We start from the raw sequence: 144,179 nt of genomic DNA on the forward strand, positions 1-144,179 counted from the left end.
TTTAGAAAACTTTGTGCTCTGTTGGAAACACCTAGAGAAACATTCCATGGGAAAGAAACCAGAGGAAAGGGAAAGGGAAAGGGAAAGGGGTTTTCCTGCCCATTTCCTAAGGTTCTACTACTGTTGTAATACTCAATGAGTATGCACCTTTTCACAAAGCATTGAAAAAGCTGGAAGCAAAGTTGATCAGTAGTGTCAAATATTAATTAATCAGACCAGTCTCCTGCTGTTTCCTGGGAAAAGGCTCTTGGTGACTGAAATGTGGCTGGAACTGCAGGTCTGGTTTTGTTAGTGAGGTGCATAAGTAAGTTGCTGTATAAGGTGTGAGATGCTGCCTAAAAGAGCAGTATCTGCCTCCTTGAAACAGCTTTCCACACACTTTCTCTGTGTCACTCTAGATGGGATATGGCTCAGCTCATTATCATGTACCAAAGACCATAAATATAGAGTAAAATTGCTATAGAGAGTAAAAGCTTGCTTAAGAAAGAGCAAAATATGTTGTAGTTAAAATTTATTTACATACAATCCGTGCAGACAGCAACAATTCCAGGTATTTTTTGGGGAAGGGGGGCACAGTTCTTGGATTCACAATCTGAAGACCATTATTCTACCAGATTATTTTCTTGTTAATTAAAATGAAAGATAAGAATTTAGCTAAATGTCCATCCCTTACTTTTTTCCTCATGATCTCTCATTTTTCCTTTTCTCATAAATAGCTGGATTACTTTTATCAAATAAATATTCTTAAAAACAACTATATCCATTCTATTTGAATGCCAGCTAGGAGAAAAATAGATTTTCTTTCTCTCATATTTCCATGTAATTTCTCTTTTTTGAAATTTTTTTTTTCTCCCTTTGTGAGTTTCTTCCTGGGAGTTTTATTGTAAATCAATACTTGAAATCTCCCAAAGAACACAACATTCCAAATAGGAAAAACAAAAAAAAGAAAATAAAAAAGAACTTATTGTGATAAGTGCGTTCCAAAGAGATTTCTTTTTTTTTATGAGAATATAAATACAGACCCTTTCATCAGAATATTATAACTCAGATCCTCATATGCCTCTGAGCCTGTCATTATTTATAAAAGCAATGACGTGTCATTGCTATACACTCCTGATTTCAGCTACAATTTAAGCACTCCAGGGAGGTACCAGCAGTGCCTAAATAATGAACTCTTTTCTCAAAGTGCTGTTTTATTTGGGCTGTTCGTCCTGTCCTGCAGCAGCCTCCAAAATCAACGCTGTGCCCATGGGGACAGAGGTGATCCTTGGCTCAGCAGCTTCCCCACATTGGGAGCTGGGAAAGGATGGAATAACAAGTGTGGTTTGCCTTGCCTTGCCAGGAAGGATTGTCCTGTTAGGCACCACAGAGGGCCCTGGGAGATGCTGATTCAGTTTCTGATCTTTACAGATTTCTTGAGAAAATCATTCACTCTGCCTTTGTTTCAGCACTAAACTTCTGACAAAGCAGATCTTGGTGTTTTCTTCTTTAACTCTCATCTTTTTAAAGCACTCCTATTATGAGGGATTCCAGACAGGGAGATTAACTTTATGTGCCCAAAATTTAATCCAGTGGGAGCCTCATATCAGAGGGGATGTACTGTAGCAGCACTTGTGGAAATGTTAGTGGCTATTCATCAATTGCTTATGTAATTCAAGGTTAGATGTGCACTTTACAAACAGATGAATGTCAGCCTTATTTCTAAACAAAGAATGACCTTAGGAAATTGTGACAAACAGTATCTAGAGTGGAGTGAATCAGAATCATAAATTTTACTAATTACTTATTTACCAAATATGCATTTGTTGGACAGTCACAACTCTTCACTGATTTGGCTGACGATTTAAAAATTGAAACTATGTTATAATAGAAATATGCTGAATTCAAACAAGATTTTTCAACTTTTGCCTTCAAAATCAGTCTGAAGTTGCCAACTTTTTTTTTTTAAAGGAGGAGATTAAAGAATGAAAGATAGTGCTTCTGTTCTGGTCAGTAAAAACATTCAATAATTTCCACTATTCCTTTTACAACCTGTGCTAGGGAAAAAAAATTTTAAAAAATGAATTTAGCCCAGTGAAAATGTGAAATAGCAGATATTCAGCTTATCTAGCTTAGACTAGGCAATTAGCAATAAATTTGGCTTTTTTTGTTGGTTGGACTGTACAGCTGGCTGGATGTCCATGGATTTTTTTGTAACCCAAACTACTAAGAAACTGTCTCTCCAGATTTCCAGAGCTTTAGTGCCTCGAATATAAGAGCAAATGTCAAGAACAGAGTCAATTTTCTCAAATAAACAACAGAGTGTCTCAAGATGTATAAGGAGCTGTGTTACTGTCTACAGTTATAACTCAGTGGAGGATTTCAACTTTTCTTTTGTATCAGGGATGAATTGGATTATCATTTATCATGGTGTCATGCTCCTTATAAAAGTCAATGTGGTAATAACAGGATATTTTCACATTCCTTTTTCATTTAGTATTTCTCTTTCTGAGTCATTAATTATGTCTGACAGTGCCTGGTGTTTCAGGTCGTAGAGGTAAAATTGGCACACTTGGCTCAATTTGGCCAAAAATGAACCATTTCTACTGCCAAACAGAGTCCCACACATGTCAATGGCTCATACTGACCCTCAGGCAGGAGCCAGGAGTGAATACTGGTCAGCAGAAATTGCAGAAAGGTTCTGGAGAAGGGAGGAGGGCCAGGGGATGATTCTCCCAGGACACTTTCTGGTGTCTTATTTCCCAGGCAAGCATGAAGGTCTCATTCTCTGTGCCTTAAGGTAATGCCCCCTCTGTGCTGTGACAATGACACCTAAGATTGTCTCTCAGCATAAACCACCCTGTTGCTGACAGAGTCTGGGCAACTATGCACCTGCATCTTACATAAATGAGAGGGAATGAGGTTATTTTGTCTCTGTAAGAGGAAGGGAAGTCGCTCCATTCACGTGGAAGCATCCCCAACCCAACCTACCATCTTCCCTCTCCTCTCTGAGTGGTGTGACAGGGAAGAATGAAAATGGAAAGTTATTTGAAATACTGCCTGCCCACCTTGTGGTCTCAAAAAACCCCACATCTCTCCATCCCCCCTCCTTCAACTGCTGTTCATAAACCTTCGCTGAGGTTTCTGTTTGCCTGCCAATACTTTTCTCCCAGTCTGTACTAGGGTTGATATTTTGGCAAAGGAACTATTTTTTTCCTGATGAGGGGATGAATTGGACACCGTAGCAGCTTTTTGTCATAGGTAGGCCAAGTGAACTGCAAACTTGAATTTAGCACAAACAGCATGGACATTCTTCAGAGACTGAAAAGTCCAGCACTAGCCATGGCTTTTTGTTGAATTCCCGTCTCAGTTTTCATGGTGATGCTAATTTAAGCTACTGCCAAGAGCAAAAGGAATGAGATCAGCAACGAGATTTGCCTCTAGATGAAGCACATGGTATAAGTCTCTCCCAGAAATAAACATCAGACTCACTGAACTATGAGTATGACTTATAAAAAATAATGATTTTGTATAGCCTCTAGGTCTTCCTGCTGCTTCTACATTAGTAATTGGATCTTCTCAAACTCAAATAGTATTTCAATTGGTGCTGCTCTGTAACAACTTTGTATGTGCATCTTCTATAGAAAGGAAAGAAATGAACCTTAGAAATACATTCTGTAATAAAGGACAGAAACCTCCTTCTTTCTGGTGTTATTGAAAATGTAGTTAGGAGAACTTATCATGAAGGGCAGATGGGGACGTCATTTAGGGGAGACAAAGAGGGAGAAAATCCTACTAATGACAATTCAATACAGAAACCTCAAATTTAAAACATCATAATTTAGTCTGAAATCAAAATACTGACTTCAGTTTATGAATGCAGTAAGGGCATGGGAGTATGGGGGAATCCTACTGCTAAAATACCGCTTGTCAGGAAATTGAGGCACTCAAAATTTGGTTTGGCTTCATGATCCATACACTGTCATGCCATATCCCCTAAATTCAGCCAGAGGCAATCGTAAGTGGCAATGTGACATGTGCTGTGTGCGTCGACTTTATCACAGCAGCATAATCTGCTCACTTTAATCTGCAGCTCTGGTCATGTTATATCACTCAGACCCACGGATCTAGGCATATTAACATAAAACCTGGATTCTTGACCCCTTCCATCTTAAGTTTACAGCTCATCAAGCATAAAGTACCAATATTGTATCAACTAACTTAAGGAAAAAAAGTAGCTGTTATCTCCTAGTTTGTCAAAGGAGAAGAGGGAAAATACAGGAATGGAAAGCAATTAAAGGACATTATTGCAGTGTTATTTATGTTGATATCAGGTTGCTTTGAAATGCTGTTCATAAAGCTGAGCAGAAAGCTAAAACTGCTAGGTCTTATTTCTGTACCATGAGGTTTCAATATCATCAAGGGGCCTTTTCCTTCTTTAGCACCTGTACAGCCACCCAGGCTCCTGCAACTTCAGCTGAAGGGACTGAAAACCCAACTTGGCCTTTGTTCCTTTTCCAGAAAAGGTTCACAGTGTTTGAACCAATGGGAAAAAATGCTTCGCATTCTCCCTGGAAGAAGCTTGGGAAAACTGTTTTTCCCATGTGGGACTTACCGTTTTTCACCTTTATCAGTGGCCTGTGTGAATTTGTTCTCTGCATGTTGGGGAGGCTTTTTTTTGTTCCTCTTGTACTGTTCCCATGACCATCTGGATCCTGGAGAAAGGATATTGCATTCTGGGGTTCAGAGACTTGGATGGTGTTTGTGGACTTGTGTTGACAAGGTTTACACTTTTCATTCAGACACTCTTTCTTGTTCCTTTTGGGGTGTAATGGACCACAGCAGGCAATCTCCTCATTTTGAGTTAGGTACGCTGGGAGAAGGGCAGGCAGCTGGAAAAATAGGAGAGGACGCAATTTCATTATAGGATCTTCCTCTTGAATTCATTTAATCATTTAAATTGCATGGGTGTCAGACAAGGCTGCTCTGAGTGCCCAGTCAAGGGGAACTTTCTTCAAGCACTGAAGTTCTTGCACAATACTCAGATGTTTCTTTCAAAAACTGTGATTGAACAGTTTTTCAGGGAAGTACATTAAATGTACTGCTCCTCCTTTCTTCCTCCCTCGTGGACACAGAGCTAGTTAAAAGGCACCTGAAAAACAGAATAAGCCCTCACAGCAACTGAAAACATTAGGAAGATATAGACACATATGCACATAAAATCCAGAGGAAGTGACTACCTTTAATAAATTCTTCCAGCATTTGCAATTCAAATGTTATATTGGTGTGTGAGTGCCAGAGAGAGACCTAAAATGAAAATGACTGGGAAGTCACTATTTTTATTGCAAACAGAAAGAACGGTGCAAGGTAATCAAACAGCATACGCAATGAAAAGCAAATTAGATTTCTGAAACTCTTCCTATTTCTACTGATTCCCATGTGGCACTTGCAACACAAGCAAGCCAAACTGTTTATTTTGTAAGTAGCAGGCCAAATCCCTACACCCTTCCCGTTCCCCTCATGCCAATCTAACAGCACAGGTGATGATAAATTGATTTAACAGCTGCCTTCTCAGCTGGCCTGCAAAGGGATGTCAGCTCCCTTCAGCTGCTTCCAGTGAAGAGGGTAAGCTAGAGAAAGGAGGAGGGGTGGTCACAGGCAGAATATAATTTTCTTGTTTGAGCTGGGTAAGGGGCAAAATCAGGCACAGCCAGCTGTATTTGAAATGTCTGGGCTGCTCTGAGAAGTCAGCTGAAATTTGGGTAGTTGAAGAAATCAGAGATGAGGACCGCCTGGGATGTTAAGACATAATTATTTTCCTTTACAAAAGATAAGATACTCCCACATTTTGACCATAATACCCAATTAGATGTGAGAGAGGTGAGAAATATTGCATGGTTTATATCTTGGTAGCAATAAATAGGTAAATTGATCACCCCTGACGGATTGCCTGGGAGCCACTTCAACTAATGGTTCTCATTTCTCACTATTCTTCAGCCTTTCTCTCTTCTAAGTATTTTTGGCTTTTTAGCATCAAGGAACTTGGCAGTGACTCATGTAATCTGTGTTCTACCCCTGCCTCTCCCATCATTTCCCTGGGTGATCCTTGAACAAGTTACTTCATTAATTTTAATTGGATGCTGTCATGAGAAAAGACTTGTTGCTGGGCTGAGAGTCTGCACTTATTCAATCCTTGTTCACACAAATTCCTGTTAATTCTAGTGGGAATTTTCTCTGTGTGAAGACTGCAAGATTTGCCATGCCTGCATGAGGTGCTTCAGAGGTGGCAACAGTTGGATAGGGTTTCTGGTCATGTGAAGGTTTCTTAGAATGTGCTATTAAGACTTGTCTTCTTGTTTGCTACTTGAACAAATTCAGGCCCTTCCCTGGCTGATTCCAGCCACAGCAGGGACTGCCAAGTGAGACTGTACTCCTGTTAGCAGCTCTGCCCACTTCATTCAAACTTTGGGAAAGTCTCGGCCATGAAGGGAAAAGCACAAAATTATGTGTGCTTATTTTTTAACCTACCATTGTGAAGCAAAAATGAACAGCTAGATACAGTTCCCCTCTCTAAACGGGCTGTGAAGAGCCCAAGAGGAGGTGGTCAGGCTGACTTCAATTGCAGGAGAAATCCACTCAAATGTGATTCTTCTGCAGAAGAGACCAGAGACAGTTAAAACAGCTCTTGCAAGACTCTTAAGAATACTGCAAATAAATGGGATGTGGAAACACTAGATTAGAATGTGAGTGTGCCTTATTTACATACCTTTGTAGAGCAAATATTGCTGTTATAATGAAAACGGTGACTCCTTCTGATTAAACAATATCCTTTTAAATACAGTAGTACTATAAAAATACAGGAGTCAGAAAAATTATTTTTTTTATGTGTAAAATAAAGACAAAAATAATGATAATGATGCTTCTAATAATAACCATTATTAGTAGTAGTATTCAATAATAATATTAATATTATGTTGCACTTGGACCCTCTGCAGCTCCTCCCACATTAATTTCTGATCCTCAGGAGTCTGGGACAAGGTGGGAAAGGGGGAGAAGAAATATTCTTGAATATTACCCTCAAAACTGAGAAACAGCTGTGAAAATATTCGTGACTTCTTTTTATTCACTCCTTTTCTTTGCAGATGTTTTTGTCCCGAGAGAATGTCCAGAATTCCAGCGGGCATGACCAGTCATGCTGGTGGCATTCCCTGGCTGCCCTGAAAGGGCTTCACTGTGAGAGTCTGCGCAACAGGATTCGGAAACCATGACATGTAAATGCCACCAAGCATTTGGGTGAGAGGCAGCCACAGTCCCTGTCATCAGGATTGGCATGAAAGACTTCCAGCCCCCTAATTATGCACATACATTACACAGGAGCCCTGAGATCCTTATAACTAGGACAGGACAAAAGGACACGGCCTCAAGCTGTGCCAGGGGAGGTTCAGGTTGGACATCAGGAGGAATTTCTTCACCAAAAAGTTGTCAAGCACTGACAGGGGCTGCCCAGGGAGGTGTTTGGGTCCCCATCCCTGGAGGTGTTCAGGGAACAACGGGACATGGCACTCAGTGCTCTGGGCTGGTTGATGAGGTGTGAAAAAATGGCTGGAGGTAAAATCAGAGGAAACTGAGAAGCTCTATTCACATCCTCACACAGCCTGTAACAGCACAGAAATTGTAGGGTAAAATACAGCTGCTGCTCCCTGGATGGAATGCAGTTGGAATGCTCACAAGCTATTCCACGATGATTCCCACAGCCACAGACTGCATCCACAGCACCTGCTGAGGGGGATGTTGTCGGTGTGTGTCCCTGAATAAGTCACTCCAAGCACCCTCTGATCCAGCAGGACTGTTCAGGGAAAAGGTCCCCATAATGGGATAGGACAGACTGGTCAGGCACAAAGCATCTCGGCTTTCCTGGGCGCTGACAGATAAATTAAACTCTAAGGGTCAAGGAAATATCCTCTTCTCACATGACACAAGGTGGTGGTGGCTCACAGTTGTGGATGCTAGGAAGGGCTGGCAGAGGAATTTTCCTGTGAAACTTTTCTTCCTCATGAGAGGGCAGTTAGAGAAATCCAGCTTCTCACAGCTTCTCTGTGAAAGATTTTGTTCTCATGTGAACTGGATGGACAACAGTTTGAGAGAATGTAAACATTTCTACACCTGCAGGTTGTTATGAGAACTGTGAAAATAATTTTCCTTCTTTAAGAAAAATATTTGGAAAGGGGTGTCTTACTGCTCAACCTATCACCTTGAGAGGTGGTGGGTCAATAGGCCAACCATGTAATTTCTCTTTTGCAAACCATGCTATAAAAGGTACGGGTGATTAAACGAGGTCGCTTCGGCCATACGCATCTGACCTGGACCTATGTCGTGATTTTCGCCATCTCTCTGGGGATAACAGCAACACAAAGTTGGACTCCATGATCTTTGAGGTCTTTTTCAACTTTAATGATTCTGTGATTCCATGAACCACTAGTTTCTGTTTCCTCCCTTACTATTCCATGTGTGTTATTTGTTGAAAAGGAAAAAGAAATACTTTATCCAAGAGAAGTCAAAATTTCCCCAAGAAGCAGCATGGAGAACAGTCTTCTATTTTTATGATGATTATGGAAATGCAAGCTTAATATTATGACACCAAATGGCTGGTGTCTACTACTTGCAGAGAGTGATATTGTTTAATGTATTTCATCCTGAAAAAGAATATCACCAGCCATGGTTCACAGAATATCATAGGTTTGCAACCATCCTTTAGTAAGGGACAGCAGGACCACAACATCCTATTAGGTTTGTGTGGAACAGAAAAGGACATTCATTTTAGAAGTTCTCACGTACAATCCCTTCATTTTCCGTCAGTGATTTGTGGTGTCTTAATGTAGGTGTGCCACCCCTAAAGAGATATTATTTTCCTCAGAATAAAGAGTGGCCCAAAAATTCATGGTTAAGGGGCTGAGATACCAAGTAACCTATTTTTGTTTCTTTCACTAACAAAAAGGTTTCTGGTATAAATAAGCAGGAGGAAACGGAGCAGCAGGAAGCAAGCAGATTTGTATTGAAGTTGGACTTCAAAGTGAAGATAACATTTTCTAATTCATCTCTGACCCAGGTCCTTAAGGATATGGAGCAGTGTTACTCTGATGCTTAAATAACTTTAAGGGTATGGACAGAGATGGTTCAGGAGGATATGTAAATATGTGTCCTCCAATCTGCCCATGGCTGATGTCTCTGTTTTCACAAAGGAGAAAATGCTGAAGAGAGTATAACACAATGCATATCAGAGAAATGAAAACATTGTATGAGCTCATGAGACTTTCCAGAAAGTACCCAGACCTTGGTGAGCTCAGTGGTGCAGTTTGGTGTCCTGACTTGACACGTGATCCTGTGGCTGGTTGCCACAAATGAAGCGTAGAGAGGATACAGCAGCACAGTGAGGGAGGAGCACACCATCATGGGGGAAGTGGCCATCCCAGTTTGCATTTCAGGCAGGAGAAGAATTTTACAGTGGAGTTAAAAATTTCCTTTTACAGTCCATCAGGAAGAAATCCTAAGCAGGAGGATGGAATACTGCTCTGGATGTAACCACTTATTAATACAGAGGGGATTTTCATTATAAGCCATGCCCATACAACAATGAAGGTGCATTTACTGTATGCAAATCCTAGCCCAAGGATGGCAATCTAAAACCTGTGACCATGGAATATTGTGCAAGAAAAACCTATTTACATTACAGTTTTATAGATTGTTTTCTCTTGTGTGTCTGTTCTGCACTGACAGAACCCATGGAGTTGAATATAAAGGAAATCATAAGCAGCTCTGCAAACTACGCTTCAGTCTCAGGGTTCCACTGACATTAAAACCCCTTTCACCCAGTGTCTTGGGGTGACTTTATGATGTGTATCACATATCGCTGCCCTATGCCCAGAAAGTAATTCTTGTGCCTTTCTGTGCCTTTAAACTGAGCCTGAGAGGGGGAGGAAAAACTGAGCAAAACTTTTTCAAAGCAGTTTGCAGCTTGTTCAAGGTCACACAGAGATAGCGACTTTTTTTTTTTTTCCCAGCCAGCTTTCAGCCAGTTTTTCAGTTTCTTTTTCTCCAGAGAGAGACTGAGAGTTGAACTTTTTTTCCTTCCCTGGAATTTCAGATTTTTTCCCTTTTTCTGTGGACTGCTTCAATATCAGAACACATTGGGAGGACTTTCCACCGAGCACACCCAGCTTTTGCAGTTCATTCCCACACAGGAATGAATCCCTTTGCTGGCTGGCATGGTTCAATGGTACATGGCAAGTTTCTCATTCAAATACTTTCTCTTGTTTTATTCCTTTTTTCTTGTTTTTCTGTGCATACTAACTTCACGGACTATTTCCAGTGAACTGCCAAGGCATAAACGATGTAAATCTTTATTATAGTATAAAGAGTAGGGAGATCCAACATCTCGGCCTTTTCCATATAGAGGCATGTTTTGAAACTTTCCATGTTTGAGGTCCTCTCTGTAATAACAAGGATTAATATGATGCACCTACAAAGAGATTACGCCAACGAATTACACAGAGGATTAGAGGGAAATCTCATTTCGTACGCCCATCAAAATAAAACCTTTTCCAACTCATCGAAAAGCAGCCTCCCTTTCCTCCCTCATTGACTCAAATCCTTAAAAGTCCTACAGCTACAAGAGGACTGAAAGACCCAAAGCTAACCTATATTACCAGCAAACTTCTAACCAGTCTGTCCTGAAAAGGTCATCTATGGCGACAAACATGAACATGAGTCAGTCCCACGTGTCTCTTGTGTACCACCCTACAAAAACCCCCCAATGTGATGTCACTGTGGTGACAGAGATGGCTGTGGAAAAGTTCCTGCTGGTTTCTAGTAAGCGACACGCAACAATTCAAATTCCTGCTCCTTTGGAGAACCTTAAAATACTTGACAAACAATATGTTCTGCAGCACATCTGGGAGACCAGATATTTTTGTGTTTATGTCGTGGATAGCTAAACCAAAACACGTTCCACTTGTCGAAGACCCAGGAAGGAATAAAAAAAAGGATTCCCAAGAACCTTGTGCTGTGAGTACATGAAAACCCACCCTGCTGGCTCTCCTCCCTGCTTTGGTTAATATCTTCCAGCAAAATATAATCATCACATGTCTGCATAGCTTCTTCCATGTCAAGGATCTCAGAGTCCTTTAAAAATTGAGACAATTCAGCAATAACAATCCCTCCCCTGAAGTGCAGCCATATTTGGAATGAAATGTAGCCACTGTTCAACAATCCAACCCTGTGTAATAATCTCTGACAGAAAGTGAACAGTGACAAAATTGAACTTGTGGGAAAACCATTAGTTGATATGTATTGTACAATAATTTAAACCTTATATTGTGGAGAATATAAAACTTGCCCCAGCATTTGCTCTCTTTTCTCTTCAAACTTCCCATTTGGTTTGCATAAATCTACTTACATTGCAATTGTTCTTCCACCACTTTTTTCTCTTATTCAGGATTCCACATCCAAGTCCAAATACTGCATCGAGCTGCATCTCTTTCTTTCATAACTGGAGGCTTTGGCTGGACACTGTGGCCACAAAGATCTACTTGGATTTTGTAGAGCCAAATCCTTTCTTTCTTTCTTTCTTTCCACTTCCTCCCTCCTCTCTTTACCAACACAAAGTTATCCAGTCCCATCCAACTCTGACTCTTTTGGAACTGATAACTCCTCTGCTGTGCACAGAATGACTCAGAAGTGTGGTTTGTCTTTTTACAGAGAACTGTGAAGGCACCTTTGCTTTTAATGTCAGACTGGGAGGCTACTCCAGCTATCCCTCTCTGCTTTACAAGTGCAGATAACACAGCCTAACAGCACAGGCCTGTTAACCTTTTGGGAGCAATCACACCTTTTCTCCCTGGCAATCAGACAAAGAGAAAAAGCAAAAAGCATCTAAAGGAGAGTGGGGAGAGGGATGGCCTTGCTGAGCTAGGGAGGGACAATCCACACGCTGTGTAATATTTCTGTGACAAGTGTGAATGCATTTTAAATGTCGGCTGTTGTAGCAGAACCCACTGTCCACACACAGAAGCAACCAATATTTTTGATTTGCTAACACAAAAACACCTCCCTTCCCCTCTTGCCCTTCTGAGCAGCAGCTGCCTGGAGTGCATATGAGGGGGAGAGAGGTGCTGCAGTCTGGCTTGCTAAGGATTCAAGTGGAGGAGAGAGCATTCTGAATTCACGGTAGGCTGCTCTGGGGGAGGAGGCATGAATGTCCTTCCCTCTGGGACAACAGGATTAACATTTGTGTGTGTTCTGAGGTGGATCTACCAGTACAAGCCCTTACCACCAGCTAGCATGGAGTGGCATCTGCACTGTGCAGTGTTGTGACCTACTCCCCTGGATGTGGGTTTGAAAATGAATGTGTACATTTATGTATATGTGCCTATATGTGTGCACAAATCACACAGGTAAATGTCCTTGCACTATTAAAATTAACTATTGTTTTGCCTCTGTTATTTTCTGGTTTTATCTTTTTGGAAACCCCAGCTAATTGAAACAATACCCAAGTATTTATGTTGTAGGTAGTCCTTTTCAAACTCACAGCTTCAAGAATGTTTACAGAAGTTAGAATGTGCTAGTGCTTGGTTCTCATCCACTTTTTAAATATAATTTTTTCCCTGAAAACAAAACATACAGAACATTTATATACACATATACAGCCTGGACAGCAACAGTGGGGCCTGCTCCCAAGTCATTTCTTTGACATTTAGCTCTGAAAAACCATCTTTGGCAATTTCCAAGGACCATGTGGTAGCCAGGGCCATATCCAAACCATCTGAGTTTGGACTGCCCTGTTTTCAGTCAGCACTTTGACTGTTAATTCACTCCAGATGCCAACACTTCTCATCTGGAAGGATCTAATGCACCTTGTCAGCATGCAAGTCCCTCACAAAAGAAAACCCATGCAGGTTCCCCCTAGGTGACCTTTAAAAATGAGTTATGAAAGATGACTGAAACAATATTTGAAACACTGTCTTACTCATAGTATTTACCAAATGCTGCATGGAAACGGTGCATTTCATGTCATAATAGTCCAATGAAAACTATGAAGAACACTAGAAGGTGAATTAGCCTTTTCAAAAATGAATCTGATACTGACATGCTGTACTTCTGTGCTTACAATGCATTATCAAGATTTCCTGATGTTGCCAAGGAAAAACTTTATTTTAAACAGTCATACAGAGGATGAAAGTGCGTGGAATTCCCAGGATGGAACAATATGGCCTTGTTGGCTTTTGGCTTTTCATCTTTAGTGATGAGCACCTGAGAAATTTGGGGTCAGACCCACAAAGGCTTATCTTCATGTATAACTCATGCCTGCAGATCATTGCAGAATTTGGCCCCTGACACAGTTGTTTCAGCACAGGATCTGTACTGTAAAGCCCAGGATGTGAACCTGTCCTTGCTGCCGTCAGTGGAACGTTCCCTGGGAGAAAAGTTAGTTTATGTGAGCCAGCAGAATTGGCCTGCAAGGGCTAAAATAGCAAATTAGCAGCTCAGATGTTGTGAACTTTAACACAGTGCCTTTCTCTAACTTCAGAAGGGAGAAAATAAAGATTCTTTGAATAACAGCTTTAAGCTATTTTTCATTATTGTGTTATTTACTGTGGTATCATCCCGAGGCCCAAATGAGGTTCCCATTCAAGGTTTCTTGATACCACACTAAGCAAATGATCACTGCTTGGATTCTAACCATCTTTTGTATTTTTATATAGAGCTTTAACTTCAAAACCTTGAAGCAGCATAGGCTTGATTTGGAACACTGCCACACTCAGTGGCATTGAATCCTAACACCAGTTCCAGCCCTGGTTTGGGCAGGAGTGATACTTAAATCACCCATCTTCTGTTTGGTGTCACCCTCCAAACCAAGAGAAGTACTTGAAGTTTACACTGTGACAGAAGTCATGATTTTAAACAGAGTTTTTTATGAGACAGGAGTGCTAGAGCAGGAAGGCTTGAAGATATTTTTTTAAAAAGTGTCTACCAACTCGCTAAAATATAAGATTGGTTTTACTTTATATTTACTGCAAAAAGAGCCATACAACATTAAGCAGATGATGATGAGGCTGTTGGGACACAAGCATTTGGTAGCTGCAATCTGGCACTAGAATGGGATGACAGAATCATTGATCAGGATTTGATTTTAATTTCTTGTCCTAATTTGCATTTCCTATTACTGTTTGCTCTATTTCAGCCCTGTGGGTTTGGGATCTGACCAAAAGCCAGTTGAAAGCTCAAACCACTAAAAGCCCAGCATTTCCCTCTTTCCTTCAAAATATCGAACAAAAATAAACACCCTCCACCCTGGTCCTTCCACTCACACATTTATCCCCTGGAAAATGTCTGCTCCTCACGAAATAGGCATGAGTAACACAGAATTGTTTGTGTCATATTTAGAGGAGACTCTGGCCATTGCTTTTCCTTTGGTCACCCACAACAATGAAATGGGTGAGGGTGATAGTGTGTCACTCTCAGAAAGAGAAGCACAGAACAAAAGGAGTAGCTGAAGCCTGAGTTCCTCACAGGAATGGCTTTGAATCTTTGTGTATGTGTGGGAAGAGCTTCCTTGATACCATCTGCTTGAAAAGAAAAAGAAAAAACAAATGAAGAATAGGGAACAGAACAGCTTGTTGCCCTTGTACTCTCAAGGTTTACTAAAATGGAGGAATCAGCAATAGTACAGGACCATAAGAAGGAAACAAACAGATGAACTTGTGGTCCACAATTTCTCTATTCTGTAATTATTTTATGAAAAAATAACAACAGCCTACCTAGCCATAAGGAGGTTTTTTTTGGTGTCTGGAACAGAATTAGTCCCAATGGGATGGTGAAGCCTAGTTTTACACAGCCATGTAATGAGACATCCCAGTATGAGAAATTGGCACAAGCTGACAGGGCATCTTCATTTCTGTTTGAAATTGTTGAACTTACAGTTCTTATCTGTTAAGGTGAAGAAAGCCGACTATGGCTTTTCTTATATTCCTGCTGGATCTGAGAAGTACATCTGTGATCATTCCTTTCCACGTGCAGGGCCTGTGCAGAAAGAGCACTCCACCTGCTCGAAAATTCAAAACATGTAGTTCCACACAAGACTATGAATTAAAATGTGTCAGGGAGACTAGGGTTAAGAAATGACGCTTTACTTTCTCCAGAACATAATTATAGGGAATCAGTTCAGAACATCCAGATTAGGTTATCAAGCAGCCTAATTTAAACACGGTCCCATCCTCAGACAATAAATAATGTACATGTGGTGGGGCATGACTCATCACTCTTGCAATAGTGTCTGGAGCTCCCTACTTTGCATGATTTATGCATTAAAATGTAAATGAAAAATATTTTTTTCTTATAATCTGAATTCATGAGAGAAGTCATTTATAGACATTACTTCGATTAGCTTAGAACTTCTCTGAGGTCATAACCAACTGTCGGGCTCTGGAGGTGTGATGCCAAAGGAAGGAGGGGGAGAAGGGGAAGCTTTAGCCATTTTTGGAGGGTTGAGCCCTCAAATCAGCGTCCATCCTCCTCTTCCCATCTCGGAGTTGCTTTAGTCTTTGTCTTGGAGCCGCAGGTCTGCTGTTGCGGCAGCGAGGGGCAGCCGGGTGCGCAGGTGAGCTCGAGAATGGCACTGAGGCGCCAGGAGGGCTCGCATCGCGCTGCCTGTCCGTGTGGCCGCTGGCGTCACGCCGTATAAAAACCAGGCTCCCACTGCTCTAAAGACGTGCGCTTCCTCCAGGCTCCAAACTCCAGCTGCACGGCCAGCCCCTGCCCAGCCCGGGCTGGGCTAGTCTCTCGTGAGACGTGTGACTCAAAACTCTGGGGCTGTTTTCAGGCGGCGGCCGGGGTTCTCCCGGTGCTCCCTCCGTCCCTCCTGCCGGCACCTGTGCGCGCAGGGCCTTCCCGGGCCGGGCAGGGCTCTCCCGTAAGGAATTTTCCTAAGGAACCCCATAGCAGGTGGGCGTTCGGCCGCGGCTCCCCGGGCAAGCCCTGCCGGAGGCACCGGAGGACGCGGCGCCCGCTCTGATCCTTCCGATTAAACCGTGCCTAGAGGGGATTGCTTCTTAACAGGCTGCCGGATGCTCGCAGAGTAATTTAAAATCACCGAATCTCTGTTTATTAATATAATGCTCTTAAAACTGAAAGTACACTTAATCCCCGGTGCCCTCGTAAACGACTGGGAGGGGAGGGCGGCGTGCGGGAAGAGGGAAGAAGAAGAAAAGGAAGAGGGGAGCGGGCCCGGGTCGTAGCCGGGCAGGGACCAGCGCCGGGCTGGGAGCCCTGGGGAAGCCACCGCACTGTCGCCTCCTGGCCCGGCCTGCCCGGGGGAAGCCGATCCTTGTGCACCGCAGAGCGGCACCGCACGGCTCCGCTCCGCTCCGGCCGCACCCGCCCTGCCGGCGCCCCCTCCCTCATCCATCCTCCCCCCAGCCCGGGGGGGCGGGCGGTGGCCACCGCAGAGGCGGCAGTGCCGGCAGCGCCCGGGCGGCGCGTCCCTCCCCGGGAGCCCCGCAGCAGGAGCGGCAGAGGGGAGAGCAGGGGGTGCGCCCCGCGCCCCCGCCAGGTTTCACCTCCGTCGGTGATGCCACCAGCGCTGCGTCCACCCCCATCCCCGCAGGGTGCCGCCGGGGCTTTCCTGAGGTGAGTGGCCACCTCCGGGCGGCTCTGCCTGTCCCCGAGCCGGGACAGGGCTCCGTGCTGCGACGTCCCCGGCCGAGGCGAGCAGCCGGCTCCGTACAGGACAAGAGCGCCGGGGGCCGGGGAAGTTTCCGTGCGGGACAGCGGAAAGTGCACCCGCCCCGGAGCTCCAGCTGCTGTAGGGGACGCGTATGGGAGCAGGGAGGCACCTGGAGAGCCGGCCCAGGTGGAGCGAGAGCAGCTGGTTGGAGCAGGGGCGGGGGGAGGAAGAGAGAAGGTGGAGAAGCGGGCGGGGACAGGAGGGGATGGGGGAGCCGTAGAGGGGGGAGATGGGGAAGGAGGTAGCAGCAGCTCCTCCTGTGCATCGGTGCCTCGTCCCCCCGCTCGCCGGCTGAAGCACCGCGCTCTGCTCCCCGAGGTCGGAGGTGCCTCCACCGCCCTGGGCACCGCTGCCGCACGCCGGAGCCGCGCTTCCCTTCGTGGTTTCGCCGTGCAACTGTTGGGAAAAGTGGCTGTGCGCGGGCAGCGACTCAGCGCAAGGTGAGGGTGGTCTGTCCGGGAGGGGTGTGCGGGGCCGGGCGGGGGTCGGTCGCGGATCGCGCTGCTCCGTTCGCTGCCGGAGACCTGCGGGCGCCGTGCCCGGCTCCCGGAGCGGGGCAGAGCACCTGGCCCGGCCCGGGCCGCGTTGTGCTGTGCGGCGGCCGCCGTCGCTCCCCCGCGCAGCGCGGTGGCAGCAGCGCTCGGGAAACTTTGTGCGGTCCCCTTTGTGCGCAGGGAGCCGCGGCGTGTGCGCGCCGCGCTGCTGCTCGCCCCGATCCAGCGGCTGGCGGCAGGGTGCCTGTGTGTCTGCTTGGGTTCGGAATCAATGTTTATTTACAAGGCTCGGGTATTAATCACTCGTGCCGCGGAGAGCTCGTTAGTGGTGACTTGTTTCCATGACAACGGGACCCCTCGCAGCCTTCGGGGTTATCTATTTGCCCGATTTTCTCTCTTTTCATGTTCGTACTGGTGTTGTGTTTTGTCACCGGGGACGAAAACAAGCAAATAAACCCTGCGTGATCCTGTGGCCCCTGTTTGCTTTTCCTCCAACGCTCAGCGATTTCCCCAGACTTAGTTAACGATACGTGGATGTGATTAATCAAATGTGAGGGTTATACAAGGTTTCTGAGTAGTTGTTCTGCTGCATTACCTCGTTTAGCTATAAAGCTCAAACTAAGACGTGGTCTGACTTGTCTCATGTTCCAAGGACTCCTGAGACGTGTTAGTACTAAAAGCTGTGATGTTACGGATCTTTTTGCTTGTGTGTCATTTGGCCACACAAAACCCTTTGAGGAGCATCGTGTTGCAGTCTCTGCTACAGCTGAGCTGGGAATCCGTGGTGACTTCGTGTGTAACTTTGTCATCGTGCTGTGGTGTGACCTTGACAGGTCTCTTCAACTTCTTCCTACCCCATTCTGCTCAAGAAAAGGAAATGTCACAATGTCACTCACTTGCACCTGTGCTCTGAGCTAATCAAGCAAAACACTTCATCTAAGATGGGGCACTGTTAAAACTGAGTATATGAGTGTATTGTCTTCTGTTACAAGGAGTGAACATATATTATACATTCCTTTTCCCTAATGGTAGAGGTAAAAATCCCCCTTTTTAAATCCAGCCTTTATTTAACATGACGCAGTCCTGCTGGTCTTCAAAAGATATGTACTGTTATTATCCAGCTGAAAACAGTGATTCTAATGCCATTTTTAACTGCTTTCCTGAGTTAAATTCATCAGTCAGGTAAAAACAAGAGTCTTTAGCTTTCTGAAATTTATAGGAGTAACCACTGTCACAAAGAGTACACATCCAGTGAGAAGATGCAAGAGTAAGGAAAGAAAATGCTGCAAAACTGAATGACAGTTGTAATCACTTGCTTCAGTATTGCAACCTGAGAGGGACTTAAAACCTTTTCTTAGAGAGAATGAGCAAACATACACTTCTAACTTAACTACATGTTAGGTTAAACATCTGAAACTCTTCTCCAAATGTTCATAGTTTTGCAAGAGACAGTTTAATATATGGTGTTATGTTGAGAAGCATCGTGAGTGTGTAAGGAATGTTTTAGAATATTCAGTTCTGAAATACTGCCTGAGAGATGTTCAGTTGTGACTGTTTCAGATTACAGGAGTAGGAAGTTATAATAGTAGGGGAACTTCTGTATGAAGCACACATTCTTTCTTTCTTGAAACACTCCGAGTGAATAAATTGTTGTAAAATAACTGTCTCTTTCATATTGTGAGAAAGAGTCTATCCTCAGCTCAGTCCAGCAAAGTGCTAAAACATATGCGTCATTCCAAATGCATTAGAGTAGGCAAATCACACTTGAAGCTTTTACTGAAATACCCCTAAGGCCTGTGACCTTGACTTTTGTCTTCTGCTTCTTATCAATCCAGTAGCAAGATACCTGTCTGAAAATATTTCTTGTGAGTTGAGGACCATCACCAGCCATGCGTTACTAGTGGAGCAACTTTATGACAATCCCATAAATAGAAAGAAAGAAAAGAAATCTCAGTTGTCATCTTGTCTCCTTTGGATGTCATTGACTTAAATTTCCATGCTGAACAATTAAATTTTTACTACTTAGTGCTGCACAGTCAGTACAAGTAGAGAGAAGGTGATAGAGGTTTTACTCTCTGCTTTACATCCTCAGTAAAGCTCAGTCTTTTGTTATTGGTGGTAGTAAGAACAACAGATACTCCAGCTCATTTTTCAGACCCTAGTTGCCATGGGGGGGGGGGGGATTCTTAGTTTTATTTTTTAAGACTGGTAACAGGCATCAAGAAAGATAATTTGTAACAAGCCCTTATTACTTTTATAGATCTTTTCAGAACAATAATCACTTAAGGTTGTGAGAAGACATCTGAGTATGTAGAGCTGTCACTGGTAAAGAGGTTTTGATTGAGGGAGTGGGGAAAAAAGTACACAGACATGAAGGCTAAGTCTATAAATAGGGATAATGATATTGGTTTGCATTGTGTTTTACTCAACATTATACCAAAGTAACTTGGCTATAATGTACGCTGGTTTTCATAAACAAAAATGCTTCTAGTGGTGTTCATATTAAAGATATTCCAAACTGCTCAACCTGCCTATTGCTCAAACTTCGCTGTCATGTGGAAATAGACTTAATATTCTTTGTTTCTCTGGTGCTGGAAGTCCCACACCTGGGATGAATAAGATACTGGCCCAGTATTTAGAGGAGGTGGTTGAGCTCCTTTCTCTGTAACTGATCTACTCTGGACAGGTCCCTTTACCCCTCTATTTTAACTTTTCCCTACCCCCATTAATCATCATCATTCAGTGTTGCTTATTTGGAGTGTGGAGTCTTGCTATGGGCATATATTGTGCCCAGAGAGATCTCTGGGGAAGCAGCAAAGCGTTAGTGCAGCACAACAACAAATGGTAGCCAACATTTTTCCTGTCTCAGTCCTCTGTGCATCTGTGCACCAGTGATCTGAGAGGCAGTGAGATTGCTGGAGATCAGTGTGAAGATGTTGTGGAGGAATAACTTCAGTGCTAGTTCCTTAACATTCGTTTTGCTGAGCATATTTGAAGGAAACAGCTTTCAGAGAAGAAGTTCACAGATCTGTACTCCAAGGACTTGAAAACAAAAGAATGGCTCATCACTGCTTTTCCTGTTTGCTGTCAGGTTGAATGTACTGGTTTTCTGGATGGAAAAATAAGGCAGTTTTGAATTTAAAGTAGGCATATTGGCAGCAAGGGACTCGTGAAGGGCAGAGACCAGCACTGAACATCCAAAGTGAAACGTTTTTGGGAATTTTTTTCTGTGTTTCTAGGAAAAGGTTGGGCAGGTGAGTTTCCAGGTATTATTTTTGAGCTTATAGAAACATAACTTCCTTTGACAGGAGCAAATAATGGTGTTAGGTATGAGAGATGTTTCTGTTATTCCAGTTGGGAGCTCAATGATGTTCTTCATAAACTACTATAAAGTGTTTGTACTTCAAATGGTGATGTACTTGATTTAGCTATAGGGTTTTTTGTTTAGTCTTCATTTCCAAATCATGTTAATAATCAATACTTCTGATAAATCAGTCTTTTAGATTGAGGCAGAATTGCTTCGTGTGAAAGGCTTGCAGATGAAAAACTGAATTCTAAAGTGATCTGTCTTATCTATGGTAGACTTACTTCTGCTTTTCCATCAGCATTTAATGGCCAAACTTAAGATAAAACAACTAATGTATTTTTACATACCAGTGGAAATTTAAAACTCTCCTGTTTCTGTCATTTTATTCTTCTAAAAAATGAAACTTTTTAAATGTGAAGATGTAGAAAAGCTCCTTTTTGACCTTTCATTTACTCACCATATTCTTAATGAACTGTATATAATAATTTCAAAACTAGTTAGGGTTTTAAGGCCCAAATTTGAAACAACCCAAAGAAATCTGTGTTTTAAAAAATGCGCTCTGCAGGGATACCTCTCCCCCGTCTCTAAGATGCCTGATCACACACATGCAAATTCACATGCTCAAACTCCCAACTCATTTTGGAAGTTTTGGACCTGGGTGTGTTTCCTACTTGTAAAATAGAGACATCAGCTCAAATTACTTTGACATTCAAGCTCCTCCCAGACCTGTTTTGCTCAGAGTGACTGTGTTCAGCAGCACCTCAGCCATGAGATGCTGCTGCTGCTCTGCCTTTTCCCTTCAGCTCCGGGATGGACTGGCAGCTCCTCCTGCCTGTGCAGGGGGAAGAAGCCAAGGAGTGGATTTGGGGTGTTCTCTGGGGATAGGGCAGGGAGAGGTGCTGCAGCCTACCCGCTTATCCTGCAGCCTCTTGATTTGTAGGCTGACCTTTCCACACCAGTGAAGCTTAGCAGGCCCTCCCAATTTTCTCACTTTATGCCAAGATGTCTGATGTTGCAGACAGGGAGTCTGTTCCTGCTCTATTTGGAGGCAAGGGCAGAATTCTCTCTGATTTCCATAGGAACAAGCTGTATTCCTAAACATACTTCAGTAGCTAGAAAGAGACTTCCTAATAAAGAACCAGACTCCCATAACACGGAACATGAAGCATTGTTCTAAGCTTCAGAGCTCTTGGCAGTAACATGTCTGCAGACCAAGCACTGCAAGCAGCAAATCTCAGGGCATTTCTGGCAGCACTGTGGAGGATTATCCACTCTCGTTCTGCCCAGAGAAACAACTGAGGCTTCAGCATGTTACTGATAAAATCTTACTTATTCTAATGGATGCCATTTGAGCCCCTCAGGTCATACTAGCAGTGGAACTCTAGGAGCTGTGAGGTGTGATGTAGTAGCTGTTGCACAAAGGATTTGCTACTTCAAGCAGAAAAGGCAGCGCGATTTCAATTTACCTGAAGAAGCAAAATGTCCTCTCCCACACTGATGTGAGACTCTTGGAAGTTACCAAGGAAAACTTCGGAATGCAATTCTGCTGCTCTGAGTTGCTGTACTCTAGCCAGACTGGTTCCTAACTAAAACTTTTTTTTCCTTTTCTTCCTTTGGATGTTATTTTTTTTAAGGTGGAGACATTCCAGCCCTTATTTTACTGACGTTCCTGTGTTGCCGTTTCACAACAGTGAATCCTCTCCAGTTACAGGCTTTTCCTTTAAGAGGGGTTAAAATGAATCACCTAAAGCCTGTTGGAGGCTAGGGTTTCCAAAATGTAACTCACAGATATCTGTGATTCCTTCCTTTCCCAAATCCATGTATTCCATTAATTTTGCCACTAGAAAGGCACTGTTCTGTCCAAATAGAGCTGTCAGAGTTCAAGGAAGTGGTGGGAAGATATAGATTAGAGCTTTTGCCATTTGTATTGCATTCCCGTACGTGAGAGCCTCAGGGCTGCTTCTTCACACAATTTTCAGCTTGTGGTAGTCATTTTCTCTGGTTGTCTCCCATCTTAGACTGGTTTCTTTTTGTGGTGAACCTTTGGGAAAATGCATTTTTTCCCCTGTGGTATCTTAACAGCATCAAGATTTGTTAAATTCTTCTTTACTTACTCCCCTGCCCAATAATTATTACAGTTTTTAAATTAAAAAAAGACCTTTGTCTTGTAAAGCATGTAGCTTACATGCTTTCCCCTTACGTCACTTCTCAGGTAATTACTATTTTAATGTGTGAAAATGTAGACAAAATTCTAGAGAGAGAAACTTTTCCAAGGAAATTACATCCACTTCAGACACATTATCCTGAATGGCAAATATAAATGTTCAATATGCATTAAGATCCAGAGTTAAGTTTGGGTTCTTTGTTCATGTCTTGTTTTTTTCAGTATGACCATTGCATATCATTGGACAGAAAGCTGCCAAGATGATAGACCAAGCTTCCTATCCTCAAGATACAAAACATTTCTATTTCTAAGGTTACAAATATCCCAAAATGCAGACCTGGAACACAAGACTGCACGAATGATTTACTTGAAAGCTGTAGCCCAAAATTTCACGGTCCTGAAGAACTTTTTATCCCAAAGGAGGGAGATGTCAAGCATGTGTGAACGGAAATGAATGGGAACTGAACAGCATCTTCACAGGATAGGTTTAATTTCTATTTTGTGGTGAGAAAAAGACATTCATTCTTGTAACATTCATACTGTCAATTGAATTCCCCTTATAGATTAGTGGTGGAGGAGCCCTGACCTGAATAAAAACACTGGTTCAGTATCTGGCTTTTTGGGAGACAGTATCACTGACAGGGCTGAAATGTGAGAGTCATGGCAGAAATCAGTGAGTGGTTGTTCTCAGGACTGAAACCATTTTTAAGAGGCAAGTTCAGTATAATGCTCATTATCCCTTTCAACTGTGTGGAGTTTTAAGAGTAATTCATTGTGATCCTTCTGTAAAGTGTTGTGATGTGGCAACATTTTGTTGATTAAGATATTGCTGGAAATTAATTTTTAGAAATACTGTTGGCAGGGATTTAGAAACCTGGACTCCAGCCAGAAAGTGAACAATCACTGGAGCCAGCTATGCAAGGAGATTCTATACACACGAGTTGGAGATTTGTTAATTATTACTTTGTGTTGGAGCCCCTCTCATCCCTGTTTGGGCAACTCTGTGAATTCCTGTGGGAAACCTTACACTTTTGTGTAAGGGGCTGGCAGAGGGACTGCTCTAGTGCAGGGACATTGGCCAGGGCAGTGGCACTGAGCCATGTCCTGTCCCGCAGGCCCTGAAGGGCAGATGGCAAATGGAAAGGGTCCCATGGCCTTGCTGCTGTTCTGCTTCTACCCTGTGGTTTTTGACAGGCAGCTCTGCTGCTGGAAGAGCAGCAGGGTGCACAAATCACTGTGCTCACCTCTGCTTCAAAGATCAGGACCTGTCACTCTGCTTCCCATTTCCCTTCTTCCTTCTCACTGTCATCTCCCAACTAGGGTCAGTCAGGAGCTCCCTTGAAACTCCAGAGTGTTTTCCTCAGAAACAAATTTTACATAAGAAACCAGCTCACATCATGCATTGCTGGTGATAGCTGCTTTTTAGGAGCCTCATACATAGAACTATATTGATAAATTACAACCTTGTCTTGCAACAATTCACCTTTATTTCAGGGTAGAAGGGCACAAATGAAGAATTACTGAACAGGGCTCGAATATTTCTTTAATATGAAATAACTCCTTCAAGACAGGTATTCTACTTTTGCAAGTCTGTGGACAAATTCCTATTTATTTGAATGGGAGCAGGGTCAAGCCCCATGTGCCTGAGGGCTGCTATTGTGAAAGAAAACCCTTGCTGAGTCCCCTCTGCAGGAATCGGGATGCAGTAAGCTTAATATAACAATGAGAAATTAATGAGGAAGGGAATTGGCAGCAATGGTACTACTTTTGCCTTTCTGCTCTTTATCATCAGGACCATGATCTCATTGCAGCCAGAGAGACATGGTGGGAATAGAGTCATGGATGGCTGCACTCCTTCTAGGAAAGCCAGGGCAGCAAGGCAAGGTGGCCAAGCTGCTGTTTATGTGAGAGAGCAACTGGAATGTGTTGAGCTCTGCTAAGGGTGAAGAACGAGTCAAGAGCTTATGGGTGTGTGAGGGTGACAGAGCACTGGAGCTGGCTTCACAGAGAGGCTGTGCAGTCTCCTTTTCTGGAGAGATTCAAAACCCACCTGGATGCAATTCTGGGGAACTTGCTTCAGGTGACCCTTGAACAGGGGGATTGGGCTGGATGACCTCCAGAGGTCCCTGCCAGCCCCATCCATTCCCTGTTTCTGTGATTAGATTTCCACACTTTTGTGTCATGCAGTCCATTAATTCAGTCTTTGTTAGACAGTCTCTCCTTTGTCATAGTATATTAATAGCAGGGAAAATTCTATCCATCATTAGTCACTTGAGCCCTAAGGCTGGAATCTGAAGTTTGCTGCTGGGTTGTTTTTGGTTTTTTTTTCTAGAATCTATTGAACATGAGAGAAATAAATATGGATCTACATGCACACATAGCTCTCCTTAAAATTAATTTGTGTTACATGTGTTCATTTTGTGCTTTTCTATTGGTCTGCTCTCTCTGTGATGAGAGCTGCAACAAGGCTAATGCTTATGGCAAATTTTGGTTCAGTTTTTAACCTTTATTACTATTCCCTAACTCCACCTAGCTTCTCCCTAAACCTTCTGAGTTTGGACTGCAGCAGGAAATTTTCAGTCGCATGAACATGAGTTCACGTGACTGAGAACTCTTAATCATGCAATTAATTACTTTGTGTTGAGCATCAGTAACATTGCTCCAAACTTACTGCAGTGATGGAAATAAAGTACAGAATAAACACATTCGCAAGGCTTCACAGTTTGAAACATTTAAGGCATTATTTTTCTCTTTTGATCACTGAAATGTAAACCAATAGTCTTAAACCAATGATAATTATAGGCCAGCCTTAAAGCCTCAAGCCAGAGCTCCCACCATGGTTTTCTGAAGCGCCCTGTACTGTGCATGCGTCACAGAAAGCCCCAGTCACAGTTCTTGGTGCCAACTGCTTTTCAAGGAAAGATAAAAGAGGAGCAATATTCTCAAGGAAGTCAACACTTTTCTTAAGCAGGATGTGTTTATGTTACTGTCTTTTTTGATAATTAGGCTCAGAAAGCAAGCATTGTTTTTGCTACCTCCTGCATATTATAACAAACAATTAAAAACCCTGTGTAAAATAAATAATGTAAATGAAACTGTAGTGCGATCACTCATCATGATCAAAGCTAAAATTTCTCTTTTATTTCTGAATTTGCTCTGCCTTCCCTGTTGTGTTGTCAGCCCTTTATCCTTTTTTTGGGTGGGCTTAGGCAGACAGATGGAAATCTTGTAATTTGCTATAGTTGCCACAGTTGGGATTGACTGTGTTTTGCAGTTTACTGCTGGCATGGGCTGGCTGCCCAGTAGCTGCCAGCAAACTTCCAAAATGAGCCAGGCTTCTACCTCAAAAGTATTTGTTGGGGTCTTCTTCCTCTTTGTGTCTTCCATATGGAGTGGTGCTGGGGCTGGTAGCAATGGTTTTGTTTCAGGCAGTACTGATCGGATCTTGGAAAATCATTTTCCTGTTTCATGAACCTAATTCTCCTTTCCCTTCCTTTTTCCTTTCCTTTTCCTTTCTGCCTGGTATGAGGTAAATGTTCTGATGTTTTAGTTTCAAGCATCAAAACCAAACAAATGTTTATCCCACTTCAACATTAATTTCTTTTCTATTTTTCTTCCTATTCAGCTGCCATAACAACAAAAAGTGCCTGTCAGTTGCATGGCCCTTATGGAGAATTGTATCTGGCACAGAGTGGCCCTCCACAAGAACACGTTTTTTTCCTGTGAATTGAGATGCTGAGCATATGATATGATCAGCTTGTTTCCAGAGCTATCATCATTGCAAGCCCTCAGAAGTCCTGTCCTCTTGCACAAGAGTGTTTTCCATGATTGAACAGCCAGAGACTTAGAGTTTGAAGAGTTTAGGAAAAAACACTAAAAACCCCCCGAAGCTTTGCTTAAGGGAGTAGATTACCTATGTCCTTTCCTTGAAAATAAAGCTAAGACATGGTCCTCAAGGAATTTGTTATCTTCAGTTCTTAAGCCCATAATGGCTCTGCTATCACAGAATCACAAATTTTTTAATCCTCTTTCAGTAAGTGTAAAAAGTATTTTGTGATAAATACCTCTTGGGTTGTAAGGTGGAATTATCTTGCATGTTGTTTCTGTATCCAAGCAGTGCAATCCATCAGAATGATGGTTTTATTCATTTGGGGGAGCAGGAAGAAGGTTGTAATCAAAATTAATTTGTCTAGCTATGAGTAGCAAAGCAGACCCAGTAAAGCAAGCTGTGTGTTCTGCTGCTAACAAGTGTAATGATATACCAAAAACAAACACAGTGACCCAGCAAGCGTTGATAGCAAGAACTCAAAAATTCAGAGCCTGAATTTTGAAGTACCAAGTGATGATGGATGCAATGGAAATTAATTGGGATGGCAGTTTCTCTGGCCTTCCTTCTTCCCCCGTGAAGGGGATCCATAATTTCCAACAGGGCTAAGCAGAAAGGCCAATGCTTTAAAATACATAAACCGGCACCTAAACCTGAAATTTGTTCTGTCACAAAAGTGAATGATCTTTGCAAATGTAATGATATGAGTGGTTAGAAGCAGTTCTGGCACTTAAGGAGGATGAAATAATGTCTGAGGAACATATTGCTTTAAGAGAGAAGTAGCAAACTGCCACTTAAAATTTTAAAAATAAATTCTTCTGCATGGTTTGGCTTTTTAAATGGTGTGCTGTGGCAGCTTTTGGTCAAAACAGAAGATCACTAGAACACAAACCCTTCATTGTTTTGCACCATATAAAGCGCAATACAACAGAAGTAAAGCCATCAAAACACAAGTGATCAGCAGGATGGGGTAAGGCATAAATACAGCATTAGAGTGTTTAAAAAAAAAAAAAAGGTGAGATCTCATTCCTGTTTCATTGTGACAGCAAAAGGGAATAGCTGCTTTCCTAGAAACAATTTAAAGACCAGTGTGACTCTTGGATTGGGCAGATGACACAGGAGAAAGGTGTAAGAGTGGATGTTTGGGTCAGGTTAAGCATTCTTCTCACTTGTTGATATTTGCTGGGCTAGGTATTTTTTTATCTAAGTATAGGGAAATTGTGTTTCTCCATATATACCCTCTCAGCTTCTGGCTGGCTGCATCACAGGTACATTCTGTCTGGCAGCAGAGTCACAGTTTTGTGTTCAATAGCTGTTGGTGGGAGTTTCTATCCATAGAATTTGTCTAATTGTTCTTGAATGATAAGTAAGCTTCTGTTATAAACAGAAATCCAGGTAAACTGCATGCTGTGTGGGAAAACCACCTTCTTTTGTTGTTTTTCAAAGTGCTATCTGGTAATTCTTGTATTATGAGAAGTGATGCAGGATTGCTGTCTATTCAGTTTGTCAGTGCTTCTTGTAAATTTTTGTAGACTTTTATCAAATTCTTTCCCAGCTGAATCTTCCCAGTCTGTTCAAATGCTTTGCATACAGAAAACATTTTACACCTCTTACTGTCCTTGTCATTTCTGATCCCTTTCCAGCTCTAGAGATGTAGAAAAATCATACCATGATATAATGAGCTTTTCTTTCCCCCCCCCTTCTTTTTTCTCATCAGCTTCTGAAATTCTGCTACTGAGTACTAAATCACTACCTGCATAGAATTGATGTGCATTATTTCAATATAGTTTTCCTTTCTCTCTAAGATGCAGTAGCCTGCCCGGTGCTGAGGGAAAGGGATTTCCTCCCTGCATTACTTTGCATTTACCAGCATGAATTTCATTTACCATTTTATCCCCCAGTTCCTCAGTGAGTGATGGATCCTACTAAAAATTTCTGGGTGAAGGCAAAGAAGTGTTCTCCAAGCTGTGGATGCTTTGAGGAGGGAGTCAGCTCAGTGTAAGGGAAAGTGTGTCTTGGGACTTGTTGTAGTTTTGAGGAATTGGAACTCCTAAATTCTCTGAAATAAATTTGGTGAAGAAATTCTGTTAAGCCTGTGCATTTCTTTGCCTTCTGGCATAGAGTCCTTGAAGGACTGAATGGGCAAAGCTTGTGAGAGGAGTAGTAACAGTGGGAATGTGGAAGCTCTGCCTTACTAGTTTTCAGCATCAAGGGCAGCAGTGGCACAGGAAAAGAGACCTGGAATCACAAAAAAGAGATTGAGGTTGGTCTTCACTAGAAATCCATTAACTCAGAAACAGCATCTTGATGGCAGGATGACACCGTGGTACTTGATCCGCTGACAGCAGAGACACGCATGGTTGGCTTTTCTCAGGTGGCAGCACTAAAGCTCTTTTCCACCATGGCTTTGGGCTGTGTTTCTTGTGCACATTTAAAGTTTCTGTGACAGAAAGGGCTTTTGGTTTTTGCTCCCTGTGCAGTGTTTTGGTCAGCAGTAGGAATTGGGCTCCTTGGTGCTGAGAGAAGGGACCTTCAATGTGATCAGATTCCCAGTGTTCATTCAGACTGCTTTAAAACTATGTGTTCTCAGGGGTGCAGTAGTTGGGTTCCTGATATAAAGTAGTTTTCAGATGTGTCTCCTCACCAAACAAGAAGAAAAACCTCTGAGGCTGTCAAATCGTCCTTCTTCTATAAACCATAAGTTTTGTCCATGTGGACACTAACCATGTTTTCAGTGAGTCACCAGACACTGAGGGATTTTCCCTCCTAGTGTCCTTACTGTGGCTAGAGGCAGGGTAATCACCTCTTTGGGAAGGAAAGTTTCAATTACGGGTGTTGCAAAAGAGTTTGGTTTGTTGCGGAGTCACAGAGTGTGCTTAACCATCGTACTTACAAGGACTGCTCTCCAGGTAGGCCTCATGTGAGTTTATCTCGAGGAGACAGAACCATCACTGAGCATTATAAACAACAAACAGTAGCAACTCAGATCAGATATGGAAGGAAATTGAGGGTTTTTTGCAACAGCCCTTTGTTGTAACATCTTTGTGGTCATCTGAACAGTTTGGGGTGCCTCCATTTGCAAATGTGGTATTAATGTTGGTTTTATTTTTAGGGAATTTACCTTATTTCTTTGATTTACTCTGTAAATTCTAGTTCTTCCTGGAGTTGTTCAGACTCATGTTTAGTCATGCTATTTCTTTTAGGTTAAGACATAAGCTTTACTAGTATTAACCTTTTATATCATCAAAGTATCTATGCTTTTTCTTTATTTGCCTTCTTTGCTGGGAAAGTAATCTACAGAATACATTTGCTTAATGGGTACCATAGAGGTATTCTGAGCTTCCAACCAACAGCTTTATACATAACTTTGTGCTGTCTTAAGATACAGGGAATATTTGGAGTCATTTCTCTCTCCAGGTATTTCCCCCTCATTCTCTTTTTACATATTTGATTGGTTCATTTCAGCCAGTATTTAAGTTCTTCCTCCTTTTGTGCTGTAGGGGCATTCACTCTCTGCTTGTACAGGTTGTTCCAACAGCTATATGACAGAAAAACTTTGGTCTGTGTCTTAAGGCACAGACTTCTGAGTGCTTGAAGTCTTGAGATCTGTTCTGTTATCACGTAAATATTGTCCTTGGAGCCTGGGTTAGCAATTTGATGTATGCAGGAGTGTCCTGGCTAGTGAGCAGCTAGTTAATCCTCCATTATGTGCTACACCTTCCTCGTTTCATTTACCGCAGCATTTTATTCTGTATTCTGCCATGGCAAAAGCAAAGTGCTCTTGAACCTCAGTTTAACTTCTTTCTTTTCCTTTAGGTTTGGAGGTCACGATTTGGCTAACCATGCTGACTTGGGTATGCCAAACACAAATGTATTAAGCAGCCTGTTTAATTTCAGGCTGATAGCCTTGCTTATCTTCTCCTAAAACCTTGTACGTAACTCTGAAGAAGAAGACTTTTGAATTAATTCTCCTCCTGACATGGTTCTCAGTGATGTTATGCAAGCTCTGGTTCTCACGTGCTCGTTAAGCGCTGTAATCCTCTTGTACTCCCTGCATCTGTCCTTCACATGGCAGGAAGTTATTGTGCTCCCAGTTCTCCAGAGGTCCACAGGCAACTTTCAGCATCAGAATTCTTCTGCTGGTAACAGTCTGGGCTCTTTGCAGTTTGCGTGGTTGCTGTCCACTGTGTATAGTTGGATTTTCTTCACTTGGCACATCCTCATTTCCTCAAGAAAGTTCAAGGCTGCATCTTCCAGTGGTCTTGCTGTGTTTCCCTGGTCTCTTGTCACTGCAGTATTCCTTACTTATCTGTAATGATGAGGCCAACCCTCTCTGTCACATTTGACTAAAAGACAATCAACTGCTGCCAGAAATAAGGTTTCCTAAGGCTGTCTCACCTTTGGCTGGTGCCCAGTGCTAGTAGATAGGACATGACTCTGACTCTTTGGACTTGATGTATTCGTACACAAGGGAGTTCTCTCCACCCAGTGGAGTCAGCAGTACCTCCTTGGTCTTCTAAATGGAGATGTTCATATTGATTTGCATGTGGAAAGCCCCTCTCCACTGAACTGAGAATAGATACAGATCTGTGTGCTGCAGAATGTTTCTAAAGATAGGTGAGAGGTGTCCCAGGAATGTCTGAGTATCTGCCAGGGGAATTCTGCTTAGGGACCCTTAACTCACCCCCCTTCTACAAGAGGCATTGAGTGGGCAGCAGATTCCTTGTCCTGGTGCAATTTTGGTGTGGTTTGGATAGTTTTGTTTCTCTTCCTAGAATACCATTCTGTGCTTGATTTTGAAAGCAAAGCACAGGGTGCAGCAGTCTGTCCCCCAGAGCTGGGCCCTTCAGAGGGCTGTGTCTACACATGGGAAACAAGGGTGACCACACATGATCAGTCCATCAGCATGGGCCAGTAGGCAGCTCCTGCTTTAGGTAATGTGAGCTTATCCAGAAGTTTTGTTCCCACCATCCCTCTCTTATTAGTGTCAATTATTGGATAAATACTCATCCCATCCTTTGATGAAGTTGATCTTGGACAAGGAAAGAAAATGAAACAACAGAGCTCTAGTACCCAGAAAACCTGAGCCTTGTGTATTCATTATGGCCTGACAGTAGCAAGGCTGACATTTCAAATAAGGCCCTTCACAGGTATGTGCAGCATTGTTTAACTATTCAATTTCAAACATTAAATTTTTGATACATTGATTGGTCATGGTTGTTTAACCTTTGAATTCTCTGGAGATGAGAGACTGGGGGGAGAGGATATGTACACCATGGCAGTGTCCAAAAATACCTGCCCCATTCCTGGTAGTCCAGTTGCCAGTAGTAAGTGCTAATGTTTTTTAACTAAGTACTTTTTCCTAAACATGTGTAAGAAATGCTCTTTTATTACTCAAAGGCAGATCCTTGTTCAGTTGTACTCTAGCCTGTGTTTTGCATAAATTTGCTTCCTGTGTGCAGCATCCTTTTCATTTCTGCACCCTTCTCGTTGCTAAGCGGCTTTCTCTGTTGTTGATCCATCGTCCCACTCCTCATTTTTATTAATATCCTATCTTTTATTAGATTCTTGCTTCCATTTATACAGTGCACTGTGATTCAGCATAGTTAATAGGTGATTTTTACTGAAAGGCAGTAAAAGGGCTTTTGGACTAGATTTTGAAACATACTGTAGTAGGTTTGAAAATTAGATTTGTCACAGTTAGTATCTTGAGACAATGTAGCTTAATCCAGGCAGATTGCAGAAAATCCAGCTATTAAGTGGAGAATTTATATGATATTTAAAGTTTTTACTGAACATGAAGTGGGCATTGTGGTAATGAAAATCATTGCTTTCCTGATCATTCGGGGTTCAGGACTGCACAAGGTTGTGACTCATCTGGTTTTTTCTAAATTCGTTCCTTCTTCAAATACACAAAAAATCCAGAAAATGGGTGAGCTTAGTCTGGTGGAACATGTTCTTATGAGGATCCCTCAAAAAAAAAAAAAGTCCTGTTATATCTCATATCTCTCTCTCATATATATAAGCCATATATCCTATCACATATATGTGCCATTAATAATATATATCACATTTATTTCATATATATATTTATATATTTCATATATAACACAAATTGCATTTGCCATGTGCCATTATATAACATATGATTTGTGTAATCATATTGTCATATCTAAGATGTCATGTATCACGTGTCATATGATGTCATATGTGTCATCTGATACATATCACAGGCATCATATCCTATGTATCATGTCACATAGATCACATCATTTTCAATCATTTTTGCACAAAAAACTGAGGACAGTTAAAGCAGAAAAGTCCAAAATGCCATTTCCATTTTAGTGTGAAGTACAGTGGAAGAAGAAACTTTCGAGGCAAGTTTTCTGTAATGCAGTTAAACCCAGGAATGTTTCAAAATTTTTGGAATCAGTTTCTGATCCCAGGTGTTGCTTCCATGATGTATTCTGGCTTTGTCCAATACAGAATCCTTCTGGGTTGACCAAAAGGACTGACACAGTGATAACTTTGCAAAATCCAAAGGGTTAAAGTCAAGCTGCTGCACACACATGAGGAGTCTTTTTGTTAAGGCGCTGTGAATATACCTGTCAGTTTTTAAAACCCTTCAGAAATACTTCCAAGGAAAAAAGAATATCCAAGAATATTTCTTGTAAGATGAATGCCTGAAAGTATATTATCTGAAAACACAACAGAAACCTTTCAAATAACGAAGGAAATCACTTTCACACCACTTGTTCTCCAAAAGTAAAACTTGTGGTCATACTGCTTGTAATTATTGGCAGAGTAATTCTTTCTTCTTTAGAAAGCTTCATCTTAGAAGAGCGAGACAACAAAGAGGTCCAAGTCCATTAAGAGAAGGAGGATCTTTGGTTTTTTTGCAGTCTGGCTCTTACTCTGCAAAGAAGAGAGGGGATTGCATTGATACTCTAGGATTGCAATCCTGTGCCAGAGCTGTGCCTGTGCAGGGGAGGGTGTGCCTGCAGTGGCATGTCAGCACTGAGGTGGTTATTAGATAACTCTGTTATGCTGATTAGCCTGCTTTAGACCCAAATTGTTGGTTGCTTGTGAAGTGCTGAGCAACTGGATAGAAATTTTAGCCAGTGCACAGCTGAGTAATAAAGTACTACTCCAGGCTGTTGGGTGCTGTCTGCAGACTGGGCTTAAATAGATGGAAATTACCTGTATGCACACATTCAAATTGAATCATATTTGTAACAATGAAGAAAATGCTAATGTTTGTACCAGTAGTTATTTTTTGTTGTAAAGCTGCTGATTTTTCTGATGAAAATCAGCTCTCTTTAGTTATCAGATTACCTCTTCCCAGTAAGAAGGCTCTGAAGGATTTAAATATTCATTTTTTGAGTTATATTATGGGTAACTTTTGAGTGAATTAAGTTTCTCATAGCACTGAGTCAGTGGGAGAATAAACATATTTTTCTTGATGTGAATGAGCAATCTGAGCCATGTGTTTGCATGATAGAACAATATGAATTATACAGAATATACAAAGAGTTTTTATTTTCAATAACAAATTTTATTAAAAGCAAAAGAGCTTTAATGTAGCTTTTAGTGGTAAAAATAGGTGACATTAATATATATACAGTGCAATATAAATACTTAATGCTCATGATTATTTCTTTTCCTTTGGGCACAACAAACCTCTCCAGAATGTTTTTCATGCTTCAAATGCAAAAGCAAATTGAAACACAATGCAACTGTTTTCCTGGCTGGAGAAAAGCTGGATAATCTAGATGCTTTTCCCTGGTTGTGAGAACAAAATGGAAGTTTCCACTAAACTTCCTGGTGGTTCTGGTGTTTGCTCCCTGAGTAGCCTCAGAGAGCCACTGATGTGCTCCTATCAGGAGGAAGGCTGAACTCAGCTGGTTCTTGCTTCCTTCCACCTCTAAGACAAACAACAAAATAAACACCTTACTCAGGTTAACTGGTACCACTTCCAAGCACTGATATGCTCTGAAATCTTACTGTGTGTACTTCTGTGGGAGTTCTCCCTTTTTAATAGCAATATTTGCTTTCAAAACCATGCTGATCACTGGAAAGTTGGAAGGTGTCTGTGGGTGGTTACACCAGTCCGGCTGCCCTGAATTTTGAAATTAATTGTTTTAGTTGCAGATGCTTTGTTTGTCCTTCACAGGGACATTGTCCTGAGCTGACTGTGTTGCACAGTTGCAGCTGAGACGGTTCAGTTCAAACTGTTTCTAGTTCACTGCGCTGATATCCCCACAGGCCTCTTCTTAGTGCCTGCATCTCTCTGTCTTGTATTTCAGGCGTTCAGCAGCCAGTCAGAGACCTTCAGAAGCCAAGGTGTTGCTGCTGAATGGCGTTGTGTGGTCGGTTTTACCTGACTGGACCCAAGGCACCCACCAAAGCCTCTCTATTACTGCCTTTCTTAGCTGGACAGAGGAGAGAAGAGATAATGAAAGGCTCTGGAGTTCAGATAGGGGCAGGGAGAGATCCCTCCCCCATCACTGTCGTGGGAAAACCAGACTCGACCTGGGGAAATGGGTTGAATTCATTAAGAACAGGATAATGAAAAGTAAAACAAATCTTAAAACACTTGCCCCCCACCACTCCCTCCTTCACAGGCTTAATTTCATTCCCAATTCTCTCCCTCCTCTCCTCCCAGCAGCACAGGGAGTTGGGAATGGAGGTTAAGGGCAGTTCATCACATCTCACTCCACTCTTCTCTGCACCCAGTTACAGCTGTGCAAGAACTTTTCTTTTGTTCTTAAGTCCATTATCCCCAAGGTGTCACCACCATCTCTGCCGGGCTCAGCTTTGGCCAGTGGCAGGTCTGTCCTGGAGCCAGCTGGCATTGGCTCTGCTGGACATGGGTGAGCCTTCTGGGAGCTCCTCACAAAAGCCACCCCTGTAGCCCTCCCGAAACCAGAACTTTACCAGGCAAACCCAGTATCTGTATGGTGGGTGCTCACCCAGCTACTCTATCACTCCTTAGCTGGACAGGGTAGAGAAAACATGATGGAAAACAAGGAGGATGAGATAAAGTTTATTAAAGCAAAAGTGAAGGCTGGATATGCACGAGCAAAGGAAAAAGCCCAAAGATTTTATTCTCTGCTTCCCATCAGCAGGCAGCATCCAAGGGAAGTAGGGCTCCAGCACACAGTGGTTGCTCTGGAAGGCCAACATGGTAAATAATCAGTGATCTCCCTTCCTCCTCCTCTTCTTAGGTTTTGTATGAGTCAACGTCACATGGTTGGGAATATCCCTTTGGTCAGTTTGGGTCACTGGCCTGGCTGTGTCCCCTGGTGGGACCTTGCCCACCCCCAGCCCACTGCTGGGGGAGTGTTGGATGCTGTGCCAGCCCTGCCCAGCAGCACCAACAATTAAAGTTACCTTTAATTGTCTTATTTGTCTCCATTCCTAGTCAGTTTTCCTTTCTGCTTGCTTTAAGAAACAGTGCTTTCTGGGTTTCTTGATGGCTTGCTTCATGTGTTTGAAAATGCCAGGTATTTTCATGCTAGAGAAGCAAAGGGGCTCACTCTTACATATGCAGCAGGGATTCTTAGCACACTGTGATGTGTCAGTTCTGGTTGCCACCTCTTGGCTTCCCTGAAGAAGATTACCACTTCTCCACACGAATCTTGCTCTCCTCTCTGAGCATATTTTACAGTCATCTTCAGTTGAAGAGCCCTTTTTTGACAAGGAGGGAATTTGGAAGGCAGGCGCAGTGCAGATGCCAAGCGTGGTTATGAACCTTGTTGAGAAGGGTGATGCAGAATTTGGTGCCCACAATGTTGCACTTTCAAGCTAAAGGCCTGACTAACTGAGAAATGCTTCCCTAAGTGTGATTTTTCTTTAATTCTTTTTTAATCAGTGCTGTGCTTCAAGGTGAGTTTTCTTTTTAGACCGAGAGAGATTTCTGTAGTTTAGAATGGCCTTCCCAATTGCTGTTAATTACCTTGTAATACAAGGAAGATGATTGATTGCATGACTTGCTTTGGAAATTCATTGTTCAAAATGGCCTTCAGAAGCTGCTATGCTTAGCTCTTACAAGAATGATGAAATTGCAGGTTTGCCCTTTTGGTTTAATGTAAAATATTTTCTTGCTTCTTCAAATTAATGGGTGTTTCAATATTTCATTTTCTGAGTGCTTCTTTGAAATAAGGATTATGATCCAAGCTTAATTTCCTAATCAAAGACTATTGAGTTTCTCCCATATTTCTCACAGGACAAGTGATACTTTTTCCAAAGAGGACGCTGAGAAATGAAACTTTATTGGGAAGTGGGATGCAAAAGCAGTGATACAGCAAGGGCAAATCAGCCCTTTTGTAAAGCAAGAATAAGAGAATATTAAACTGGCCCAGTAGCATTTACTATTTATTTACAGCTGATCAATAGAAGTCATTGAATTAAGATATCCATGCTGATAAGAGCTTTGGAGAATAACAGACATTTATATAAATAATGTAATAATTTATTGCTATGATAATTACATAAAGACTTTTCAGGAATGAATTTTTTCCTTCAAAACATTTTCAGCCTCATTAGAGGAATATAGAAGAAATTTATCTATAAGACAAACTTCTCCTCGTGCCCGCATATCTTGAAGTCAGTTCTGCAGGAGGAAGACTGGACTGATAGGATCTTCTAACCTACTGAACTAGAGTACAGCCATCTGGTCGTTCTACCAGTCAGCAGAAAACTAGGATGATGAACTAAAGTTCTAGCAGCTGTAAGGAGTAATTCTGCCAACCAAAAAGCCCTGTTGCAGTTCCAGTGATTACTCCAATGTTTCGAGTCTCGTGCAGGTGGAATTTCTGGCCTTTGAAAACTATGTAAACCATTTTTTGGGCAGATGACTTACTTTAATTGGTCAGCTTACAATGTTTTTTCCTAACCTTTCATTGTGGCCAGGACAATCAAATTTCTGCATTGTATTATTGCAGAATGTATAAGATGCTAAAGAAAAATGAATTATGTCTTTGCATGAAAGACCTTGGATTGGCTAAGCCTTCTTAGGAGGACTGTGTTTACTTGCTACATTTTGCTGCAACTGTAAGGCCAGATTATGTTCTTAAAGTAGAATTTACTGACAGTGTAAAGTTTGTTTTACTTGAGGTTACATTTTGGATCTACAGCAGCTCCAACAGCTGATGCACTGGCTCTTCAAGAGCCCTTGGGCAAGCCTCATTTGCCACTGTTTTGGTTGCTGAAAAGGACACTAATCCTAGATGGTGATTACATGATAGAAATTACACCAAACCATGCTGCAGCCTGTGCCTGCCCTTTTAACTGATGTTGAAGCCCAGATATTAAAACATGAGGATTCAGGGATAAGGGGTTTACCCAATAGAAGGATTTATTTGAAGAGGAAAAAAAATAGGACAACAAGGAGAATAGAGAGTGACATATGAGCTTTGCTGAAATGCCACAAAGCAGAGCAGTATGTTTAATAGTGGAGAAGACAGTTGATTCCCAAGGAAGCTGAGGAATGGACTGCTGACTTTGATTTTTAGTAAAATAATTATTCAGAATAAAATTCAAGAACAGGAAGGGCTTTTCAGATCTGGTAATTTCTGTTCACACCATTTTTGCTGGAGGGACTAAATAATGATTTAAGCAGCTGAAAGAAGTAGAGGATGGGAAGGAATAGAATAAGGTTATCTGGCTACCATTCCCTTACTTGGAGAACTCTGTTCCCCATTACGCTGTCATTCAGTTTCTATCTCATTTATATGAGATAGAAATTAGATATTTCTATCATTTGCCTCTTAAAATAATAGCTGTATTTTTCCCTACAGTTGTCCAGAGATGTCTTTGAGAGTTGTCATTCCAGGTAAAATAAGGAAGGCAGATTCCAGTCCTTTTTTCTCCATATCAGGCCTCTTTATGTGGGGAATTCTGCTTTGTAATTTTAAATATAAAAAGCTTCTGTGCTCTTCACAGAGTCCATTAGATTCAGTTCAGTTACACTGAAGTTCTAAGGATTTCACAATTTAATATATTTTGGATGTAGTTTACTGTGCCAAGACACAAAATTGATTGTCTGGGCTATGTGACTTCATCCATACTGGTGAGTATATTACAAAGTGGGCGTAAAAGCCCTTATGGTTAGTGAAAAGAAAATCATTGCAGAATGAGCATCTGTGGCACCTGCCAAAAGAATTATATTTTTAATAGGCAAGAGGCTAAAATAAGTGTTGTTACAATAGATATAATATTTTGGGAACAGACCTTGAAAATGCCTTGAGATACCAGGATTAAAATAACACTCTGCTCATAAAATTTGCAAGCATATTGTGCCCTCCCTGCTTTAGATGCTGTAGTTCCAGCTTTTTGTTTGTTTGGGCTTTTTTTAGTATGTTTTATGATCAGTTTTCTGTGCTTCCCATTTAAGGGAAATAGCTAAAACCACCTGTATTATATGGTAATAAAATTGCTGCTTACCAAACATAACTAATTTCATGTTGCTAAAATACCCCAAAGAATGGGTCATTAGGAGACTCTGAGAAACTGTTCCCTGTATAAATAAGGGCTTTTTAATGTCGACTTTGATGAGGTAATGCATGTGATGTAGTGTTACTGCAGAGAGGAAATGCAGTTGTTCAGCCAAAATTTCCAGAAATAAAACATCTAATTTTTTAAATAATTCTTGGGATTTAAAACTCTGCATTCTTATTTTACTTCTTTACCTAATTTTGAGCTGTTCTTCACTATCTGAGGAGATTAAATATGATCCTTCAGAGACATCTAAGGTTGTTTTCTGCAAGGATGCTTTTAAGGGATGTTGGTATCCCTGTATCTTTTCACCACAACTTCTCATTAAGCTGAGCTGTGTATTTAATTATACAGAGGTATAATTAAACTTTCAGTTCTTTGGGTCAGAGGCTTTGTAAGTGCATCTCAAAGATGCAGTGGCTGGTATCTGGTTCCCATCAGAAAGTTGTTATCAACCTCTGACTGCCACTTTTCAGCTTTACTACTCCAGAGGCATCATTACACCTTGCAGTGACTTGAAAGTTGACTAGTTGACCATTACTAAGTTGGGTGCAGCAGAATTCCCAAGCCATGCTGGGAATTCTGTACATAAACTTCATGAAAATCTTTTAAGCATCGAGTGAGTTTGTATTCTCATAGGTGATGTTTCTTTTTCCCACCCCGACCACTTTCCGCACGGCTTTTTAAATCCGTGTTTCCTGTTTAAAGCATTAGGTCTAGAAACTTGATGTACAGTCCTCAATTCTGTTGTAGTCCTCCTTTATGACTGTAGCTGCTCTGAGCATCAGCTTCTTTTCTGTGAACTAGAAATAGTGCCACCCTTCCACTTGTCTTTTTTTTTTTTTTTTTTTTTTTTTTCCATTTGTTTGGACTCCAAAATATCTGAGAGAAGGAACAGACTTCATGACTGCAGTATTGCTTGCTGGTAAATAACTTTGCTGGGTTATGTATGTGATGCATGCTGGACTTTCTTCCTTACTTACCAAGTATTTGGACATAAGAGGTTCTGTTGGTGGTATTCTATATATTGGTTTCTAAGGAAAATGGGAAATCAATGTCACTTTTCACTTTCAGAGGAACCATTTCAGAAAGTTCTGGCAAATTGTTCTCTGTGTATTGCTGTAGTTAGACACCTATAAATGGGAAGTGTTTCAGATGGAAGCCACTTTTAAGGATGGGACTGTTTGGAGCCAAAATGTGTTAGTGATTGTAGTAGCTGGAAGACCCTGGATTATGCTGTGTGTGAGGGATGTAAACTTGCCCACCGAGCATATCCAAATCAATATTAAATGTCTGTGGCTTCAATCTGCAGCTGATGCTTCTGGTATATTCCATTTTGCTCAGCACCCCTGGGCTCAGTGATGAGAGGGGTGTTTGATGCTCAATCCATGGGAGGCCAAGAATCAGAATCTCTGTGGAATTCTGTACAAGCCTTTGGATGCAGCTCCTCTCGCACCCACCTCTGTGCACAGCATAAAATCTGCAGACACCCCAAGCTAGGCAGAAAATAAGCAGTTTTTACATCTTGTAAAACAAAGGCTGTGAAACAAAGTTTGGGGGCGTGTGATGTCACCACCAACAGCACAGCTTTGTTTTACCTGGTTTTTCAGTTCCAAAAATTGCACGCTTAAAAAAGGAAGAAAAAGAGAAATTGTTGAAAGCCACTTTTCTGTTGCTCTGCACGCTTTTTCTCCTTCTGCTTGGCAACCTCCACACCTGCTGTTCTGACTACTAAAAATTGTCCTTTCTTTTGTCCTGCAGGTATTTCTGCTTAAGAGGAGAGGACAAAGGATTCACTAGCATTTTCCTTGGTTCCTCTGCCTTGTTACTTTCAAAATTAAGTTTTTGTTAACAATCCGGTGTTCTTGGGGTTGAAAATTTAGGGGTTTTAATTAGAATGGCTGTGAGCTAGGATGGTTGCAGTAGTACAGCCACGTACTGCCCTTAAAACCAGCTTTTTAATATGTTTGTTATGTGTACAGCAGTGAAAAATGGCATTTTCTGCTGCAGTGTGAGGCTGGTGTGTTCAGTCAGAACGAGGCAAAAGAACAGGTGAAAAGGAAGTTACTCCCACCTTCTACTGTGCATTTTTTCTTTCCAACATTCCTTGGTTAAGGCTCCCACACAGTTTCCTTTTTCCTTAGCTGGTGCAGTGACAGCTCCTTTTCCTGTTGGAGTCTGCTTTAGGAACAACCTTCATCTGTGATGTTACTGAGAAGCATTTCAGCATATGAAACATTTGCAGATGTTTTGAGGGGAGAGGCAAATTCTTTTGGAGTTGGACTTGCTGATGCTTGTGGGTCCCTTTCATCTTGATTCTGTGATTTCTCAGTTTACTCCAGTGGATGGTTTTCATCATTTTCTTTAATGAGAGGGTAAGGAAGATTTGACCAAAATGTTTGCAGGAATTCAGAGTTGTTTTCCTCTTAAGGAAACTCTGAGTAGTTTCAGATTTACAAAATGAAGAAGTCCTACCTTTTGCACATTGAAGTGTTATCCTTAGGAAAGTTGGAATAATACTGCCAACGTACTTGTAGGGCAGATCCATCTATGTCAGACAAGCTATGCTTTGTGTTGGTGTGGTTAAATGATCCTTAGGAGGGGAAAAAAAAGAAGTACTTTTTTTTGCATTTTGAAATGTTTAATTAGATTGTAAAGGAATGGAGTAATAATTTGTATTTGTAAAAGGAAACATCCTTTCTAAAGTTGACGGAAAGAGGAAAAAAGTATTTATGAGAATTCTGATTTCCTTTGTATTTGACATGATTAATGTTTTTTGGAGTTGACTTCAATTTTTGTTTAACTTGCTCTTCATATTTTTTCACTTTTGAACAAAATAACATTTGAAAATGTCTACAGGCCCAGAGTGACAGAAGGTTAGAAACCCATCTGATTAGATGCAGATATTGATAATTGATGTTCAAGAATGTGAGAATGAAATAAAATTTAGGTGGCACAGACTTTGCACAGGAAGGTTTATTTTTCAGAAGAGGCCATTTTGAAAGAAAAACATGTCAAAAAATGTTCCCAGAGAGACTGTAGGTAGTTTTTGGTTTCTGTATATATACAGCTGACAGCATATTGGAGAAACTGAAAATATGCTCACATTTTTCCCTAAATAAACTGCTGATATATTACTTTTTTCTCAAATGGATATTAAAAATACACTAGCCAGGTTTACTGCCATTTTTACAGGTACACACATTCTCAAGTTTTTGAGCTATACTGTAAAGCAGAGATGAGGGATTAGATCTGGGAGTTTTTTTTAAAACCTAGCTGTTATAAAACCTCTAATCTTACCATCAAAACTCATTTTATTTCTTAGTAATATCCTTAAAATTACTTGGACAAACTGTTTCACATAAACTAGTAGAAATGGTATTACTGCTTTAAGACTTGGTAATATTTTAAATTAAAGCACATTTTCTCTGGTTCCATACCGAAAGTAACTCAAAAAACACAAGTAGAAGTTTCCGTGCATTTCTTTAAAAACCCAAACTTGATTAACAGTAGATATTTGTAATCACTTAAAAATGTATCCCACGGCTTTCTTAAACTCTCTTAGAATATTATTACACAACAGTGTGTATTTCCTTCCCATTCCTGCCTCATGGGACACTGAGACCATTCATAATTTCAGAGTGAAAATTCAGTTTCCTGGGATTACTGTGTTGTTTCGTGCATAGTTTGATAGTCTCACCCCGCCAGATTTATGAATTCATTAACAGAGCACTCGGTTGAGCTCCCACAGATCATAGATGTTGAGTTGTACAAAATCCCCTCAGCTGACTCAGTAATCCAGGTGTACATTTGAACTGACTTATTTCACTAAAAATAAGGATTCTGGATGACTACAACAAACCTTTACCAGCTGCCTACGCTCAGGCTGATAAAGTACATGCAAATGAGAAAATACAAATATTTTAGTCTCAGTGTTTTCAGAGCATTAAGGAAGGTTGCTGCTCTTGGCTGCAGAATGAATCTTGTTTAATGACAAGTGAGAAAGTTGCCACTAACTTGTAGCTGAAGTTAGCTGTCAGTGTCAGTAAATCATCACAACTGCAGCTGTTATTTTTACAAAGCTGACTGTCTCCACAAAGTAATTCAGGTATTTTTCCCCAAAATGAGGTCTAATGTATAAAGTGGAGGGCCAGTTGTAGGAAAGACAACAGTCTAAAATTTTCTGACCTTTATCAGCAGTAAATCTAGGAAATCAAACATTTATTCTACCAAATGCAAATATGCAATGAATCACTTATTTACACTACAGCTACATTATGGTATTGTCTTTAATACCTTTAGATGTGCTATGGAGACAGTTTGGACTTTGGCTGTCAATAAAGTTTGCGCTCTCTTGTGGAACTTTCTCGTCAGTTAAATTTTGTGGTTATAAGGTCTGAATGCACCACTGACTGTCTGAAATTAATTCTCTTGTAATAAAGGGACCCTTTAACTTCTGTATCAGATTCTACTGTGCATCGTGCTTAGGGTGGGAATTGCTAAAACCCGTTTCCAACTTGGATGTTTCTCTCAGGGTGTGGTGTGGGACAGTTCCCAACGACCAACTAAATGTGTTGGTGAAAAGGGGAAAGGGTTAAAAGAGAGGTAAAAGGAGGTGAATGAGTGCCTTTGATAGCTGGCACTTGTGGCAGGTACAGGTTTCTTGGCCTCATCACGTTAATAACAGCTTGAAGTTCTCAAGATGGCCTTCAGGCTGTACTTCAGAGCTCTATTTTTAGGATTCATGCATGTTGTCTCTTCATAACTGTTTGGAGAACAGCTGTGGAAATAATAAACATTGGGGGGGTGAAAAGCAGTGCATATTTTCAATTATAAAATTCATAAAATAAGGGGGAAGAATTTCATGGCCTAGGTAGTGTAATATACATTTGCTCACCTTTAGCAGTGCTAAAGCCCTGACTGCAAATGCTTTATCTGCTGTTGGATAGAGACTGACACATGCCTAACTTCCAGCATATGTGTAGTGAGATGTTTTTAGGGAAGAGGCACTGAGTCATGTTAATGCTGCATTATAATCCAGAAGGTTTTCTACCAGCAGCTCCTTTTCATAGGCTGTTTCAAGACAACTGTCGATTGAAAACTAGTATCTGTTTTTCATAAACATTTTCTTGAGGTTGCTGCAGTGTGAAACCACGTTTTCTTAATAATCAGGTTTTCTTTCATGCCAGTTATATGGCTTCCTTTGAAATAAGCCTGTAATTCCATTGTAATAGCATTTATGAGCGCACACTGGATGCATTTTTAAGGCCTATTTAATGTGAGAAGTGAACAGAGCTGGACTAGGAGTTAGGTTTGGATCACAGCCTCTTCTTTTCCATCTAATTTTAAACAGCTTTCTCAACCACTGTGATGCCCTGGTCATGTTCCTCATCCCCTTACTGCTTCCACAATGAACCAGCATTGTCTGTCATGTACCCTGATGTATTTTTACCCACGTAGTTTTTTGTAGATGTGCCTCTCTTGGTTTAAAAGGGATTTACCTGTGTGTCTCTTGAGTAACTGAGAATTAGCAGAAGCTCCATGGCTCTCTGCCTTCGGTAATGCTGTGTTTTTATTTACCTTGGAAGACCTGGCAGCTGTTGGGATGTTTATTAGGACTTTCAGGGCACTAAGAAAATGCAAGCAACTGAAAACAAAATGATACCAAAGTTACTTGCACAACCTTGCTGTAAGGGATAGAGGCAGATAAAAGAGGGGGCATAGAAGGTGTAACAAGGATGTTTTCTTAGGAAAGATTGCAAGAAGTGTGAGCTGTTAGCCTAAGAAAAGGCTGAGTGAAGATACAATAGCACTACTTGTATGTATTAATTCAAAGATTGATGCCAAGAGCTGTAACCAGGGTGTCTGTAGGTAAATCACTCTCCAGCTCCACTGCTGATAGAGACGGCTTAAAGCAGAGCAAAGGAGCTGCAAGCTGGGCATAGGGAAACCTTTCTAGGGTAGAGAAACACTCTAGGGAACTGCCTGAGAAGCTTAGAAAACCACTGGTGGTGGGAATCCTGTGAACTTCTCCTAAGAATGGTTTAGATGTTCTTAATCCTATGACAGGAAAAAGGAATTAAATGATCTCCCGAATTGCCCTATTTTCTGTTCTATGCAGAGAGGACTTGTCAGGCAGTGCTGATGCATTTAATAAACTCCCTTGCTAGCTCCTTTTGTTCTTCCTACTAACCAAGAAATGCAAAATGTGCATTGTTTTACAGACATCTCTTCTAAACATAACTTTTCTTTTCCTTCAAAGTCAGGGGAAGATAATTTCTTCATCAGAATCTTCCCTCATGAAATGGTTGTTTCTCTTGGCAGCTTTTCTTTGCAGTGATTCACTGATTCCCTTCAAGAAAAGACAGCTAGATAAAACTATGAGGATAACCAAAGCAGTGTACGTAGGAACAGAGTGAGAGCTAAAATGTCATGGAAAAGTAAAGTGTGGCACAATGAGCTGATACATTTCTATAGTCTCCTTGATGATAACATTACAGCACCTTTCCTTTGAGTGTGGCTCTCTTTGGATCATGCATGGCTGGGTCTGCTGCAAGGGAAAGCAATATTCTGAACAGAATCCTTATCCATGAGAAGATAGCAAAATCATGAGTGAGGGCCATTTCTTCCATTCCAGATTAGACATGTCATCGTTTAACCCCAGCCTGCAACTAAGTGCCATGTAGCTGCTTGCTTAAAAATAATAATGATAATGATGATAATTAAGGGGAATAAGGACAAGATGTGGAAACACAGTGAGAAAAGGCCTCTAAAAATGCAATTCCTCAACCATTTCTTTAGTCTGCTTTCTGGTGTAGCTGCAGAGACAATTGTGATTTCCAGCGGAAAGGAGGAGGTAGTGTGAAGGTACGAATCTCAAAGGAGAAAGAAAAGGATGGGCAGCATCATTACCTCCACAGTGATCACAGATAAGCTTCGAATGGTGCATTAAAAATGAAAACTGGTGCATTAGACCACCCTTCTAATTGATGGTTTTCTGAACTAGAAGAAAAACCTAATCACACAGCCTGCAGGGCCTCAAATTTTATTTAAAAAATACAAAAAAAGAAATTGCAACTAAATCCTCCTTTCCTCTGTCCTTTGGATGTAATGCTCTGATGATCATAGCAGTCTTCAATCAATAATAAATAATAATTTATTTATCCAGATCACTGATAATTACCATGTTTCCGCCCTCTCTATTGTGGCCTGACATCAGGAAGCACTTTTTATGATTTAAGCTCTTCCTTGTAGCATATCACCTGTTGTCCTCCACATCTCTTCCAGTGGCTGATTGGGCTCTAATAGCTCAGAGATGTCATCATGGTACTGCATGAAATACGATGGCTTTAGCCAGACAGGAGCATGTAAAAAACTCAAAAAAGGAGTGAACAGTTATTTGTATTTCTGACCCCTGAAAAATGGTCTTACTCTGTTTAATGATCACTGAAGCAATAAAATTATTGCTTATTAATTAAGTTATAAAATTGGAGCATTTCCCTACTGCCACAAATATACACCTAGATGTATGTGTGTTTTCATTTACACAGGTTCTGTCACTCTGCTGGCTCTCAATGTGCAGCTCTCGCTGTTCTAGTCCCCCACTCTGATCCTCCCAGCTGACACTCAGTAAAATACAAGCATTGCATGATTTGGATTAAAATGCCAATTTCATTGTTGCCCTTTCTGTTGGATATAATTGAGTAAAATTTCCCTCCCCAAAAAGCTTCCAGATTTTTACCTCCAGTGCTGTTTAAGAAATTACAAGTGAGGCTGTACTCAGTTAGTACAGGATTGTACTTTCCAAGACGTGCACCTGATTTCCAGACTGAGTTATTCTTCCACAGCTGATAGGAAGCTTTTTTTGGTCATTCTCACTGCCTGCTCAAATTGCATGCTACTAAAGTGAGATATTTTACAAGCATCTACTGCATTATGACTGTCTTTAAGCTACTTTAGTACACAACCCTGAGAGAAATAAAATTAACTTTGCCATAAGCCCACAGTAATCACATTAATTATATTTATTTCCTTAATTATTTACTTATTGGAATGTATATTAACCATGCCATTAGTTTTGTCTGGATCAACATCACACTCACAAGCTTGTGATTACCTGGATTATGTCACTTCTAAAAATGTTCTTATATTTCTTCAGGTCATCTGAAAGTTGCCATTGTTTTCCAGCAAACTGAAAAAATTATATACACATCCCCCAGCCAGCTCTGCTGAAATAACTAGGTACAAATTGCGCAGAATAGCCAATATTAAATTACAAACCTTAGTATCAATTCAATAATGTCATCCTGAATTATTCTTGGTATGGAAATATTTAATAGTCTCAGCTATACCAAACATCTTTGTCGTCCCAGATACACAACGGGAGTGTTTATTGATCTCTTTTTAATTAACTGTTACGAAGGCCAAGATTTCCCTTAGTAATGAATCACCACCAGAATTCCTGCAGCTTTGGTTTACTCAGGAAAATATCAAGTTCCTTTTATTCCTGTCAATATTGGCAATAATTTGTTCTTTGTAGCTGTTTTTCTTGATTAAACTCCTCCATTCTCAACCTCTGGTTTATATTAATTATTATTCTTTTTTTAAATACAATTCCAACTTTTAAGTCTGCTTAGTTTTCTAATTAATATGATATTCCTTGTGAAAAAAAGGAGGCAGTTTTTTCAAACAGTATTGATGAGAAATATTCTTACTTAGCATTCCTAGTTTACTGCACTTTTATTTTCTTTTTAGGGTTACAGTTTCAAATTATTTTCCTCCGGAGGAACTGGCTTATTTTAAAGATACAAATACAGTGGTTTGGGTGTTAATCATGCTTGCAGAAAACAGTGCAAACTGTCATGATGTCTTCTAAAAGTTACACTGACTTTTAGGTTTGTGAGCTGTTGTTTTTTATGTGCTAAGATGGTTTTTGGTGAATCTGCTTGCACCACACACAGCATTTTGTGTTTGTGAGAAATCTTTTGCCTCTCAACATGTTGTAGGTAGCACTGTGTCTCCCCTCCAGTGCCCACGTCTGTTACTCAGAATTCAGTTACTCATGGTGTGTTAATTTTCACCCCCTCCTCCTTTTGTTACATGCAGGTGCAATTGTTTGGGGATTTAACTTGATTCAGTAGGTTGTAGCAGACACTAACTAGTAAACCACATAATATTTATAGGATACAGCACTTATTTCATAAGGATTTGGCAAAATGTGTCTCTTGAGGTGTCAGGAGCAGCATAATTTTTACAGAAATTGCTATTTCCCTTTTTTTCCCCAAGCTGCTCCATTGTAAACGCCTTAGAAGAATTTTAGCAGCGCAGGAGTTGGACTCACCTCACCAGCTTGCTGCAGCACCACCTGGGCCATCCTGCCTGGGGCCCAAGCTCCCAATGTTCGTGTACAAAGGCAGAAATTGCCTCTTTGTTGTGCCCTGAAGTCAGTGTGAGTCCAGGATGCTGAAAACCTCCAAGGCCCAGCGTTAGAAGGGTTTATCAGTGACAGCAGGACCAGGTACCACCCGCTCCTGCTCACCTTGGTGGTGACACGTGGGACAGTCTCTGCTGCAGCTGCTGTTGTTGAATCAACATGAAGAGGAGTTTGGACTCGCCCTGTCTGGGAAACACCAAGGAGAGCCTTTGTAGGAGGGCTGCCAGTCAAACCAAAATGCATCACTTCTCACTCCCCGTCCTAGGAAAACAACAAGTAATGATCCCGTGAGAGGCTCTGATTCTAACGAAAAGACTTTTTTGAAGTGTTTCCAACCATCTCAGTTGCTTGACCCACTTTCTGAGCGACTGCACCCTCTAATGGGGTAAAAGAGATTGACTTTCAAAGCAGCCAATTTATTTTTCTATTGTTTATTCCTTTCCAGCCCCTACACATATAATACAATAGCCTGTTCGTGTGACAGTAAAACAAGCACAGTTCTGCTGGATGCAGGTTACAGGGGACGTATGAATATTCAGTAAAGACTTCATATGATTCATCTCTACTCTGGGTTAATGAGAAGTATGTAAACAGCTGTATATATCCATGGTGAAATGAGAAAGGAATTTTAATCATAGAAAGGAGAATTTATTTCACTTGTAAGTCCAGAAAAAAGTATGATATTTTTCCTACTGTTTGAAGCCATCTCATTTTACCAAAGTTTTGTGGGGAAGTGAATATTTGAACGACGAGAGGAGATGAAGCAGACACTTAATCACGATGTTGCATCTTGTCCCACAGGTAATTCTCTAATGGACCAATGAAAGCCAACGATGACAAGTTGTGGTCAACAGTCCTTGAATGTGCTGATGGTTCTGCTCTCATTACTCCTGTCAGCAGGTAACTTGCGTAATTTATCTTGTACTGATGTGTGCCACAGGAAAAATATAGTTGCAATTTAATACCGTCTTCTTACAAAACAAACAAGACCAAATGATTGTTAGTTGCATAATAAATAAATCATAGAATGGTTAGGGCTGGAAGGGACCTTCAAGATCATCTAGTTAAGAACTGGAAGCTGGAATTTGAAATGGAATTGAAAATCCACTTTAAGAAGAAAGCAGGCTGGAAAGTTGAAAGAGTAGCTTAATTTCTTTTGATATGCTGTTTTTTCAGCTCACCTAAAAGAAAAGAATAATTTCTCTAACACCACAAAATACATCCATTTTGCCAAGTAACCATCCAGTGGAAGTAGAGCAAGTCAGGTTCCAGTTGTGTGTTTTTCTACGTGCACACCAGAGAATCTGAAGGATTGAACTTGCAATCCATGTAATTTTCCTGAATCTAAAGAATTGACTGGAACAGAGATGTTTCTCCTGATGCTTGGTAGTTCTGCTCTAGATGTTTGCTATTAGCACACAGAAAAAGGTGTGTGTGGAAATGTGCCAGCTGTTAGACTGCGAATCAGCTGAGTGCTCTGATTATTGGTTGTATTTGTTCTTCAGAAGTTATTTATGGCATTAGGGTTTTCTGTAATTGTGATTGAATGTTTAAAATACAATTTGAAAAGGTTCTCAGTCTAAGTAGATTTGGTCCTACAGGTGTTTAACTTACAGTTCAATCTCTTTTATCCTCCATTCTTGAAGCAGTTTTTAGTACAAAAAGACTTCTTTTTTTTCAATCACTGCTCCTTATTCCCTTGTAGTACATTGCATCCCCAGCCACCACAGTAAAAACTTTACCAGGCACCATGTTTCTTAAAGTATCCTTGTGCTCCAGCCAAAATTGTTACTACTCAGTCTAGGTCTTTAATATTCATAAAACATTAATATTCATATCCTCACCAGTCAGTTCAAGCATGTGTTTTGTTGCCCACGGTCTCATCACTTGTTTGCAGTGTTCAAGCTGATTCTTGCTAATGATAGCTCATTATTTAGCTCTGACACAGCCCTTTTGCTAACAGTGTTATAATAACATCAATTAGACCACTCCTCTGTTCGTGTTAAATTGTTCTTTTCCTTTAGAGCCCTTCCCCTGACATCCCCATGTTTGGCACTACATTCCTAATTATGGAACTGCCCTCCTCTTCTGATGGACTGGCATCAGGCACAGGGGCTGGAGGTGCTTCTTTGTTGTCTTCTAGGCTAAAGAAATTTCAAAAATCTACCTCCCTGGTGTAGGAATGAAGTCAGTTACCAAAAAGTCTTCAATGAAGTGATCAAACAGGGGTCAAACATCACAAAAATTTCCAGCTGCTCCAGCCTCTTCTGTTGATTTTTAAGGTTTCATACCTTTGCCACTCTTTATAGGGGACTTCTACTAGAACTGTCCTGAGATCCCACTCTTCCAACCCATTTCCTCAAGGTGATAGGAATACTTATGTTGGAGTTGAGTGGGACACTCTGATTGCACTGTGTATGCAAACAGCTGTGTTCAGCCACTGGTGTATTCCCTCAAACCCAGATATAAAACTACTGTTAGGATTTTTTTCTCTCTCTCTTAAGAGTACTGCCTCTGAAGTGCAATGTTTTTATTTGAAACCAATTACACACAGCTTTTACTTCTTACATAATTTATCGTTGATAATTATCGGCTTTGTAAATGTGTTTCTTATCATTTTGTTACTCCTTGGCTATTGGAATTTTATCATCTGATGGCCATTATTAGCATGTAGAGTCCAGGCTTAATTTGAAATCATCACAAGCCTTTCATGCCAGCCAAACTCTGCTCCCTCCTTGTGGAATTTTGCCACTGTCATCTGTAGGAATGGGTTTAGGTCATTGGTAACTCACAACACATTTTGCAGGAGGAAATTTATTATTATTTTTCAGCCGGCCAGTGTAATTTTTCTGTCCAAGACAGATCAGTTTCCATAAAGAAGAAGTACTGGCTTTATGTAGGGAAGGACAGGGGGAGGAAAAAAAGGATGCTACTCTCACTGGAATGATAGGAACATCATTTTTAACCTGAGCTGAAATGAAAATCTAATGGCAAGACTTCCTCCGAGTGCCCCAGATTTACAGGCTTCCATCTGTAAGATCTTGCTTTACTTCCAAGTCTTTGGTATACTAAGATTCACAATCTTAGTAATCAATTTTTGGGTTGAGAATACTGAAACTTGAGGTATTTTATTTCAGTGCCAGCAAGATCACAATGACATTTTAGGGGTTGTGAACACTTACTGGTTGTACTGGGCATACAAGGAATGCATAATAAAGGGAGGAGCACCATGCAGTCATGCTGAAAGAATGACTTTCTGACCACTAACTCTTAGACTGGCTTTGCAAATGTTGATGCTTATTCATTTAAAAGATTGAAACATATTTATAAAATCGGTGATGACAACAAGACTTATATCAACAAGCAAAAATTGTCAGATTATTTGCACATTACAGCATTTTTTTCTTTGAAGTAGGAAATGAACATCCATACTGCAAGTTAACATGTGGTAAAATGCATACTTATGAATATTTCTGTGGTTCCATATGGAAAGCTCATAAACACCAGCCATTCGGAGAGTCTTGGGGCTTTAAAAATTTAGTATCTAAATTAAAAATGTGCATTAGGCAGATCTCTAACTGTGACCAGATAGGGAAGAAACAGTTTGATGTTTCCTGGCTGTGTTGTTTTTAAGGTAAAGTAGGCAAGTCTTGTGATGATGAAGCATGACAGACTATTCTCTTGAAATCAGTTGGAGCAGAGAGAGGAGTATCTGTATCAACTGTTCAATAACAGTTTTCAAAAATAGCATGAGAATTGCACTTGCAACTCCACTTCAGACACAGCTGCACCTTTGCAACAGACAACTTAAGGCTTTTCCAGGTACAATACTTTAATCTGAAGTATTTCTATAGAAATAAGGTCCTTTGAAGCTGGGGATTTAAGCAAAGTTATTTTCAGAAAAAAAATACTTGGAAGAAAATAAATCCCACTTTTTTTATTGGCTCTCTGATCCACAGAGAAGCAAAGACAGCAATTGAAATTACACAGATTACAATAAATTGATGAAGTGTTTTCACTGTGTGCTAGGTCTGGCTGGGATGGGGTCAAGGCTGTGTTTTAGGCTGGTGACCAAAGCACTGCTGGTATCACACCACTCTTGTGGCTGGTGACAGGCTGGCACTGCTGACCCAGACTGGCCAAGGTGGTTTCTATACCACAGGGTGGATGCTCAGCAATAAAACTGGGGTGGGAGTTTATCCAAAAAGTGCTCATGGACTGGCTGGCCACCAGTCTGCTGGTAACAAGTGATTGTTTTAGCATCACTTGTGCTTTGTTTTTTGTTGTTGATGGTGTTGTGAGGTTTTTTCTTATTTATTATACAGTGTTTATCTCAACCCTTGAATTTTCTCTTTGCTCTTCTGATTCCCTGGCCCATCCCACTGGAGGGGGCAGTGAGCAAGCAGCTGTGTGGTGTCAGCTGCCCAGCAGGGGTAACCTACCACACACTGACTTCTGAGTTGAGAATGTGATTCAGTCCCACATCATGCATTTATTTCATCAGCAACACATTTTGCTATTTAAGGATTTGCTTAGGACCTGATGTTATCTTAGTTCTCCCTTCCTTCTGTAATGATGTTTTCATTCTCAGAGAAGTTTGGCGATTGTTTTCTTTTTAAAAAGTGCAAAGGACCACGTAGGGATCAGGGGACGCTTCCACATGTGCAGTTAAATAAAGCACTTGGCAGTGACGAGCAAGCTTAACCTCGGAGGGGTAGTGACAGGACCAGAGGCCGTGGGCACAAACTGCAACCCAGAAGGCTCCCTCCAAACATCAAGAAATGCTTTTTCACTGTGAGGGGGACTGAGCACTGCCATGGGTTGCTCGTGGAGGATGTGGAGTCTCCATCCTTGGACGTACTGAAAAGCCATTTGGATGCGGTTCTGGGCAACAGGCTGCAGGTGGCCCTGCCTGAGCAGAGGATTTGCATGAGATAACCTCCAGAGGTCCCTTCCAACTGCAAACATTGAGGTTTTTCACAACATAATCCAACCTGGCACACTTTCATTATTGCTGTGTTAATTAAGGAGGGGTGCAGCAAAGCACTTGTTCAAACAAACTCATCTCTATGCAATTACATCCTTTGTGGATTTTGTGACAGAATTTGAACATGCAGATTTGTTACAAGAGTTGCAGAGGATGTTGAAAACCTGTGTCTAAACACATGTTTTTCCCAGGTAGGGCAAGAACAGGTAGGTAATTTTTTTTCTCAGTATATGTATTCCTTTAGAAATGGCTGTCTTCCAGCACTTTCAGTTCCTGACTGAATTAATCTACAAAAATGATTTCTTCTTTCATGAAAGTAGAGATGCCAGCTATGTGTGTGCATGCATAAATGTTTACAGTGGGCTTTCTTGACTCAAAGTGCAGTACAAATTACCTTGTTGTCAGTTTAATACTTTGGGGTTTTTTTCTAGGCTTTCTCTCTACACACAAATAAAGAAGTGATCTTCACTGTCATAATCCTTAAAATTTGTCTTGAAATTAATATATTTTATAAAATTGATAAAAGTGTTAGGAATAGGCTTTTGTTTTTCAAGCAAGGTAGAAAAAAAAGAGAATTAGACAGATAAGGTGCACAGATGCAATTGCAGATTAACAGGGGCTCTGTGCAGAGGGATACAGCGCAGTTCAGCTAAATCCGTGCAAGTCATCATGTGTAACCTCTTGGACTGGTAAACTGACAGAAAACTCATGCACCAAATTACAAGGGTTAATTCTGTCAGTCCAAAGTGACACAGCATTTATTAATTAGTGTAACCTTATGAACTGCAGCTGCCCACAGCATTGCTGAGCCTCAGTTCTGCAAAGGAAAAACATTTTGCTGCTAGGAGGATTCAGACGCTACTTCTACATTTCACTTCCATCAGAGCTTTAAGCCTTTTGGGGTGTCTGTGGGGTACATGTACTCTTGAATGACGCTGTAAGGCCTACCATGACAAAAACTGTGAATGTGGAACCAAATGTTGTCTCCTAAAAGGCTTTCAGGAAGCTGCATGTGGTTGCTTATGGCCATTTTGGAAGGAATCTCTATCCTGCCTTTCTGCACAATTGAAAAACTCAGGGAAACTAAGATGATAAAAGTATATCTATGAACAGCTTCTTCTTTCCCCAAGTGAAAGTGATGCTGAAATCAGTGTAAAAAAGAAAAATGTTCTCAGAGCTGTAATAAACATGTTACATGAGAACTTCTTAAAGCGGAAACATAAGAACTCCCAGGAGCACCTGTACTTTATTAGTTCTATTTACAATTCAGAGTTGTTCGGATTTGTTATGCTGTTTGTAATGACTGTTTCTGATAAAATATTCCTGATCAGAGATTGACCTTTAGAGAAGAAGAAAAGGTATCAGGAACAGTAAACCAAGTGCCATCAAACTTTTATTGCTGTTTCTACATAGACTTCTTGTTTTTATTAAGTCGTCCCAGGAGAATCAAACATGAATGTTGTTGTGTGTTATGGATATCCCTATATTTAGAACAGCAGCATGAAAACATTTCCCTAACTACTTCTGTGCCTCTTAAAGTGGAGGGCATTTTTTCCCCTTCCCTTAAAACAACAAACAATGGTAATCAGAAACATAGAAACAACAAAATTCAAAATACAACGGAAGTCTGAACATTATTACCTTTAAGTACTAAATGTTATAACATTGAAAGTTCTGAAATATTAATGTTTTTCAAAAACCAACCAACAATTGTTTAGCCTTGAAACTGAGAGTTGATAACATCCAGATAACAGAAGTGACTGACAAAGCCAATGTTGTTTTTGTTTTACAGTGCTGTCCGCTCATTTTCGGGTCTGCGAGCCGTACACGGACTACAAAGGTCGCTACCACTTTGGTTTTCACTGCCCCCGTCTCTCTGACAACAAATCTTACATCTTTTGCTGTCACCATAACAACACAGTGTTTAAATATTGCTGCAATGAGACAGAATTTCAGACTGTTATGCAGATGAACTTAACAGGGAATGCAGATGGATATATGCATAAGTAAGTAAATGAGTTTTAACATACTCTTCCCCAAACTGTTCCTGGTCTAATAAGATAGTCTGAGGTGCACTTACTGATGGAAGCCATTAGAATAATTGCAGATACAGAAAACCATTACTAAAAGGTTTTTTGTTGTTGCAGGGCTCCTAAAAGAAATAATATTTCAGCTTTGCTTTCTTTGCTTTGACGTGGGCTGTAAACGTTGCAAGGAGAGTAAAAGTTGCATATAAATGTGACAAATAAAAGGTTACATACAAAAGTTAGAAAAGTCTCTTCCCTGACCCTAATTTGATCCAAACTATGTTTAAATGTGCATCAGTAAAAATAAATCCCAGAGCTGTTCGTAGGTGAGAGAGGGAGTGAGCTGACATTTTCCGTATCAACCCAAATGCATTATTTGGAATCCCTGATGTTTTTGGATCTAAATCTCTTGTAGCAAATCACTGGCCTTGGGGAACAGAACGTATTTGCTTTTATACCAACACTGTGTGGTCTCCTTGCCTGTTACCTGGGATACTTCCATGTTCTGCTGAGGGCTGTCCCCCAAGAAAAACGTCAGTAAGGTTTTTTTTATAAAGAACTAGGAAGTAGCAAGTAGATCTTTCTTACTGATTGCCTATTTACTGGGACAAAATCTTCACTTGGGGTCAGTTTCCTATTTAGTATTTGACATCCTGGCCACCGTAATCTGCTGTGATTTCCCTTGGCGTAATCCCCAAGGCTGAATTCCGGTCAATCTGCTTCCCCTGTCATTTTATTCTGGTATTCAGCCCCTCCAGGACAAGGAAGGGGCAGATTAAAGACAAGAGGAATCACAGTGTATGGATTTCTGTTTGCAGCAGGGATTTTGGTGTTTCCTGTGGTGCCAGTCGGTTGGGGTGTTGTATTCATCCCTATGGAAGCAGGTGCAGGGCTGTTAGGAGACGATGGTGCTGGAATACTGATGCTGGCTGGTCTAACTCACTGTGTGCAGCTGTGCTCAGCTTGTGGAGCCAGCAAAGCACTGCCTTCCCTAACAACCACTCCTCACATAGACCTGCCCAGAGAAATCTCAGTCTTGCATAGATGTAGAAGTTGCATTCTCTAAATTTACAGGTGTTAAGTGTCAATCACCCACAAAGATGGACAAAAATAGACTAGACCCTTAATAAGATAGCTTTAAATCAATGTGGATCTGTACTGTCTCGTTACTTTATGTGCAGTTATGTCCTTCAGGTGAAATTTGCCTTGACTTTGTAGTGCACCTGGGAACATCATGATGAGAACAGATCACACAGAACACTAGGAAGATAGTGTAGTACCAAGTCGATTAAAGACCATCCACTTTCTCCACCTTTTGTGCAGTCCAGACAATCCAGCAACTGGCAGCACCCTCACCTGGAGCTTCCCAGTTCTGGCACATAAATAGCTCCAGGCAACCTGGCAGAGTTTATAGCCCCAGTGCTCCCACACAATGTGTACTCTGCACATGCTAAAAAACCAGGATATGCTGCCCCTTTGAGTAGTGGGCTGACCCTGCTCCCTCAGCAGCCCTGGATGTCAGAGAGGTTCTCACAGGACTCTCAGAGCATAAGGGCTCTGCAGGTAGTTGCAGACAGAACCAGAATCTGCTGCACAATTAGGGTGGTAAAAAGAGCCTCAAGAATGACCTCATGTGGCTGCTGCCCCGCACACTTTTCCAGGTCTTTGTCCTGCACACAGCAAACTTGTTTTATTCCCCTGTAAACCCTGCACCAGCAGTGCTGACCAACCTGTCTCACAGAGGTCAGGATGTTACCATCATAGGCAGTTCAGACAAGCACAAAGACAGTGCTTCAGGCTTTTCTCAGTGTCTCAGCAGCTACTCCGTGTAGTCATGACCAGAGCTTACTCAGGTAAGGCTCTTCTGCCCTTCCTTTCACCAGCAACCTGGAATGTGGAGGGCAACCAGCCCCTTTCCAAGGCAGAGGAACAGATCCAGGCTGACTGCAAAAGATGCCCTGAGACACAGTGCACCTGCACATGTGCACACACCACCAGAGAAATAAATCCAGGGCTCATCATATCACAGGGCTGTTGTGTATGTGAGCAGTTTGGAAAAAAAAGGAGTTTGATATTCTGTGAACTACAGCATTTATTTTGATAAAAATATTTAGAGCAAAAGGTATTATATTAGTTTTCATGTAGAACTGTTTTTTAAAAGTCACCTTATTCAGCTGTGATGGTGAAAGAGGTACCTGTGTAGTTTTTGTTGGTAAGATTTGTGGTTGAGAACCACCTGCAGACTATTTACCACCCAGTCCAGGATTTCCTGGGGACATCAGCTGTGTGTGAACTTTTGCAAAGGTGTGTGACATCATACTGGATACAATAAGAAGCCTCTGGGGCTGTAGCGTAGAGAAGCTCAGGAATGGAACTGGTATTGCCTTGTTCCTCAAACATTACTTCTGATAAATCTGTCAGGACCGGGAAAATGAAGAGATGCTGCTTCCTACGTAAAACTCCACCAATGGAGTGAGGCAGACAGGAGAGAGATCTCCTCACCCTGAGCTCAGTAACTTTGGTAGAAAACTTCCTGGTATTTTTAGAAGGAGCAGAAAGAAGTGAACCCTACATGCCTACATTAAAAACATTGCAAAAAGCTTCTTGCTTAATACTCTGACTTTATTTAATGTACACGATAGTTTGGATTCTGATGCATCCAGGGTTCAGTTTACAGTGACAAAGTCAGCTCTTTGTTTAGATCTAATTTCACACACCACTGAAAAAAATTCTGATGAAATTGTACTGTGGCTGGGGAGAATAAGATATGGGAATAGCAATGAACTGAAAAAAAGGATTATAGTTTTCAGGGAAGACTGATTCAATATTATTGCTTGGTTTATTTCACTATTATTATTTGGTTTATTTTTCCCCTTAGCCATTCTTGTGATCACCAAAACAAATTTCTGGTTTTATGACACAGTTGGGGGAAAAAGTTAATGAAGTGACTTGTGACTTCTTTGTTATGGCACAGCTGAAAAGGCACGTTTGTCTTCACCAGTCCCACAGTGCAAATATAACCATGTTTATTTACATTTTTCCATTACTGTAACACAATATTTCTATGTTTTTATAAGAGCAAAAGATGGGAGTATTATATCCTTGTAACCATGCAGATTAATCAGTCTATAATCTTTTTGAATGTGAATGATTCATTTAGTATTAAATATAGAAATACAAGCTACGTCTAACAGACAGAAAAAACTCTGTAATCCAAAGTATTTTCCCTCAGAACCGTCTAAGAAATTGTTTAACTATTCTTAAACTAGATTCAAGTGAATACTATTTTTATCTAGTTTTCAGAGTCAGGTTTTCTGTTGTGCATGTTTAGGTGGATTATCAGCAGTACTGCTATGATAGGGGTCCTTAATCTGATACTGGAACAATGTTCTGGTAGTCTGTGGTGTATCTGTGTTTTTCCTTATCTCTTAGTCCAGTTTTGCATAGTGGAATGGCTTTTGCACACCTCATTCCAAGCAATGGGAGAACAGCATAGCACCATGGTACTGAATACTATTTGCTTAGATACCACTCAGAGCATCATCTTTACAAGAATGAGGGGAAAAAAAAAAAAAAAACAACAAACCAAACATCAATCCCACTACCAACTGTTGCAAAAATATGTAATTTGGCAGGGAAGACTTAGGTAGAGCAGTAACAGATGCCTCAGGAAAATTCAGGATTGGACAAAGGCCTGGAGAGAATTATAAAAGAAAAATAAGGCAGGGGGAAATCTCATTTAAAGTGTAGATGCAAAAACTGCACTGGTCTCCTCAGTAGCCAGGATGTAACTTTGCATTTCTTAGGGGCAACACTTACTGTTACTCCTCCAAGGAACAGCTCCTTTTAGGGAGAACGGGAAGAAACCATTTCAGTGGCCATGTGCCCACATTTAAACTCTGCAGCTGTAGAATTCAGCCCACAATTGTTTAGATTTGTTGGTTTTTTTCAAACCTGAATTCCCAAATGAGTTATTTTTTGTTCATGTGCTGCACATAAAACTCAAGAAAATCTACTAAAAAGATATAGGCTAGTCCATAACCAGCTTGTCATCTGTCTCAAAAAGTGAATGAATGAGATAGATGCAACTTGATCCACCCTGTAATGGAACAAACTCCTTTAATTTGAATCTCAGCAAATTTGGAATCTGTTCACACTTTAGTTTTGATAAAATTTGAACTTCTGCCTAAAAGAAGAGGAAAACCAGATTGCAAGAATAAACTTTGACAATTAAATCATTCAGGTCAGTGAAATGAGAGCAAGTCCTAGAAGTTTTTGGATTCCGAGTTCTGTGTTTCTGGCCTTACTGGTTTTCTGTGTAAATAAGATTGTTTGTTTTCTAATGAGGACATCTTGATTTGCAGGACAGTTTTATATTTTACTAAAATTAGTAGCCATCAGAAAAATTAACGTTTTCTACCACCTTAATAGTTGGAGAAACAGAAAACATCCAAGTATGGAATATCCTTCCGTGTACTGAACATACTACTTACTATTTTTGCTTGTGATTTTTCACAAGGCCCTTTTGATAGTGCTGTTGTGCCATTGTTAGTTACTGTGAAGCAGCCTTTCATTTTTGTACCTGTGAGGAACAGCTGTTATTTTGGAGGAGTAGATGAGTAACTTACATATTGGCATGATTAAAAAAGCACTGCTTTTAATTGGAACCCTCAAAATAGCTCTAATTTTCACTAATCAAAATTTTGGTAGATGAAATTAAATACCTAAAATACAAACAAATTCTTTTGAGTTCATGATAAGGAACATGATAAGAGGTTTCTGCCTCTCACCTTGTTGCCGAAACAAATGTTTTCTTAGTGTGGGTCAAATACAGCTCACCTGTATACAAAATGGATCCTGTTGGCATTAATGATGAGCAAGAATGGGATTTGTCCAAGTGCATTCCTTCCTGACTTTTCCAGCCTTCACTTCCCTGTTTGTTTAATATTAACAGAAAACAGAAGAGTTTACCCCGATAGGAATAAATTTACTGGAAGTCAAGAGCAGCACTGCTGAGAAACCTGGATTAACCAGATCATGTTCTACTTTCAAGTGCCTGAACTGCAGATTTTAGTGCATTACATTAAGGTCTACTCTCTGTTGTGTGAAGTTAGGCTTGCATGTGTAAGTCTTCAGCAGAGGCAAAGAACCTGGAGTTAAGGGTTTTCAGAAGCATTATATTTTGCCTACTTCCAATCCTCCTGGAAATTTACTGATTTATTTTTTTTTTAATTCTAATTCTAGGCTTGTATAGTCATAAAGTTATACAGGAAGAGAGCCATTAATAACTTGGATGTTCTTCTTGTTACTTAGTTATTTGAAATGGAACCTCATTTAATGTAAGGGCATTATAGCCGTGTAGTGGAAAAATCATTCCCTGGAGGGAAGAATCAGTCTCTTGAAGTCCTGACAGACAGCAACTCAGAAAGTAAAATTCTGATTTCTTGTTTCAAATCCTGATTTTTTTTAAGTATAAAATGGAAGAGTCATACAGTAGTTTAAATAGAAATGAAAGTTCAAAGCAGAGTCTTGAAATCTTTTGATGCAGCAAGGCTGGGGGCCATGTTTTTAAAATATCAAAATATCCTTTTGGCTTGCATGTATAATGTCTTCTCATCCTTCTTTTCTTCTTGCAGCACTCCCATTGTGATCAATGTCCTGATAAAATATGACTGGTTTCTCTGACTGGCTGTGAAAGGAGAGCATGGTTGAGTGTGTGTTCAGTTTTGAGTTCAGCTCCATGGAGATGTGGGTTGCCCACCGATTACTCCGATATATTTTTTCTCTGAGACTGCCTTCCTAATGACATTTTTACTAACATCCCTTCAGCTTCCTCTTGGTTTTACAGTCTCCAGTACATGTACTTCCACATCAGCTCATGGGTCTAAATCAGCCTTTTTTTTGCTTTCTACCTAACAATCTCATTTTTATACATTTCTTTCCTTCTCACTTATGACCTCATCCTCCCCACTCACACAGTTTCCAATCCAAACTGCATTTACTCCTGACAGTCATTTTTCTTTTAATAATACTTCATCTCCAGCAGGGTATTAGCACTTCCTCCCCTTTTCGATTTCCAGATTTTTGACCCCTTATACCTTTTCCTCCTGTTCCTCCCCCTTTCTTTTAGTATCTTGAGTCACCTGTCACAGCTTTACAGCTCTCTGCACCATATAATTTTCATGGCCTTTATATATATATACACATTATAACTACACTGACACACACATTTCAATGAGTACTTCCTGTGAAATGCATTGTCTAACACGATTTTGCCAATGTTCTTCCTTCCTAAATTTATTACCAGCTTATTAAGAGGTCTTTAGCAGCCACTCTGGAAAGCCTATACACAGATGAGAATGACAAATAAAAATCCTTGTAAGAGAGGTGGCCTTAGTTTTTTAAAATCATGCCTATAGCAGTATTCATATTGAAAAAATAACTCATTTTAAAAGACATGTGCTTAGAACAAGATTTTGTGTCAGCCATCTATATATAATTAATGAAACAAGCAACCTTCATGAGCTAATACAGTGACCACTACTGAGAGAACTTTTTTGTTGTCCCTTTTCTTCCTTTCACAGCAACTACAGCGCACTGTTAGGAGTGTGGATCTATGGCTTTTTTGTGGTGATCTTACTGATACTGGACCTTTTATATTACTCTTCAATGAACTATGACATTTGCAAATTTTACCTGGCCCGCTGGGGAATCCAGGGAAAGTGGATGACACAGGGACAGAGACGATGGATTAACCCTGCTCAGGACCCAAGACAGACACAGCCTCAGCCAGAGACACAGCCTCAAACTCAGCCCCAGCCCCGAACATCACAGACAGTACACACTTTAAAAGGAGATGCTTTAAGCCCACCCCTGGTGTCTTTTCAGAGTACATCTGCCTGGTAAGTAAGCTAAGCCATACTGACACATATTCTTTTGCTGTTTTGGAGTGTGAACAATTACCTGTGTTGGGAAGTGCCTGTGAATTCAGGCTGAGCAGCACCATTTCTAGCACATAATTCTTTATTATATCATGACCTGTCCTACAGAATTACTGCTTAGGAGTAATGTCTGACTCTGGACTATATTAAGACATCTTTTAATCCTTTTAGAGAAACAGGTGCTGCCATCTTTCAGCGCTAAACAGTTTTACTACTCTGTAGTGCAAATAAACTACAAATCTTCATCAACCATTATAAAAGCCATTTTAATCTGGTCTCAAAGACTGATTGCTATGTGTATCTGTTGCTCTGGTTTTAAAAGACTGTAAAAATAGCGACATTGGAATAGCTCCAACGTGAGATGTCACAAATCCACTCTATTTGTGGCATGAGACACAGAAACATAAAAACCAGGTTAGTTTTTTATATGCATAGCCAAAAAAGCTTTGCTTGATCTCGTTTGACAGAGTGACACAAGTAGGCTACTGTAAGGTTAAATGCTATGAAACCAAGACAAAACCTCCCAAAAAAACCCCCTCAGACCAAAAGGGAGGAAGATCTGTGGGAGCAAGCAGAACCTGCAGTATAAATAGAAGAAATTAAACACAGATAGCCATGGGAAAAAATGACATGGAATTATTTTGGACTGGTTTTGCTGTAGAAAAGGAAAGCAAAGGGAGAGAGCTGAGTTAAACATTTCTCTGAAAAAGGTGTCGAGAAAGGCAGGGACTTTTTTCTTGGCAAGAAAGCATTAGGATTTGGAAGGATGCAGAGAGTACCAAGTCACCAGTGTGTTTTAGAGGAGTTCCAGAAGGCTGAGCTTTGAGTTTTGGCAAAATAAAGTGATCTAAGAATGTGCAGGGTGAAAAAGATGATGACAGTTCCTGGAGATGTGGAGCACATACAGCCTCAGCACTGATCTCAGTCTGAAACCTCTGTGTATTGCTGTGTTGCAGATGGGACGATAACAGTGATGGTCCTTTGATTTCATCATTTGCCCCTTAATTTTAAGTGTAAATCCAGAGCAAATAGAGTTGCAGATTTGTTGCAATAGAGAAAGAAGGGATGGTTAGTTTGGTGAAAGAGGAGGTTGCTTGGCACTGGAGGCAGTGCTGGATGTAACCCGTGGAAATCAGACTTAAGGGCCATTCCAGCAGCTCTTGCTCAAGCAGAAGAGTTTGAGGCTGCTACTTAAGAGAGAGAATTGCTTGTGCTTTGTTGTAAGCATCCTTCTTTTCACTTCCTCTTTCCTTTTTCTTTCCTCTAAGTCTTCCAGCTTTTTTGCACACTGATTTCCCAGTCTCCAGCTGAAATTGCCATGTATGTTAAGAACTACATTTGTAGTAAAGTAATCGTATCCTGGCTTAATACGTGTATGTGTACATGTACAAAAATGACTGCATCTGCAAATTTATATACTATTAGTCTGCCATAACATTGTAAATTGAAACCATTCAATGGTCTTGAAGGCTTGATTGCTGGTTACTTCACATGACTGACTCCTGTTGTTCTGTTTCTTTGCTTTTCCCGAAGCGTTAAGCGGGCAATGTATGTTAGGATCAGGTGAGCACATCCCATATGCTCCTTGTCCTGTATTGGCAGGAGATGAGCATTGATAAGTCACTCCAGTAACACTCACTTCTTCCCCAGTGAGCTGTTTGTGCTCTCCTCAGTTCCCATAAAATTGTTCCTTTTTTTTCCCCTAGTCCTCTCCTTGCTTAGTGGAAGAAAAAAAGTAGATGTTTCCCTGTCAAAACCCTATTTATCCCCTGTATTTCAGCATGTAAAACACTACAGGAGGTGCCACATTTTCATTCTTGTAACCTGCAACTTTTGGAACTCAGAGCCCATGAACCAAGAGCACAGATGATTCAGTCTGAGTTGGATACAGAAAAAATAGCAATAGGCACTGGTGATCACAGGCAAGATGTTTAGCATGCAAAAGAGGATTTTGAGTAAACAGCTCCCTCAGAAAATGACAGATTTGTGTACTACAGCAATTGCTAAAAGAGTGGGGAGTGGGTTGCCTGGCTATTTATTTCTCTGTTAGATAATCTGCAGGTTATATAGATGAAAATATGGTAATTTTGACCTACAGAAATTAAGCTTTGTTTCAGAGTCTGATTTTCTGCAGCAGTCTATATTTGATGAATGACCTCAGTACAGTCTTCTCAAAATGTAACTATACTATCAGTGATGAAGTGCAGTGGACCTACTGGATTTATAATTTCTATCACCATTTTCAAAATTACTGAATCTGTTAAAATACTAGTTTTAAATTTTCTATCTGAATTTCCATTATGCTAGATGATGACACCTGCTTTGTTAACACACCGGGTTTCCAGTCTAAAAAAAATCAACTTTTCAGTTTATGTTGCCATTTTAATGTGTCCTAAACTTATCCCAGATTTTCAGTCTGAAAGAGAAAATAAGCATTTTTCTTTAGCATCTCACAAACACCGTATGTGTGTGTGTGTGTGTGTATATATATATACATATATATATATATACAGGTGATAATCATACCATAAGAATGGTTCCTGTGGACAGATGAGCATTTTGAAAATGCAGAATCGATCTTTTAATCCTGAGAGGTATGAATATACCCCCAGGCATAAAAAACTTAAATACTGTTAAAGACATTTTCCGAAACAGTTTGCCAGTTTTCGTGATGACAGATGTTGTTGAAGTTGTTAACTTCCTGTACTACATTCATCTGAGCACAATTAAAAATATGCCCATTCTAGAAGACACTACATGATGATAATAGGAAAGCGATTCTTGCAAATGCCTTGAGTACTGCAGAGAACTGACAGTGTAAGAAGCTGTCCCAAGAAGGATGTCAGGATTAACCTATAGTTTGTAAAGCAATTGTCAGATCTCCCTGGGTTTTAAAAATTATGTAACTGCTTTTTATTTCAGCATTTCGTTCCTTGCCCTAGTTTTAAGTGCCATGACTTGGCAATGAATTGGGTATGTCAGAGAGAAAAATCAAGCAAGTAGTAGTATAGAGTGGGTGGAACCATCCCTATGATGTTTAAACATTTTGTCACAGTGGATCACTTCATTGTTTACTTGAGACAAAGAGAGCCATGTATAGCCATAATATTATTATAAGTAAAGAGGTCTGGAATCCATTAGGCAAAGCTGCTGCCTGCTCTCACAGTGTTGTGCAAGGACAGGAAGGAAAATCATTAATCTCAGGAGCATACAACCCCGTTTGGACTAATGTTGCTTCGTCCTGTAGTGTGTGGATTGTGCAGCCCAACTAATGCTGATTTCTTCTTTAGTATGAAAAGCATCTGAGGGCTGCCCAAGGCCTGTGTGGGCTGAAGGTCCTGGTGGACGTACCTTCTGAAACCCCAACGCCGTCACAGCCCGCGCGTGCCCGAGCTCACACAGCGCTGGCTTCCCTCGTGGGCTGAGGGGCACGAGCTGGGCTCTTCCACACTCGCTGGCCTGAGGGAGAACCTGCAGCCTGGTTACCTGAGCAAGCTGTAACAGCTGGAGATGGAACTGCAACAAGCAGCAGGCAAATTATTTCTACTGCTCAGCAAAGTAAAAGCCAGGGCGGTGATAAAACGAAACATCGCAAGTTGGGGAATCGAAATTCTGGCTGCTGAAGCAACTTGTTCTCACAACTGTGGGAATATTGTTAATTAATAGTAATTAAAATGGTCAGACTAGAAAGGAAGATCACATTAAGAAGCGTGAGAGGGAGACCTGATCACTCTGCCTTGCTCTGATGATGTCAAACTCCTCCTGCCCTCCATCAAGGATGCAAATCACAGGGAATAAATACTGTCTCCGAGTCCAACACCTGCCTCTGTGTTCCCTGCCTTTCTGCACCACAGCAGGCAGAGGCAATGCCTGTGATCATACACGTGCTCTGTGACTCCCAGTTTCAGAAACCTGCTGCTTGTGTAGAATCAGGAAAGGTAGCAGCCCAGCAGGGTTAGCCCGTGTTATTTCCTTTACACAGCTGGAATGGATTAGGCAAAGGCAAGTCTATTTTACTTTCTCTTATAAAATGCTGGAATCTGCTTTTGCTGTGAATTCCTCTGGGGCACTTTGTCTTTTGGACAACAAATGGAATAGTTTTTAGCTTGCTGCTATTCACCTGCTTCTTGGCACCTCTTCAGATGACTACCAAAGCACCTGAGAGAATAAAGCCTATAAAAATACTGGCAGAGTTTAGGAGCCAGAGTTTAGGTAACTGAGCCGTGTCCACAGCAGCTGTACTAAAAACACATAAATATTTTGCTGGTGGCTAAAAAGACTATGTGAAAGAATTTGCTTTGATACCAAATTTTGAAAGAGGATCTAGACTATCACTTCAGTGCTTCCTTCAGTGGTTTCTAAGAGCGCAGTCTTACCTGTGTCATGGGACACTGGTGCTGCAGTGGGTCACTGTAAACACAGTCCACCACAATCATGAGCCATTGTGGTGACAGAGGAGTCTGTGCAGGGGCTGCTCTTGATTCAAGTTATTTGCAGTAACCAAGGGGAAAAAAGCTGCCTCTTTCCATTTTAAGTAAATAAGAAAGATCTCAACTTTACATTTGCAAAATCACTGAACAGGAATAGAATGGTGCTGTTTTAAAGATGCAAAATTTTGCATCATAGGGCCAAGCACACTTTTTATGTAGAGCCCCCACCTAGACTTTTATGTTATACTCAGACTAAATATGGCAAATCAGAGCACCAGTACTTGTTTGGGTTTTTTAAAAAGATGTAAAGAAATAAAATTGAATACTTATGTGCTTTTATGAAAGAACTGTCTGGGAATTGACATCACCTGGAAAATCTGTTTACAAAGATTAGGTGAGGCAGTATCTACCATTATCTGTGCGCCTCCAGTCCCCTTGGAATCGATTGGGTTAGAATAACAGATACATTCAGCAGTATCTTCTTTTAAATATTCTTACCTTGCTTGCTGGGAACTACATAACTGTAAAAATAGAAATTAGCTCTACCCCAGCCCAAACCAGCACATCAGGGCAGGAAATCAACAGCACAAACACACAGTGGGCTTGGAAGCAAACACCTCAAAATCCGCAGTGCTCCGAGTCTTGTTTGCTTGCCTCGATACTACAACATGCAAATTATTGGGTGATTTTGGTTCTATCATTTGCATTTAAATAGTTCAAGTTACTGAGTGCCTGCTTGCTTCCTTCCTTGTGTTTAGAAATTAACTGTTACCATGTGAAGTTAAGCCAAGATGCAAGGTTTTTTGTCTGCTTCAATCTAAATCTTTGTGTACATTGATATGCACAAACTGCATCTTTTGTTGATACATATGTAGTACATATTGTTCATTTCATGCCATATTCTCCTTTTCCTTTGGCTCCATAAATTATAGACCCCACACTGATTTCTCTGTATTCCTAACTTCAGCTTCATGGGATGCAGGCTGATTGATACTCCCTATTTTAGCTGTTTCTCAGCCTTTTCATCGAGTTGGGACTATTGCATTCATCAGCTTCAAGGAAGACTTTCTTTTAAATGGACTGTACAGTTGAAGCAGTTTAACTTAAATATGGTAATGAATTGTGAGAAAATAGTAACTAGGCCAAAAGGTTATCTGAATATAATTGCTGAATGAACTCTGCACACTGAGAAATGAAATCTAGTAAAATTACTGGAAACCAGATCTGAACATCTTCCATATTTGAATTTTCTCATCCACTCAAGACAGAATTTTTTGCAGTGAGAGCATTACCTCATCTCCATGATACAGATCTGGAATGACACCACTGAAGTGTCAGATAGCAGCATAAAATTTATGTGAAATCAGAAGGCTCCAATTAAACCCACAATTTCACTGCATAATGTCACAACACTGTACCATCACACAGGAAGGAGTGTGACAACCCAAATTCTATCAACCAATTCCATCTCCTCTGTCCCAGTAGAAACCAGTAAACTTGAAAAGACTCTATAAATATTTTGGTAGTTATAGAAGTCCTGCCCCTTGCATCCTCTTAGGTGCCAGATGCTCAATAGCAATTTTAACAGCCTGTACCTGTTTTACATATTTTAAATATGCACAGAAAAGTAAAATAACCTCCTCACTTGGGTTCTGAAGTATGACAGAGAAACTTTAGCATCAGCCAAAGATATTTCCAGTGGTAGAAAGAATTAAAGGGGAGGTGTTGAGGAGCTGGAGTTAATGATCTAAATGGACAAGCCTTATTTTATGCAAAGTGGCAACAGGATTTTTGAGTAGGAGATTTAGTGTAACTCATTGTTCTGAACTGAAAGAAAGCACTTTTCAAAAAGAAAAAAGGAAAAATATATAGGCAGGATATTGCTCATCATCAGTAGTTTAAGCCCCAGAGAACTACTTAAAATACCTGCAAAACAACTATCTGTGTACACTTTGTGCTTTTAACAGAAGTGAGAAGGGAGAAGGAAAAACAAGATAAGAGTCTCTGAAGTAAGATGCCATTGCTTTCACCTTGGAGAATGAACTCCCAATGTATGTTTTGGATGTCAAAAAAACAAGTAACTCCCTAAACTTGAGGAGGAACAAACGGGTAATAGAGCTGAAGATCCTGTGCTGACCTATTTATTATTCTCAGAGTTATTATTAAACAAAAAGCCATATGTAATAAATAACCCTTCTATGGGGTAGCAAAAGATCTTCTAAGTAATCTAAAATTTCCGTGTGAAACGATGGCATATTATGGGATACCAGGCATTAATGAAAACATCAGAAACTTACGTGATTATGCTCAAGGCAGGACCATAAATGGTAACAATGTCAGACAATTAATTTCAGTGAGAGCTGAGGTCAGGAATCTACCACATCATTACTTTTATTGTCCCTGTCCCCTGATGAGATCATGATGAAAACAACCACAGCAGTCATTTCATCAGAGAAGTGCTGAAACATGTCTGTATGACCTTGGTTTTATAATAATGTTTCACTGAACAACCAGAAATTAGACACAGTTTTTCATTATTAGCAAGATATCAGATATATCTTGGCTGTTTCAGTCTCAAAAGCAAAAAAAAAATCAAGACACATTGAGATCTGAGTCATTTTACTCTTCATTGAGACATGAGAGAATGCTGTTGTCAATCAGGAAACAATTTTCAGGAACTTAAAGTGTTTTGGGGAAGTTACATGATCAACACTGTCATAAATACATACGGCACAGGCGTCTACAATTCACTGCAGACAAAAAACACCTCTGAGGAGAGTTTGAAATCCACATCAAAAGTTTCTCAGAAGTGTGCAATGCTGAGGAGATAAAACTAGCTTAGGACATGAAATGGCAGGAATGTGACATGTCACTGGAACACAGTAAGAAATGCTGCTAAAGTTAGTCCCACGTCAGGTGATAACATGATCCCAAAGCAGAACAGGTGAGGTACATTCCTTCAAAGTGGAAATGAGTTTAATCAGCACAACATCCTGTAGCCTCCAGAGAACAGCAGCAGAGGAATAACTGGTTGAAACTTGGCACCCATCATAATATACAGGACGGTAAAAAAGACGTGTAAAAAGTGGTTATGCGTGGAAATAGGCTACTTCACTTCCCAGTAGCAAGTAGGATTATCTGTTTTCTGGTGTTTCTAGGTAGTGGGAAACTTTGCTTAGGCTCCACGGAATCTCAGAGGTGGAATTATGGGGGAGGCAGACCTATTGACAGTAAATGTTAAAGGCAGCAATGGAAAGGTGTTTGCACAGTGGTTCACAGCAGAAAAATGACTGTGGGGCTCAAATCTGGAAGGGAACAAGCTCCACCTACAATTTTTCTTCCTGAAGGACTGGTGCTCTAGTACATCAGGGAGGATTTTATGCACAAAGGAGTCGTCCTAGTTACAGGAATTGTGTGTATTAATGAGCTGATCGTATCCCTGAGCTGAGCTGTGCTGAGCACACGGCACACAGGCTCCCTCCTGTCTGCTGGAAATCATGGCTGTCACGTGGAAAAGGAACTGCTTCATCAAGAATTACAGTAAATTAATTAAACAGTCATTAACTATATTCTGCATTGATTAGTGATACAGATTTTAATCACTCACGCAGAGGCAAAGTAATTTTCTATGGCGTTCAGTCTTTGGAAAGTGGTGAGTCACAGGGAGCTGCTGAACCCAGCACCTGTTACCTGCTCATCTCCAGCACTGCTTCACCAAAAACATTCTGAAGAAATTGTGACTGGAAGGCAGCCAGAGATCAGCCTTTCACTCACCAGAAACCTCCCAAACTTCTCTTATGCTGCTGAAGTTAACAGCAACCAGAAGAACACCTGCTTAATTTGCATTTTAAGACATTTTAAAGGAAATTACATGACGAACCGAGAGTTGACTCCATATTTTTTTTTTAATATTCACTGAAACCTCTCAGAGCATAACAAAAATAGGCATCTCAAAAAGACCCCCAGTGTTTGCATGAACAACTAAAAGAAGACAAAAAACTGTCAATGCGTTTTTGTGGGTGTTTTAAAAATATTACCTAGCTGACATGCTCCTGAAGAAAAAAAGGGAAGGTTGGTTCTTGGGTTGACTCTTCCTGTCTTTTCCTTGGCAATACATAAAGCAAAAGTAGAAATACCTGAAGCAGTCCAACAATCATACTTGGCTGCAAGGGGTGGGTTTTGAAGGAGTTAAGAGACAAGTGAGATAATAGGAAAAGAACACCTTAAGCATCGGGATGATGAGGAATAATCCCCATCTTCCCATTCTGAGTCCTAACCTTGCAGTGTTTGTTACAACAATAAATTTCACCTGTGAGGGCAATAGCTGCCTCCATTTAATTTTTCTCCTTTTATTCTAGTTAAATAAGTGCAGACATGGTCTGGAATGTTTAAAAAACTTAGTAAAAATGAGCTAGGGGATTGTCTGGCTTTATTGTTCTCAGAGGCTGCTGGCTGGAGCTGGAGCTAGTGCTGTTGTTACCACAGGAGTCTGTGACTCCTTAGTAGGTTGTGGTGTGTTTATCTACACCGTGCTTGCGTGACCCAGTCAGCTCCTGGTGCTTCCATTTGGCAGAGGAAATGGAGAACTTACCTGGTTTTATCTGTGAGGGCCACACTGAAAATATTTGGCAATACTGCCATTGTTCTAGTATGTGTACAATTTTGTGATGGTTTGGGTAACAGCACAGCTCCCTCTCCAGTGCTCTGTTGTAGGCACTGCTGATAGAGAATATCCTGAAACTATTTGAAATACCCAGTGATACAGCAGGTAACTCCTCACCATCAGTTTCTTACACAGTATGATGGCTAAACCAGAAAATAGAATTCTGGAGTGCACAGAGAGGAGATGCCAATTCGAAGTAGGGAGCTGTTGTCTCACGAGTAGTGGGGAGATTGCTAGAGGGAAACACCACCTTCCCTAAGGCCTGTAGCAGGAAAAATCCTAGTGACAGATGGGAAAGCATTCTGAAAGAGCTGTGGAGCTTACATGACTTCTCAAAAGTTGGTCAAACTAAGAAGTTTAAGAAGCTCAAGGCTAAAAGGCAATTTTAACTCAGTCTGTAAATTCTTCATGGTAAGGAGATTTAAGATAGCAGAGGGCTGTAGCAAACAAAGACAGAAAAAGATCCAATACCTGGATGATCTAATTATACAAATCTTTACTGGTGATAAAGAGCAGGATTAAACTCAGTCAACGTAGCCATCTAAAAGTCCTGTATCTACTAGTTATCCTCACTAACACATCGAAAGAGGCATTTCCAGGGGGTTATTCGTTCCACCTATCTTAAGATGGATGAAATTGCTTGGAAGCCTGGCTTGATTTATTTGTTTGACATTACGCTGGAAGATGAGTTTAGAGAAGTCGTTTATCCAGCTGAAATTTGCCAGTGAGACTCATCTCCTCCAAACAGGCATTTCTTCTAAAGTTGGCAGTTGGTCAAGGAAGTGTCTTGAGATGCAGCAGAACACCCATTACTTGTAAATTTAAAATTGGCAAGGGAGCTTGTGGAATATAAGCAACAGTGGGAAGAACAGGAAGCTAGATCTGCACAGCTGGCCAAACTGAGCACCCTAAGAGAATGGCTCTTCAAAAATCTGACTTGTCTGGGGAACAGGTGAGGCTGCAGTCCCAGAAGACTCACACCAACATCAGTTTTCATAGAATCATTGGACTGGAAAAGACTCTTTAAGGTCCAACCGTTGCAGCAGCACTGCCAAACCCACGTTCCCAAGTGCCACATCCACGTGGCTTTGAAATCCCACCAGGGATGGGGACTTCACCACTGCCCTGGGTAGCCTCTGCCAGTGCTTGACAGCTCTTCCAGTGACGAAATTTCTCCTAATATCCAACCTAAACCTTCCCTAGTACCACTTGAGGCTGTTTCCTCTTACCCTATTGCTTATTACCTGGGATAAGAAACTGACCCCCACCTGTTTTCAGCCCCCTTTCAGATAGTCGTAAAGAGCAACAAGGTTCCCCCTGAGCCTCCTTTGCTCCAGGCTGAGCCCCTTTCCCAGCTCCCTCAGCCCCTCCTGCTGCTCCAGCCCCTTCCCCAGCTCAGTTCCCTTCTCTGGACACGCTCCAGCCCCTCAATGCCTTTCTTGTCCGGAGGGGCCCAGAGCTGCCCCAGGATCTGAGGTGTGGCCCCAGCAGTGCCCAGCACAGGGGACAGTCACTGCCCCGGCCCTGCTGCCACCCCATGGCTGGCACAGCCCAGGTGCCATTGGCCTCTTGCCCCCCTGGGCACACCTGGGCTCATGTCCAGCCGCTGTCCCCAGCACCCCCAGGGCCTTTCCCAGCTTTCCAGCCCCTCTGCCCCAGCCTGGAGCTGGAGGGGGTTGGTGAGACCCAAGCATCCCATTTTCCCAGCATGGCAAGCTCATCATGCTTACTGAGCAGTCAGAAAACACAAACCAACAGCTGCACATCAAAACTCACACAATGTTTTTCTTCAGTTGTATCACCCTCTGCCATTCAGGACTGCAGGGGACAAACATGTGGCCTTCTTCCTCCCCACCTCTTTCTAATAAATGCCTGATTATGCAGCTGCTGCATAATAGCTGCTGATGCCAGTGCGACTGTGCAGTGATTGCATAATCACTCCAGAGAATGGGAATCTCTGGGCAAAGCCTCATCCCAGCACCACCTGCCCAGTACTCATCTGTCAGGTTCTGGGGGTGCAGGGAGCCACTGGTGGTAAAGATTATTTTTGTATGTAACAGGCTACCAAATTTTCATGTGGAAGTGCTGTGAGATTATAGTGGACACAGGAGCATCCAGCAGTGGGGTCTGTTACAGCATGTGCATGTAAAAGCTGTTGTGGAACTAATCATCCTGAATTATTACAGCCGTTCTGTTTCTCCTCTAATGTCAAAGTGCACACATGATAGCTGCAGTTATCACTGGGCAGCTGTAAGAAGCTTAAATTCTTGTCATGAAAAAATGAGCGTACAATAGATCCACAATAGGAGATGTGCACACAGATGCAAAAAAAAAGGGCAAATAATGAAAAGTAATGTAGAACAAAACGAGAATAACTCACCAGCTGGCAGTCATAATGGTTCACAACAAAAAATTTCCATGCTTCAGAAATTATCATTCAAACCATGCCATACCAAGTGGAATTCCTCAGTCCTGTGACACCAGCCAAGCACCATTTTTCTTTCTCTGTGACTCAAGAAATGCTGCTCTGCAGGGGTCATACACTGTCACTGAGCCATGCACAAAGTTCCTGTTGCAGCCAAAGGACATTTGATACCCCAGCAGACGCATATCTAGATGCGGCTGTGAGACAGTATAAAAATAATAAACCAGTCACAGTTCCAGCACTGGCGTCAAAACACGTTTCTGTGTAAAACCAGCCATACAGCTCAGATAACCACAGAACAGAAGTTGTTTCCTTGTCTTTTGCACTCTGCTGAAATTGCCCAAGGTCCTTGGCCTCTTCTCTTTCCACATCACAACACAGCTCAATTTCTACTATCACTTTTTTACATAGGAAAGGCGGGGAGGAAAGAGGGAAGAAGCATTTGTGCATAAAACCACCTTTCTGCCTCCAGTGTGCAGTGCTGTAACCAACAATGGTGTTGTGGCTGTTATCCTTCTGCTTCTGACTGCAAAGAAACAAAGTTAAAAATTATTTATTGCTTGGATGATTATGTGCAAGGAAACACATACTGGATCTACATCAGGAAGCCAAACAGGAGCCAGGTTAAATTTCAAAGGCTGTACTCCTATTGGTTTTAGCTGTTGATACTTTTGTTAACGTTAAAAAGCAGTTCAGTGTTGTTTTTTGAAATATCTTCAGAAACTTATTTTAAAAGAAATAGTTCAAATTTTCCTGCTGTTAGAAAAGCCACACAAATCCAGTTGTGAAAAGAAAAACATACACAGAAAGAACAGTTGCAGGAAACACGACTGGTTTCATCCTACAATGAAAGCTCTCAACACAGTAATTACTACATATTTTCTCTTGAACTCTGAGTCAGAAGACTAGCCAGCCCTCTTAATACTGAAAAGTGAGAGCATAAAATAAAGCTCTTTGGTAAAAGGAATAACTAATTCAAAAGTAGTTTTTCTCACATCATTAATATGCATTTTCTTCCCAGAAATGACAGAATCTCCTGTATTGCGCAGGGGTAAATAAAAAAGCTAGTTTAACTTGGAGTAAATACGCAACTCTGGACTAAACCACAGGTTTGGTATTCAAAGTTCAAGTGCTGAAACTGATTCTTCCCTCCTAAATAGATGGTTGTGCTGCAGCTGGAGCAATTTGAGCCTCTGGCGAGGCAGAGGGAAGCAGCACATGCATCTTGTCTCAGAAGACTGTTCATACGTGGGAGAGAAAAATGGAAATGGAAGAAAGAAAGGGGGAATAACTTCCTTAGTCAGATGAAGTGCAGAGGCTGAGGAGCAGTTCCAGCACCCAGAGGGGCTCCCTGGTTATTGGAGGCCAGCACAGGAATTGGGCACCTTCCTTCTCCTCCGCTGTTCTACCCCCCTGCCCCTGCAGCATCCACCTTCCTACCAGGGGAACAAGAGCCTGGAGTATTTCTTAGTGATCCAGCTGGGATCCAGTTCAAGCAATATATTAATTTGATCTGCTTTGTAAACCAACACTGCTGCCTTCTTTCAAATAGAGTCTGGGAGAAACTCTTGTCCCCTGAACATCTTGTCCCCTTCTAACATAAGTCCCCTGACGTCTCAGTGGCTTTCAGTTTTATTGACTTCTGTGGGCCTCGAAAGAAGTCAGCACCTCAAAGCTTTGCAAATGGTACCAGAACAGTCCAATCTAATATTTGGCTGACCCCTTTTCCCCTTGCAGTATGTTTCAGCAGTGCAATTTCCACAAAAGTGGTTGGGTTCAGCCTCTGTTTGACATCAGGACATGCTACGCAGCAATTTCAATAGCTTGGATTTTGCTAATGCCAAGATGGCAGAGACTGTTAGGGCAAAAAGAGCAGGATATTCACCTGATGTAGGCTGGCCTGGGCTGTTGTTTAGCTCAGTAGATTATTCTTGAATTTTACAAAGAAGCTAAGCTATACCTATATATAAAATGTCAGAGATTAAATACAGAAACTGTGGGCCAGATAAATAGATACATAAATAATAATAAATATTCCTTACATCTGGCCACATTTCTCCTGCACTCACTAACTTTTCTGTACATTTAATGCCAAGGTACAAACCACATTGTCCTGTATAACTGAGCTGCATTTACCCTCAGCTGTAACTTGCAAAGACCTGTTACAACACTTAGAATTGACCATCCCCATAAGCAAAGATACTCTGAGCTATACTGAGTATAGCTTACACAAACAGCCTTTTCAATTATGACCTTCATTTATAAATAAATTGATGTAAAAAATAAAAGTTACCAGGCTGCTCTGTAAGTGCCCTTCTTTCTGAATCAGGTAATACTGTTAAACCAAAGTTTTGGTGTTTGTGGGTGTTAAAAATATCCCTGTCAGTATTTTCAGTGCATTAGGGGACTGTGTAAGCAGGGAAAGGCAGTGTCCTATAAGCTACATCAAAAACCACATGGCAAGTTTTACTGCTTTTTATTCTTTATACCTCACTTTCAATTTCTAGTGGATCTGTTAAATTTAAATTGTCAGTGAGCATGAAAAGAGGCCTTTTTCTCCTATCATGTACCTGAATTTTAACACAGAAGGGCACACTCTTGTAAAGCCTCCTGTGCTTTCCACTGTGCTCTCCTGGATCCAAGATACATGGTTTGGCACTGCTGTATAAGAGCTCAGCAAACATGGAGAATATTTGAGTATCTGGGGTATGTCAGAGCCACTCTCTAGGAACAGATTTTGAAAGCTGGTGACAGCAGCTTTTGGGAAATTGGGATGAGCTGAAACCAGAGATAGCTCAGTCCTTACCACAGATGCAGAAATATTCAAGTTCACAGATTCTTTGGAAAGCTTTTACAGCAGTACCAAGAACAAATGAAGGATCAAGCCCTGTTCCAGAAAGTGCCCATCTATTACCCCACCCACAGGAACATGCAGCATCTCTTGACACATCCTGAGCCTCAGGGATTCATCCTTACTGCCACTGAGTTTGTGAGATAGGGGGAAGAATACATCTAGGACTGCACATGTAGGACAAGAATCTGCTTCTCTTTCCAGAGGTAGCTGTGTTTGAGGAAATACCTACAGGCCTTGGGTTCTCCATCAGAATCTTTTAGGATGTTATGGGTCTGTTATACATGTTAATCAAATCTGGTCATGAATAAACATGAGGGAGGAAGGTTTCTAACCAGAACATGGAGACTACAGAAACCCTTCTACTTAGTGGTACTGGACTGTAAAACAGAGTTGCATACATTTACATACAAAATTGTATATTTGCATGTGGCAATATGGGAGTGAAGATGGTGTTAAGAGAAATCTGTACTAGTGCTGCACATTTTATAATTCAGTTTTTGGGGGTAGTAGGGCTTCTCATTTCCTAAGTTAGGCTTGGGACTCTTAGGCTCCTGCACTATTGGTTTCTTTTGGAGCCTGAGGAGGAGTAGAGCAGCTCTGCAGAGGTGCCTGTTGCTTTCTGTTTCTAAAGGACCCTGAGGTGCCTCTCCAAAATTAAGCCATCTTACCATTCTGATGTCTGCAGTTAGGTGGGATGAAACCCACTTGGAGTATCTATGCCATTAAATTACACTACACACAGCAATAAATCTCCTTTCCAAAACAACGTGCTTGGACCTTAAAGAAGTAGACAAAACAATACTCTCTTGCCTCTAGCAATAGTTCCTCTCTTTTAAAATATCTTTCTCTATGACAGGAGTGCAATTAAAGCTATTTGGTCACTCCAGCTACCTGAAAAATATGTGAAAATGAGCACATTCTCAAGTGGAATAGTAAGTCTAGAGTTCCTTACATGATACCCACATTCAGTTTGGCATTATGATGCCTTGGGGTCTTGAAAAAAATTGAAGGCAGCTCAAACTGTTTACGTAGCAAAATCGGGATTGGGGTTTTCTTTGTGAATCATACAAAGAAATTTTGGTTCAGGTTTTATCAGCTGTTTAATGGCTGCCACATGTTAGCAGGAAAATTCATCAACAATCAACCAGACTGAATTCCAGCCTCAGGCAATACATCTGATTCAGGCAGCCTAGTGACACAAGGGTTTCATAAATATCTGGAGAATTAGTAAGTCCAGCTAATTTTCAGTTTTACTTGTAATTGGTCATCCACTCTTTTAAGACTCTTTGGAAGGTCTGGGGTGTTCTGAGTATTTTTCTGAAATAACGTTAAGAGGAGGAAGAAAACCTTAGGAGGAAGAATTTCAGATCATGAAAAGTCAGCCTGCAGCTCTTCAGTGAGGAAAAAGACAGCTTTTCAGTGATTATCTTTCCGTTTATGTCCTGAAACCTTCATCTGTTCCTCCATTCAAAACTTGTAAATCAAATTTTGAATGCTTCATGTTTCCATTTAAAATAAAAACAAACATCAGAAATTCTCCTGGATGTTTTTACTTTCCAGAAGAGTGTTCAGGAGTATCAACCAATTCAGGAAGTACCAAATGAAAAACGTTGCTACTAATTGAAAAATACTTGACTTTCAGGAGCATAGGATTACTTCAGAAACCATTATTTACAATAGGTAATATTTATTTATGTTAGCAACCCAGCTGGTTTCAAATCACTGCTCTTTGCAAGTGGGTATTGTAAAAGATGGCCATTAGTAAAAAAGAGAGAAAATTGTATCCTGTGTGGTTTCATTCCTCTCCCACCCAACCCAGCTGATGGGACAAAAGATGTATTTAATTCGTACAATTATAGATATTCCAGAGACTCTAGAGGAAACCAGTTTTCCCTCTTAGCTTTGGTCTGTTGGCCAGGCAGCCATATTAATAACAAAAGTTAAGCCAGCTGCTGTTTTAATACCCGCAGTTCAGGGGAAAGAGCTGGAGGAAGCCAGTCCTCGCCTGCAGCAGCTCTCCAGGCTCCCCTCCAAGTGCCAGACCTCCTCCTGCATCCGTTTGTGGGACAGGCCTTGGATCCAAGCAGATCTCAAGCCTCACTTACTGAAAGAGCCGCCAGATCTTTGGTAGTGTGACCAGAGGGCTGTACCAAAACCAGGCTGATCAAAACCAGTTCCTAGCTGGTTGAAATTTGTTTCCCAGCTCTCTGGCTTCCAGATCACAGTACTGTCCTAGACACAAGTCCAAACCTGTGGGCCTACCAGTGTGAAGCCCAAACACATGTGTATGCAAAGTGTTCCTCTGAAAACCATCTCTGAACTCAGTACTAGCAATAAAAAGTCATGGAATTGAATTAAAAAGTAATTTAAAGAGGCAAACAAAGCTCCTCCACTGGTGTGATAACCCAATCTCATGGGTAACTGCACACAGGGGGACACAGCTGTTACTAATTAGAAGGTCTCAGTATTAGGTTTAGATATATCTGGAAAATAAGCAGCAGTGGAGTTTAAATCTTTCAAGTTCTTGTCTTTCCCTCTGGCACAGAGACCAGCACTGCACCTCCCTTGACCCATCAACCTTCCTCTGCAGGGCAGCAGCATGACCTAGCGAGCAGGTACCTGCCTGATATCTGCCAGCAGCTCTCTCTGCCCAAGCCAGCCTGTCCCTTAGGAGCACAAAATATTCCCAAAGTTTCTAAAGTTCCTCTAAATCCAGAGAGCAGCTCTCAGAAGTGATGTGATGCAATGTGCTGTTTGGTTTATATCCCCCAAGCCCTTATGGGAGTTGCACAAGCTGAAATTGGTCTATTAGAGTTGAGATTCTTAGGAAATGTAGAGAGCAATTTAAAAAGCAGACTTACCAGCACTCACAACAAACTGTTCAGATGGAAAGTTCTTTAAAATTGCGCTGCTTCACAGGTTGATCTTTTCACAGGCTGATATTTTCTAGCAAGCCCTTCTAGTAATCCATTGGAAACAGTCTTTGCGACTGTTGAATACATTGTGCAGTGCTCCAATGTCTGAGACAGCTGACAGCAATCACCCTTTTAACACGTGATGCCCTTAGGTGATAATTAACACAGACAAGCGATTCTGCTGTGAAAGAGAACTGTAAGTAAGCAGGTGCCTGTTTCCCACCTGCATTTTCCAGGTGGAAGGGAGAACAGCCTGACAGGTGACCTGCACACCTTGTGTCTGACCTCACAGGCGTTGTGCTGATGTTAGCTGGTTGCAGCGTGAGCAAATACACTGCTGTAAGCATAATGCAAGGGAAATTCAAATAATCCAAATGGTTTCTCTCCACCTGCAGAGCAACATTGTTTAACTCTGGTGAATCAGGCATGTATTGCACATTCATTCCATTTAAACCTTACCACCATGCTGAGGTATTCGCTTTCAAACATATTTTGACATTTCTCTCCGTTCTTGCAGAACTGTCAGCTATGGTAGGAACAGCACTGGAGTTGAAATTTCAGTCTGTTTTTCAAGTTGAACATTTCCAGTGCCTGAATTTTGTTTAAACTCTTAAGCACCAGATGTCTGTCTTCCCTGAGCCAGCTATTAGTCAGAAATATTAGTGGTAGCTATCAGTGATGGTGGTCATTTTACACAGTGGCTGTGACAAAATTAATTTGCCACGACTTAAGGTCCTCCTCTCATCTGAACCTCATGCAGGTGCCGGGATGCATTTCACAGCTAGACCAGATGAGAATTTGTGATCCATCAAAAGTGAGGTTATTCAGCCTGGGGATGAAAATAGAGGCAAATCTAATACTCTTTTATTGAAGATGGCAGCACCCAGGGCCACTGCTTAATGCTGAATTGTTCCTTGTCAATTCAAAAAGACCTAAACATTCAATCTCTTCGGACTGAGCCAACCTGAAGCAATTTTTTCTTGTTGAAGTTTCCTCTGCATTGGAAAAACCTGAATCATTCAGCTATTTTGATGTTCTCCCAAAAAAAAAAAAAAAAAGATGAGCCCCACCTAAAAAGTCTCAGACTTTCCACTTTCTTTCATGCAAATAAGATGGCCAAATTGAGCTTGAACCAGCAGCATTCATTTTGAAATTTTGGAACTTTAAGAATTAATTTTGGTAACCCAAGCAACCTTTCAGTATCTATTTTGGATACAATGTTACATGCTCTGTATAACATAGCCATAGGAGTCTACAGATGCCAAACTATGGAAATTATTTCCCTGCTCTTTGGCAGACTCCACAGGCACAGGGGTTAGATTATATTCTATTTCTTTCTGGTCTGAAATATATTTAGACAACTGAATGGCTTTTCAATTAATGGTTGTCCTGCAATTAATTTCTCATATCCTTCCTTTCAATCTGGTGGGGCTTTTACAAAGCCTAGTGCTTTGTGCTTTGTCCTCCCTTGTCCTTTCATTTCTGGGGAAGGAGGGCGCATTCCTATTTCCTGTAACAACTGGTGTAGCCACCAAAGGCTTCTTATTGCAGAAAGCTGTTTGTTAGCCTGGCATCCCAGCTCTTCCTGTGACCAAAGAGAGCAAAAGCTTTTCTCCCACTGACCAGATTGGAAGGCGCTGCAGCAGAACCTCAACGGGTGCAGATCACAGCAGGTCTGCTCAGATCAGTGTAGTGCCATTTTATGCCAGAGTAAAACCTGAAGAGTTGCAGATACCGGTCGCTTTCGTGGGAGCTGTGAGCCACAACTTGTGTAAGTCATGGATCCAGGGTGTATCTGAGGCCTGAAGGGACTGCGGTGATCAATGGCGCTTTTATGTCAACACCAACTTAACCAAAGGCCTTGTAATGGTGAATGTGGCAACTGTTTACCTCATTTGTCAGAAAAATGGCAGAAATCTCTGAAAAAACTTCCCTCCAGAGGCTCTGAATCATTCCTTCATTTCATTCCAGCAGAACTGAGCCACCAAGCAGTTATTGCTGTCAAAGAGGAGGCAATCTTTTAGTTGGCTGCTGCCTTGTCAGGCAACGAAAATCATAGAACTACAGAATGATTTGGGTTGGAACAGACCTTAAAGCTTATCCAGTTCCACCCCCTGCCATGGCAGGGATACCTTCCACTAGACCAGGTTGCTCCAAGCCCTGTCCAACCTGGCCTTGGACACTTCCAGGGATGGGCCAGCCACAGCTCCTCTGGGAAGAGCAGCAGTGGCAGCCTGGGGTGCTGTACAGTGACAATAACCTCTGCAAAGGAAAAAAGGAGCAACCTGAGCCACCTCCAGAGCACTGCCTTCAGCTCTACATGCATTAAAATCCTGTAGAAGTGACCAGAAGTGACAAATACAGGGTTTCTGTTGCCAAGCGCACTGTGCTGGGAGACTGGAATATAGCATATGGAATATTCCCTTGCTCACAGAAATTAGCATTCATCTTTCTTAGGAAAATGCAGGTGTTTTTTATGGGATCCTGCTATTGCAAAATGATCTGAAGCAGTTCCTCCCAACCTTACTGGTCCAGCCACCAGTCAATCAATCAAGCACACGCCCCACTTAGCTTTTTGTAGGGGAAGAGGACCTTTTAGTAGCAACTGTCCTGTCAGGATTTAGTATCAGGGAGAGGCTGTGGACTCGGCATCAGACTCATCCAGCTTGGAAAAGGCAGGGTGATAACTTCCTACTTGCTGCAAGAGGCTTTCAGAGCTGAGTGGGGTCTATGTGTTGCTGGCTCTGCTGTTCACATCCTCCCACTCATTCTCCCATAGTTTAAGACAGATGAGAGGAATTGGCAGGAAATCCAAGCTACTTACAGGAGTGTTATTTTAGCTTCTGTGCTGCAGACAAATATTCATGAACTTTGCTGTGGTATTTGGGTCCAGGAACTCCAGTAACTCACTTTATACCACCTTGGTGACACTCTTGATTTTGCATTAACCTGAAGAAGGACCTGGCCAGCAGCAACTTTGGGACACTCAGGTAGAGGAAAAGAGGCTGATAGGTCCAACACGTTTAAAATTGCATTTTGTCCCGGAACACACAAATGCCTGCTCTGCTTCATCTCTAAACATCTATTTAAAAGCAAGTAGATAACTAAAAGAAACTTGCATCCTGTCAAACGGTCTAGTGATTTAGATTATGCAGATAGCAGATTAGTAAAGCATTTCACAGGAGGTGAACCACACATGGCAATCTACAGAAGAGTGGGAAGAAACAGCTGAAGGTGCTGTGAAGGACAGAGGTGCCTGCAAGCCAAGATATGTGCTCATACTCTTCAGTTTCTCTCTCCCCAGGTGTTTTTTTAATTCGTTGTAGCTAAGTCTCCTGAGACTCTCTTCTCGATATGAGCAACTCATTTTAAACTTCATCTGTGTGCAGACCTCACAAAAGGCCTTGCATGTTGTGTTAATATGCATTTCTACCAATATCAGAAAAGGACAGTGACAGAACAAAACAACTTTTTTTTTTTTTTTTTTTTTTTTTAATATGAATAAGGCTGTTTAGGCTATTTGATTGTTAGAAAGGAATTAGCTGTCAAACCTTAGCAGGTTTGTGACTGAGTTTTGGGTGAAAGCTTAAAAACCCTCAGAGTTGTAAGAAAATCGCATATTTCTGTCTGGAGGTCCTCCCTGGATGACAGTACTGCAAAAAATGCCTAAATCTGAATTAAAATAAATCTACAATTGAGAATACTACAAGTTTTTCTTCACAGAAATACTTCGGTGTTGCATGTTACTGAAACATTATGGAAACCATTTGTGCTTATGTCTTCCAGAAAATTATATTGTTGTGCCTCAAGATGGGAGAGGTAAGACCAGACTTCAAGGAGCAGCTTTCAAGAAAGTCAACTAAATTATAAGAGCTGAAAAAATTATGGATAAGGAGGAGAGAGAAAGACTACAAGAGGGAGATTGAGCAAGTCACCTGAAGACAAGACACCATTCAAACAACTTGTACAGGCAAATGATATAGAAAGAGTCTCCAGGATAAAGTAGTCTGTAAGCAATATTTTAATTCTAGACTGACACTATTATCTCTGAAAGGAAGCATCATATTTGAGAAAATGCTCAGTAGGAAGAAAATTAAGTTGCTCTGGCAAATCCACACAAAGGTGGAAAACAACCACAAGACAAACCTTTGGTAGATAACTTTTCTTTGCCTCCCCATCCATCAATTGCCATTTGAGCCTAATCTAAGTGTCAGAATCCTGAATGTGAGTTTTTCCAAAGTTCTCTGGTGAACATTTTATCACAATAGGGTAGATGCTGGTGATTCACATCACTGTTAACTGTATTGTCCTATGCATTGCAAGGTAAGCAGAGCCCTTTCATTGAGTTAGACTGCAGGGTAGCAATCATTTTAACCATAATGCACAGTTTTAGATTGCTGGCAATGATTTTGCTAAGACATCAAACATCTGAGCCCATCTTAAATTCAGGTTCTTGAAGAGGGCAACTTTATTAGGATGCAACACCATTCCACCCCCATACTCCTTGAAGCTGAAAGAGAAACAGAAGAAAAATCAACAAACTGTATATTTCAAACGCAATAATACCATTGTCCCTCTGCTATACAAAGCAATAGTCCAATTCCCTCAGCCACTGACTGGTTGCAGAGTTTACCCCACTCAAATCTCAGAATCCATTTGGCAGCCAGAAAGGCAAGGACTCTGCCACAGAAGGATGTGGAGCGCTTGGTCACTAGGTTGCAATAAGTTGGCTTAACTTTCCACGGGATGGGGTTATTTTAAAATCATACAGTATCAATTACATAAGCAAATCCTGTGAAATTCAGTTCTTTAAGATATATGCATGGAGAACCTGGCAGTGAGAAGCAAACAGAGGACTTCATCTGGAAGTCATAACACAAAGCCATGATAATGCCAATTTAATCCTTCATGTCTAATATTCTGTCCTGCAAATCTGAGTAACTTTAAAATAATCATGTATTTTACCATGTAACCACAACATGAGGAGTACCTTGTTAAAGAGTAATCAAATGTTCCTTTTGTACCTCTTTGGCTGAATAAATTTTAGTCTTCTGTTGAAGAACTCAAAAGGAGCACTCTTGTCAGTGATTTAATTCGTGACTGCTGAGTTCAGGATGGCACATTACTAAAACCATGAATAGCGTTGGAGGACCCAACAAAGCTGGAAACCACAGGAGTGGAAGTCCAGTCTTCAAATAAAGCCCAATCTCAGTACGATATGAACATGCACGTGCCCCTTTTCTCTGCAAACCAGCAACTAAACATGCTGGGTATCACTGAGTAGTGGCAGGCAGAACAAATTCATGGGTGGGACTGCCACCTTGCAGGCATTAGACTCCATCCTGTCCCGGGAAAGTGTGAAGCCTGGCCCATTCTCACTCATCACAGAAGCTCCTGCACACACTCCCAGCTTGTAGAGACCTAAGGGAGCTGCCACAGTGCACGTTATAACACAGCACCTCAAATAAAACAGAGTCAAGATTCTTTAGATTCACGCTGAACCTGAGAGATTCGCCTCATTTCCTAAAAAGAGTATGTCATCAGCACTGCTAAAGTTCAAAGCACTTTAGCTGGGAACACAAAGGCCCTCCAGCAAAGACATGCTGTAAGTAGCTTGCAGATGCTGGCAGACAGTCCAAGCTGCCCTCTCCTTGAAGAGGAGAGCTCGATGGGGACAGGATCCATGCTCCTGGTGGTGGGAGACATGAGCTGTAAGGCAGTGCTGGGAAGAACTCCCAAGGAAAGCAAAGGAAACCGCATAGCTGGAGGTGATGCCATCCATGCCAACATTATGCCTCCTCCACACTTCCTCGTTGGCTCCAAGATCCATAACCCCTGCAGACACCCAAAAAAGTATCCACAGTAACCAGTGTGGCGCTCTGCAGTAACTGCTTGGTCCTTTTACCTTCTCCCAGCACCTGCTTTCATTGTGAGGTAATGACTGCCACAGAGAGCTTTGGAAAAAGCTTATGTTCATAAAGGAATTTGTATTAGATACTGGTTTGTGTGACTTACTGTATTTTGTAAGGGTTTTTTTCCCTTTGGGAATTGTGCATTATTAATGAGCAGTTTTATGCTTTACTTCTAGTACACCTATACCTGGTAATGGATGTGCTTTTTGTTTGTTTGTTTTCTTTTGTTCTCTATACAGAGCCAGTTAATATAAGGTAGATACTCTCTGGCTGAAAATCTGATTCTGCCTACCAATTAATTTAGGGAGAAATCCATGTCATAGCTAGTGAACAATTTTTCATCAATTGTGTTGTTATAATCACCTGATAGTCTCTCTATTTTAGCAGAATAAAAGATCCTGAATAAGACTGATGCTAGTTGGGCCTTAAATTAAAGGGAAATAGTGCACCACGAATTTCCCTACCACCATTTCTCTCAGCCCTTCTCTCTTGGTGTTGAGACACTGGAGAAGAGCACTGGCTGCAGAAACAGCCACCTGAACACCTCAGCCACCTCTGTAGCTGTGCTCTGGTATCCCCCTGCATCTACTTGATCAAAATTACGGTGAACCAGATAAACTGCAATGAATTTTTCAGTTACTTCTGCCAAAAGAGACTGGTTCAAACACAATCTTCCTCTAAAAGAAACGATCTGGACTAAAATAGTTGTATTTTCCTCCATGTCCATCCTGATCTGGTTGGAAAAATAAGGGATCTAAAATTAAGACTTACAAAAGTGTGTAAGTTATAACCCCTTATGCGACAATGGCAGCTGTCTATCTCAGTGGCTATTAGTGACCTTCCTGCTCCAGAAGCCTCCTCCCCTGTCCAACTAACTTCCTCTCTTCTGTTTCACTGAGATCTGTGTCCAACCTCTTAGTAATTGCTGTGTATAACGTAGGACATAAAAAGATAAGTTATAAAGCTTGTGCAGGACTTGGTGTTGTACTTTAACCATCTTTTGTGCCTGGTTATCGATTTTACAAAAAACCAGAGTGAAAATAATCTGGCCTCTTAATGTATAATTCAGCATATTGTAGCAGCTATTTTAGAGACCTGTTTTTTATAGTTTTACTACGGCTGTAATTTCTGTATGAGGACTGTCCACTTGAAAAAGCAGCGAAGTTAACACGTCAAAATGATTTTCTAAAGTCAGTTCTATTCCACACCTGTGATTGTGTACGAAAAGTAAAGCAACAAAAACAAAACCTCAACCACTGGCCGGGAAGAAACACCTTTTCTTAGCCTCAAAAGTTCTCTTCTGTAAAACAGACATTTCTTCTAGTCCTCCTTTTACAAAAGTAGTAAATTACTAAGAAGGTAATATATATACAGTACAATAGTCTATTTCGATAGTCAGCGGACTATTTTAGGCTAATTAAGCTAACTAGAAATTCTAGGGTTGCAGTGATTTCTCTTTATTGATACATTGACAATAATACTGTTTACATAACACTTGATGTTTGAAATCAATACGTGCCAGTGTCCAGTGATTTGCTAATCTAGTTTCTGGTCTAATCCTGTCCTATTTTTTGCAGCATTCTCTGACTTCCTATTATGAACCATGTTGTCTTTCTAAAGTGATTGCCAAGTAAACCAAAAATGTGTTTTACACTGCTATTGCACTGCTCTCGTCTTTATACACAGTAGTTTTTATAAAGATGTCCTTAGGTTTTAATAAATGAGTGTAATGTAAACTAATCTCTGTAATAAAACTTGCTTTAGTGTTTCAAATGCTGTGTGGAATAGCTGTAGAGATTTGAGCTTCCAAGTGTTTCAATAGCTTCAAAACTCATGGCTTCCTTTCCATCTGCAGGAAATCCCCAGATACCAGAATTCCAAAGTCTGTACAAGGGTAAAATGAAGAGAGTGTACAAAGACTGGATTTAGAAATGGGGGGGAAGGGGCCCCAAGAACCAAACCACACCTCAAGAAAACCACTAAGGCCATTGCATAAATCAATACATGTTCCATTTAGTCTGCATCACATTTCCAGCAGTTGTTAATACCAGATGTTTAAGAGGGGAGTGAGGGATACTGAACAGAGACTGTTAAGAAATAAACATAATCTTTCCACTACTCAAGGTAAGCTAAGAAGGACAAACTGCAACCGAGCAGAAAAAAAGCAACATTTTGACTTTCAGACTTAAAGTACTCTGTCCCACACGGCTCTTGTAGTAGGTCCACCCCCCCCCCCCCCAGCTGAAGCAAACACAGTTTAACGTGCTCTGTACAAAAAGGCAGGACCAACAATTCACAGAGAAAAGAGATTTAATTTGCTTTTGGCTTCCAGGCTGAAGAATTTGGACAGTTTCCCCAGAAAGGTTTAGATTTTGTAAACAGTCTCTCGAGTCCTTTTGTCACCTATTGTTTAGGAGGCATCATTGCCTACGTTCCCAAAATACTGAGGGTACTGAGCTGAAATTTCCACTGTCCCATTAGTAAAAAGGAGTGTTTTTGACAACGTCACCTCTTGAGACAGATTGCTTCCCTTGACAGAAACAGTTCTTGCTCTGTCCTGCTGCTCCCAAGCTTAAGTTTTCCCCTGTTCTCCTGTCCAGCACTTGCTGTCATCTGTCCTCATCCCAAATCCTTGATATCTGACTGAAGTTCTGGCATTTATACACAGCAGGTACCTTTTCACATTAGAAATTATCCTTTCAGCATCAGATCACTAGCCTCAGACTGGAGACTGTGCTGTAGGAATAGACCTAAACAGTCACAAATAGAGAAATTTTAAAGCCAAATTTTAAAGGAAGGATGGGAAATCCTTTGCAATGTCACTCACTTTGTGTGCCAGGGTTTATTTCTGGAGTTTCCATAACAAAGCACATCAGCTCTAAAGTAGAAAAGGATCCTTTTCATTAAAGCAACACTTCAGTAATTCTTAGGGGGTTTGTGACTGTAGGAGACTACAATTGCATCCCACTGTGCTGAAATTTATGGAACATACTGCAGAAAGAAAGAGGACAAAAAGCAGCTTTAAAAATACATAAATATGTAAAATTAGAAATAATTGCAACCCAGTCCCCTTCTCAAACTGCACTAGCGATTGTGAAAACATCTAAATACACAAGACAAAGGAAGTAAATCGACAGATTGGGTCTATTACAGCTCCCTTACCAAGTTTCAACAATTGTTATGATGTGCTTCTAGTAATTGAGTAAGAATTATATTAACCACATTATGCTCAGCAGGAACAGCTTTTATATAGCAAGGAGAAAATTAAATATCTCTGGAATTTCCACAGAAGATGTTAAAACGCTGCTAGTGACTTACAGACTGCCATTATCACCAAGTCAAAACCAAACAGGAGCCTCACAGCCAGTTCCTTTAAACTGTTTATTCTTACTAGAAAGCAGAGACCTCGTTGATTTGCTGGTTGTTCACACATACAGAAGGACAGGGAGAGAAAAGAGAGCTAAGATTTGATCTTTGTTTCCAAGAAAGCAACGCCCTGTCACTCTCACCCAAGCTCTTCCCAACAATTAATTTAATTTGGAAAATGGAAAATCATTACAGGGGGGAAAAACATACCAATACATTAGATATGAATAGCAACTGCTGCTGCTTTTTTGTAGTGAGAATTAGCAATGACAGCTGGGTTTAAATCCTTGGCTTTGACAGCACACAAACAAAAAAAGCTTGATCTAGGTAACATTTGAGAATAGTCTCCCCTTAGCCAGCTACACAGATTTAATTTAAGGCATTTTTGTGAAATACATGGGTTTTGTTTCTTTTGACTGCCTTAAGGTTGCTGCTTAACAATGCCATTTTTTCATGTAGGACTATTGAAAACAGTTGAAAGCTTTGAAATATCTGAAAAGCTGTGTTCCATTTGACCTCAAGTTTTTTGCTCCCCAGCACAGGACCTACCTCCTCTGCTCTCCAGTATTTGCTGCCCTGGGAATTCAGAATATTGCGTCATTAATACTAGTACTGTGCAACATCAAACTGTTCCCTGCACAGCCACCTTCCTCAAGCATGCCTGGCTTTTGTTGGAAGAATTTATGTTGCAAAACGCTGCTGGGGTGGGTGGGAGCACAGTAGGAAGTGCCACCTCCAGTGAGTTAGTGATAGCTGGGGTGTGCTGTATAAACTCCATTATCATTTTAACCACACAGTCCACCTCCTATTTCCCTGGATGAATGTACTTCCAGCAGCCACCAGAAAAAGCCGGTTGGGAATTCATCTAGCAAGGAGACACAGCCATCCCTGTGCTGTATCTGCTATTATTATGCAGATAGAGGAGCTCAAAGACATTTCACAACCTCTCTCTCTTTTCTTTGCTAGCTTCGTGAATGTTTGTTAAAGAAATCATCTCCAGCTGATAAAAAACCTTAAAAGCCCCAAACCCTAAGGAAAGAAATCATGCAGTACTGTGAGTCTCACAGATTTCATGTTTTGTTATACTACCCACGGAAATGCCACATAAATAAAAGGCACTGCTTAAGCTACAGTCGCATTTTTGTGGAGTTTCTAGGCGGTAGCTCAGTGGCACACGAGGTGTCTTCTGTTTGTACCGTGCAGTCATCGTTCCTCCTTTTCACATCTTCTCCCGCCCTGCCCATAAACAACGAGCACTCTGAGCACGGCAGGCAATGTTTTTACACTACTGGAGGTGCTCCCACCCTCCCTGAGATCCAGCCATGCCTCATGGCCCTCAGCAAGCAAAGGCTTATCTGCAAGGAGCAAAGGCTTCACCTTCTAAGGCATTGCCCCTCCCAGTCTGTGCATGGAGGCTTCTCTGCTCAGGCAAGGCATCACTGACTGCTGCCTTTGGCTGGGGACCTGCTCCTTTGCCTCAAGTCCTTCAGCCTCACACTGACAAAAGGGGAACCACAAACATTCAGAAAAAGCGCCCAGAGGTGGAACTGATTCAGGACAGAAATAAAGCGAGAAGACTTGGACTACTTGAACATTCTTTCAACTCCTTCTCCCATTTTCCTCTTTCAACTCCTCCCAATTTCCAGTGTTCAGACAAGAGGAAAGCAGGCCATGGGAGAACCACTGGAATTAAGAAATCTCCTTTCTTCTCGACCATGACATGGATACGTAGGCACTAAAGCTTCCAGCAACCTTTTGCAGAGACACACGTTCCTTGCTGGCAGGAATGGACAATTTGGGCAAATCCAGTTTTCCATTTCACTTCTCCTTCACAACACTTAAAGAACGAATATTTTGGCTGGACTGTGGTCTTTCCTCACCAGCTGCAAAATGCCATTCCCTGCTGCAAGTAGTAACCTGTGTAATCACTAGAGGCTCCCAAACACAATTCTAACACCAGCCCACACTGGAGGTCCAGCGTGCCCTGTTCCAAGCCTTGTTCCTGAAAGAGACTCTGTCGGAGCTGTGTAAAACTTGCAACCTGATGCTATGGGCAGATTTTTACATGGCTGCTTCCCAAGGTTTGACCCAGGGTCCCTCGTGCTGTCCTTTCCTCCAGGCACAATCCCTGGAACACTGCCCTTGCCTTTGCCAGATCTCCGTATGTTGCAGGTGTGGTTTTCCAGCCCCACCACTGCCCATCTGCCTCACTGCATCATCAGGCAATGAGGCATTTCCCTCTCTTTTCTGGGGAGCCAGGAACATCTGCATGCCCTAAGGGTCGGAAGCAGTTTTTTATAACACTTTTAAGTGTGAGCTTTGCATCTGTGATTCAAACCCACACTCTGCTGTCCCAGTGCTACCCAGTTTGCACCACAGGGTTGGGCTTTGGCTTTGCTGCTGACATGAATTGAGGAGACAAACCTCGGCAAACTGGCAAGTGGCAAATAAATTTGTAGTAGAGTAGGGTAAAACCAGCAGGGTCTGAAGGAAGGCCAAGGCTGTGCCTGGTGACCGTGAGCAGGGACCCCCCTAAGCTAGAGGGAACCCCAACCCGCCTTACCAGCCCAGCTGTTTGCACATCCCGAAGCAGCAGCCTCGGATCAAAAGGAGCCGCCACTGGCCCAGTGCATGCGAGCACATACCAAGGATGTGTCTCCAAGCATGAAGAATGGCCTGGCCCAGGCCCAGAAAGTTTCAGCCTGCTTGGCTGAGGGACTCTGGCTCTCCTTCACTGTGCCATGTCCCAGCTCGAGCCACTGGCTTGGCCATCCCCTTCAAGCCTGTGTAACTTACATCATTAGTTCTCCCAGAGCTGCTATAGGAAAACGAGTGTTACAAATGGCACTGAAAGACACACAGAAAACATCAGAACTAACAGGAAAATATAAAACTGGGTGGCCAGTGGCAAGGGGCTTCTGCAAAAACATGAAGCCTTTGCCAAAGCAATTGCAGGGGTTTTTTTTTTTTTTTGCCATTTCATCCAGAAGTTTCTCATCCAAATAAACCCACCCTGGCACACCCAAAGCCATTGGCTTTAGTTGAACTGCTCATGGGTTTCCATGGGCTTTGTAGCTCCAAGGTGCAGGTCACAGAGGTTGGGTGGAATACTTTGGTGGCAGCCAGGCCTTAGCAGGTCAGCATCACACCTGGAGCTTGTAGGGCATTCAGAGAAGGGAGTATGAAGCAAAAGGTTGGGCTATTTCTTGCCATATACTGCATCAGAGAGAAGACACCAATAAAATTGCCCAGCCTGCAGAATATTGCACAGTCTTTTCTTCTGGCCCTCCTTGTAGGGACTTCTTGGTTGTAAATATGAGGGGTTTCTTCTAATGCCTTCATCTGATCTCTAGGTCAACAGAACAGCAAAGCTTTATGAAAACTGCTGTGGCTGATGCATTCCCAGCATCTGCTGCTTTAATCCTCCCTTGTTGGAAAAGAAAGGAACTCAGTAACAGTCTGCTAATTAATTCTGCAACAATACTCAATAAGGAAAAGTTTGGTTTTAATAAACAGAGCAGAACTCCTGATTTAATGCAAACATATTTGGTCAGAAGGACATCTCAAAAATATTTATGTTAGAAGCAAGAACAAAGCAATAATAACCGCACTCCACAGGAAGTATTGCTTGCTGTCTGGTGATTAATAAACCCCAGGAAAGAATAAAATGGATGGTCTAAATTTTTATTCCCTGTTTCCCATAAACTAAAACACACAAAAGAAATAAATGCCTATGGTGAAACCAAAGCCAAAATTTTGTTGTGAACTTATGTTATTACAGGAATGTCTTGAGATGCCCCTCCCCAAGGAGCTCAAGTGATTTCTTATAATGGTGATAAAGAAACAATGGGAAGACTTCTGAAATAGCAAAGACTTACCCAGTTTTTATAAACTGTCTGTCAAGCAGAGGAACATTTCCTCCCCTGCTGGCCTCTGTGGTCACAGCTCCAGCAGAAAGCAGTGGGAGCTCAGGCATATGCATCCTCAGCCAGCAGCAGCAGTTAGTCCCTATCACAACATGCTGAAGAATGTGCTAAAATTCAATTGCAGTATTTCTCATCAAAACATTTTGCTCAACAGGATATACAATGTCATATGGGCAGTAAAAGTTTCAATTTTTTTTTCATTATCCTTTGTTTTTCAATAAACTGTTGGAAAACAAACCACAGAACACCCCTGGATGTTCATCTCAGAATCTTTCTTTTATCTAAAATATCCTCTCTCCAAATCTGCCTGACAATATGCTCTGAGAAATCAATCTGTCATCGAGAATGTGCCAGACGCATTTTACGACCCCAACGCCAGACCACAACTAGAGGCTGTGTGGGTTTTTGGCTGTCAGAAGCTTTCTCTGAGCCCTTGGGCTGCACAGTTCAGCTCTCACCATCTCAGGCCTGTTGTGGTCTAACCCCAGCCAGCAACCAAACACCACAGTCACTCCCCGACCAGTGGGATCGGAGAGAGAATTGGAAGGATAAAACCCGGGATACTCGTGGGTGAAAATAAAGACAGTTAATAGGGAAAGCAAAGGCTGCCCACACAAGCAAAGCAAAACAAGGAATTGATGCCCTGCTTCCCATGGGCAGGCAGGTGTTCAGCACCTCCAGGAGAGCAGTGCCCCATCCCCTGGAAGGGTGACTTGGGAAGACAAACACCGTTGCTCCAAATGTCCCCGCCCTTCCTCCTTCTTCCTCCCCCCTAATGTACTGAGCATGATGTCACAGGGTCTGGAACATCCCTTGGGTCAGCTGGGGTCACCTGTCCCAGCTGTGTCTCCTCCCAACCACCCAGACACCCCCAGCCCCTCCCCAGTGTGGCCCTTGAGGGGCAGGAAAGGCCATGGCTCTGTGCAGTCCCCGCTCAGTACTAACAACATCTCTGTGTTATCAGCCCTGTGTGCAGCACAGATCCAAAACACAGCCCCATTCCAGCCCCTGGAAAGGAAACCAGCTCCAGCACAGGACCCTCAAAAGAGGCATGTGTCCAAGTCTGGCATTGCAAGGCAACAACCTGGAAACCTCTATGAAGTTTTCACTTGCTATGACAAAGATGACAGAGAAAGATAGAGCCCATATGAATTTGCAGTCAGACACTGGTTTAAAAACAAACAAAAATATTGCAGTAATTTAAATACATTTGTCCAGACCTCTCTTCCACACACTATGAATACAAATCTGACCCTTGCACCACATCAGGAAGTTTTGAAAGGAGTCATTGAGTCATCTCTGTTGCTGATGTGCTCTTTTTGAGTGTCAGCTTCCTTTCCACAGGCAAAATCCCCCAAGCCCCGCTGTGACATTTGGGTGCTGCACCCATCAGTCACTGCAGACACTGCTCCTTTCTTGCACCACAGCAGCTGGAACATGGAGTCCTCAGCTGGCATGTGAAAACTGCCTTTTCTACACAACTGGAATTGCTGTAACAGCCTCCTCTGCAGCGATCTTTTCTGGAGGCTGGCTGAAGTGTAGAAGTCACAAATATATAAAAGAGGAGGTGGAAACATGCAGGATCAAAGCAATGGGCAGAGGGGGGTGTTTGCTTTTTAGTTCCTTGGGGTTTTGCTTTGTTTTGCTTTGGTTTTTGAACAGCACAGGGACAGTGGAGTCTGTCTGGCATGACTCAAAGACAAAAGAGTTGGCAAAGCACTGAGAGGTCCCAAGTGCCAGGAGAGGGAGGGGGAGGTTGGAGCACGTGGCAGTCGCAGCAGAGCTGCAAACTCCCTCGTGCCCATTGATTTCACTCAAGCAAGTTGTTCACCTGTCCCACACAGGGCTCTGCTTATTATTAGCACTGGCCATGCTGCAAGTTTCTGTGCCAGAGTCCGTGGTGTGAAATGCCCAAAGGAAGCTCCACTCTGGCAGAGGAACTACTGGCACACCAGTGGATGCCTGCACAACATCATGACAGCAAAAGACTTCGCTCCAAGTCCAAGATGAAAAGGTTTTTTAACTCACTTTACTCTTCCTTTTTTCAGTTTGTGCCTCTAAAATGAAGCGCTGACGCTTCATTTCTCATTCTTTAGGTGCTGGATGCTCAGTAGTTACCCCTCATACCCCCGTGAGGGCTTTGGCTGCCCTCCAGGACCATACAGCAATAGAGGGAAACTACAGGACACAACAGGAACATTGTGTGGCACAAACACCAAACTATACACGTCCCGCGCTCCCTGATTTTCGTCTTAGCTCTAACGAATTCCCAGAAAATTTGCCATAAACAGATAAAATCCCTAAGAAATCAGAGTTACCAATGGTAGTCCAGGAGAGGGATAGGAAGGTTTTGGGCAATATATTTCATCAACTCAACAGAAAGAGAGGTACACAGTAAGTTACTCTTGTGACACTTATAAAGGCAAGTCTGAAAAAAAGCAGGAGGAGATCATTTTGTCATTCTCAGTGTGAATCCCCAAAACAAAGAGTTTTATTCTTTGAAATAGAAAACAATCATTTATTCCAGCTGTGTTCACATCCTTTTTGCCTTGCAGGGTTAATCTGCTGAAAAGCTTTTAGCTAAGATTAATGTATATCCAGCTGTCTCTGGACTTTTCTGTTTTATCCAAAAATTAACACACAGCAAACAAACAAACAAATATTGGCAATAACATATTAGCAAGAAAAGGAATATTTCAATTCAAACACAATTCCCACAACGTTGCCTTTTATTCTGGAAGAATAAAGTGAATTGAATTTGTTTGCTAAAGGGAAAAAAAAATTGAGATGGGGTGAAAAAAGGTACTCTGCTAATTTATAGCATTGCTCAGAAGACAAGGAGATTAAAGGAATTAAGAGCTGAGAGCTTAAGGTTGCTGGCTGCCTGCATGGTACAGCTAGAGATAACGTCGGGGGGAAGCTGAGGCTACTAATGCCAGCAATGGTTTCACCTCATACCAGCAAACCCCTTAAAACCTTCTCCAGAAGAATACAACCTTCACTTCAGTGTGTTCAATCACTTCACAATGTGTTCAATTGCCCCAGCCAATTCCTGTTCTCCTGCACAGGAGGTTAATGGAGCAGTTCTTTGCCCCCAGATAGCTGTTAAGGTCCAATCACTAAAATTTTTAGAGGTGCCTCTGCCCAAATTCAGGTGCAAATGAGACCATATGCCAAAGTCAATAGTATGGATTTTATTTAACAGTAAATCAGAAAGAGAGAGAGAAAAATAGAAAAGAGGTTGGGGAAGAGAGAGATAGAGACAGATTAAGTAGAAAATATCACTACTCTGTGGATCCCAACAGTGTCCCCTTGATCCTCCCTATCTGGTCTATATGGTGGTGAGGGTGCCCCAAAATAACATAGGGTTCAGTGGATTAATATACATTTGGAGCAGGTGGGAACACCCAGGTACCTTGCCTGTGGGGTCAAGTTTGACACAGTCTCTTGCAACAGACCCTGGATCTGTTGCATCACTTTGCATCATGTGCAGTGCTTTGCTGCAAGGCCTCAGGAATTGTCCTGAGGGTGCTTCAGGGGTCTTTGATGCATCATGACCACCTTAGCAGCTAGTTTTGCTAAAGAAATTCTTTGCCAAAACACCACAAAACAAAAAATAAACCATCATGGAAATGCACTTATCAAAACTGAGAAGTTAGGCATGAACATCCTTAACTAGAACAGAGAGAAAAAGCCTACCAAGACAGCACCAACAAGCATAATTTGATCTGGCCTCAACATGCCAGTTTTTAAGGTATCTTTCAAGTCCTGCTGGATTCCTTGATACACTGTCAAATACAACCTGTGTGTATTTGGCTTACTATTTTTTACCTGTAGCTCTACATTTACTTGGTCACCATATGGAAATTTTTTCAGGGCAAAGTTGCTGTCATTTCACAGCTGACACTCTAAGTATCACCCTTCCTCACGAAAAAGGAAATTTTATACTTTTTAAAGCACAGTTATTGTTCCTCTACGTTTAATTAACCACCAGCAACAGGCCCTGTGATGGCTTTCTTTCTGAGATTATGAGGGACCCATTTCCAACTCTATAGAAAAAATGCAAACAGAGGCAAGGGCAACTTTCCAGAGGAGCACAACAGAATAGTGGAGAAAGTCTGTGTTGTGGTGGGAGGTTAAATAAAGGCTATGCAGAAATGCTGGCCAGTCTGAGTAGTGGGGATAAGGTCAAGCCCATAGGGACTAAAGAGAATTCAACTTTTTTAACTGAGAGTTTTTTCAGAGAAAAATGCTGCTTCAATTCTACCAAAATTTGAAGAAAAAAATCTCATGAAAATGAAGTTGGACCTTATTCTATCACAAATGCTTCAGAAAGACACATTGCAAAATGGATTTGAAAAAAAAAAACCCTCCAATCTTTCAGGCTGTATGTACCACATTAAATTTTCCTCTAAAGCTTAAAATGGAAATAAAATTAATTCTTGCGCACAGACTCTGCAAATACTGAACTTGGTGTGAGGAGGGGGAGCTTCCCCAAAATCCCAGCTTTTTTTCAGAGTGAACCAAGCTGTTCTCTGATCAGCACTGCAAGCGGATATATAACTTTAGATACTACTCAAGTCCTTGTCTGTGGTGATCCACAGAAAATGTGCATCTGTTACAGCAAAAGGGAAGTTTGATTGGGACTGAAGAAGCTCAAGTTTTCAGGCTGGGTGTTCCTTCTGTCAGCAGCTACTGCAAGAACCAGGGTGAACAGATATTTTCCATCACCTTCGTTTTGTGGGGCCATAAAAAGATCAGTCTTAAGTGTTATAACATACAAAACTTTTGCTAGTGTTTTTTCTAAACAAAGATAGGAAAGATTTTTTCAACATCAACTTACTAGGAAAATCTTTCAGGATGATTGATTCTAAAAAGGTGTAAATGCTGATAAGGAACAGGAAATTCAAACTTCATAGAAGCTGTGGAATTATTCCCCTAATGTGCAAGAACAGTTATCAGAGGAACTCTAAAACATGAATCTGTTTACTTTTTGGGGGGCCCTGACTGTGTTTCCCTGTGAGAGCACAAACCTTCCCACATCCAAACCAACCACCCTAAGGAGCTATTGAAAAATTGTACACAAAGAGGGAAACACATTCCAAACTGTGCCAGGGCACTGCAATAGCCAAGCAGTTCCAAATGGCCTGATAAAGGTAGTAGGGCTGAGTTATAACAGGCATGTTTTAGACTGTACCAAAATATCCAATTAAAAAATAAAATAAAATAAAGGCAACGACAGAGTGAAGGACCTTAAAATGTGAATGTCACGGACAAAATAATATGTAAATAAAGCTAAAACTAGTAACAACATGACATTGTTTGAATTTGAATGCAGGTATAGTGCATGTGGAAAGCAGCACATCACCTTTAAATAGCATTTCACTTCTAAAGGGAAATAAATACAAGAACGAAAGAGAGACCACAAAAACCCCTTTCTCACAGACATCCAGGTTGAAAAGAGGCTCAGATATTGGTGCTATTCCTGGATCACTGCTACAATACCACTTCTACCTCCTCCTTTTTTGTTCATTAATAGTTGCTGTTGGTTTTGCTTGAGAGTGCAGCAGTTCAGCAACATATCAGACACATGTATCCAAAACCCTGAGGGTTTAAGATGGATTAAATCAATGAATGTCTCGTTAATAACGCCGAAGTCTGGCAAGTATCAGCAGACCAATGAGAATAAGAGTATTTGTAATCTTCTAGCCTTCCTCCCAAATCTGTCGAGGCTCTTCTGTACCCTCTGAAGTGCTGTAAAATTTATCCTCAGGAAGAATCCCAGGCTGATGGTTCATCTTTTCTAACTTCCAGAAAGCTGAGCCTACCCTGAAGCTGTGGGGTTTCCATTACAGCACCCTCCCCTGCAACTGGCCTACTCCTCACAACATCTTATAGCAATTTTTTCTTGGCAAGTTTTCTGCAAGGAAGCAGACTGCAAGAAGCAGACTTGCTCTCCTAAAACACATCTATATAAAAAAATAGTTGGGGTCCTGTGAGTTCAAACAAATACTCCTCGACTGTTTGTCTTTGCATGGAAAGCTCAATAACTGGCTCCTCTGAAAAGCCAGAGTGCAGATGTTGAGGTGTTGCTTGAAAAATTCAGCTTCTGCTGTTTCTCAGCGTTGGGTGCACACCCTTCCCAGCACATGCGGCCTCACGGCAGCACACACCCAGCCGAGGCTTCAGCAGCTTCACAGGTCAAAATAAACACAATAAACCACAGAAAATTCAATATCTGCTGCATGAAATACTTGCCTTTTCTTCAAGGGAAGCTCTGTTTAACAGACTTTCTGCTTTATTTTTTATGACAGCATCTGTCTCGTTTTATCAGGCTTTTTTTTCCAGCAACATACAGAGCCTTCTGCGGCTCGCTTTCGAGTCGGATTTGGTGCTCACTTGCGCAGTTAAAACAACAAATCATGAAAATAAGATGCTGGCAAGCAAGAAAGGGATGGAAACTGTCCATGTCTGCAGAGCTGACAGGGTATGGTTCCATCATCTCTATCCACCAAGGGCTTACTGGTCGCATGGCAACACACTGGAATCACTTGGATGGGAAGCAATACCCCAGATCAATGGAATTCCCAAAACCTGGAAGAGATGCAGAGATGCCCTGCAGTCTGCTGCTTCCTCCATGGGGCCCCAGGATTTCCATTGGTAGCATCGTCATTATCATTGCCACCTTCTCTGCTGCTTCATCTTCTCATCCCAGATTGCTGACAGTATTAGGAAATGGTAATCTCTATTTGCTGCCCACTTTATTTCTCACTTACTTTGTTTTACTTTGTCTTTTCCTTCTTCCTCCCTTTATTGCCTTTTTTCTCAACTGTGTAACTGCATCAATATTTAGAGCTCTTTAAAGGTTAAATTACATGTATAAAGAAAAGCAAGGCAGCAGGCTAAAGATATATCAATTAATATTGCCTCACGATAACAGTAATGACAAAATACAGATCAGCTGCAACTTCTAAAACATTTCCCCAAAAAGGATGGGTTTTTCCTCTATCAGCATTAAAGGAGAATTTCATGCCCCCATTGTGGCCTGTTTGCTTTCTTCTGTTTCCACTGTAACACAGAGCCCAACAAGCTTGTGTGCCCAAAGAGCCACAGACAAAAGCCCCTGCTCTGTCCCTCTGTCCATCTACTGTACATGCCCAGATTACCTGGAGCATTAATGAGCTCTCAGCTCAGGACTTGCTATAATAGCATAACTTTGTGAGGGCTATGGGTGATTAATTAAATACAGCTCAAAGCCAAACACACTTCTGCCTATACTTTCCAAAATTTTAATGCAGGTACATGACATGTGGAAAGCAGCACGTCACCTTTAAATAGCATTTCACTTCCAAAGGGAAATAAATACAAGAGCAAAAAAGCAAACAAACAAACAACAACAAAAAATGCCCTTTCTTACAGACAGTTTTCCACCAGCATAGAGAAAGCAAAATGGAAGAAAGAAAGCCAGTGCCCTGGACTGAAATCCATCCCATGCAGCAGACAAGTTGAAATGTAAATACAGCAGTTCCAGACCCACAGTGCTGGCAGGAACCCTGGGGGGTCACCTCATCTATGCCCAGGGCACAAGACAGGACCAAGTCCACCCCAACAGACTGGCCTGACCCACACAGACCAAACCCCAGCCAGGGAGAAGCCTCCATCCCCCAAGGCCAGATGCTCCTGCGCTCCCCCAGCCCTGCACACACTGCCCAGGGATGTTTTCTGAGCCTGTGAGATTCTTCAGAAAGTCATTTACCACTCCCCAGGTCTGTACCTGGGGTACGAAAGGACAGCTAACTTATTCCTTTTTCATACAACACCACTAAGCTGATCCCCCTGCCAGCCTGGGGATGATACCATCCCACTGCCTGACACTTTACCATTGAGGAACTGGTCACACTTTCACTTAAGATGCTAACAGGCCTTGTGCAGAAAAAAAGAGAGCAATCGTCTACATTTATTAACATTGGCTCTTTACATATTCTCACTAAACAGTTTTTAAACATCACTGAGCAGCTGCCACCCAGGACTCACTTTTCAAAAAGTGAAATCCTGCCACACCCTGTCTTTCCAAGCCACTTAATCCCTCTGCCCAGGTTCAGAGAATCCACCCAGCCATCCATGTTTATCAGCCAGTCACCAAACAGGAGGGAAAGGTTCGGTGTAGGGGATGGAAGTTTTCCCCAGCAGACACCAAACAACATCTGTGCCAAGCCAAATAATCAATGGAATGGTGTGGAAATGTAATTCCAGACTGGTTTAGTTTGGAAGTATAAATTCACATTAAAGCGGAGCCTCAATTCAAATGCCCTGCTATTTTCAGAAACGCAGTTTGTGTTTGCAGGTGGCTGGTGCTGTCCATGCCAACCTGCTCTACTCCTCCCAACAGCTCTTCACTCCTCACATCTCCACTGTGCTGCCCAGGGATGAGAGATGCCTTTTGAAAGTCACTATCACAGGGAGAAGAGACAGCCACGAAGATAAAACATGCATGAGAATGGGCAAGCTATGCAGAATTTTTCCCAAAGGTGCAGAAATAGGAAGCTGGGAATAATTTACTTGGAGGCTAAGCCTAGCGTGAAGTTTGAAGACAAAAAAGGGCCAAATGCCAGTGAGAAAATTTATTGAAGGCTTCTCTTGCACCACTGTGGTTGCAGTCTGGTGCCTCCTCGTGGTCACCTGCAGCTGCAATGACGGCCAGTGTTTTCCCAATATTGTGTTACAAAATGTCAGACGAGATTCACACCAGCCATGGGGCACCACACAGCTGTAGAGGCAAAGGGACACGGGCAGGACACAGAAGCTCACAACAGACACAGGATAATTGCTGCATTTCAGTGAGCTGGGCAAAACAAAGGCTCTTTGGTAGAGTGAAATTACTGATGTCACTAACAGAGGTAAAATGCAAGTGGGTAGGAAAGAAAGAAATCCTCTCCAGACAGGATTTTCAGTGGTTTTGAGGTTAAAAGAAAGGTAGGGGGAAAAAAAGAGGTCTAAAATTGTAAGAATCAATGTATTCAGTATACTTACATATTCAGCTGGGAAGGCTTTGTAGCTCTGTGTCCTGGAATTATATTGGAAAAATTTAAGAAGAAGGAGCTTTTTACAGCTAAAAGATGGGATGTGAATCAGCAATGCAGCCAGCCACAGACATAAAAAGTAGGAAGACAACATAACATCCGTGTATTTTGGTTTACCTGCCACAGCAGTGTGGAGGAAGAGGAGTCTCTGTAGCTTCTTGGCCTCCAGGGTTTCACAAGGTTTAAGCTTTTTGCCCTAACCTCTGAGTTAAAAGAAAATCTACACTGCAGCCTCCAGCCTTCCAGAGCTCCTGAGGGAAAAAAGGCCACCGAGTTCTCCAGTCTTCCCCAGGATTTGCTTCTGAGAGCTTAGAAACTGCAGGTTTGTGTGCCTGGTTTGCACTAGAGCACAAGGAGCCAAGTGCAGGGGTAATGCTCTGCAGATGGTGCCAGATGGATGCCAGACAAACTCTTCATTTACTGCCCAGGACAACTGCTAAGCTTTTGCTTCCTGGTCAAACTTCCAAGGCATCCAACAAGAGCAATTTACTAGCTAGAGGGATGTGTTTTTTAAGTGCCAGTTCAGGTCTTAAGTTTGCTTATTCTCCTCACGTAGCACAACTGGCAGAAGTAACAGAGCGAGATCAAAAGGAAAAGAAGCTACATGAGAAAAGACGAAGTATGAAATAATGCTGGTAACAGACAAGCTGCAATTCATGATCAAAGGAATGAATCTGGCCAATAAAGAAGTATCTTCCCCCATTTCTGAAAGGAAGAATTTGTTGTTTGCCCTCATATCACGCAATCCTTTCAAGTGCAGCTATACTTGGGTAGCTGAAAGGAAAAGAAAAATAACAGAGCACCTCAAATTTTGTCTATTTTGCTTTAATCACTATGAAAGAGGGTTCTCCTGGGATCTCACTGCTTTCCCATTCGTGTTATGTATAATCCACAAAACAAATAATCAAACCCCAGAGAGAGCATTTTCCATTCCAGCTGAACAAGGAGAGTGCCAAAACAATGTCTCCTGACCATTACCAGCTCAAAGCAAAGGGTGCTCAGCAGCCTGATCATCCCTGTGTGCCCCACACATTTCCCCTCCACAGTCACAGAGTGGATCTGTGAGACAGAAAACTTCCCATCACCTTCTCCCAGGGAAGGCAGCACCCACCCCATGGGGCTTCCTGGTCCCTTGAATTCAGCTGGAGCAAGACGCTCAGAGAGGGCTTGATGAGCAGGTGGTGGAAGCACATGGAAAGAAGTGGTTTTTCACCCATACAAACTGACCTCAAAGCCTGAGAAAGGAAAAGTGCCTCAAGCCTCTCGGCCTCTGACACATGAGCAGCTCTGCAATGAGAAGATTGCCTCCAGGTCTGCTGCTGATGCTCAGGTGAGCAAAAGAGATCGCCCCACTGGACTCCTGCAGCACCTCCACCTAGGAATGGACTTTTGGGCCCCAGGGAAAAGAAGAAATCTTCACTGCTTGAAAAAAACCAAACCAAACCAAGCAAACAAAAAAGAAAACAAACAACAACAAAACAAAAATTTGATATTTTACTGTTCAGACAAAGGCAAATCAAACCAGATATCTAGAAATCTTCACCTTGAGTTTTAAAGTCTCAAACACCATTCACCTCCCACCTTATTTCTTAAGAGTGATAGAGTGCACCCCTCTGGCCACAGGGCACTGTGGAGACTGGCAGCATCAGGGGGAAATCTAGACTGCCATGGCAAAGACCAGGCAGCAGCAGAGTTTCTGTGACACATGCCAGGCCGCAATGAGTTGTTGATTTCCCCCTTTCCCTCTACCCCGTGGCAGAAACGGGTCCAGGCCCATCTCCCAACTTCAGGCGAGGTTAATGCCAGAAGCAGCACCAGCACCGCCTTCCTTGGTGTGTGCAGCTCTCTTGTGCTCTGACCTTTTGTGTCAGAGTCAGAAAAATGTTACAGCATTTCCTGCTGAAATGGATGGTCTCCCAGCACACCTGAGCACGGAGATTTTGCACAGAGAAGGGCATCAGCCTGACATCAGCAATGACTAATGGGCACTCTGCAAACCTGAGCTTTCAAAGGCTTCATGTTCCCATGGGAAGGACCAATTTTTGCAAAACCTGGGCTCATACTTCTGTTTTACCACAACCCAATGTGCAGAAAACTTTCAAAATCCGAAAGAAAAGGCTGAGAATTTTAGATTCTGTTTTGTTTTTCAGTGTCAGCTTTGAAATACACAGGATGTCCTTGTGGAACAGAAATTTCCAAGTAATTTGATGTTTGCATGCCAAGAATTTTCAGTGTGATTGTTCCTGAACAGAAGGTGAATGTTAGTAAGCACATTAAAGGGAAATATGCCAGAACCATTGGAATTAGTTCCTCTGTTCCTGCTGACAATGGCCAAGACACTCCCACAGAAACCCGAACTTCTTGATGCTGCACCTCCAGAGAGAAAACAGCTCCTCTGACAATCTCTGCTGTGCTCCCAGATCAAACAGCTCATTTTAGCTCTTCTTCCCTCATATATGAGCTCTTACCTATTTAAATAAACCACTCTGAGGCATCTGCTATTCTTTGGGGTTGCACTTGACTTCAGGGGAGCTCCCACCTCTGTACAAGCCCCTTGTACAGCTATTGTAGCACCAATCATTCCAGTGTAAATTTGGACTGAATATGTTTTTATAAATGCTTCCTTTATGTACATTGGCCACCTGATAAATAATCAGCAAACAACAAGTGACTCCTGGTACCCAGGCTGGTGGTTCCTGTCAGGTTTGGGGTTTGTTTCCTAGGGCAGACTGCAGTTACTGCTGTAGGATAATATTTTAAAAAATCATTTCATACTTGACAGGATTGAAGAGAAAATACTGTTCAAGCTCAGGCAGGGAGCCTGCCATTGTGAGACAGGGCAGGGTTTACACTGGAGAAAGGACAGCATGGAGGCAGAAGGTGGGAAATGGAATAAAGAAAAAACAGAACCCCCATGTTTTCCCTTTCTGTGTGCCGAAATACAAGGCACTCCTTTTTCCTTTAATAATAAAGGTTTGTACTTCACAGCATGTACTTCTACTAATGAATATTTTTAAACTAAACATCCTCATTTGTTGAAAAGGTTTTTGTTCCTATCTAGGGTTTTTTGTTGTCAATCAGTTTTTCTTTAAAAGTACCACCAAAGAGAAGTACCACCAAAAATAGGTCTTTAGGGGAAGAAGGCCCTCAGTGCTTGATTATTGAGGCCCTTTGGTTAGAACAGCATTTGTACACTTCAGTAATACCCTCCCAAGTCGTGTAAAACATTGATAAGACACATTACTCTAAAAAATTATCCTAGAGACAACTTTCTTTTTTCGTTCAATACAAGTTTAATGTGCTTTCTTTAAGAAGCAGCAGAAGAATAATTTTTATTCATGCTCTTGTCTCTTTACCAATTCCTATTAAAAGTCTGTGAGTGTCAATGTCAGAGCCACTGGTTTTAAGGAAAAAAAACAGAAAAGAAATCTTGACAGAAACCCATCACAGCCAAGCCTGACAAAATCTGAGCCACTTTCTGTTGCTGACAAAAATCTGAGCAGAGCTGCAGCCCCCACCCAGCAGCACCTTTGACCCGTGGAACAAACTCTGAGAGACCCGAGACACGTGTCCTTCTGAAATGCCACACTTCCCCTTAACATGGAATTTGACAGCATTATAGCATTTATAATTCCTCAGGTTTATATCTGCCTGCCTGCACTAAGAGCTTGGAGATACAAGAGTATAATACAAGAATATACTCCTTGTTGCAAAACTGAGCTCTTCAGAACTTCCTGCACCAAAAAAGTCCAACCTTGACTAATAATTCATCTGCCCAAGAAAGGAACAATATTTGCTTTACAGTACAAGTTTGGGGGCTGATTTTTATGGCCTGGAATGTCTAAAGAAGTATTCATAAAATAGCGAAATGTGAGGCATATCCTGGCAGGCTAATTTTAGAAAACTAAATTATCAAGTTTTAACATTAAAGCTAAAGCTGGAGCAGTACAGGATTAAGCAGAGACACAATAACGTCACCATTTTAAAATTCATTAAATATTTGCTCTATAAAGTAAAATTTTACTTTTGTAATCTCTGCATTCAGAGAAGAGTTTGGGGAAATATTCATGCACACAGTCTGACAGCTGAATCACCTCCTTTTGCTGTACATCCCATTTGCTTTTCCTGTATTATTCACTGCCACAGAGACACAGTGATTTAACATTAATTTAATTTACATATATTAAATGTGCTCAGGGTATTTGCACAGCTTGACTAGAACTATGGGACCAGCTTTCCAAATTCAGATAAAATTTCCAAATTCATGGCAAAGCCCACAGGATGCAGCTATTTTGCTAAGCTGGCTGTGGAACAGAGTCACTTCTTAACTCCTCAAATTTAACTATTCATGGAGAGTTAATTACTTCTGTTCTGCATATCAGCAACAGCTGACAAGCCTTATGCATTAACATCTCTTTCCTTTGTAAGAGCCTTGCTCTGCATCTGTGTCTGCCTCAAAGCTTTACAGAAGGTGTTGATCAAGAGCATTTTCCTTTTGAAAATCATACAATTGGATGATTATAAAAAAAGATTGTCACGTTTTGAGAGCAGAGGGAATCTGGACTTTCACAGTCACCTTTTTGCTCCTTGTATCAGTGTAGATCTAGGTCTGAAATGCTAAGTATTCCAGATCCCATTCCCTGTCTCCCTGCACCACAGGGGGAGGAGGTAGAGCTGGGAAGGAGGGAAGAGTGGGGAGAAGGTGTTTCTAAGGTTTTATTTTACTTCTCATTATCCTGCTCTGATTTTGTTAGCAATAAATTCAAATAATATCTCTAATTCAAGCCTGTTTTGCCCATGAAGGTATTTGATGAGGGATCTCTCTCCCAGTCCTTATCTCGACTCATGAACCCTCAGTTACATTTCCTTTCCCCTGTCCAGCTGTGGAGGGCAGTGAGCGAGGGGCTTTGGTGGCTGCCTGGAATCCAGCCAGGACCAACCCACCACACCCCAACAGGACCCAGTGCCTGCAACCAACAGCCAGCTTTAGTAGAAGGCTAAAGCCACCAATCTATAAGGAATGGATGTGAAGGAAATCAGGGGATCTCAAGAACGTTGCCAGGGTCCTAAGTGTCTGTAACAGTAGGAACATGTATGATTTAATGCATGGAACAACCTAGACCAGCCACAATCCATTTCAGCACAGAAAGCCAGAAGGGAATTTGTGTAGTCTTTGCCAGTCTCACCTGAGGAAACTGGTTTTGGTCTCCAAATGTGGTGATGTCTTTCACTCTGAGTCACACACAAGCACCACTATCTCCCCTTTTAGTTTCAGCAAGCAACCAGCTGAGACCTAAGGCTTTTATTAGTACAATATCAATATGATGCAAACAGCAAACCAGTCTGCTTCTGCAGCCCCTCAAAAATACCTATACATGAGCCATGAGTTCTGTTTCCTATTTACATGGATTTCTCTGTTGTGTTATAAAATCCCTTGTATAAATTTATGAAGTTCTATCATAGATTTCAAGTCCTTTTCCTCAGCAATTTGCAGGGTTGTGTGCTGTGTCCCCAAATTCCCTTGGACTTCATCTTTGGGATGGCTGGAAACCTTCCACTCTGCAAATTGGTGGCATATGAATTGAAGCAGTTCATTCTGTGCCACTAGTACTCCTTCAATTGTGACTTTTTAAATTCAGCAGCCTGTAGTAATCTTAAAATTTCAGAGGGGCAGTGGCCAGACCTCTGCCATAGATGTAAAGAAAACTGGAATAAGCAGCAGAATCCCAAGTACAACCACTCCCTAAACTAAAGCACATCAAAAACCACTTGGCCAGGGGCATCAAAACAAAGTGGTACAAGTACAGTAAGAGGCAAATGCAGCTCTAAACTTGTGCATGACTCACTCTGAAAACAGCAGAAATTTAATCAATAACCTACTAAGGAGTCAAAAGCCTTAAAAGTCAGCTGCAAATGTTAAAAAAAAAAAGGTGAAATTCATATAATAACAGCAAAAACTAAAATATTATTGTATTGTCAACACAGTTTCCAGCATAAATCAAAAATGAAACCCCATAGTAGCTACTATGAAGAACGTTCACTCTATCCCAGAAAAAACCAGCACAGTTCTGAAGGAGAATACCAACAGTTCCCTGCTCCCTGTATCTTTTTCAGTAGAATCAGCTACATCAGCCTCTGGTCAACCAGTACATTCAGATCCACTGTCCTATAATCTTTTTAAATTCACATTCATAAAGCAAGCAAGAAACCATCCCCTGTTGTGCTGTGTAGGCATCAGAGTGGTCCAATATGTTAAAAACATCCTCTCATGGCTGGCTTAGGAAGCAAACCTTTGGGGCTGTGACTTTCCCCAGAGGAAGGGCTGCAAAGGCAGGGACACACAGCTGGTTGTGCACTGCTGCTGTCGTGGTAGAGGAACGTTGCAAAGGGAGACAAGCTTCTAACTCATTTTAGGAAGAGGGTATGCATGTGGAAAGTGAAGAATGGCGTATATTAAAAGAAAACTGTGAGAGTGAGTAGGAAAGCAACAAGAACTGGCAGAAGAAGCAATAACAGGATTTGCTAATGAGCCATCAGCTGCTGCCAAGGTGGGGAAGCACAGTGCCCCTGAGCTGTCACCATCACCTCAGCAGAGCTTGCTTCTCCCAAACTTTTCTTCCTCTCTTCTCCATCAAGAGTCCTGAGGGACTGCAAAGCACAAAGCTCAGCAGCCAGGCAAGCCTGCCACAAAGCACTGACAGCTCAGAGACAACATCTCCAAGCAAGCTTGGGAGACTTTTGCATTCCAGCATGGAGCTGAGCTCGATTTTGGTTACCTACATGGGCACCATCCTTCAATCAAGCCAGCCTGAAACCTGGCACAGCTTCTCCTTCACTAAGGCTTTCTCTCTATTCAGGCTTTTTTTCTCTCATCTCAAGCTGGATATGCAAGAATAAACCACAAATGAGAAATTTGTTTATTAAACTGTGTTAATAAAAATTACTGTGTCACGTGTCATCTGTCTGTGTGTATTGGAAGCAAATGGTGGAAGAATTAAATTGATGTTCTATAATGCCAGTTTGTGCTAAATAATACTCCATGGTAAAGGTGTTACTTAAAAAGTGATTGGAAAATCTAGTGCTAAGGCAGTTGACAAAGTTTTGCTTAAGCACCAGTTAAAAATTAGGAAATGAATGTATGATTTAAAATATATTTATAAAATTCTGTCGTCTGTATTTTCCATTGGGCCAACACTTGGGATGAAGAGCACTCTTGTAAGTTGAAATTACTGTCTACTAAAAGCATTGGTCTCAGAGAATTTTATCTAAGCATTTTTTGGGGTCTGAGTTATCACTCTTTTTTTTAAAAGCAAAATAGATCTAATTTCCCATTTACAAAGCCCAATCTCTGCTTGATCTGCAGTCCAGATTTTGCAGCATTGTGCTAATTCATGAGAAGAAGAGAGATAAAACTGCTAGAAACAAAAGGAAAACCAGTTTTGTTTCACTGTGTTAGGAGCAGGAAATACAAGGAATTAACAGGAGAAATAGGAAAGGCAGGGCAGAGGGAGAGAACAAAAATTTCCCCTGGCTCCCTGCTTTTCAATGACAGCCCCTCCTGTCTATCCAAAAACACTGCAGAGAGACTCCGGAGTCCCACAGGACATCAGCTGTGCAAAGATGGGACATGAACACATGGTGAGTGGCTGTCTTTGTCTGCATGGATTCAAGCAGCCTCTGTGCCCACTCCACGTCCCAGGCTGCAGGGCTGCATCCTAAACCCCTAGAGCAGAGTTCTAGCCTTTGTGGCAACCCTCTTCTTCCCCTGTGCCCTCCCCTAAATTTAGGCAGGAACTTACAGCAGAGCCCACTGGATTGCCTCTCAATTCCTTTCAGGAAGAGAGCCTCTAAAAAACCATTGATCACCACCACCTGCAAGCAGGAGAGGATTGCAGGTGGGGTTTTTTTTTAAACACAATAAAGGCTCTGTTTCCCACTGAGTGATATTATTCTTCTGTTTCCAGGAAATGTGTGCACAAAACAAAAAGGGCCTCGATTTTACTCTTTACGACTTCCATCTCATTTGTGATGCCAGCCTCCCTCTTACCTCTGTGATGAGACTCCTTCCTTCCTCCATGATTCCAGAATTCCTACTACTTTTATGATGCCAGGCTCTTTTCCTCCTCTATGATGCCACACTCCCTTGAACATCCAGGATGCCAGAAACCCTCTTACCTCTGTGGGGACAGAATCCTTTCTCCCTTCCTCAACCATGCCAGACTCTCTCCATCCTCTTTGATTACCTCCACCCTCTATGCAGCCAGACTCCATCTTTCCTCTGTGATGTGAGATTACCTCCAAGCTCTGTGATTGCAGACTCCTTCCTTGTGCTATGGTGCCACACTCCCTCCACCCTTTCTGATGGCAGACTCCCTCCTTTTTGATACCAGATTACCTCCACCCTCTATGATATCAGAGTCTTATCTTTTTCTAAAACTTTTAGAAATCTAAATGTTGTTTGTCCTCATTCAGAAGGATTGGATAAAGTTAAGGATTAATTTTAGCTAAGTAATATCCCATGGCCAAGTGCTTATGGATCTGCAAAGAACCAGGCAAGAGTAATATAGGAGCACTGTGTTGCCAGGGAAGGGACAAAATGACTTCGATAGTTTCTCTCCATTTGTAATTCCTGTAATTATCTCATAAGGAAAATAACCTCCAGGATGTCTGAGTCAATGACAGCTAAGTTCAACCACAGCTTTCTCAGATCAGTTTTGTCTCGTAACATATTTATCTGACATATTTTGTCCTATTCTTCCCCATCCTAACCTTTTGTCCTCTTCTTCCCCATCTGGTGACAAAAAAGGTCACCAACATGCAAGTTCAGTGCAACTCTAACGACAACAATTAGATGGGGACTTTATTTGGAAACAAGTAGGACATTGGTGAGTACAAAAATTAATCTGTTGGGTGTTTGAGCACTGACTCTCAGGAAATTATTACACAGCTAAGCACCACTTCATAAGCTCTTCTGTTCCCCATAAACCCACTCAACTGTACCAGCACCAGGACTGGAGGCTGTCTGAGTATCTAAGCAGCACTAAAAGGTGTCCCTGCAGAGCCCTTGGCACAGGGACTGTCGGGAGCAAAGCGTGACAACCCATTTCCCAGGACAGGGAAGAAGGTGGAGACAGCACCTTCACAGCTTCAAAATGAGAGCAGCCTGCAGCTATTGTCTGGTGGGCAACACCAAATGGTTGTTGGGGGTCCAAGAATTAACTTCCTCAGCTTTGTTTCTTAAGCCTTCAGGGACAACCATGCCTTGTGAACAGCAGCAAAAGACTTTTGCCTTCCTTTCAACACTAGAACGTCCCTGTGGTAGTGTCTGGATTTTATCACAGCACTACACCTTGCCACCTCGGATCCTACAGAAGGGGTCAGCTCTTCAGACCTCACCCTTGGGCCAAGTGTTTCGCTCAGGGAGGCTCTCTCAGAGCATTTCTGTGCTGAGCAGCAGCAGGGTTTTTTAGCATCTGTCTAGTGGAACAGGAGAAAACCTTTTTTCTTTCAGGATTACACAGAAATTCTGTGTGAGGCAGCATTAGTCTGTCACCCAATGTCAAAAGAACAAATGGCAGTGTCTCTCCTGAGGGCCACAGACAAGCTTAATCTATTTCGTCACTCCCCTAAGCCTTCCCAAGCACTGTTGGTTTGTAATTTATCCTTTTATCCTTCCTTTAAGTGTCCCAATAGAAAGTTGCTTTTCTTTCCTCTTAGGACTGTCTCTCCTCAGCAACATCAGCTTTTGTGTAAGTTCTGTTTACTGTAGGAAGCAGCTACTCCATTCCCTTCCCTTTCTCCTGTTTCGGCTCTCCAGGTGGCAACATTTCCTGCACCTTATTTTGGCCACCAGACAAATGGGCAAACTTTCCTGCAGAAATATTTCTTTTCTAGTGAAAGCAAGTATTCTTTAACTTGAATGTGCTGGATGCACTTAGTTTCTTTTTAAAGATACACTTTAGTGTAACCTTTGTAGAAGAAAGGGAAAGAGACCAATAAATAAAATGAATAAACCATAAAGGCATCTTTTCCAGAGTCATGGTGATGAAGGGGAAAGGGTACTAAGGAGGTCCAAGGTTATTCATGCAATTCTAAAACGTTCCTGAAAGAGGCACCAAAATTAGGGAACACTATATTGTAGGATGCAGAGGTCAGGCACATAGATCATAGACTCAGCCCCTGGCATCATAGGAGTATATTGAAATTTTAATATCTTAGAAAAAAGAGAGCTCAAACAAGCAAACCCCCACGCTCTCCAGTTGCTGGGAAAACAGCATACATTAAAATATGCTCCAAGAAGACACAGAACATAACTGTTCAGGAGGTAAAAACCCCAGAGTTTTGCTCCTCAAATAAGGTTTTTTAGCCAAGTGGAGCACATCAGCATCATACAACTAATTATTGTTGTGAGAATAGCAGTGTAATACAATTACAATTAATTAGGAAATGACTCAGCATGACCATGCATAAAGGATGAATTAATCACTCCTACAGTCTCTGGCTATGAGTAGTCCAGTCTCAAGTGTGAGAAGCAGCACCCTTCTGTTACGGCTAACACTGAGATACAAATTTAAGACATATTTGAAATTAGCTGACAAAGTCAGTGTCAGTCTGAAGAGGCAAAGTCATTTAGGAATGGCCCATCAAGTCGACTCAATGTGACAGAAGATGACTTGGATGAAATTACTTTGTACACAGGGGCTGGAATTAGAAAGCAGGGAGCAAGGCTATGCAGGCAGAGGTGCTGTCAAGGACTGGGATTCAGTCAGGCACAGGCAGAAAATAGCAGCTCTCACAATGAAGAGGCTGTGATCTGGAAAACAAAAGGGTCCACCAGTTACCTAAGCAAGAGGACTAATGTGAGGGAAAATATGTCTCCCAGAGTCATGTTTTACTGTTTTTCTAAAATCCTTTTGAATCTGATGGACAAATCTTCAGAGCAAGGACCAGACCTTTCCAACATCTACCAAAGGAAGAGAAGTGAATTTTGAAGTTGAATAACAGACCCTTTCCCCACGTAACTTGTGCAAAGCTTACAGCAAAGACACCAGCAAACCTGATTTCCTTCTATGACAGATCATCACCTGGCTGGTCTAGAAAAGCCAGGAGATGGAATCTTTTTGGTCCTCAGCAAAGCTTTCACTCCTGCCTCTCCCAGGATCTTTCTGGACAAACTCTCCAGCCACAGCTGGATAAACATGCTCTGCTGGGTGAGCAGCTGGCTCAGGGGTCAGGCACAAAGGGTGACGGTGACTGTGGTGACACCAGCCTGGCACCGGTCACTAGTGGGGTCCTGCAGGGCTCCATCCTCGGCCCTGTGCTGTTCAACATCCTCATTAATGACCCGGATGCAGGACTCAAAGGAACACTCAGTAATTTTGCCATTGACACTAAACTGAGAGTTGTTGAATCCCTCAAGGACAGAGAGGCCCTGCAGAGCCCTGGACAAATGCCAGGGCTGGGCAGTCCCCAACCTGTGAGGTTCCACAGAGGAAAGTGCTGGATTCTGCCTGGGAATGGGAGGCTGGAGAGAAGCTGCAGGAAGGGACCTGGGGGTCCCGGTCAGTGGCCATTTGGGCATTAGTCAGCAATGGAGCTGCAGTGCCCTGGAGCCAGGAGGGAGATCCCTGTCCTGGGGGCACCAGGCCCAGCATGGCTGGCCAGGCCAGGGAGGGATTGTCCTGCTCTGCTCTGGGCTGGGGTGGCCTCGCCTCCAGTGCTGGGGGCAGTTTTGGGTGCCCCAACATGAAAAACACATTAAGCTATTGGAGAGTGTCCAGAGGAGGCCAAGAGGATGGGGAAGGGTCTGGAAGGGAAGCCGTATGAGGAATGGCTGAGGGCACTTGGTCTGTTCAGCTGGAGAAGAAGAGACTGAGGTCAGACCTCACTGTGCTCTTCAACATCTTCATGAGGGGAAACATTGACCTCTTCACTCTCCTGACCAGGGACAGGACCTGAGGGAACGGCTGGAGCTGTGGCAGGGGAGGGTTAGGCTGGATATCAGGAAAAGGTCTTTCCCCCAGAGGGTGCTGGGGCACTGAACAGGCTCCCCCAGGAATGGGCACAGCCCCAAGGCTGCCAGAGCTCCAGGGGCGTTTAGACAACGCTGTCAGGGATGCACAGGGTGGGATTGTTGGAATATCCTGTGCAGGGCCAGGAGTTAGACTCAATGATCCTGGCAGGTGCCTTCCAACTCAGCATATTCTATGATTCTATGAAATTAGACCCATGATATTGGATGATGAACATTTTTCTCTTTTACACACATGTAAGTGACCTTGGAAATCTGTTTCTGCTCACCCATATTTTTTTCTCTTATATGGTCTGTATTTGAACAAATCACTCCCCTCAGTGACTGTCTCACACAGTGTGTTTTCCAGCAACACGGGCCATCAAATGCTTTCACCCTGTCCGATCACAGAAGCCAGGCAGGGGGTGGAACAGAACTCCTTGGATTGCACAGCTGCAGCACATCCCAGGACACCATAAAAATAGAGATGGTTACAAAAAAGGAACTGGCCTCCTTCCCCCAAGGAGGATTCAATTACAGAGTGGTTAAATTTAACTGTGGTTAACTCACCTCATTCCAGCCCCCTGCCATGGGCAAGGACGCCTTCCACTAGGCCAGGTTGCTCAGGGCCCCATCCAACCTGGCCTTGAACACTTCCATATAAAATGAACATTGTCCCATAAACCAAAGTTACCAGAAAAATAGGACTGTAATCTTAATTGGTCCAGATTCTGGGACTCACTGTATTTGGTTCAGTTCAAGGCCAAAATTAACATATTTATCTTAAAAACAAGGCCACTTTAAATTCACTTTAAATTCCTAATATCTGAAAAAACCTCAGATCTATTAAAAAACAAAGTTAAATTTAATCACACTGCAAAAGAAACAGCCAATTGTATTCCAGTTCTGACATCCTAGAATATATTAAGCCTTAAAATTTTATTCTGGTTTTATTAGGCCTTTCTAAACACTCTGTTATGACACTTTTAGGATTTAGGATTTCCTAAGTGTGGAAAATTAAGGCTTTTTTCCTTTGAAAAATACAAGAAAAGCCAGTCCTCAGAAAAAAAGCACACAGGGTTAATCTTTAACTGCAGGAATCCATGAGAAACCAGATGCTGAAATCAGGTGAGTGCAAGTATAAATGACGTCAAACTGCTCACATTCAACAGACCCATAAGAGAGGCTTTTGGAAAGCATTTTTAAATCCTGGCCAGAGACCACTACAGAAAAGCCCCTGGTGCAGGCAGCAGTGATAGGGAATTGTTGTTTTGATTGAGACAGAAAAATCAAGATCCTGTCCTCATGTAGTAGTTCAGATCCCCTGGCAACCTCCTTAAAACAGGACTCCTCAGCTTTCTGCTTTGTCTCTAATTTGACTATTTCCTCCCTCCACTGCCCCTTGGGAATCACTTTATATGATTTCAGTTTGGAAAGACACCTTTGCTCCCTGTCTTTAATTTCCTGTAGCATTGCAGCATACTGGGATACATCACATCTCTTCAATTCCAGGTATTCAGGTACCACCACAGGTGGGCAAAATGCACTCCCAAAACATCATGACATAAGCAAGCATAACCAGACCCAGGCTCATTTTGGCAACAACAAAAAAAGGATCCGTTTGTCACCTTGTTTTGATATTGAAAAACGCATTTTTCAAAGGGCATCTCTATTTATCTCTAATTATAAGCACCATTGTAGGGCACAAATGAGACAGTTCAACAGCCAGCTAAATGGTCTGCACACAGAGTTGCTTATAGATGCAGAGCTCACATTGGGAAAATGTATTCACCATACTCATGATGCTTCTCTAAGAATGTCAACGTACTGCCCTAAAGCTCTAGAGACAAAGCTCAGCCAGTGCACAGCGTCAGCAAGGAAAATGAGCCTGGAAGGACTTTTTATTTCAACAACTCTGTATCCACATCAGCTAGTTCCAACTTAAAACCCCAGGTCACAAAATAAACACAAGGGTTTTACAACGCAGTGGTTTCAGTTCAGAGCATCCTAATACGTGAGTGAGGAGATTCTTCTTCTCAAACATGCCTTTTTTTGTAAAATTCAGTATAAAATGCTTGAAAAGCTTGAAAAATTGTAGTATCTTTACAGAGCATAATTTTCCCTATAATTGTTTATCATTCTCCTCCTGAATTATAAGGGAAAGTTTCTTCATGAGAATTTATAGTATTCCACTGTCTTCCCCAAAGTTCTGGCAATTTATAACAGCAGAAAACTTAGCTATTCATACAGGAAGAATCAGAAAAAGAGCTATTGAAAATCCCTTCAAGTTCAAAGCCTAGGAAACCATACTTGCATGACAAAATATTAGAAGAGGGCGGTTCTCTTTCCTTGCCATCTCCTAAATTTCCCCATCGTCCTGCGAAATATTTCTACAACAGAATTACTGCGGTGAGTGAGCCAACAACTGTAATGATGGAAACAAGATGGAGTCTATTCCATCACAGAACCCTGACAGCATTTAGGTGCATGAAAAATACAGAACAGTGCAGTCAGACGCACTTACCCAGACTTCCCTGGAAGGAACTCAATGCTGTGAGGTGAGGAAAACATCTTGAGTGCTAGGAAGGAGTCAGAAGGCGTGAATTCCGTGCCTCCCTCGTGCGGCTGGGAGCTATACTTGGTGATCAGCGGTGACAGCAGGACAAGTGCACTGCCCATGCTGCAGCATGGGCTGACACAACCCAAGCAGCCCCGGGTTTCTCACACAGGAGAAGTGCCAGCAGCAGTGGGCAAAGGTGTAGAGGAAGGGTTGAAGTGTTTGAGTAAGTCTGGGAGCTATGAAATGTATTTACACAAAAGCAACATATCTATGGATTTTGGCAGTTGTGCAAAGGGCGTTTGCCAACTGAAAAGCTGAAAGATTTACTGGGGGCAATAACACTGGCAAGAGATACCTCCTGCTAAGGAGAAAAAGTAATAAAATGAGTGCTAGGAATGTAAATGCCATTTAATTAAAACCAAGAGCTCTGGGCACTATTTAGAATTAGCTGTAGAGGTGCCTTCAGACCAAATACCCAGCTTAACACAAGTAGCTGGTGTGTGTATTCAGTCTCTGACTAACAATTTCATAACGTTTTATAACAGAAGCCTTTTTGTACTTCTTTCTTTTTGAAGAATAAGCCAGATAATGAGAATATTGAAAACCATTTCAAAGTTGAATAACATGAAACTCTAAGTGATCCCTCTAATGATCCATTGCCCCTCCGTGAGAAGCATCATTGCTCAGCAGCCTCATGCTGATCCACCTTTTGGATACCACTGCCTGCCCAAAGCTCACTAAAAGGTCATGCTTGGTCTCCAAGGATGCAATTTAAAACTTAGCTCTGGAAATAACCTTTCATCTTTAATGATGTGTTATAATCCCCCTGCAAAATACCAATAATTTGTAAGCCTTGTGGAGGTAATTGTGTTTACCCAAACCCGTAAGTCTGCAGTATTGAAGTGCTGGGGTTTAGATATCGGTGGCCAGGTCCCTGTGCAAGCACATTCATTTTCCTTTAGCATATTGACTTCTTTCCTCTCCACACATCTTCCCTTGTCATTTAGAGCCAAGGAAAGTAAAGCTATTTCTGCTGGCCTTCCTCCCCCTTCCAGCTTTATTTCTGTCTTCTTTCAGAAAAGGTCTTCTGTAAAGGACCACTTCAAATTAATGTGGCAGAAAACAGCACCTGCTGGCAAATTCAAAGTGTAGAAAGACTGTGAATTTACCATATCAGTTACATATATCCTTGCACACTGAAAATTAAGACATTCAGGATATGCAGTTGCCAGGAAAACAGATGTAACTCTTGGCTGATATGATGGTGGTCAGCACTTCAGAAGAAACAAAAGTTCAATAGAGCTGTGAGCAAAGGCATTGGATCCCAGACATCTCTCATGTGATGGAGCAAACCTGCACCCTCATGTAGCTCTCTCAGTATATCTGATGTCTTTCCTAAATGCCGTGTCTCAGACTTGTGTTCTTTCAAGTGGGAAAAAAAAAGGCATCTAATATTTCCCAAAAAGAAAAATTAGAATAATGCACATGCTCTAAAGCTCAGAGGAAGAATCGAGAGTTCCTGATATTTATTTCTTAAACATCCAGCATTTTCTAAGTGTTCAGGATTGAAAATCACATTTATTTCTCTCCTTTCTGCCTCATGTTCAGACAAGCAGCAGTTATCCAAAAACACACTGAACAGACCAGTTGGTTGGGGGGTTTTTTATGTAAAGCAGTAAATTACAGAAGGTTACATGCAGCAAGAAAAGAGTTTATTGCAGTCACATCACCAGGAACCAAAATAACATGGCATGAACAAATTGAAATTAGTTACAGGGACTTGCTACTATTTCTACAGTGTTGTGCCATCATAGATGAGATTAAATCATGACATGGTGGGGAGGGGGAGGGGGAAGAGCTCCCTCTAATCTCTCCTGTCAAATTACATCCAGGTTAAGAAAGGAATTAAAGGATCTCCTTTTTTCATTTTCCAGGAAGATAAAGGCAGCCAGATGACCCCACAGTGGGGGCAGGGAGGCAAGATGGGATTCTGGTCTAACACCCACATCCTTTGACAGTTAATGCAGAGAAATCAGGGGTTACAGTCTGAGGTGTCCTGGCAGAATTTTGGATGCCTACAGGAGCAGGCAGAGATGCATTTCCTGCAGTAGGGTCCTTTCTGTCCTGGCTGTGTATACTTGGAGTACCTAACCTAGCTGAGATCCCACCTGTGGAACTTTCCAGGCTGTGGACACTTGTTGTCAGCACCTGGCAGATATTTCCATGAGCTTTGTGTTTTTAGAAAGGGAAGCCAAATCTATCTGAAAAACTAGAATCCCCAACATATGTTCTAATCCATCAAAACTTCATCCCCTTCACAGAAAATGAAGACTATGCAACCCAAATTTTTCCTGATGTTTTGGGGTTTTTTCCTCCAAGCATCCCAGGACAGTTATTCCTATGCAGGAGAATCACCATTAGGACTTCCTTTGTCCACAATTTATTTTTTGGAACAGGCTCTTGTAAACTGCACTGTAAAAAGAAATCTAGGTCTTTAGATTTTGAGGACATGATTTCCAATCCTGGGCTTAATTGTCATAGATCACTTCACTTCTGGCAAGAGTATGATCATCCATATCTTTGCTCTTTTCTGCAAAAGCTTACCTGAAAATTTTGCAAACATCAGTTCAGAACTGGGGGCAGAAAAAAAAAGGCCACCACTCAACTGCACCTCAAGGCACATGGTCTGTGCAGGATTTTCCACCTCTCTTCTTACCTTACTACATGAAATCTAATCACATTGAGCAGTTGCTTCAATATGCACAACATTCAGCACTAATTTCATTAGTTAAAATTCATTCTCATCAATAAAAACACAGATGGCTCCTAAAAGTAGCTTCTTCTGTACCAAACTGTTCTACCCATCTTCACCACTCACTTTGCAGGCACTGAACAGAATACTTATAAAATCTGGGCTCCTTTGAGGCGCAGTGCTGAAGTAAATGCTGTCATTTGATTCTCAGTAGCATTACAATGAGTTTGATTCCAGGGGTGGTGTCAATGGAGCTTTCTGAGGTCTTCGACGTGAGAGCAGCATCTCTAAAAGCTCTTAGTGACACCTGTAAATGAATCCACCAGCATCTACTCTGTCATTGTTTAATGAAGAGTCACTTGCTCCCTTAGGCTTCCAAACAGGAAATTTTACTACATTTCATGAAATGTCTTTAAAAATTGTAGTTGTGATGAAACAGGCTTGCCAGTTTGCAAAAAACCTCTACCACTGTCACTCTCTCTGCAACCAACATTGGAGAAGGTGATAGTGGCAGGTTTCCTTCCCTACCTGCTGAGGTGGACAGGGGCTGGTGCAGAAGGTGTCAAGTGAGGCACAAATGCTCAGTGATTTCCTTTTTCATGGCCTTTTCTGCACATGCTCTGCTTTTCTGCAGATGTCCAGTAACGAGGCAAGCCCTCACAATACTCTGGTAACAGAGTGACACAGCACTAATGAAACACTTGGAATGGCCATTATTCTTACAGAACTAATGAGAATTAGGGTGGAAAACCGAGACTGAGTCATTCACATGCTGATATATTCATCCAAATGAGATCTACCTATCTGGTCTGCTTCCACCAGCTGCTTTTGGTAAAGTTGGATCAGAAAGAAGATTGTCTTAGAGTGAGAAATGGTATGCAGAATAATTAATCCTTTTTTTCCTTTACTTGTTTACAAAGTATGTTCACACGAAAAAAAGCACTCTCTCCCTTTTTCCTGCGTTCATACATACTCTTATTCTTCTTTCCCCATGTAAAATATTAATTTACTCAACAGCTTGTAGCTATAAAACATTAGACTAACATCCATCAGATGTTATCAAAAAAGCTACTGATCAGCCAAAATTATCTCCGCTAGTATTCAAATTAGCATCAGAGTGATAAATGGGTGTTAGTCTGAAGCGGCTGGTCTTGGAAAGCATGAATGGCTAAAAGATCTTAACAGGCCACCACCCAAATTGCCTGTGTGCCTTGCAGCACCTCAGCAACAGTCAGGATGTCATCCACTCCCCAGGAGACAAAGTTTAATAGAATTTGAAGAGCAAGGGACTGGACTTCAGAAGAGGGTTTCCTGTTCCATCAAAACCCAAATATTATTCATCTTTACAATAAAGAACATTATAATGAAAAAGCCATGCACATTCTAATATTTAATTAGGGGCAAAAGTATTTCAGCAAAATTTCCTCATCACAAAGACAGGGATAGAGGAGAATTTAATTACAATACTTATTGAAAATGTGTTAGCTTTACAATTCTCTCTCCTTCTGTCACAGTTCTCCATTAGGCATAACAAAACAGCTCACAGACCAGGTACTCTGATTAGAACAGCAGCTTATGAATATAATAAAAGCTGTTGAGCATACTGCAAGCAGCAAACCTTTCCAAAAAATCTCTCTTTGTCTGCATGGCAAATTACCTCACCCCATAATTGCACTGATACACTGAGTCCTGGGCTGCTGAATATAATAGGTGGCACATAGGGCTTTGCTACTTTTCTTTGTGTCAGATGTTTCCAAACACAGACCCCTCAGTCTCACCAGCCACTGCTGTGGTGCAGCACATTCTGTCAGCTATTCACAGTTCACCCTATGTGACTGACTCTTTAAGTCACTGATTAATATTTCTCCTCCCAGAGACCTTTCAAAATGGCTGATTAGCATTTTTAGAAGAATTTTGGGAAACACTTCATTACCTGGTTATTTGATGGAAACTTTTTTCCCCCACAAACACAAGTCCTTTCTACAAACTCTAGAAATGGAAAGAACGAAAAAGGTGAGAAAATAGTTTCCAATCTAGCAGGTCAGAATGTCATATTAATTTGTTTTCAAGTAGTATTGATAATCTAGTAGCAATAACAGCAGATGTGAGTCACAGAAATTAATGTGGTAGTTGTGGGATGATTTGAGCCAAATTTGGAGAGAGTGCATTGCAATAAAAATCATTGCTTTAAGAAGAATTTGTTTCATGTATTGTCTTACACCTCTAGTGAATAAAAAATACCACAAAACCCTGCTTTCCCTTACCACTTTGAATTAAAAAACCATAACTTCTTATCTTGAATATTAATTTCATCCAATGGGTTGCTGTGTTTTAACCAAAGATAATAAAAAGTATTAAGCCACGTTGGGTTTTATGAAGTCAGAGACAAAAGCTCATTAAAGATTAAATTCTGCAGGCAATCCATCATGCTGCCTTGAAGGTAATTTTGAATTGAGCTATTCCCAAAGTCTAATACATCTTTCTACCCAATTCACACACTCTTGTTTTTCAGCTCCCATTAGGAGAGGTTACCAGCACATTCCCCTGATTACACAAGGAACCAGCTGCCTTGACACTTCTTGAAACACCTCTCAGTCATACTGGGAATGAAATTGCTTTAGAATCCATGACTTGGGGAGCATCGGTGCTTCAGCTCTTTCACTGCAAATCATGATTGACTGCACACTGTTTAAGACAGCACCTAAATAGATAAAAGAGAAAGCTGAGGAAAGATAAGATCAGAAACTCAACCAAAAAAAAAACAGGCTAAAAAGAAAAAAAAAAAAAAAAAGGAAGCAGAATGTGTAACTTGCCTGAGTTCAGAAGGAATGAAAAGCAGAACTGGGAATTGAAACCAGAAAGCAGATCTTCTGGTCTTAATTTGAAAATATCTGTATCCAGAACTACCTTTCCCAAATGCGAATTGATAGAGAAGCAGCTGTTTGATTTAGTCTTCCTTCTAAGGAATATCTCACTGTAAACAAGATGATAAAGCAAGGCAGGGTCTAATCAGGACTGAGACAAGGTCTGGCAGGACTACCAGTCTTGATGTTCCAAGAGATTTTTGAGGACTCAATGGGGGGCATGTGGTACCCAGTCCAAGAGACTGTCTCAAAATTAGCTTTACCCACCAGTTGTGGTAACTGGATAAAATAAATCCCTAAGGGAGCTGTAAGAAGCTCCTGTTCAAGCAGGTGGCAGGGAAAAATTTAGCTTTAGATGTAGCCGGGCTTCAAAATCCATGCTAATCTTCACCCCATCCTCCCCCCAAAAAATTAAGAACAAAAAAAGGTTGATGATAAATCAAGTTTAGGTGAAAAAACAACCACCCAAAACCACGGAGAGGATGTCCACAGTCAGTTTAAGGCAATCTGGCTTTTTTATGAGATTAGAGCCATTCAACATAACAGCAAAGAGCCTTATGACAACAGAAGTCCTTAACTCCATTTATGCTCCAGCAGAATTGCAAAATCAGTCCTGACCTTACTACAAGAGAACCACATCTGCCAGTTTTTACCCAGCTGTGTCTGGAATAACCCAAGGTGCGGTTGTCTCCGTGAAACCGCTGAGTAACTCAGAGCCCTTCCCAGCTGTAACCACGCCCTGCAGCTCCTGCAGTCAGCCCGTGCACTCACACTGCTCCGGTGTCCAGACACGATTTCAACTCCTCCTGTCCTTCCACCAGAGCTTGTTTTCCCCAGGAGGACCATACAGTCAGAACCTATTTTGGTGGCATCCTGTTCTTTTTTATTTTAATCACATAGAACACATTGCTGGGGTTTTTTCCTACATATTTAGAATAATTTTCAAGTGTGACTGTAGCTGTTTCTCTTCCCCACATCAGTATCTTTTGTGATATTTGCCAGACTAAACATCCCTCCTAATCTGCAAGCTAAGGAGCTTCAGGAAGATAAGGGCTACTGGTTCTCTGCAGATTTAGATCCAAAAGATCTGATTTCTGTTACTGAGCTTCAAATTAACCACAGCAGGACAGAAAGACTTTGCCGTGGAAAGGCAGACAACAAAGAGCACAGAGATTCATTCACTGACAAGAAGATATTTCGTGGTAATAGATTAATAGGCTCAGGTATTTACAGAAAGACAGGGTGCCCAACTTCAAGAGACAGTTTCTTCCTTTGAAAAACATCTCAGATCTACTTCTAAATACAACCAGCTGACAACAGCACTAGGCTGCTGCCTTTACAGCACCATGTTTGACATTGACTTTTCCACTGCTGAATGGGGATGAATGGGTGTAGATCAACAGTGGTGGGTGGCTCTAGACCATGGTCAGTTTGGAAGAATAACAAAAGCAAAGGGTAACCAAGAGTAAAGGAAAAAAAAATAATATTTAAAAGTGCCTTTGAGATGAGGCAGATGGAAGCTTCCCCAGAAAAGCAGAGGGAAAAGCAGCACAGTTAAAACTGAAGCAGAGACTGAAGATTGCACTGCAACCAGTGTTTCATTTCCTGATCACACGAGGAAACGACGAACTGCTGCCAAGGAAACTGAACTGGATTTTTTGTGAAGAGATAGTAGGAACTAGGACAAACCAGGCAGGTAACTGAAACACTGGGCCCCTACAGACTTCAGCTCAGTGGAAGAGAGTCTGTGTGAGACTTGACTAGGTACCCTGGGCTGGAGGTCAGAAATAGGTCTTGATCCCAGTTCAAATGTCCCTTGAGGGATGACACACATCAAACCTCAGCTCTTGGTTTTATTTTAGTTATTTTTAGGCATACTCTTTGGGGGCCAGTGGTATTTGTCACTTCACAGGCAGCACACCTCCAGTACAGAGCCAGAACATAGCGACGTTATTGTCACATAAAAGCTATGACGTCCAAAGACAATAGGGCATAAAATAAAGCAGCAGATGGCTTGGGGACTAGAAGAAAATCCTAGAAACACTTTTTATTGAAGAGCAAGAAGAAGTGCTGCAGAAGAGCCAAAGGAGAAAGCAACAAAAGCTGTAGGTGTTACCACAGAACGTCCTGTCTCCACAGTGAGCTGTAGTACATGAACGGGACAGGGCAGAAGACAGACGGGAGTGGGAGGACTGTCAACACCAGCAGATACAATCTGCATAACATGCAGCCTGATGTACTTGAATATTCACCTCTCCCTGTCAGGGGAAATGCCAGACATGCTCTCAGAAGGAATTCTCATAAGCCTTCTTGACCTGGGTAAGCATTTCGTGCAAACTTCCCACGCTGTTGTACAGTGGGTGCAAAATTCTTATACTATTTCCTCTTTTCCAGACACATGGGCATAGTCCTTAGTCAGGTTTCTTTTGTTGACAGGTGTTGCCCAACTTTTTATTATTTAAAAAAAAAAGTAAATTTCAATGGTTTTCCATCTACTAATCTTCTTACAAAAGCAAATGAACATGGCATGAGCAAACAAAGCAGAACAAATGCACTGTAAAACCTAAGTATTAGTAATCTTCAGTTAGGTAGGGGAAAAGAAGACAGGTAGATGACATATTCTATATATTTATGCTGTAAGCTGCAGCACTGTACAGAGCAATCCAAGCACACTTCAAAGGAGTTGGGTCTTGCAAACCTCCACCAGCCTGGTGCAAAGGATAGGGTAATTCCCCTGCCAGCAGCAGAAGTGGAACCAGTTTGCTCTGAAATGCCCCTCACTTCATTCAGGCCATGAGGAGATAAACTGCCTTAGCTGCCAGTGGTCTGAGTGGACAGCAGGTTAAACTCAGTGGTGGCAGGATTTTTTCCTTTTGCTTCTGGTGTGAACAGATAAGCAGTTGTGTGAGGGGTGAGATAATCCACTGAGTTGGCAAGGGCGAGAGGTCGAGAGACCCCATGAGTGTTGAGGAGGAGTTTCCTTGCTGCTCACAAGCAGAAGGGAAGGTTTTCTCCCAGCTCAGCATCAGCAGTAGCCTCCTAACCTTGCTCTTCCTGAAAATTTGTCATCTGTAGGTTCCAGTGCATGGGACAAACAAGCACTGTGTATTTTCAAAAACAAGAGGTCGCTCACAGTGTTTCCGGAGCATTAATGTTAAATAAAATAGAGTCTTTAATCCAAGGACTAGATTTTTTTTCCTCTCAGGATGGTGCAAAGGCCCTGTAGGAGCAGAGGCTTCGTGCTCCCTCTGAGTGGTTGCCAGGATTTGTCCTTTCATGGTCACAGTGACAGCAGCCTAGAGGAGGCACTGAGCCCACATGGGGGCACGTGCAGGTCAGACCATGCTTCACCCACACACTCACACAAAACCTCTGTTTCGGGCTGAATTACTGAGGTTTCTTAGAGAAAATTTGTGAAATTGCTTCCCCAGTAGATTTCAAATCTCTGTGTTCCTTAGGAAGGCTCAAGGCATATTCAGACATCCTTGTCATACTTTAACCAGTACATCCACGTTAGAATAATGTCCTATTTAAACTAAAAAATGGCTCTAACATGCAGACACAGCTCAGAAAAAAGATAAAAGTTGTGCTGAAATCATCATTAAGAACAGCCTATTGGCTAAAGCTGTAAAATGGTGGCATCACATTTAGGCTGTCCTATTAAGGATGAAAAAATACAGAAGTCAGATAATGTAATGAAAGTCACAGATTTAGAAAGCTTTGCTGTGCAGAAAGTCCTAATAGCTCTAGTCCCTATATCATCTCCTTGTGAAGGAGGAAAAATTGACCTCACAGTGACACTCTGCTTGCAGAAAAAGAGAAAAAAAGTCCTAACAGACAAGAATTCATGTCACAGATTAGAGAAAATATACAGAAAGGGTCAGGCTGTCAAGGAAGCTCAGTAAAACATCCTTTTGTGGAAACCAGATGGTCTCCTGTGCTAGTGAATTTGGAAAGGCTGATTGGTGCACCACTACCAAGTTGAAAACCAGAGGTCTTGACAAATATTTGAATATTTTCTACCTTTTCTAGTTATTATTGTTTTAGACTTCATGTCTCTAGCTCAGAGAAGCCAAAGGTTGTCTTTTTTTTTTCTTTTCTTCCCCTCTCCCCCCACCTTTTAAATATTTTCTTTCTAACTAGATGCAAATAGTTTTAATACCATGATCACATGTTAACTCCTTCAGGGGGAGGTTCCTGTCTTAAATAAATTATTCAAATGCTGAAATGAACTAACACAGAGAACCAGTCTGTGGGGTCCTCCCATATATGAGAGATTTGGTGGATTGCACTTTTGGTTATTAAATCTTCCTGACCGTTGAACAAGAGGGTTTTGTTTTAAAAATAAGCATACAGCCTTTAGCATCTTGCATGTTTCAATGTCTTTTTTTTTTTTTTTTCCCTCCAAAATCAGTTTCCTTTTCGTGCTGACAATGTGGGAATTCCCCCTCATCACTCCCATAATTCTCTGGAATTATTACAGTATTGGAATACAATGGCATGTAGAAATCACAGCTTCAATCAGGGCCCCATTGCAGCAATCACAGCAATCCACACAGTTAAAAATATTCCTTGTTGTAGTCTAAATATTGGAAAGCATAACTAAATAATGTAATTTCGTAGCCAGGGAAGCACAGCTCCAGGACATTCAGAACCAGCCCCCCGGAGCTAGTTAGCATTTTCAACATTCTTCAAACAAGACTCAGTGCTACATGACAAAATATCCAAAAAGAGCAGCTCAGTTTTTAGACATTTCTGTCCCACCTGAACCGAAGTCATTCAAAGAGTCTCTGAGCTGAGCACCACATTATGCACCTTTTCTCTTCCTCAGACCTGTCCAGTACAGCAGCTTCAGAGTGGCTCTCCCAATATTTGGCATATAGCTGCTATCACTGCAACGAGGAGTAGATCCCATCTTCTGCAGTGGCCCCCAGTGGCCCATAACAAATTAGAAGAAATAACAAAATAGAACTAATCTTACCTTAAATCTTTTTCCTTCTGCTTTTCCCTTCCCATTTTCAGCAAGTCAACTCATCCTGGTTTGTTTATGGGTGCTTTGATCTTCAAACCAGCAAAATCTATGTTTATTTCTATTTCCATCCCTATTCAACCAAGCAGAGAGACAGATATTTGACATTAATGTTTTGCTTAAGTCCTGTAGGTCTCAGTACCTTTGGAAGGTGCTAAATGAACAATAGGGGTTTTGTTAGTCACATGGAGTTGATACAAGATGATGACTGGTAAATAAATACATGGCAAAAAATCCTTCTCCTTTTATCAATAGTAGTGATGATGCCAGACTCTCCTTATTAAAAGGCTTTCCCTGATGAACAAATTCATTTAATGCAGAGCACTGAAGAGTGAACTTCTGGATTGCTTTAGAAATGTGACAAGAACAATAATGCTCTTTAGCACAGTCAGGGTGGGGAGACAGACATGACATTGCTTTGCTACTTAAAACTTTAAAAAACTGTTTTACTGAGAAATCAGTGAGATTCCATGATATCACATGTTCTTTGAAGGATGGTTTTAGGAATTTTCAGAGGTTATTTCAGTATTTGGCCGTGCATTTGCCCCTCTGGCAAAACATGATACTAACTTGGCTAATAACACATCCCAGAATACAATAATTCAGACATGTTTGAGTGAGAGAGAGCTCAACAGCTACATTCCCTAAGTATATTATTTACTCTTGGCTTACTCTGTCACAGGCTTGCAAAGGAAAATCCAGATTTCCTACCTGCACTTCTTCTCCAAAGTGCAGTGTTCACACGTGGAGCTGAGACATCATGAAAATGCTGGAAGTGTTTCCAGAATCATCAAGAGTGTTGCTACCAGGCAACGGTGTAAATAATTTTGTAGCCCTACAACCTCTCTCAATAACAGTTTTTCCTCCACTACCCTTACACAAAGCTTACTTCAAAAACTTATTTTTCTGGCAGCTGGATACCTTGAAATTTTCAGCCAGGCCACAAACACCTGTTACTTTTTGCATTACTGCTCTCTCAGTGCAAACAGCTCTTTTCCTTCCTCATGCCTGCTACTCTTCCATCCCCACACAGAGAAATGCTCCCAGCGTTGTGCCAGAGGCAATTCCATTAATGCACTCTTACTTCTTCTACCTACACCATTAAAGGAAATGCTAAATAATAACAGAATCAACAAATGAAGCCCAACTAGCATATTTTCTTACAGAACCCCTTCTTGCCTCCCCACTCCTGCTCTCTCCAGGACAACACCCCAGGAACATACTCACATTGCCTTCCCCCTTGCACCTGAGCACCAATATTTAAGGTCTCTGCATCCTGGGGGTTCCTCCCCAGCAGTGAAGTTACTCAACATTGCTCAGTGTTATACAAGGATTTTGAGCAACTACTGGCTCCACTGAACAGTTTTGCTGATGAACTGCAATGGCTTTGGAAAAGAATGTACATCTTTTCTCAAGTCCAAACCATTCCTTAGAGATAAATAGTTTTATGAGCCATAAAAATCACAGGATCAGGTAATTTGTGCTGATCAGACACATGATCAGTTGATTAGCTCCAATTTTAATTTGGAGTTTGAGCTCTTAATTTTTTAGCCACCTGCTCTCAGGGACCTTTCAACACTTCCCATAAGAAAGTTCTTCAAAAGAAATACTTGAGGTGCTATCACTGAATTTTGTGTAAATACCTTCCTTTCAGGAGTTAAGATCTGTTTCACTTGTTACAAATACTGGAGAAAGAGGAAAATGAGAAAATCCATGTGCAAGAACCCTTGGAGACAGGAAACCTTGGAGGAACTGCAGTACAGTGAACCCTGCAGCAGCACATGATGTTCCTGTGCACACTGAGTAGAAAATTTCCAACAAAATACTCTTTTAACCAGTAATTTTTCATCCCCTGCACTTGACTGGTTATTAAAAAAACAAAGCAGTGTGTTTAAAAATTTGCCCAGATGCTTTTTTGCCAGGATTTGCATTCAGAAATATGCACTGGTTTAGTTTTGCTTGGACTTTGTTTATCATTGCCTGTCTCTCCAGTGAAAACAATACCTGATTTCTGTGGGCAAATTTTCAGAGCTGCAGCAGAGAAGTAAAAACGTGTAAAGGCAGAGAAGCAGTAGAAGGTTGACATTCTTTACTCTTTTCTTCCAATACTTGAAATTAAGTGTCATTAATTCAAAGTCTGCATGGATCTGCCTTCCAGTTTGTCACCCAGTATGTCAGAACTGGATCTTTCAACTTATCATTTGCTCCCAGAAAAGTTAAAAGGTGGCTTAAAAACACTACAAGAAGAAACACAAAAAGAGGAATGGGAAAAAGTAGACATGCTACTGTCAACATCACCCCTGTCCTGAGATCCCAAAGCTCTGGCTGTTTGCAACCAACAAAAGTAGGTTTTTCTAACTTATATGGGGAAGTGGATGGACATTTATTTCATTCTCAGTGGCAGAAGAGCAGGTGCATGGTGCTGTGTAATAGTCATGGGTATTAAGGGAATCTAGAGGCACAAACACTGTACTCATGCTGAATACAAATGTTTAGGTGTCGATATAAAAATCACTCATTTGTATGATTTTGCTTCAGGTCCTGGAAAATTCAGTTTGGCAGAGGCTGGCATCTGCACCTCACAGCTGTGAGATGCCACCAGTTTCCTACCTGGATACAACTTGCTTCACACCTCTCACTACATTCCCCAAAATAGCCCTCAGTCTTTTCCTTTTTCACCTGGAGCAATTAGGACTGTTCTGATGCTCACAGCAAGCCCCCATGGAGCACCCTATTTTCAGTTATGCTTACATACAGATGAGGATGAAAATAATTCAGGAGGGCAGGGTAATGAAGTGTTTCCTGTTGGGGAAGATGAAACAGGAAAGCCTTATAAATATGATTGCCTGACAAAAGATTTTGGGAATACGAAAACTACAGGCGACATCGAAATGAAAGCCACCTTTGAATTACCAAGTCTTAGTTACTGAACAACTGGGAAACAATGGTATGGCCGACTGAAGGTAATCCCCTCTTGATGGAACAATACCCTCTGCTTGCAGGCAGGTCCAAGGGTCAGAGCAGACCCTACTAGCTCAGCAGAAGGGGTCCAAAGAGTAGTTTTTAGAAGTTAAGATGTAACACTCTATGGTAATATAAGAACTCTTACAGGCTGTATGTAAATGCTATAGGATTTGTATCTTGTATTAGATTGGTTAGTAACAATTAGAATATTCAGTATAGAAGATGATTTATTGTATTGTAACCAGGACTTCAGTATTCCACTCTTACACACTCTCCACTCTCACTCTCTCTCTTACTCTCACTCTCTCTCTTACTCTTACACACTCTTACTCTCTCTTCACACACACTTCTTCACTCTCATTCCTCTCGCTCTCTCTCTCTCTTACTCGCTTACTCTCTTGCTCTCCTGGGCCTGCTCCGAGCTGCCAGCTGCAGCTCTAAGCAGTGCCCCTGTACCCACGCCCTTTGCAATAAACCGCATGTTCCAAGATCTGACTTCAGAGATCTCTCGTCTCCGTCCGTCCCGACCGTCCGACCCACACCAAAGCTCCCTACAGTTTCCTTAAAGAGATTCCAATAATTCATTTTGTTTTCACTGCAGTGACCCCATGGACAAGTTTACCGCACAGCTGAAGTGCCTTAGTCATAAAAACATGCTTGCACCAGAGCACCTCCTACTCGTGAGGACCACCAGCTGTTAAGAGACCCTTGATATCATGCATATCTGAAAGCAGGGCAGCTCAGGGACAAAAAAAACCTTTCAGCATCAGTGAGAGTCCTGTCTCTGCTCACTGCTCAGGCAAGAACCTGCCAGAGAGCTGTCATGGAGCTGGCATCGTGTTACTCCCATCACAGTGATTCCTCTGTGCTTGGAGATGTGGCACTGCTGCTGCCATATAACATGTTCTGTTGTGCCAGGTCTAATAAGGGTTATGCACTAACTGTCCCCTGCAACAAGCATTGTCCTAAATCATGCATAAAACCTGCAATAATTTAAAATATTGTAATAGGTTAAAGCATTATCCAAAACACATCCTCTCAAAATACTGACTCCTCCCAGTAAATAATGGGCACACCCAGAATAATCCACGTTTATGACACCTTCAGGACTTTGAAAAAGCTGTGATATTTGCACAGAAAAGAAACAAAAGCATACACAGTTTTAAAAGGGTCTGTGATCTCTAAGAACTGCCAATTTTTCTGTATGAAAAAGTAATGAGGCCCAATTCTTTCTTTCAGTGCCCCATCAGGCTGCACAGCAGTGCAGTGGCAGGAGCTGTTTATTTCCACGGTCCCAAGAGTGGGTGTGTGCAGTGGTTTGTGCCAGTGGAAGGCAGAGAAACACCTCACACCTAACACTGCCACTCACGCTCCTAACTGGGAGGAAAAAGCATCCATCTCCCCTCCAGCACCACATATACCCTCCAGACACAAACCAAAGCCTGGAAAGGGGGCAGACACCCTCTTTGGGTCCCCCTCACCTTCAGCTCTCCAAGTTCTGGAGCAAAGCCTTGAAAGAAGCAGATGGTTCCTAAGGATACAACAGCATAAAATTGAATATTCCAATTCATTAAGTGCTTTTAGGTGTCTGAGGCCATCATCCGGCCAATGCCGAGGTACCACCACCAACCCAGACATCCTCCTGCTTCTTTGACCTTCCACTAGAAAGGAAGGTGGGAAAGGGATGTAGAAATACAACTGTTTTCTGACTTCCTGCCAGCGAAATGCACGAGGGTGTTTCAAATGAATTTTTTGGAAAAGATTTCCCTAGAAATGTTGTGGGAGGACTTGAAGGGAGATGAGTGATACCCTTGATTTCATTTCAGGAAAACCATATGCTGAATTGTAGGAATTAATTTTCCCAGCTAATATTTTGACATTTCTACAATATGGTCAAAATTAAAACAATAATAACTGTATTTGGCTTGCTTATCCTGCATGATGTCTGAATGTATAGCATTGGGGGGAGTGCAGATATATTCATTAGTGCAGATTTGCACGAGATTAAAGCACCAGTTGTGTAGAAGCCATGAGATACAGGTCAGAGTCTTCTTACACTTCTGAGGAGGAACCACAGACACAACCCCTGGGAGCACCCAGAGCTCCACAGAAGGGAGCAAATCCTTAACAGGAGGCTCTGCTCCAAACCCGTGGCCATTTCACCCTCTTGTGCAGAATATCCCCGTTACTTCACCCAAGGAAGAACATTCTGGTCAAAATCAAGCCCTCCCCTGTGGCAAATTAGAGGGTTTTTTTCACATGTTTGTGCATCCATAAACCTCCAGCTCTGACCCAGGCAGGATGGTGTAAAGGCTCCAGGCCAGGTTTCAGGCTGGTGCTCTCACTGGTCTTTCATATAGGATTGTTTCCAATTATTGCTCTGTTTTTCCCTCCTTGATTTATTAATTCAGCAGGTATCAAGTCTGCTAAGAGTATACTCTGTCATGCTTACTTATACAAATAGCATGGGATTCCAGTGGTCTAAGTAGAAATAAAATCACAGATTAGAAGTAAACAAAACATAACTTGACAAAGCAACTGCCAAAAATACTTCCATAAGCACTGATCCTGTTCCTTCTGAAGCTGACAGGAACACTGACATACATACCAAAGCTAATTCAAACATTACAGAAAAACATTATCTCACTAATTTACCCTAATTTGAGGGAAGCTGCTTGGCTTCTCCAGAGGGCTGCTGAAGTGACAAGTTTCGGCCTTTACATCCTGCTAACCCAACTGGCACCAGGTGCTATCTATTGTTTCCCCTCTCAGGAATCTGTATACTAAAAAATCATCACTTTCTCTTAGGAAGCCCTCAGGTCTGGCTGCCCAGGTTCACTCTGGATTTTTCTTTACTGGACACATTTTAAAAGTGATTTTAGAAACACCAACATACTGGACCGGGTCCATCCCAACATCTTCCAAAATAGCAACCCTGTCTCTGACCAGCACAATCTGTTTTCTTTCTAGCCTGCCCAATAGTTTGGGTTTTGTGTATCGGCCCTGCTGGATAAAGGTTGTGATCTGATGCCCACTCAATTTCCTTTTAGAGATTGTACTACTCACAAAACTAAATCTACCCTATATCCACTCATAATTAGGTTGCAACTAAAACTCATAAATACATCATGCAACTCAGTTTCTTTAATTGGTTTGGTCCCACAGGGCCCAAAGCAAGCAGCAGCAATAACAAAAATGAGTTTCCATTACTGACACGAGAAGACACAACTCTGACAACACGACATCCACTGATGAAGGGAATGTCATGTATCACCATGCAGCCTGTAGGAATTTCAAACACTGTGCAGATGCCAGACTGAACTTAAAGAAGCAACAGAAATTAAATTCTACAAGTACTGAATTTTATCTCCTGACTGGCAGCCAGCTGCTGCTTACCTCAGATTAATAGGCAGTATGACAATGCTCACATCCAGCCTCAGGTGAAATCCAGAGGGAAAAACATTTGTCCAGCAGGTGACTAAAGGAAACGTGCATGTTGTGAGTTTTAATTCTTTGGGTTTTTGCAAGCAGCTTCAAGATGTTTTTACTAAAGATATTATGTTCTTTACTCTTGAATTCAGAGGTTACACACATTTTCAGCCATCACCCGCACACTTCCTTACCATACAAACAGCTGCAGCAAACCATTCTTTAAGTAAAACATACACTGAGAAACAAAAGGTAGTTCAGATCATCACAGCACGTTGTAAATGAAATTCTAAATTGGCAGCTATAACCAAACTACCCCCATGAGGGCATAAATATTGGTGGATGCATATTTCTAAAACTTCTGGCAGCAGTATATCTTGAATGGAAAATATTTCCTTCTTTAGCAGATCATTTAGCAAAATTCTAGTACAGAACTTACTATAGCAAGGGCAATAAAATATAATTTTTATGTTCCATAAAGTTAAAATCCAGGTAATTTTTTTTAACAAAAAGTATTAACTTCACTATCACTTCTGATTCAGTGTTTCAGGTAGATTCTCCTCAATTGCTCACAGCCTAAAACCATTTTCATTAAAAAATTGCCTGAAATACATTCCATATTTCCCCGAGCTAATACTATCCTGCCTTAATGATAGTCTTATGTCTAATGCATAAAAGAAGTACCAGGAGATATTATTCTTCTTTGTTGCCCCTAAGAAGTGTGGCTTTTAGATAAGTCAGAGCCGTTTAAAAGCTGCACTACCCACAGAGAGCTGGGTTGAAGGAGGCCTTTAAATTTGGTCAGACCCTTTTAAAAGTCATTACCTCGAATTACAGATGAGCTGGCACATTTTAACTCAGCATCTTAATGCTTTGAGTCCTGCCAGAATTCCCAAGCTCTGATGTGTACACACTCTGATCTGTGCTGCAACTCTGACATTTTAAACCCCACCAAGCCAGTGCAGTATCCCAGTCCAAGGGAGGGCTGGGGGACAGAGCACACACGTTGTTCCACGTCCCTGTGCTCCCTGGGGTGTTATTTATTCTGGGGAGGGGCAGCCCCATCCCTGAGCCCAGCAGCTCCTGACACCAAAGGAGGGCAGGCAGGGACAAGGAGTGAAGGCACAAACCCAGCCGGGGGCCGAGCAGCTGCACACTGTTCTTGTGTGAAAGATGCTGGATCAGAGGGAGCAGAGGCAAAGGATCTAAAGATCCATCATGGAATCCTGTCAGCTCCAGAGGTGAGGAGAAATGTTGTGCAGCAGGTGTGCAGCATCCAAAGCAAGCTGGTGCTAAGAGGAGCTCACCCACTGCCAGCGTCCAGGCAATTCTGGCCGCAGGGTAGAAAAACACTCAGGAGAAAGTATCAGAGCTCAGGAAAACACACGAACATCTGAAGCATTCTTTTCTCTTGTGAGATCAGGATATGCATCAGCTAACTCTTTTTATTTGTTTCCAAACTAACAGCATGAGGAAGCAGGTGCTGCTAACCTCAACTGGGTTGAGTTGTCCTTATGCCTATGTAGTCCCAGTGAAATTAATTATTATTTTCAAAGAGCAAGATACTTCTTTACAAAGAAAAGTTAGAATCAAAACCAAAGGAATTTGCAAACATTGTATAGGTGGACCCACATTATCAGCCACGATATTAAAAGAAAAAAAAAAATGGTTTAACAGTGAGATTAATGAGAAAATATGTTTGCTACAGACAATACAACCAGAGAGTGAAGGAGGTAACTGCTGGCACTTCTTAGTTGCATTACAGGTGAAAAGTGCCTGGCAGAAGAATACTGAACTGTCACAGTCAAAGCAGTAAATGTCCTCAACAATCCCCCAGGAAAAAAATCCCTTTGCCATAAGGAATGCAGCAAACAGAAAAAGATAATTTGATGATGATAAGGTGAGAATTACCAAGAAGGCAGAGCAACCTGCAGACTGAGCTAATACTTTGTCTCGAATTGAAAAGCTAAAGAATACTAGATAGTCCCAAAGCTCTGCAATTTAAAGCAAACTGCATGTTGTGAATGGTTTCTCATAGCAATAGTTGACAAAGGGGCAGCAGAGGTTCACAGAAGCAAAAACTTTCTCTGTATTCAATGCCTTTCAGCATGGAAAATTAGATGAGTTGATATATAATTTGGTATTTAATATACCATTTGAACATCAGAAATGTAAGGCAATGTTGGCATTGGGGGATGATAGTGGCTAATGAAAGCAAAAATTACTTGTAGTAGAATGAAGGTAATTTGCACATCATTAATCTTCCTGCCCCATAATTCAAATGCATAATAACAGCAGTCTCTCCCCATGTCTCAGCAGCAGCTGAATAACAGTGCTGTTCTGTAATCTCATGTTATGTATTCAACTCTTTTGGAGGCAGGGCTGATAATACCAACAATTATTGAAATTCCTCAGTATTACCTGCACAGAGCCCTGCTTGTGGTTGCTTTCAGAACCATGCCTTGCTTTAGCCATCTAGATGGATTCTAGATGTCTTCCTTACAGGAGATTATGTTTTTTCAGATTAAAACCTTCCGACAGGATAATTTACTTGCTTCAGAAAACGTGGGCTTGTGAACGGGAAATGTGTTTTTCTCCGCTAATCTTTTGGAAAAGCTGCTACTTTCTGTGTGAGTGTGGCAGCTTGAAGAGGGCAGTAGGTGCTTCTTCATGATCCCATGTTGTTTTTGCCATCAGCAGAAGAGTTACGACATGAGAACTGAAAAATCACCAAAGCCTCTGCCTCGTTTTGTCTCGCGGAGTTGCCGGGGCTGAACTGCCAACAAACTCACCATCTGCTTGGTGCCACCAAGTGTGTTCCCACCTCGGGAAGGCTTCACGCCTGTTGGCGGAGGACAGCCAGGCTGTGTACATCCCGAATCTGAAGTTTGGGATCTGGAGACTGGGTTGGGTTAGATAAGAATGAGACAGTCTGTGGGAAGGTGATTGTCCCGCTCTGCTCCATGCTGGGGCGGCCTCGCCTCAAGTTCTGGGAGCAGCTTTGGGCACCACAACATAAAAAGACACTGAAGTGTTAGAGAGCAACCAAAGGAGGCCACGGAAGGGGAAGGGCCTGGAGGGGAGGCCATGTGAGGAGCAGCTGAGGGCACTTGGTTTGCTCAGTTGGAGAAGAGGAGACTGAGGCCAGAGCTCACTGTGCTCTTCAACATCCTCATGAAGGAAGCTGAGGGGCAGCTTTGAGCTCTGATCTTTGTGTGACCAGGGACAGGACCCAAGGGAACAGCTGGAGCTGTGTCAGGGAGGGTGAGGCTGGGTATCAGGGAAAGGTTCTTCCCCCAGAGGGTGCTGGGGCACTGAACAGGCTCCCCAGGGAATGGGAACAGCCCCAAGGCTGCCAGAGCTCCAGGAGCGTTTGGACAACACTCTCAGGGATGCACAGGGTGGGATTGTTGGGGTGTCCTGGGCAGGGCCAGGAGCTGGACTCAATGATCCCTGTGGGTCCCTCCCATCGCAGCTGATTCTGTGATTCTATGAAGATAGAGAAGAACCAAAACAAGGATGTGCGGGAGGCAGAGAGGAGTCCAACAGCTGGGGAAGACTGAGGCACACTGGGCCAGGATTCCCCCCAGCACAAGGGCTGGGAGTGTCAGTCCCAGGCTCACTCTCACTGGGTTTGCTTCCCAGAGAGCGCAACTACCCTTCATCACCATGATGTCATCAGCCCCAGAGCTCTCTGTGGCAGCCCGACGCTGGTCCCAGTCAGCATCACATGAAGGTTGCACCAAGGAAAGAGTTTGATTTTCTTTCCCACAACTTCAGATAACACACACAAACATACTAGAAGTCAGAGCATATCAAAGTCAGAGCAGCAGGCAGCCAGCAGCAGGAATGTGTAAAATTGAAGGCATAGAGGGGGATCTGAATTAATTTCCATTACACACATACATGAAGACACATTTTTGAACATCTGATCACAGGCAGGTTTTCCACAGGGTACCTCTGAAGGCCTCTGCACACAGGACACCCCTCATGGACAGCTCTCCTCCTTCTGCTGCCTCTGCCCCATCTCTGTTTCCTGCCTGCTGCTCTCATTTCTTCTGAAACCAGAGCAGTTAGCTTTTCACATAGGGCCTCTGTGACATTATTGCCAATGGTACTGTACTATTTTAAAATAAATAGCCTCTGGCCAGTGAACAAATCCAGAAATTAATATACACGCAGACAAGCTTGATTCCAGTTGTGCTCAGTGTATCTGCAAATCCAGATACCTGAGCCTCAGGTGAGGATGTAATTAGTGATCACCACTGAAAAGCTGGTTTTACATGAGCAGGGATCAGATAGGAACACACATGGGCAAGGAAAGCTGTTTGTGTATTATTATTATTATAACTATTATTGCAACTTAGTGGCCAGATCTAGGTTTTCTATACGCAGGGTTGCTTGGTTTCACCAAAAAAGCTGTATAAAATATTTCAACAATAAAAAAAAGAATTTCCAGTCAACCTGCACCATTTCTTTCTGCTAGAAAAACACCTGTTTAATTTTATGACAGGATAACTAATTTAGAGACCTTTTAAATGCCAGTAAGAATCGTTCCATTTTTAAATAAAAATATAATTTCACACTGAGAAGTCAGCAAGTTTAATTTCAAAACTCATGAAAACCAATCTCTTCCAGAGTTTTGCCATGGAAAAGGCCAGAGTCCATTCTACAGAAAAATGCTGATGTGATGGTGACAGTTTTCTGTAGTTTGTGTGCAAAAGCCAGTGTGTTAACTGAGCAAGCCTTCTAAAAATAGCATTCCCTGACCTTGAAGATTTAGGAGTTTTTGGTTTTAAACCTGCTTTGGTGAGTACATTGTTCTCTCCAATAACTTGCAGCTTTCTGATGAACTCTGTTATTTCTAATAAAGGGTCTTGGCTAGTTTGATTTTGAAGCAATTGGTGATTTTTATGGGGAAAATTTAAATGTGAAACTCTCAGGATGTAAAAAAAAAAAAAAAATCAGTTTTCAACAGAATCACAAAAGAAGAAGGCATTATATCTTGATGTCTCCATCAAAGGATCCTCCTCATCCTGCAGCACAGGTTTCTGATACTCAGACTTTCTTCTATGCCTCAGGCAACCACAGACTCAGTGTGAAGGCAGGCAGGGAAAAGAACAGCTAGGTACAACTCTAAAACTGAAGTTAAAAAACTCTTGCTTTCCTACCAAGTTGAAAATCATTGCCTCTCTTTGAACCTCTATAGCACAACACATTCCACCTGTTCCAAAATTTCACTGCTTTCACAATTATTATTCAGGAATAAAAAAAATTGACCTTGATTTTAGATATAAAATATCAGTCTGAAGTATTCATACACACATATGTATGCATATGGTAAAACACAAGCATAAATAAATAAATAAATTTTAAAAATCCACATTTGGTCACACACAAACTGCATAAAGGGCATGCCATGGATTCAGTGTCCTGTTCACCCCATTTTCTAGATTAGGAATGGGGTCATCTGGATGGCTGTCAGGATTCACAGAAGGACTGCCACGCTGACCACAAGTGCCTGAGATCCCTACCAGTCATTACAGCAGTGAGGAGATCCTGAGAATTTAGGGGGAGAAAAGCCTGGGGCTCCCAGGTTGGAGTTTCTTAGACTGTGGTGGTATTTGTCAGCACGCAAACATTTCATTCCCCCTTCCCAGCCATTTCTTAGCAGAAGTGAGTCAGAGAAGGGAGCCAAACTGAGATATTATTTCCATGGCACATTTATAAATACTCAGTTCTATAAGACAGCAGATTCAGAGAGCACTCCAAAGGATTGTCCTCGTTCAGGCATAAGACATCATCGTGGAAATATGCCTTTGGCTGTGGCAGTGATTTCCCTGGATTACATCTGAGTGTACGCCAACAAGCTGGAAGGGTTCCATAGCATGGGAGTGAAGTGTTTGAGGCATCCAGAGCTGAGCTTTAGCACATGTCCCTGCCTAAATCCACTCAAAAGGGAGTCCTTTTGGAGATGGAGAGGTAGTCCTGCAGTGAGAGGAAGCAAACATCATTTGTTGACTGCCAGCAGTGCCTCTCGCTGTTATTCAAGTTATATTCAAGTGGAAATTAGAAACCTACAAACCAATAAGAGGTGAGCTGAATGTAAACAGTTTCTGATGTTAGCTGAGAAAATCTCAAAAAATTCCGAAGTAGCAACTCCAACTTACACCTTTTGGAAGGCCTTTAAGTTCATCTGTTTACAAGCTAAGGAAACAGATGTACTTGGATGGTTTTTTTCACTATTTTACTGAAAATTAGGAAAGGAACTGGACAGCACTCAGTGCCTAAGCCCTTGAGAATGAATAGGTTTTGAGAAAGGCCTTTTATTATACCTTTTTCATTTCAGAGGCTGAGCACCAGAGAAAACAAGATCAAACAGGTAGAGTTGGCTTTGGCTATGTCTGCAGCCCTTTCACCTTTGCCTCTGCTAATGCTGTAAATCAGCACAGAAGCATGCTTTGTGCCTCCAAACAGATATTGGAGAAAATATCTATTTGTATGAGAAATTTGATAAAGTACCAGGGTTAGCTCAGCTATAATAGGGGATTGTGATTCCAGGCACATTTCAACCTCACTGCCAGGGTGATTTCTCTCTACAGAAGAGATTTATTTTTCTGTTGCACTAACAAAACTAAAGAAATCTGGAATAGAAATGAATAAAATATTAATCCATTGTAAAGCGTTAAGTGGTCTTATAGCAATTCACTTCAAAATCCCATTTCCAGCTAAATTAGTTTTAATTTCTTAATTAAATATTCAATCAGAGAATTAAAAAAACACATGCCCCTGAAATACCTTTTTTCCTTTCTTTTTAAGTCCCAGTCACTCCTTCTCCATTGGCTAGCAGGAGAGAGTAACACATTGAGGATTTGAACTTCTTGGCCATATCTGTGCAGATCCCACTCTCCCCACCAGCTCACGTCCCAAGTTGTGGACAAACAACCACACAAGTACCCCTCCCATGGGTACACAAATATTCAGTGTGGTGTTCCTTCCCTGGGGTCTGTGTTGAAACATCATTAATGACCGTTCTGTCACATGTTCAGAGTGATTCTTGCCCCGTGATGTAATTTAATATTTCCACTTCATCTTCACTATCCTGAGAGCACATAGCTGCTCACCTCTTATGTCTCAGCTGAAGGGTGAAGCTGATTGTGAACTATCAATGACATCACAGCAACAACATGTTGGAGAAAGGGGCTGGTTGATTAAGAAGAGTTAGGCTAGCTAAATGTGTTGGGCTTGGCCCAGGGAAAAACAAAAGGCTTGTAAAAGTAGCATTAAAGATAAACTGGACAACTGCAAAACAGGAATACCACGGGAGCAAATGGAATGGAACCAAGCAGAAGAAAATTTTGATAAAATATCCAATAAAAACAGAGCAATGGTGCAGTTTGTCCCATGGAATAGCTCTGTCCCCCCCTGCTGCAAAGCTCTAGCACAGAGCAACTCAACAGGCTGTGTCAGGAAACAATTCTGTCATGGTAGGGTATAATAAAAGTATATACATGTATGGGGAATGTGTGTTGTATAATTTTATTCTGTGGTGAAATCCTCTAAGGAGGTTCAGAGGTGGAAAGCCCAAGAATAACTCAGTGAGTAGAAGGCAGGTGTTCACACTGGGGTAGCTTAGAAATTCAGTGTACTTGGATGAAAGGTAAAGGGAGAAGGAGGTACAACAACCCTTCTTCAATGGGTTGCCAAAACCTAACATGGACATAACATGCATGAGCTACTGTGAAGAAAACTACCTCAGCCCAGAACCTTACAGAATATCTGTGCAGATCAGCTAACTGGCATTTCTGAAGCACTTCAGGGGCCTCAGGGAAAAAAAAAAAAAAAGGGATTTATTATGTAAAGTGCTTGTTCTTGGGAATTACCAGACAAATAGAAATGACAATGGGGAGCTTGGCAGTGGCTAAACACTCCCAGGGACTCCTCCATCCTTTGCCATTTGGATCCTGAAAACAAAGCTTGTAAATAGGAGAGCAAATGAGCACACTTGTAATGGAAGAGGGGAGCAATGATGTGATGCTCGGTGGCTGCCACAGCACGGCTGGAAATTTGGCCTCATCCCATGCCAGCAGCTGCTGCGTGCCCCAGAAAAAGGAGAATCTTGCTTAGTAATTAAGGGGTGGCTCTCATTCCACATGTAGGATTTGGACTGGTGGGGGAAGCTCTTTGAATCCCTCTGGCAGTAAAGTGGCCCAAAAGAAGAGATTCTGCAATCTTTTCTTGGAGGCAACTGTTCTCTGGGATTTTTCCCTCTGTCCAATAAGTTGTTGAGCCCCATTCTACACCTTTTGTCATCCAACAACTCTGTGTTTACTGAGATCAACTCAGCTGTGTGTTTGGTGCCTGTCTGCATCACTCTTTCCATGAGCAGCAGCCTCCCAGCCCCTTCCTCAGACATGACTGATGTTTCTGCTCCCCCTCAATAGCTGTCATCTGCCAAATCCATCGAGATGCTGAGAAATCAAATGTGCCCCCTCCAAACTGCCCTTTCACTGCTGAAACTGGCCCAGAAGTTTCTATTTTCCACAAAAAATACCCTTTAGGAAGACTTTTGACCAGGCATTTAACTGCCTTTAAAACGTAAGTATTTTATTCTTCTCAGTCCTCCTCCTTTCACGGAGGAGAGGGGTTGAAAATGAAAAACTTTAGTTCCCTTTATTAAATGCCTGAATCATGAAGGGAACAGACAATAAGGAAGGGTTTTTTTCTCTGTAGGGAAAGGAAGTGGAGGAGCAGAGGAAAAAAAAGCAGAGGAAGTGGACAAGAGAGAAGAGATAAAAATAAGCTATTTTGCCTGATTTTACATTAATTTTCCTTTAATAGGCAAACACAGCATTTCAAAGTAAGTTTTCCTTCAGAAGCCTTTCACTAAGAACTGTCCCATTTCTGTTTCTAATAGACTAAAAGTAAATAGGGTTTTTTTCTTTTGCAATGGTTTATAGCTAGTTTATTTATTTGTGATACAGCAGTTTAACTTGCTATGCTCGATTAAACTGGCTTATGGTTTCATTCTTTCGCGCTTTATAGCTCTGGCATTAACTGATCTAAAAAGCAAATTGCAACATGAGAGCAAAAGAAGCAAGTTATCCTAAGAATAACTGAATAAACCATTTGATATGCATGCAAAAATATGAGAATATCCTTCCACCCCTGCTATAAAATGGCAATATTGCCTACTACCAGCTATAAAAGGTGCACTTTGGTTTCAGGCTTCCTGCTTTTCTGAAGGATGAGCATGACAGCATCCTCTTGCTTCCCCACATCCACTTGTGTACCAGGCCTCTGGGAGAACACTCATTTTTCTGCTTCAGAAGGAGTTTCCCAGCAGAATTACAGGCTGTTCTGCATTAGAAAGATGTATTTTGTGTGACCAGTTCCAGATATATTGGTCTGTCTCTTTATGCAGAACCAGGCACAGCTATGCAGACTGCAGTGATGGATCTCCTCCCTCACCGCTGCTTTCTAAGAGCCACAGGCAGGGGTTTCCAGCTATGACCAGCTCAAAAATAAACGAAGGCACATGGAGAGAGGGCTGCTAGGTCAATGTGTGCTGGGCTGCTTCTGTTGTGGCTGAATTTTGGATACCTTTGACTGGCACTTTCCTGGAGGGAATCATTAATCCCATGCTGAACTCTCTCTTTCGGGGTTTTTATTACTCACCGTTACCATCTGGCTGCCTCCCAGAAAAATAGCAGCAGCAACAAGGTCTGTCTCTGGGGCCATCCATGAAGTGTTGGGCACTGTCCTCTTCTCTGGGCATGGTCAGGATGGGGCAAAGAAAGTAACCTTAATCTACATTTCCCTCTCAAAAAGACTGCTTTATTGTAAGATGTTTTTGCCTATTTTAATTGACAACAGTTTGGCAGAAGAAAGGAATATCAGCCCTGACATCATTTTGATCTCATGGCAAAGAGATCAGGAAACACAGTCAGACGTCCCCTATATTAAGTGCAGTGGAAATATTCCTATAGGATATGAACTTCAACAGAAAAAATCTGTCCTGTTTTGGCAACATCTGGCTAACATGGTTAAATAATTTTTTAATTACATAGTTGGTTCCTGGAAAAAAAACTGCTGAAAACATGGTCAGTACCTTTAGGAGTCTTTTAATAGGCAGTAACTCAATTAAATTACAAGTGTCCTTCCTGGGTAATAAAGTGCAAAACTCCTGCAGCTGACTCTTCTCTCTCCTTCAGCTCTAGGGAGGCAAAGTGACAGAGCATCTTCCAGCAGTCTAACGAAGGAAGATATTTGTGGAAAAGCAATAATAACACACACTTCTGCCCTATGACCAGAGACAGGTCTAAGGAAAGCCAGTTCTTGTCAAGCCACCTTTTGCTGACCCAAAGCACAAACTGATGGCAAAATCTTAGGGCAGGTAAGAGGATCTTAGGTGTTTTATGGATTTGGAATGAGCACACAACCAACCAGGGTGGGACAGCCCTGTCCTACACTTGTGGTGACACAGTCAGCTGAAGCCATGGGCTGTCCCCTCCCTCATGCCATGGCAGCAGTGCCACAGGCCAGCGTTCACCGACCTGGAGGATGA

The 144,179-nt window shown here is 41.8% G+C and overlaps 1 protein-coding gene across 5 annotated transcripts; it reads left to right on the forward strand.

The window, feature by feature from the left end:
• Nucleotides 1-16,575: 16,575 nt before the first annotated feature.
• SHISAL1 (shisa like 1) lies at nt 16,576-87,405 on the forward strand. 5 transcript variants are annotated; one of them, XM_042050779.1, is made up of 6 exons: nt 16,576-16,659; nt 49,280-49,378; nt 55,258-55,471; nt 62,077-62,394; nt 63,967-63,996; nt 83,507-87,405. In XM_042050779.1, exons 2-6 carry the CDS (start codon nt 49,312-49,314, stop codon nt 83,541-83,543), a joined length of 666 nt encoding a protein of 221 aa, XP_041906713.1. In that variant the 5' UTR covers nt 16,576-16,659; nt 49,280-49,311; the 3' UTR covers nt 83,544-87,405. The 5 variants fall into 5 exon arrangements, with proteins under 5 accessions (XP_041906713.1, XP_041906712.1, XP_041906714.1 ...); XM_042050778.1 differs by lacking the exon at nt 16,576-16,659 and adding an exon at nt 17,114-17,196; XM_042050780.1 differs by lacking the exons at nt 16,576-16,659; nt 83,507-87,405 and adding exons at nt 17,114-17,196; nt 65,724-66,250.
• The last annotated feature ends 56,774 nt before the right edge of the window (nt 87,406-144,179 follow it).

Source organism: Corvus kubaryi, unplaced genomic scaffold, assembly GCF_017639235.1.
Source record: "Corvus kubaryi isolate FWS band 111438036 unplaced genomic scaffold, C.kubaryi_AGA036_p1.0 74, whole genome shotgun sequence".
Taxonomy (NCBI): Eukaryota; Metazoa; Chordata; class Aves; order Passeriformes; family Corvidae; genus Corvus; species Corvus kubaryi.

Excerpts from the sequence above, each read along its gene's own strand:
- SHISAL1 (XM_042050779.1), top strand. The coding sequence starts at position 49,312 with ATGACAAGTTGTGGTCAACAGTCCTTGAATGTGCTGATGGTTCTGCTC. Across the intron at positions 62,395-63,966 it reads TTTCAGAGTACATCTGCCTG|CGTTAAGCGGGCAATGTATG; the intron begins GTAAGTAAGCTA and ends CTTTTCCCGAAG. Across the intron at positions 63,997-83,506 it reads GCAATGTATGTTAGGATCAG|AAAATTATATTGTTGTGCCT; the intron begins GTGAGCACATCC and ends TATGTCTTCCAG.